General features: G+C 42.3%; 11 protein-coding genes across 11 annotated transcripts in view; 4 read left to right on the top strand and 7 right to left on the bottom strand.

The window, feature by feature from the left end:
* Positions 1-4,109, top strand: part of vbp1 (von Hippel-Lindau binding protein 1) — a 4,735-nt gene extending 626 nt beyond the window's left edge. Inside the window, exons 2-6 of the mRNA XM_061066143.1 lie at positions 566-690; positions 806-872; positions 1,163-1,261; positions 2,863-3,001; positions 3,232-4,109. Coding sequence (XP_060922126.1) covers positions 566-690; positions 806-872; positions 1,163-1,261; positions 2,863-3,001; positions 3,232-3,308 — 507 coding nt within the window. The 3' untranslated portion in view covers positions 3,309-4,109. The remainder of the gene's footprint in view (positions 1-565; positions 691-805; positions 873-1,162; positions 1,262-2,862; positions 3,002-3,231) is intronic.
* Positions 4,110-4,595: 486 nt separating this feature from the next.
* On the bottom strand, positions 4,596-8,000 carry LOC132996136 (E3 ubiquitin-protein ligase TRIM39-like). The gene is made up of 7 exons (XM_061066461.1): positions 7,410-8,000; positions 7,191-7,286; positions 6,801-7,034; positions 6,564-6,711; positions 6,425-6,451; positions 5,680-5,855; positions 4,596-4,967 (listed from the first exon to the last, which is right to left on the bottom strand). The coding sequence occupies exons 1-7, from the start codon at positions 7,998-8,000 to the stop codon at positions 4,596-4,598; spliced, it is 1,644 nt and encodes a 547-aa protein (XP_060922444.1).
* Positions 8,001-15,875: 7,875 nt separating this feature from the next.
* LOC132996264 (E3 ubiquitin-protein ligase TRIM39-like) lies at positions 15,876-19,382 on the top strand. The gene is made up of 9 exons (XM_061066608.1): positions 15,876-16,102; positions 16,196-16,541; positions 16,675-16,770; positions 17,017-17,250; positions 17,532-17,679; positions 17,775-17,801; positions 18,100-18,164; positions 18,266-18,385; positions 19,017-19,382. Exons 1-9 carry the CDS (start codon positions 15,876-15,878, stop codon positions 19,380-19,382), a joined length of 1,629 nt encoding a protein of 542 aa, XP_060922591.1.
* Positions 19,383-25,488: 6,106 nt separating this feature from the next.
* LOC132996263 (E3 ubiquitin-protein ligase TRIM39-like) lies at positions 25,489-28,414 on the top strand. The gene is made up of 10 exons (XM_061066607.1): positions 25,489-25,504; positions 25,816-26,050; positions 26,139-26,511; positions 26,650-26,745; positions 26,848-27,081; positions 27,175-27,322; positions 27,434-27,460; positions 27,567-27,631; positions 27,724-27,843; positions 28,013-28,414. Exons 1-10 carry the CDS (start codon positions 25,489-25,491, stop codon positions 28,412-28,414), a joined length of 1,716 nt encoding a protein of 571 aa, XP_060922590.1.
* A 3,644-nt stretch (positions 28,415-32,058) lies between these two features.
* On the top strand, positions 32,059-33,710 carry LOC132996262 (cerebellin-1-like). Its single transcript, XM_061066605.1, has 3 exons — positions 32,059-32,364; positions 33,273-33,392; positions 33,513-33,710. Exons 1-3 carry the CDS (start codon positions 32,059-32,061, stop codon positions 33,708-33,710), a joined length of 624 nt encoding a protein of 207 aa, XP_060922588.1.
* A 1,797-nt stretch (positions 33,711-35,507) lies between these two features.
* LOC132996129 (receptor-interacting serine/threonine-protein kinase 3-like) lies at positions 35,508-46,131 on the bottom strand. Its single transcript, XM_061066453.1, has 15 exons — positions 46,081-46,131; positions 44,465-44,626; positions 44,204-44,387; positions 43,654-43,809; positions 43,171-43,319; positions 43,021-43,070; positions 42,103-42,264; positions 41,846-41,928; positions 41,678-41,741; positions 41,372-41,436; positions 37,992-38,031; positions 37,700-37,875; positions 36,716-36,868; positions 36,374-36,584; positions 35,508-36,221 (listed from the first exon to the last, which is right to left on the bottom strand). Exons 2-14 carry the CDS (start codon positions 44,617-44,619, stop codon positions 36,381-36,383), a joined length of 1,641 nt encoding a protein of 546 aa, XP_060922436.1. The 5' UTR covers positions 44,620-44,626; positions 46,081-46,131; the 3' UTR covers positions 35,508-36,221; positions 36,374-36,380.
* A 3,962-nt stretch (positions 46,132-50,093) lies between these two features.
* Positions 50,094-57,296, bottom strand: LOC132996261 (receptor-interacting serine/threonine-protein kinase 3-like). The gene is made up of 9 exons (XM_061066604.1): positions 57,115-57,296; positions 56,865-57,033; positions 55,615-55,770; positions 55,355-55,503; positions 55,148-55,197; positions 54,215-54,376; positions 51,275-51,357; positions 51,107-51,170; positions 50,094-50,125 (listed from the first exon to the last, which is right to left on the bottom strand). The coding sequence occupies exons 1-9, from the start codon at positions 57,294-57,296 to the stop codon at positions 50,094-50,096; spliced, it is 1,047 nt and encodes a 348-aa protein (XP_060922587.1).
* A 550-nt stretch (positions 57,297-57,846) lies between these two features.
* On the bottom strand, positions 57,847-68,619 carry LOC132996260 (receptor-interacting serine/threonine-protein kinase 3-like). Its single transcript, XM_061066603.1, has 12 exons — positions 68,471-68,619; positions 68,221-68,389; positions 67,608-67,763; positions 67,112-67,260; positions 66,923-66,972; positions 65,951-66,112; positions 65,694-65,776; positions 65,526-65,589; positions 65,220-65,284; positions 64,223-64,262; positions 63,931-64,106; positions 57,847-58,029 (listed from the first exon to the last, which is right to left on the bottom strand). Exons 1-12 carry the CDS (start codon positions 68,617-68,619, stop codon positions 57,847-57,849), a joined length of 1,446 nt encoding a protein of 481 aa, XP_060922586.1.
* Positions 68,620-75,858: 7,239 nt separating this feature from the next.
* Positions 75,859-83,585, bottom strand: LOC132996128 (receptor-interacting serine/threonine-protein kinase 3-like). The gene is made up of 11 exons (XM_061066452.1): positions 83,481-83,585; positions 82,859-83,037; positions 81,445-81,633; positions 81,197-81,365; positions 79,886-80,041; positions 79,382-79,530; positions 79,231-79,280; positions 77,572-77,733; positions 76,379-76,461; positions 76,211-76,274; positions 75,859-76,003 (listed from the first exon to the last, which is right to left on the bottom strand). Exons 3-11 carry the CDS (start codon positions 81,591-81,593, stop codon positions 75,999-76,001), a joined length of 987 nt encoding a protein of 328 aa, XP_060922435.1. The 5' UTR covers positions 81,594-81,633; positions 82,859-83,037; positions 83,481-83,585; the 3' UTR covers positions 75,859-75,998.
* LOC132996258 (receptor-interacting serine/threonine-protein kinase 3-like) lies at positions 82,855-90,044 on the bottom strand. The gene is made up of 12 exons (XM_061066602.1): positions 89,896-90,044; positions 89,633-89,798; positions 88,990-89,145; positions 88,487-88,635; positions 88,272-88,321; positions 86,143-86,304; positions 85,886-85,968; positions 85,719-85,782; positions 85,268-85,332; positions 83,773-83,812; positions 83,481-83,656; positions 82,855-83,037 (listed from the first exon to the last, which is right to left on the bottom strand). Exons 1-12 carry the CDS (start codon positions 90,042-90,044, stop codon positions 82,855-82,857), a joined length of 1,443 nt encoding a protein of 480 aa, XP_060922585.1.
* Positions 90,045-92,796: 2,752 nt separating this feature from the next.
* LOC132996257 (receptor-interacting serine/threonine-protein kinase 3-like) lies at positions 92,797-113,592 on the bottom strand. Its single transcript, XM_061066601.1, has 12 exons — positions 113,444-113,592; positions 113,181-113,352; positions 112,124-112,279; positions 111,621-111,769; positions 111,406-111,455; positions 109,700-109,849; positions 109,447-109,529; positions 105,336-105,412; positions 96,992-97,106; positions 96,489-96,637; positions 96,337-96,386; positions 92,797-92,828 (listed from the first exon to the last, which is right to left on the bottom strand). Exons 1-12 carry the CDS (start codon positions 113,590-113,592, stop codon positions 92,797-92,799), a joined length of 1,332 nt encoding a protein of 443 aa, XP_060922584.1.
* Between the last annotated feature and the right edge of the window lie 22,498 nt (positions 113,593-136,090).

The following is a 136,090-nucleotide window of genomic DNA, read 5'->3' as shown; positions in this document are numbered from 1 at the left end:
TGTGAGACTGTGTTTGTGTGAGACTGTGAGACTGTGTTTGTGTGTTTGTGTGTGAGAGACTGTGTGTGAGACTGCGTGTGTGTGAGAGACTGTGTGTGAGACTGTGTGTGTGTGTGTGTGTGTTTGTGTGTGTGTGAGAGAGAGAGACTGTGTGAGTGTGTGTGAGACTGTGTGTGTGTGAGACTGTGTGTGTGAGACTGTGTGTGTGTGTGAGAGACTGTGTGTGAGAGACTGTGTGTGTGTTTGTGTGTGAGACTGTGTGTGTGTGTGAGACTGTGTGTGTGTGTGTGTTTGTGAGAGACTGTGTGTGCGTGTGTGTGTGTGTGTGTGTGTCACCTCCATCACGCAGCTTCCTGTTCTCTCCTCCTTACTTCCTGTCGTTATAACCTGAAGATGCTTCTTCCATGTGTTTTGAGCTTCCTTGTGTTTTGCTGCTTCCATGTGTTTTGAGCTCTGATGTGTTTTGCTGCTTCCATGTGTTTTGAGCTCTACGCTGCGATTGAGGGTTCGATTCCCACGACTCGTAGTAACCACGGGATGTTTGTTTGATGTTTGTGTGTCTCAGGAGGACGTGGACACTTTCATGAAGCAGGCCGGCAACGACACGGCGGACGCGGTGCTGAGGCGGCTGGACGAGCAGTACCAGAAGTACAAGTACATGGAGCTCAACCTGTCCCAGAAGAAACAAAGGTAACAGATCATCACTCCACCAAGTCGCCTCATATTCAATCAAGCTTCTCTCTTTGAACAAAATACAAACATCTACTGTTTGATTTATTGTTTTCACATTTCTCTGCACGTCCAGGTTGAAAAACCAGATCCCACAAATCACAGAGACGCTAGAAATCCTCCGACACATGCAGAAGAAGAAGGCGAGTACGCTTTTATTGACCCGTCTCTGAAATGTTGTGGGAAAATCATCTGTAACCTGTTTTTCCAGCTCTGGCTGAATATAGTGATGAACCTGCCTGGTAAACGTGGTTTATTATTTATGAGTATAATCATTAGATGTCTATCATTAATAGAATTTCTGTTTGATCTTTAGGTTTGAGTTATTCGTGGTTTTTTGATTTGTTGCTTATTTAGAAAGTGTTTACTGATCAGGCCGGGTTACAGACATGATTATGACAGATTTCTGTGTTCTGCACTTTTCATATCTTAGGAAACCACAGATCCCATGGAGACTCACTTCCTGTTGGCTGACAATGTTTACTGCAAGGCCTCAGTGCCGCCCACCGACAAAGTCTGTCTATGGTTAGGGGTAAGTGGAGCTCGGATTTACTTATTAGGGCCCGAGCACTGACATCACAGGTCAGGTGAGGCCCTATTGAAATTTTAAGGATTATTATTATTATTATTATTCAGGCAAATGAATTGGCTTTTTGAGGGCGTTAAAATTCTCAAATTCTTACCAAAATTTGCAGAAAGTTAGAAAGTGGTGAAAATTTACGTATTCTGGAGGAATTTTCATTATTATTATTATTCAGGCAAATGAATTGGCTTTTTGAGGGCGTTAACATGCTCAAATTCTTTCCAAAATTTACAGAAAGTTAGAAAGTGGTGAAAATTTACGTATTCTGGAGGAATTTTCATTATTATTATTATTCAGGCAAATGAATTGGCTTTTTGAGGGCGTTAACATGCTCAAATTCTTACCAAAATTTGCAGAAAGTTAGAAAGTGGTGAAAATTTACGTATTCTGGAGGAATTTTCATTATTATTATTATTCAGGCAAATGAATTGGCTTTTTGAGGGCGTTAACATGCTCAAATTCTTACCAAAATTTGCAGAAAGTTAGAAAGTGGTGAAAATTTACGTATTCTGGAGGAATTTTCATTATTATTATTATTCAGGCAAATGAATTGGCTTTTTGAGGGCGTTAAAATTCTCATTCTTACCAAAATTTGCAGAAAGTTAGAAAGTGGTGAAAATTTACGTATTCTGGAGGAATTTTCATTATTATTATTATTCAGGCAAATGAATTGGCTTTTTGAGGGCGTTAACATGCTCAAATTCTTACCAAAATTTGCAGAAAGTTAGAAAGTGGTGAAAATTTACGTATTCTGGAGGAATTTTCATTATTATTATTATTCAGGCAAATGAATTGGCTTTTTGAGGGCGTTAACATGCTCAAATTCTTACCAAAATTTGCAGAAAGTTAGAAAGTGGTGAAAATTTATGTATACTGGAGGAATTTTCATTATTATTATTATTCAGGCAAATTAATTGGCTTTTTGAGGGCGTTAGCATGCTCAAATTCTTACAAAAATTTGCAGAAAGTTAGAAAGTGGTGAAAATTTACGTATTCTGGAGGAATTTTCAATATTATTATTATTCAGGCAAATGAATTGGCTTTTTGAGGGCGTTAACATGCTCAAATTCTTTCCAAAATTTGCAGAAAGTTAGAAAGTGGTGAAAATTTACGTATTCTGGAGGAATTTTCATTATTATTATTATTCAGGCAAATGAATTGGCTTTTTGAGGGCGTTAAAATTCTCAAATTCTTACCAAAATTTGCAGAAAGTTAGAAAGTGGTGAACATTTACGTATTCTGGAGGAATTTTCAATGGGCGTCGCAAAATGGCTCAACGGTGCCCCCCGAGACCCCTGGTTTGTTTCTGAATTTCACAGTTCCACCATTACCACCTTCTTATACTAGACGTGACCTTTTTAATACAAAAATTATTGAATTCAGGCAACTTGTATGTCAAATATTTGACACTGGAAATGGTGATCTATATATGATATTTCACTACAAGCCACTTCATGAACAGTTAAAAGAACGATTAATGAAGTAGCTTTAATAAATACATTTCTGTTGTTCTACCTCCAACCCCTAACCACCATGTTTCCCTGTCCAAGGCGAACGTGATGCTGGAGTACGACATCGATGAGGCGCAGGCGCTCCTGGAGAAGAACCTCTCCACGGCCTCACGCAACCTGGAGCAGCTCGTGGAGGATCTGGATTTCCTGCGAGACCAGTTCACCACCATCGAAGTCAGTATCCTTCCACCGAACCGTCCAAGCAGGTCGGGCTAACATGTCGATGGAGGGTTTGTTGTAAGACGCACTGAAATGTTATTTATCTGTTGTTTTATTTGATCTTTTTCTGAAGTGATGTGATGTTCAAGCTGTAGCGTAGACTCAGATTAATGCTTGAGTATGAAATGAAAATGAAAATGCTCTCGCTCGCCCGCTGCTGTTTCTCCTTTAACTCGCCGCCCTCCTCAGACATGGCACGAGTCTACAACTGGGACGTGAAGAGAAGGAGCAAAGAAAACCTCCTGAAATCTGCTGACAAGTCTTAATGTCGTCCTCCTCCTCTTCTTCAGCTGAATATCTTCTCTTTAGTCCGAAACAACGCCCGCCCGCCCCCCCCCGTCTCCCAAGATCATGTTCACCCAGCACCTAGAGGACGGGTTCAGAATATTAGCAAAAGTTGTGCGTCTAATTTAGCGCAGGTGTCGTACGTTAACCCGGATAAAACCAAGTCACAATTCTCTGTTTGATTTTTAAACGCGTCCTCTATCGTGTGAAACTAAAAAACTTTCACCGCAGCTGTTTCCTCCTGATTTGTTACTTTTTAAAAGTATTTTTTCAAGTAAAAATCTCCAAAAGAAAAAAGGCAACCACGCAAGTTTTTTGTATTCTTTTTAATGATTTATATCACTGTGTTCCTGTCATTGTTTGAGGGGCCCCTGGCTTTGTCTTTCTCTCTCTACACACCCGTCACTCGTGGGTTTGTGTGTTTTTTTTGGGGACATTTACTCGACTTTCTGTAAAAACACAGTTGCCATTATTCTCCATAGATTGAGATTCGTAGGCTGACTCATCTTAACAGAAGAAGTTTTCAGGATTGAACAGTTTCTGCCTTGTAGCTCTGCTTTTCACTTCAGGACTTAGAGGAGCTCACTGTTGTCCTTTGACCACCCCCCACCCCCCCACCCACACCTCTTCTGTTCTGTTCTGTATTTATTTGTCTCCCTCTGTACCATGAAAACGTTGAATGAAGTAAAAAGGAGCGAACACTCGGGCGAAGAGACGAGAACGTGACCTGGTGATGTGTGTTGTTTATCGTCTGATCTCTATAAACACAATCTGCATGTGAACCAGAGCTGTCATGTCGTCCATGTTCATTTACGATCAAGACTGAGTTGATAAAAACACGACAAAGCAATGTTTGTGATTAGTTTATATAAAATAAAAAAGTAAAGATTGTTTTTCAATAGTAACTTTATTCATATATTCATCAGTAGTTCACTTAAATCTCAGGATTTGTGAGTATGGGAAAATCTTTGAGAAGTGCTGATGGGCAGTAAAACAATATTTAACTTTTAAAGCAACACTTCACACAACGGAAATTTCTGGTTTTTAATAACTTCAGAGTGTTTCTAACTGATCTCAGTTCAGCTTCACTCTTCAGCTGCAGCTGCTTGAGACAGGTTGTGACTCTCAGTCAGGAGGAAACTTTCTCTTGTTCACACTCAAAGTTGTCATCAAGCTGCTGGTTTAATAGTTAAAAGTTGATTCATGTTTTTAAATATTGAATCATCTCTGGATCATCTTCAGCCTCAGAACGGCGGGAGACTCGTCCTCTAAGTCTCAGGATTGACGGCGGTGATGACTAACGCCGCCGTGTTCTTCCCCTCATCACAAACCCCGGGGCTGAAGAAGGGGAAGATCCTCTCGGACCACAGGCACCCGGTGAAGCTGTAGATGTGAGACCCGTTGTCCACGTTGAAGAAGGACACCGTCCCGGCCTCGTAGTCCGTGAAGACCCCGACCGTCTGAGGCTTGTCCCGGAGGGACAGGAGGACCGAGGGCGAGTCCAGAGCCCGGTACTCGTCCCCGTTCCTCATCCGCACCGTCCAGTAGCCGTTCTCGGGCTTGGACGTGATCATCCCCTTCCTGTTGACGGACTCTTTGACCACGCCCAGGTCCCAGAAGGTCTTTGTCCCCACCTCCACCTGAAAACCAAGAGATTTAATCAGTGGTGTATAAAGTACTTGAAAGCCATACTTGAGTAGAAGTACAGATATCTGACCTGAAAGTGACTTCGGTAAAAGTAAAAGTCACCCGTCAGAAAATAACTTGAGTAAAAGTCTTAAAGTAGCTCATATTAAAAGTACTTAAGTACCAAAAGTATCTGGTGTTGAAATGTACTTAAGTATCAAAAGTACAAGTACCATAATTAAAAATGCAAAGTGCTTTTTATAGTAGGCCTATACAGACACAAAACAACCCAACATGTTTCTCCTCAAGATTTATCTCAACTGACTGAAAAATTATAACAATATGAATATAATGTATATAATGTATAATTTTACAAATTTTAAACCCGAGATATGAGAGAGAGAGAGAGAGGTGCGCCAACCTCCGCTGCTCAAGTAACGAGCCAGTTTGAGAATGTAAGAAGTAGAAAGTACACATATTTTTGTTCAAATGTAACGAGTAAAAGTAAAAAGTCGTCAGGAAAATAAATACTCAAGTAAAGTACAGATATGTGAAAAATCTACTTAAGTACAGTAACAAAGTATTTCTACTACGTTACTTCCCACCACTGGATTTAATATCCAGAACACTTCAGCTGCTGTCAGTTATGTTAAGGTGTCTTAAAGGGGAAGTGGACCTGGTAGTAGAACCTCAGTTATGTTAAGGCGTCTTAAAGGGGAAGTGGACCTGGTAGTAGAACCTCCCGGACAGGAAGCCGCTCCTGCTCAGGACGCAGATCACCGGGTCGAAGCGTTGCGGGTTGTCGGGGACGACGTGCAGCAGCTCGCCGCGGCCCGCCCGCTTCCCGTCGGCCGACAGCACAATGTTCGGGTGGGCGGTGTCCGGGTCCAACTCCACTTCCACTAGGGGGCGGAAATCCAGTTAAAGGAGCCGCATGAAGCGTTGTCCACCACAAGGGGGCGACGCCATCAAACCATTTTTGAATCAGAATCAGGTTTATTGGCCAAGTAAGTTTTGCACAAGCAGGGAATTTGACTTGGTAAAGTGGCTCACAAAATAAATAAATAAAGTGTGCTTACACAGAATACACAACACAACACAAAACAATACAAACAGTCACAAAAACAATACAAAATACAAACAGTGCGACGGTCTAAGAAAATAAGTGCAGGGATAAATATTAAACGGTATGTGTATTACGGTTATACAGTGAGGGTGAAATAAATAAACATAATTAAATATAATTATAATATATATAATATAATATAATTTCGGGAGTAACTGTACAGTGGTTACTGTAAAGATTGGGAAGAAACTGTTTTTGTGCCTGGAGGTTTCGGTAAACAGAGATCTGTAGCGCCTCCCAGAGGGGAGGAGATGAAATTAATCCAATAATATTAAACACTTTAACTTGTATTTAACTAAAGTATTGTATTTAAATTAAGTTAAATTATGCTCAGGGAGGTCGTACCTGCATATTTCTGCATCCGTTTCATCTCTGTGGGAAGAACAAACAAACATCAATTAAAAGCTTTAATGAGGAATTTAGTTTGATTCCAGTAATATCGTGTTTGAACGACGAGTTGACTTGGCTGCTGGCATCACTTCACCTTGTAGCTTCAGGCCGTCCAGCTCGTTCTTCAGGGTGTGGCCCACCTTGGACAGCGCTCTCCTCGTGGTGCCCACACAGAGCTCCGGGTGGACGCTGGTCTCCGTCCACTGTCTGGAGGGTGGAGGCGACGTGACGGAGGGAAACCTCTGAGAACACAAAGAGAGAAAGGTCTTCATCGTGAGTGGATTTAATTGAACTGAGATCCAAAACTCAAAAACCGATCTGTCCTCCGAACCTGCAGGACGTGCAGATGGTCCTCAGAGGTCCTCAGCTCCTCCAGCTCGGTGTTTCTCCTCCGCAGCTCCGTGACCTCCTGCTGCAGCTCCGTGACCAGCTCCTCCGCCCTCCTCTCGGCCGCCTGCTGCTTCTCCTCCACCTCCGTGGAGACCTCGGCTTGTCTCTCCTGGACGTAGCGAATCAGAGACGAGAAGAGACGGTCGCTCTCCTTCTTCTCCCTCTCGGCACTCACCTGGAGGAGGAGACAGAGATCAGGAAGACGCCTTCTGTTATCAATCTTCTCCCACGTTACTCCACCACAGAAAGAGTTTAAATGTTTATATCTGGAGAACTAAAGGCAGGAAAACTAAGATTAGTGGTGTCTCTAATGGTAGATTCCATGACTCACTGCACTGAGCTTCAGGCAGCTCTTTATCTCCTCTGCTTTCTTCAGACGCTCGTGGATCATCTGCTGGAAGTCTGCCTCCGTCTTCTTCATCTGGACCTAACGACCCGGAAAACAAGAACTGTTTAATGAGACGAACAGGTTTCAAACTGACGATTCCAACACGAAACCTGCAGGAATGTTCTTGTCTCTTGATAATATTATCGGGTGAACTCCGGGTACCTTCCTCTCCCGGCTCTCGTCCTCGATGGCCACGGCCCGGTGACCTTTGTGCTCCGTCTCGGTGCAGAACAGACACACACACTTCTGCTCGTCCCTGCAGAACATCTCCAGCAGCCTCTCGTGCTTCTTGCACATCCGGTCCTGCAGGTCCTTCACCGGCTCGATCAGCTTGTGTATCTTCAGGGTGGAGACCCTCTGGTGAGGCTCCAGGTGGGCGGCGCAGTACGAGGTCAGACACACCAGACAGGACTTCAGGGCCCTGACCTGCAGGGACGCGGCGGCACAGACGTCGCACACCACCTCACCGGGCTGGGCCGCGGCCAGCGGGGGGGCCGAGGAGCAGACCACCATGTTCCTCAGCGTGTCCGCCAGCTCCTTGAAGGCAGAGTTGATGCTGGTCTCGGGCCGGGGGCTGAAGGACCGGTGGCAGGTGGGACACTGGCAGACGTCCGGGCCGTCCCAGGCGCTGTGGAGGCAGGCCTGGCAGAAGTTGTGACCGCAGGGAGTGGTGACCGGGTCGGTGAACACCTGCTGACACATGGGGCACTGGAACTGCTTCTCTGGCAACATGGTGCCTGAGGCGGAGGCCATTATTCCACTGAGCAGGGAGGAGAAACAGAGAAAGGGAAGTTAGGTGATCGGTGGAAGAGGATCTTTAACAGAGGAAGTAAAGGCAAAGATTTGTAACGTTAAACCAACAGTTGAGAGTAGAAAGAGGAAAAGATGTGGTCTGTTTGGTGTGTGAGTCATAGTTTTCTCAACTGATTCGGTTAAACACCAACAACAAACACGCCCATCATCCACAGACACACACAGACACACACAGACACACACAGACACACTCGACCTGTCAGAACGAGTTGTTTGGGTTTAAAGTGTGTAGACAGTAGAGGGCGCTACACGAGGGATTCAGTATATTTACTTGTTTGTGAACGTGTTTCCAGTCAGAACTCTTGACTTTAAAGAAACTCATTTATTGACTTTTCATGCCGAGAATTAGACGAGAAAAATCCATTGACTGTTTATAAATATGAATGAGAGAACCATTCTCAGAAGTGGAGCTGAAAACCAGGATCAAAAACTTGTTTAAACGATTGAAAACTTTCGTTATCTAAATAACACACGAGGAATACTTCATAGCAGAAGTACAGAAATGACCGTTTTAGCAGTGTTAACAAATACATTCAAAACTGTCGAGATTCTTTATGGATTGACAGAAAGTTGTGTGACACAATATTTCTTTTTATAACAATATATGTATATATTTATTTGTCATATTTACACGGACGAGACAGTCTGGTTTCACAAGGAGCATTTTGTTTTAACATATGGAACCGATCCAAGCAGGCAAACAACTTAGTGAAGCATCAACTTTGCCCCAGTTGTATTAAAAAGTCGAGTCATATAAAACCGTCTATTATACTTTATATTTACAAAGTAGAAGAACAATACAATCATAAGGACGGAGAGGATTTAACTTCACACACAAAGAGCAGCAGCATTTAATAACATTTCAGCAAATTTGATCAGTGAACATGAAGAAACATTTGAGACAGAAAAACAGAATGAGTCTCAGTCACTGTACATTTTGTGGATTAAATAAATCTTTTAAATAATCCACATCTCGACGGCAGCTTGTCTTCGATCTGGTTCTTACCTGCAGGAGCTTCCTGGTGGATCTGGTCTCGTGGCAGGCGACTCTCCCGTGGTGTGAACGAGTGAACAGCCGTCAAACAGGAAAATGAAACGTCATCACAGTTATTCCTCCACCCGGCCTGAAGCCTGTTCCACAGTTTAACAACCTGTTCTTCCAACAGCAGCACTCACACCCTCAGCTCACTGGTCACTGGTGCCACACTCCCATTATGTTTGACTTGGCGAGTGTGAGTACACAGTGTGTAATAATCATAATAGCAGCTCTCACACGGGGAATGAGTGTTTGCCTCGTGGGTGTGGTGCAAAGAGTCCAATGGTTAACATTCCCCACACGTTGTTACACACCTGCAGCACAGACGCTGAGCAGCAGCCCGACACGTAGACGGCTGCAGGTTTGCATTTTCATGACCATGAGGTCACGGCTGCGGCCATTCGGTCAACGTGTGAAACATGAGGAGTCAGATTGTGTTAGAAACTGTTTCCTCTTCTACCTGGAAAGTCAGTTTAACCTTTTGCTCTGAATAGGAGCCTCACTTTGGGAATGGGAGGATTTTACAAGCTCATTAAGTACAAACAGCATGTGGTATAACTGAATTATGTAGAAAATAAATACACAGAAAGTTAATTCTACTTTAATTTCAAAGTTCAGGCAGAAACTGGTTAAAATCCATGAAATGTCTCAATAAATTGGAATCAAAAAATGTCCAGAAAATGATTTGCAGTCAGTAAGATCACAGCGAATTGGCTTTGATCACCTGAAGTCTCTATTCACACACATCGGGTTCACAGACCACATGTTAGTTTTCTGCCTAAATACCCGATCCTGCAGTGTAACAGCAGGATTGCTGAACCTTCTTTCGCGGTTGTGGACGCTCACAGCCGCTGGTTTGAAACGTTTCCACACGTATTTATTTCCATAACCTCGACCTCAGAGCGTTTGTTTAAAACCACCGACGGGACCGTTCAACCAACAAATATCAGTTGTTGCATTAAAAACACAACGGGATTGTGATTTATTGTAAAGCTCTCTCCACTGATCCAGACGTGCAGCCGTGCGTGGCCTCATGTTAGCATAGTGTTTGCATCAGGTGAGGCAGAGAGGCTTTACATCTGATTTTCATCGTTCAACGCAGCGCGACGGCACAGAGGACGATTCATAAACCAGCCGTGACCCTGAAGCTGCAGCTTCATCCACCAGGAGACTTCCAGGGTCCGGTTCTGTAAAAGTTCTTTTAAATTTACAACAACACTTCAAAAATTGAGGGATTTCTGTCAGTCTGCTGAGGAAAGTGAAGCAGACTGATAAGTTTTGACTTTAGTTTAAGTTTCACAAATAACAAAACACTTTAATCAGCATCAGCTCCACATGATCGGAAGTATCAGCACTTTGAAAAGAAAGAAACTGAGTTTATTCTGAAGGAAGATCCTCACAGACCTGGAGGGAATTCTCTCAAGACTTTATTTTTTGTAAAATATGACTTTCTTCTCAATTGCGACACTCAATAATAATCATAATATGACATTATTTTCCAAATCCTGAATTTTTCTAACTATTCCTGTTTCATTCGTGAGATATAAATGTCCTGAGTGAAATCTTTGGGTCGTCCACTCATCAGCAGATCAGTGGTTTGCTCCCACATGTTTCAGGGTCATTTGTAGGAAACTGAAATCAGACACACTCGCGTTCAGCTGCTGTGACGGGACGGAGAAGATCACATGACAGGATTTGCATAAGGAGGGATTCGATTTGCAATCAAAATCAGAAGCAAGAGGAAGAAAAAGACTCAAATAGACCAGAGCGAGTGAGATAAGGATTAGAACTGGTGACAGTTTAAGATTGAGTCGGAGTCGAAGGAGAAGAATTGAACATGTCACCATCCGACAGTCCAGTTAATTCAGGTAAGAAACATATGTAGAAGAAACATTTCAAATATATCAGCTACTTTTTATTGATTAGCCGAGAAACTGCTTTGAAGTAATTGTACACAAATCGTCCTGAGTAGGTTTATATATTTGTTGTATATTTGTTTTGGTTCCACAGGTGTAAGAAGGGCCGTGCTGTGTGTTCTCCTTCTATCAGGTCAGTCCACATGTGTTGAGATCTAATGTGAAGGGGTTTCATGTCGGCTCCTAACACTTTATATGGAAATCCTAGGTTTTCTGTCTTTACTCCAGAGTGGGGTCTTCAGTCTGAGAGCAGAACTCCTTGATTTCCCGTTCAGACTCTGAAACGCTCTCACTCAAACAGCCTCTTCGTGTTCTTAGATCTTTTCATCTTCCTGTGTCTGCTGGCAGGAGTGTGTTCGTGCCTCCATCATTACGTCTACGTCGGTGAACCGAAGACGTGGTCGGGGGCGAGGACCTTCTGCAGAGAGAAGCACGCTGACCTGGCCACGGTGGAGAACATGGAGGAGGTGCAGCGTCTGATCGCAGCTGCTCCTGGTTTCCAGGGAGACGCGTGGATCGGAACGTACGACAGACCCCAGAAGTGGTTCTGGTCCATGAGAGATCGTGGTCTCAATACACAGAACAATCAGCACTTTCAGATGTGGGCACAAGGTCAACCCGATGCCAGCAGATCTCTGAAGCATCTGTGTGTCTCCATGTTGGATGGTTGGTGGAGAGATCATCGGTGCAGCACCCCCCGACCTTTCATCTGCTACGACAAGACAAACATACATGGTGAGCATTTGTAATTTACTTGTTTCGGTTATTTAGATTTAGTTTTTTAGGGAAATAACTGTAAAAGGTTATTTGCTCATGAAAATATTGTTTTTTAATCCAAAGCAAACTGTATCTGACCTTTTAAAAAATTCTTTCAGGCTTTCCGCTCATTTCCCCAGAGAGATATTTCTATATCAGTGATATGAAGAACTGGTTCGATGCTCAGGCGCACTGCCGGCTGCACCACACGGACCTGGCCAGTGTCCGCAATGAAACTGAGAACACCATCATCAAGCAGCTGGTTCCCAGTGGCCAGAAGGCTTTGATCGGCCTCCACAGACGCACCTTCTCCCACTGGTCAGATGGGACCGACTCTTCATTTGGAAACTGGATGGATGAACGCCCGTTCTTTGGATCTGGAAACTGCGTGACCAGCAAGATCGGAGCCGTTAGCCCTGGAAAGTGGCTGGAAAGACCCTGTGATGAGAAGCATCCCTTCATGTGCCATAGCAGTGAGTTATTTTCATGTTGATATATTCATAAACACAGATATACTCTAAACTCAAGTCTCCCGAGAAACTGAAGCCAAATCATCTCCATCCCCCTGGTGGCTGGCTGCAGTATAGGTCATAAACCCCGCCTCCTTCAGTCATTTTAGGCAGTTTACGTTCACATTTTAATTAATATGTTTTTTCTCTTTCATTATCAGAAATGAGGCACCTGTTTGTTATTAAAGTGAAAGTTCTGAAATCCACGATCAGCCTGAACGAACCCGAAGTGACGGACGCCATCTTGAATCTGGTAATTTCCTCACACATGTGGGTTTATGGATTTATATATATATCTGTCTGAGCTACTTAATCTCCATCTATTAACCTGAAACATTTCCATATTTGCATAACAAACATCTGACTACACATAAAAAGTGTTAAAATAACAAAGCCAGAATTTGTTTAGTGTGTTTTCTAGAATAATTTCACCACTTTTATTGTTACAAATATTTTTGTTTTTCAGATAACGGCCGAGATGAAAAAGAGAGGGATGACGGAAGGTTTCAAAACTGCATGGATCAAAAAGGCTGATGAAAATATCTTCCACAAAGAAGAAGAGAACTGAGACTTAAAAAAACTGACTGAACATTTACACAATAATCACTTACACCGCACTTATTCTCAAAATCTAAAAGAATGACCCTGCTCATGAAAGAAATATCAGAACTCATTTAAATGGAACGTGGACGAATTGAAACCTTTTTTCCATGATCTCAAAACAGATGTAAAACCGATGCAAAGCTTTGTCGTCTTCTCTGATGCAAAGTGTTGAACTGACACGTGTCTGTTGTCTGTTTCCAGCACGAACGCACAAACCATGAAGTCAAACCTGACAACACACTAACAAATGTTCTGCCTCCGCAAAACAACAACGAGGCGTCGCTGCAAACGTCCATTTAAACATTTAAGCTTCAGACAAACAGAAATAACTTAATTTGACTTCAGCTTCTTTTATAAATCATGCATATTTAGTTTACTAAGTTGATTTTTAATATGATTTTTTATGAACACTTCCTCAACTGAAGTTCTTCATGAAATGAGTGAATTATATACAATTTCCTGTAATGTTCTGACTGCTCCACTAGGTGGCGATAGGCCGCAGGCTACTTGTTAATCCAGAGAAGAAAGAAGCAGCTGTTTTGTTCTCGTGACTCAATCCAGGAGCAGGTTGAACTAATAATTCATAATAAAATCATCAGAACTAAATAAACACATATCATCAGCACAACGTTACACAAATATAAAAGTAATTTGTATAATAGAAAACACAAAGAATCTAATTTACTCTGACCTCTTGCTCAATTTGTTTTTATCACTTTCTCTTCTTGTTTATTCCTCCTGTTTTTATATAATTTCATAATTAATCAATTATGTTGTTCCAGATTGAGTGAGTCATTGAAAGTTCCCTCTGTGTAAACTGATTTATTAACGTGTGTGCGGTGAAGTTTTCTTTGATCGTAGTCGTACGGCACCGAGTCCGTCACTGTCTGTATCTTCTATTACAAATAAAGTTGTGTGAGTGTAATATTTGTGATTTGTGGTGTTGGACTGATCTGAATAATGAATTATTGAATGATAGAATCCAACTGAACCTAAAAGTGGAGCAGCGACTCTGAAAGTTTACAAATTCTGAATTTCTGTAAATGTTGGGACGTCTGGTTTCTGACTCATCACTTCTGAACCAGTTAACACAAAGTTATCAATCAGATCTAAATCATAGCTTCAACGTGAACTTTTCTTATTCATTTCTCACAAGCACCAAACAATACACACAGATTTCTTATGATCAACCTGAGCTGGGACCTACCACACGTGACCAGTAGATGGCGTCTGCAACACAAAGTCTTTCCAGCAGAGCAACAGTAACATCAATGCGTTGAAACAATAATGACACAACATTGTAATTATCAGCATGATTAGTATGATTATGATTGGGAGTGGCTGCAGAAGAGTGGGAGGTGGAACACAATAGTTCAGCTGTTGTGTACTCCACCCAGTTCTATACGTAGATACATGCTTATTATCCCATTAAGACCAATCCATTATTTAATCCTCCCACTGCCATGGGAACGCATTCACTCCGGAGTTCCAGCGAGATCTGATCTCATGTAATGTTTTGAACTAGCAGCCTCCAGCACAGTTCATTTCAATGTGTACACACTTAGTTGTGCTGTTGTTTGATTAGAGTTTAATGACAGGGTGCAGTTTGACCCCAGCTTCACCGTGGAGGAGAGCAGAGCGTTGTTATTTAATCTTCTTACTGCTGCTGCTGTTGCCTCAGAGCGCTTTGGAGGAAGAGATCGATGGAGTCACGAGGGGAAGCTGAGCCAAGGACGTCTCGACCAACACACGTATCTGTTGTCAACGGCCTTTTGGAAATCCGAGGTTCGATCCTCAAAGTGCAATGTGCAGAAATCCAACTCAAGCTGCTCTCCCGTCAGTTTGAGAAGCTTCGTCCTCCGAGTGAATCACCAAGGTGAAAGAACCAAAACGAAAACCGTCTGGTCTACGGAGGATTTCCTTTCTGTGTCACCATCACTTAACTGTTAGAAGGGGATAATACTCGTTTCAACCAGTTTTCAATGAGGTCGAATCCATGACTCCGCTGCGTTCAGGGAAGAAGAGAACGAGACGAAGCTTAAAGCTCAGAAAGCGTCTCCGTTCAACACAAATGCATTAAAAATAAAGCTTAATTTCAAATGTGATCATTGAATTGTTGAGTATTTGAACATGTGACGTCTGAAGAGAACATTGTGGGGAAGTTTCCACTGTGCTTTCATTAAGCTCCTTGGATCAGCTTTCACTTCATTATGTGGCTGCTGCAATTAAAATGTTTTGTGAATTCTGGCAAAGGCAAATAGGGAGAAACCAGAAAAACCAGTTGGACTCCAGCGTCTCTCTGGGAGGAGAGTTGTTCTCATCGGTCTTCACAGGACTCAGTCGCTCTGAGAACAGATTGATTCAACACAGCTGTTGAGGAGCATCTCTCCACCGACCCACACCGGTAAGACACCACTTCTTCTCAGGGACTTATCTGCTTCTATGCTTTTTTAAAGATCGACTTCTTAACCTTTGGACATTCTCCTTTTGAAGCAGCAGAACAAAAGGCTTGAAGTCACGTGTCGTCAAAGCTATTTGACGATTTGTTTCCTGTCAGCAGAAAATACCTAGAACTCCTGCAGCTAACGAAAGAATGAAGGTGTTTTATCAAAAGAACATCGACTTACACACTGAACCAATCAAACCCCTGGAAATCTCAAAGTTTGCAAAACAACATGAGGTTGACTTTGGATTAAAAGGTTATGTGATACAGAGTAAAAATGTCATCTGCACATAGTGAAATATAGTTTTTTGATAACTCTACTTCTTCAAATTCTGTTCCTGCTTTGCTGTTGTGCAGAATTCACTTTATTTCTGGATGATTCAATACTTTCAAATCACGAAATCATGTACTTTTGAATGTTCTCACATTAATTTGACAGCGAATCGGCTAATCTGCAGAATAATGTGAAGAAAACTTGTATAATATTCATGTGACTTCCTTTACATCAACAACATGCCGCGCCTTGATATTTGACGTCATGTTTTCCCAGACATGGCCTCTGCTATGTCCGCGGATCAGTTCCGCTGCTGCATCTGTTTGGGTTCCTTCAAGAACCCGACCTCCATCCCGTGTGGACACAACTTCTGCCTGGCGTGCATCAAACGCTTCTGGGACACGGGACACAAGTCGGTGTGTCCCATCTGCAAAGAGGTCTTCAAGAACCGCCCAGAGCTCAGGATCAACGTCGGCTTGAGAGACATCACGAGTCATTTCGTGAGGTACATTGTTAACGACGTCGTGCAAAATCAAACCAACAGTTTCGGCCACTTTTCTTTTGTATTTGATTGAAAATATCTGTGTCGCGTCAAAAGGTCTCGGAACCACAAATCGAAACCCAAGCCGATCCAGAAACAATTCTCCGGGACCAACGTCCCCTGCGACAGTTGCCACGGAGACAAGCTACCAGCGGTCCAGTCCTGCCTCGACTGCCGGAAGTCGTTCTGTGAAAGTCACCTGGCTCCTCACCGCAGGGAACCCGTGCTGACCAGGCACCGGCTCACGGTCCCGGGCGCCTTCACTCACATCTGTGGAAGTCACCACAAGCTCCTGGAGATGTTCTGCAAGGACGACCAGACGCCCGTGTGTGTGAAGTGCGTCGCGAAGGACCACCGACGCCACAGCACCGTCCCCATCGAGAAGGAGAGCAAGAGGATCAAGGTGAGAGGAGAAGACACTGAGGCACAGAACCTGTAATGTCCAGGGTCCCTGGAAGGTCATGAGTCCATCGATACAACATCTATCTGCTGCTTGGAACTAACCTGCTTCACCTGTCCGTGCACGACCTTCACAGACTCAGATCAGGAAAACTGAGGACGAGTTTCAGCAGATGATCCAGACCAGAATCAAGAAGGTTGAGGAGATCAGGAACTCGGTGGAGATGTGCAAAGTAAGTTTCATCTCAATTTTTAATTCACGTTACCCCTTTGGCCCTCTGTCATATTTTGCAACAGCGTCAATCGGAGCAAAATCATAAGTTACATCCTTGCTTTCTGTACAACCACCAAGACTAGGTACAGACAGTGGCCCCCAAAGGTTAAAGGCCGTCAAATGTAATAATATAAAGTGAAAATGACAATGAAACAAACTCAAATCCAGCATCTAGACTGAGGTGTGTGTGACCATGTGACTGCAGACCCAGACCGACCGGGAGATCCAGACCAGCGTCCAGGTCTTCACCATGGTGATCAGCGCCATCGAGAAGAACCAGGCTCTGCTCATCGAGGAGATCGAGAAGAAGCAGGAGGCGGCCGAGGAGCGAGCGGAGGAGCTTCTGAAGGAGCTGGAGCAGGAGGTGGAGGAGCTGCAGAGGAGGCGCGGCGAGCTGCAGCTCCTGGAGAACACCGAGGATCCTTTCCACCTCCTGCACGTGAGTCCTGCTCACACACTTTATTAGATCTGTAGAATAAAACACCAGTGAATTAATCGATGGTTTTTAAAACACTCGAACAAACATATAAACGATCCTGCAGCCAGCCACCAGGGGGCAATCAAGATCACAGAGTCTAACAGGCTTTAATGGATTTATCAGAAATACCTCATGAACACAAATTGCTCCTTCGTTCCAATAAAGATTTGTTCAATCCTTGGAAAAGCAGAAATACTTTTCCAGGTGTTTGATGAACGTGTTTCCCTGTCGTCCTGTGTCAGTATTTCCCCCCCCTGAGCGCTCCACTGCCCAGCAGAGACTGGTCCGAGGTCAGAGTCCACTCCGACCTCTACATCGGGACGGTGAGGAGGGCCTTCTCCAAGCTGGTGGACACCTGCCACGACCTTGAAAAGAAGCTGTCCTCAGAAGGTCAGTGACCTCTGACCTCTGAGTTCCAGACGTTAATCAATTCATTCTCCACCTGCAGTTGTTGTCATGACCAGTTCTTCTTCTGTCGTTCACAGAAATGTGCAAGATAAGTCAACATGCAGGTACGGGTTTGGATTTCATTGTGTAAATAATGGTGATGGTTATGTTTCCTGAAAAGAGAATAAAATCATCCTTAAACAACAACAACAACAACAAAACGTTTTAAAAGTAATAATAGAAAATAGTTTTTTACTCTTCGGTTTCCCTTTTACATTCAGACCTTTCTGAATGGGCAGTAAGTGGTTTGAGTGATAGATCCATTATTTTAATTATGGTTTGTAACATTCCTATAATTAATTGAACAATTACACAATGATGACATCCCACATGTGTCCCTCGTGTGTGTGTCTCTGTCTCCAGTGGACGTCACTCTGGATCCGGTGACGGCCTCGAGTTGGCTGCTTCTGTCCACCGACGGGAAAAAGGTAAAAAGACAAATCCAACACAACTCTCTCAGTTATACTCACAAATCGTTTGTTTCTGCGATGACATGTGAACGTGATGGATGTGTGTTGTTGGTCCTCAGGTGAGTCTCAGCACCCAGAGGAGACCCTCGCTCGCTGACGCCCCCCGCAGGTTCAGCGCCTGCGTCTCCGTCCTGGGAGAACAAAGCTTCACCTCCGGGAGACGCTACTGGGAAGTTCAGGTCGGAGCTCAAGGCCGTGACTAGCACCAATTAAATGTTATTAACTGAACAAATACCAACATTTGTTCCCCTCCAGAATAAGAGCTCCACCACTAATGGCTCTGACTTTACTAATCCATCAATTCTGAATGAATGTCTTTATATTTTCACTAAAAATAACGAATTAAATAAAAGACCAGGATCAGTAAATACAAATGATTCCTCTTGTGGCTCTAAAGTATGGAGGACCATACATGACTTAAGTATAAATAAATAAATAAATAAGTAAATGTATAAATGAATACAGAAATAAATAAATAAGGAAATAAATAAATGTGGAAATATATTTAAGACCTTTATTTAGACATTTCTGTACGTATTTATTTATTTATTTCTGTATTAATTTCTGTATTTCCTTTTTTATTAATTAATTTATTTCTGTATTTATTTATACATTTATTTCTGTATTTATTTATACTTAAGTCATGTATGGTCCTCCATACTAAAGGTGCTTTGCAATTTCACTATACTGAAACAGACACACAAAATCACTTTGTACGCCCCCTTGTGGCTGCAAGATGCTCAGTTTTCCTTATGGGATCTTTGATAATAGCACTTTTTCCTAACGTGTGTTGTGTGTGTGGTTTTTCAGGTTGGGGATAAAACGGACTGGGACCTCGGCGTGGCCCGGGAGTCCATCAACACCAAGGGCGCCATCACGGTGCGTCCGGACAGCGGCTACTGGGCGATCTGCCGGCGCAAGGGGGGGAGCCTGAGCGCCTGCACCAGCCCCTGCATCACCCTCCAGCTCCAGGAAACCCCGCAGAAGGTGGGCATCTTCCTGGACTACGAGGAAGGGTCGGTGTCCTTCTACGACCCGGACGCAAAGACTCACATCTACACGTACAGCTGGTGCTCGTTCAGCGAGCCGCTCTATCCCTACTTCAACCCCTGTCTCCATGACAACGGGAAGAACACCGCCCCCCTGGTGATCTGCCCGGTGGACTGGATTCCCTGAAGACGCAGAGGTTCGATACCTAAGATCTCCGAGGTCTCAAGGATACGATCGTGAGGCTCTTTGCTTCATGACGCCGAACGCAGGCTCTGCAGGTCACAGGGGTCACGAGTTTAACCTTAGCTGTCAATCATGACTCATCATCAATTAACTAATTAAAAACAGACACGAACAGGTGTGATGAGAACTTCCTCAAATCACAGAAACCGTCGTTGAGGAAAAAGGATTTTGATGTTTGGTCCATGTCTGCTAACACGGAGGTGGCTGGGTTAATGACCTACAAGGTGTATCTATCGCCCCCTGGTGGCTGCCTGGGACTCAAATATGAAGTTACAATCAGCAATTTTTACAGTTTTTATTATATTATTCAATTATTCGTCAATTTGATGTAAGTTTTCACAATTTTCTTTTTATTATATTCTTTATTTTTCCCTTTCAACCCAACAGATAATACTACCAATGATAGAAATAAACAAATATACAGATTATAGATTTATAGATTATTTCTTTCTTTCACTATATTTTATGACAAACAAATCACTTCTTCTATCAGACCACATCCTTTTCCCTGCATGTTTCCACTGTGGGGAAAAGCATCGATGTGTGTCGGCAGAGGAATGAGGATTGCAGTTACAGCTTCTTGCCACTAGATGGTGGTGCTGCCCAGTCAGAACCTCTATTTTTGTTTAACCCCAATGACCTGCAACCTGTTTCCATTTGTTGTGCAATTAAGAAGATCAGAAGTCATTCCACTCGAGTAAAATGTGTTCAGTCCCGACTCCTGCGACACGTAAAGACATATTTTAGTTTCTCTTCACGTTTTGTTTTGAAAGGTTGTGTGTTTGCCGACAAGACGTTTCCAGGCAACACGAGTTTGTCTGATTTCTGCATCAGTAATAATAATAACAGCAGCTTTCTCAAGAAAATGACAAAGTGCTTCTCAACAGAATTAAACAGAACTTTGACTTCAGTTTTAGAGATAAGTGTTTCCTGGGTTATTCTTTACTCGGCTGCTTCCCCTTATCTTAAATAAGTAATTCATTCTAGGACTGTAATATTTCTATTTCATTCATTATGGCTTAAAAAGTCCTAATATTTACTTTACTTATTCCTAATATTTAATATATCTGATTTCCTTTTCTGAGCACTCTGGGTGTTTTTTCTGTGGAGCCTGTCTGATGTAGAACATGATGTAGACAATGATATAAACTATAACTATAAGGATCTCAGATTTCAGTGGCGTAATGTATGTAATTGTTAGATCCTCTGATTCCTTAAAAGCTCCTGAAGCCAAGTTTGTCGTGTGTTGAAGTGAATAATTTGTAAAACCTGTAAATTAAAGACTGTTTCCCATTTCAATTCATTAAAAAAAAATCACAAATGTTGGAAAGCATTTAATAAAACAGTCTTTTTCTGTGCACCCCCACCTCTGATTCCTTCTGTCTCTCCAACGTTAACATCAACACGTTGATTCCAACTCTAAATATCTTTTCTAATTACATAACCTCACACTGACAGGTGCGACATGGGAATTTTCTCACCACTGCTTGATTTGACTTTAATTAAAATGTTGGCAAACTTAAGAGACGTTACACAACAGCCTGATATTCTGTGATGTGTCACAACTAATTAGTGAACAGTGCACAACTCAAATGATAGGCAAACGTAAAACTTCCAGTTCTGCCAGAGACCAGCAGACAAACCAGCAGAGTCTTGGCGATTGTTTGATTTTTACCATTTAATTTAAAAGAAGATTCCTTTGGCTCAACATACGTTTAAAAAAAGAAAGAAGCTTATTTAATTCTGACGGTGCACAAGACGTCCTGTCACAGAACATGCCATCGGCTCGAGGACACAGAGATAATTGACTGGCTACGTGATAATGAAGAATTATTTATTGTCAGTTTGTGGTGTTGTTCTGAAGTGAGTCAAACGTTGTGTTACCGTGTCGGTGTGTTGAACCTTTAGTTTGTCTGTGGTGCTCAGTAACTTAGTGGCAACACAACCTGTCGTTCCTGTGCAGTCATCAGTACATAAGCAACAAAATAAACGAAGAGGAGGATTTAATTCTTACTTTTGCATTTAGATAACAAAGAGGAAATGTTGAGAACAAGGTGAAACTAAGTTCAGAAGTGTTTTTGTTTTTGTTTGTGAGAGTAAAGTTGAAATGTCAAGAGACTGACAGCTGAGCTGCGGGTGTTTGACGTTCCAAGCTTCTCTGGTTTCTCTTTCTGACAGTTTCAGGCTCAACCACATTTATGTCACAGGTGACAAGAGAAATTATCTCCTTGTTCCTTGCATCAATACACACAGGATTTTAGCAGCATGTATATATACTGTAGAAAGACTGCTCCTGTACACTGGCTTGCTTTTATTTGTATTTCAATATATATAAGTAAAGAAATACTGTACATAGAAGCTTCACCTGCACCATCTACTGGCGTATTGATGCTGAAAAAGGACAAACTGCATTGTGGGTCCTCGTTGGGAGAATGAACCGTGCAAACTGTGGCCTCCAAGGAATCTTCCCCACAGAGTTTGAGGTGTGACAGCTTTGTGTTGAATGACTGATTGATCCTGAAACTGGAACTGAAGACGCTTCTGCAGAAGTCGTCCGACCGCCCGAGCTCGAATGCAAGCGTGAATGAAACTGATTTGTTTCCTTTATAAGACATCGGCACAGTGCCCGGAGGAAAACCGGCTTTTATAGTTCAGTGTGTTCAAGCAACATCCTCAGATAATTTTGAAGATCAGATAAGGATAGAACTTGACCACATTCGATTTTAGATCAGCATCACAGATTAGCAACCAAATCCTTCTATGCTTCTATTTGTACTTGTTTTTACTTTCTTTATTTTTGAGAGCAAGGTTTTCAGTTTGACAGCAGCACTTATTGATTTGACAGATTTTGTAATGCTCTCATTTAAAACCCTGCGGCCTCCTTCAACCAGCCCTCGCTTGCACTTCGATTTGCCCTCGCTTGCACTTCGATTTGCCCTCGCTTGCACTTCGATTTGCCCTTGCTTGCACTCGCCCGGTTCCTGTGCACACTACACTTCTTGGACTCTTAACAACACACATGTTGAGTGTGTAGCCGATAAAGGTTTGTAATGATAGGTTAGTAAAACAATGAGACTCTTACTGGAAACATGAACAACAGCAGAGATCATTAACATAATCGACCTGCACGATGAATCAGTGATGATGCGATGACGACATGTTTAGTTTAGACACAGGACTTGTTCATGTTACATTCAGATTACTAATATCTAACTAATCCTAATAACAATTTCTAGAAAAAAACAAAATCGTTTTTTGTAATAATCGTGTGAAGACGTTCTTTTTTAATTTATTGAATTAGTTTTGCTGAATTTATCATTTATTGTGAACTTGCAGACGAAGCTTGATATATATATATATATATATATATATATATATATATATATAAAGACATTGCTCCATTTAAGCCCCAGTAAATATAATAACATTAATTTATCATTGGACATTTTTAATCTTCACATTTGCGATATTCATAGAAATGTGAGCCGAGCGCAGAGAGAACGATTCCTGGGACTTTTTGGACACATTAATAAATAGACTGTATAATTATAGGTTATTATAACAATGATACTCTAATGGGAAACATGAACAACAGCTAAGATCTTAATTATGAAAAAATTCCCTGCATGATGAATCAGTAACACTGTGATGATGACACACTAAGATCCCCATTTCCTGTTTCCTGTTTCCTGTTTCCTGTTTCTTACGATGACCGAACATCTGAGAGAAAGAATCAGATCAATTAACAAGCATTTAATACATATTTCTGTTGCTAGTAATTATATCTTAAAAAGTAATTTGGGTCAAACTTTCCCAAAGACTCGGAAATGATTCAAGGCCTCAGCACAGACGTCTCTTATGTATTTGGTTCAGTTCAGTCAAACAGGAATATGATTCTGTATTTTCTTGAATGTTCAGAAACACAGAAACTAAGGTGGAGTGAGGGGCCACTTTTTTTTATAAGCTTTGTACGAGCAGACTGTGAAAACCACTATTAACATTAATATTTATTTTGTGCATAATTTCTCCATATTGGTTAGAGCACGACTGATTCATCGGCCTTCACAGAAATATCAATTTGGTTGGTTGTTGTATTTGTTTTTTCTTTTTATTTGGAGTTATTTTTTATAACATTTATGGTCAATGACGTTTTAGGAATCATCACAAAATAATAGAAGAAGAAATAAACACCAATCACAGACTAATAGAATCTCAGGCTGCTCTAGTCTTTATTCTTTAATTTACAACATAAATACAAATGTAAAAACATCAAGTGAAGGTTTTTTACATTGAGTTTAATAAACTATATCTTGGCCTGAATAATAACCCTAAAAGAAAACAGCTTAGTTTCAAACTGTCAAGGTAGAGATTAACATATAAAGAGATTTAGATTTTAGATTTATCATACGTTAATAACCCAGAAGGATATTAAAGGTTAGTTAGTTAGTTAGTTAGTTGTAGTAGTTTTCCACTGTGCAAAATATTTTACCATCTTCACAGAATGTTCTTTACTCTGAGTTCTAATTTCATTCCAGGTTGAGGTTTCATACAATTTGTTCCACGAGTCGCTACCTGGTCTGAGTCACTTCTCCAATTATCCTCCAATTATAGGTCTGCTGTCAGTTCCTTTGTGTGTTTGTATGACTCATATTCTTCCATGTTGTTCTTCGGTTAATCAACTTTGTTTTCATCTCTTTCACGACTTCACGAGAAAAATGTTCCCCCTGAATGTTCGTAACCTGAGATGTTTCGGTTTCTGCGTCAGAAAGGAGCAATTCTGCAGATCAAGTTCCTGCAGAACGGACTTTAAGCCCCTGAACAATAAGAGAGAACAAACGTTCTCTTTACTTTGTGTATTCACAGAACAACGTCACATGGAGTCGGTTCAGTTTCGTTTCTCTGATAATGTGAGAACACGACCTGGAACCCGACCAAAGTGTTTCTTCACATCCCAGCTCCTCTGCAGTGATTATCTTGTCAGTAAAATGAATGATTAATATCTCTCTGAAGACGAGTCCATGTATCGAGCTGTTGTATCTGTGACATATTGAGCTGCAGAGAATTTAAATAAAAATTTCTCACTTTATCTTAAAAGCCTGGATGAGCAAACACAAAGGGATATTTAACTGAGTTTAGTTGTGATCAGTATTTACTCTGATTTTATCTGTAATGAATATACTTAATAGAAGATTATATGAATAAAGTATAAGGGCACTCAGAAGAACACGTACCTGATGTATTTATACCAAATGCTTCCAGATCACTACTTGAGTCGGACTTTCTGAAAGTTTATCACGGGGGAATTTGAACGTGGACAGACCGAGAACAGTGACATCATCACAGTGAAGTGCACAACAACATGGATCATAATCATAAGTTTAAAGAACACGTGGAGCAATTCACTCTTTGTCCAATTATGTAATTACGCTGGACATTTAATGGACTTAATTATTAGTTTATTCAGGATGTTGATGTGATACACAACCTGAATGACTTTTTTGTGAGCTTTTAAAAAGTTTAAGAGATGCAGGAGAAAACTTAAATATATAAAAAATATATAAAGGCCCATTCTAGGGTAAAGAAAACCACAATTTATACAAAGTAGATGAAACACACAAGTAAAAACTTCCCCAGGATTCTTTTAAATTTAAATCCTACACACTGGACCGTTTAACTTTTATAATTAATACTAACAAAACCAATATTATCCCAGTTTCTGTTTTGCTCTCCCTCCTCTCGTCTCTCACATAAATCTCTCGTGGCTGAAGTGATACTTTAATTATCCTGTCGCTCAATCAAACAAACATCCAGATCCAAAAGTCGCCCGACCTGTTTCCAGCCCAACTCGCCCATCGCCGGATGATGTCGTGACCTCATGTCGAGTTAAGGTAACAAAGAAGTCGACCGGAAATTCCAGAATGACTGAGGGATGATGGGAAGTGCCGGGGCGGAGCTCAGGCATTCAGACAATGTGACCAATCCCTGACTGATATTTAAGACTCACAACCTCAGTCTGCTGCAGATGATGAGGATAAACCGACCCATCAACATGTCAACGGAAGCAGGTAGGAGACGATGCATTCAATTATAAATAGGTTTTATATATTTATAACGAACTTAGCTGCTGGTGAAGTAGGAATGAAGTTGTACATTTATATCAAGCAGTTTTCTGTGTTTTCAACCTGTTGTCAGATGATTAAAATGTACTAGTTGCAACGTTTGTAAACATTTCTGATGTCGTGCAGCCGCATGCAGTAAAATCAACGCTCATCCTGAGAGTTTGCACTTTTTCTGAGACTTATCGCACAATGTGAAACTTTCTGTTTAGACTTTCAGACGTGCACGTTTGATTTTAAATGTAACTTCCCTCTTCCAGTCAGGACCGTGACTTCTGTCGCCTTCGAGGAGCAGTTCAAGTGCTGCATCTGCCTGAACATCTACACCGACCCGGTCTCCACGCCGTGTGGACACAACTTCTGCCTCCACTGCATCGAAGGCTACTGGGACACCAAGGGCAAGTCCGACTGTCCGCTGTGCAAGCAGACGTACAGGAAACGCCCGGAGCTCAGGATCAACCGAGAGTTTGCAGAAATCATTGAATTCATTAAAAGGTTTGTTTTTTTATTTATATATTTCAATATTCGATTTGATTTGGTTGATTTGGTTGCGATCTAACATCATTTAATGGTAATTCAATAGGTCTTTGTTGCTCAGAGCAGCAGAGGAGGAAGCTGTCGAGTCTCTAGTGGAACCAAACCAACGCCGTGACTCTGATAAAGTTCCTTGTGACATCTGCCACAGGAAGAAGTCCACGTCGGTCAGCTCGTGTCTCGTGTGCCAGGCGTCGTACTGCGAGATCCACCTCACGCCTCACCTGAGCGTGCCGGCGCTGCAGAGACACCGGCTGACGGATCCGGCCACGTTCACCAGCAGCCACCTCTGCAGGAACCACAACCAGCCGCTGACCATGTTCTGCAAGAAAGACCAGATGCCGCTGTGTGGGAAATGCACGGCCGGGAGCCACAAATACCACGAGGTCGTCCCCATGGAGAGGGAGAGCAAGAGGGTCAAGGTGAGGAGACGCTTAGTTCATTTATCAAGTTAGTAAAAATGTGTTAAATAAGTTCCCAAGGAGTCTCAACTTCTGCCGTTTCTGCATTGTCAGCTCTTCATATTCAGAATTTCATGCTGTTGTATTTTTTTGTCCCAGTCTCATCTCCGGGCTTCAAAGGCCAACGTCCAGCAGATGATCCAGACCAGGCTCGGGAAAAGGGAGGAGATCCTAAATTCAGTCGAAATTAGCAAAGTAAGTTCTGCTCCGGTTCACAGCTGCAAGTTCAGAACGAGTCGAATCATAATGCTGATGGTTATTAACCTTTATGTGAAAATGTTTGTTTTCAATTGACAGAAGATCACAGAGAGAGAGATTGAGCGCAGTGCTCAGGTGTGCGCCCTGCTGACCGGCGCCATCCGGACCCAGGAGGCGGCGCTGGTGCAGGAGCTGAAGGGGAGGCAGGAGGAGGCCGAGACGACGGCCAAGCAGACGCTTCACGAGCTGGAGCAGGAAATCACCGAGCTGCAGGCGAGAGGCAGCGAGCTGCAGCAGCTGGAGCTCACTCAGAACCCGCTTCACCTCCTGCAGGTTCGAAATCTACATTTCAAATATCTCTGTGCTGCGTCAATAATCGACCCCTGAAACCGTGAAGTAACCGTTTGTTTGTTTCGTCCGGTTCAGGGTTTCCCGTCCCTCAGCAGCCCCCCGGCCACCAGAGAGTGGTCCCAGGTCCTGGTCCACCCTGACAACTGCCTGGGGACGGTGAGGAGAGCCGTCTCCGCTCTGGTGGAGGTTTGTCAGGAAGTCGCCGACAGACTCTCAGCAGAAGGTCAGTGACTCTGAGACAGAAGACGCTCAGCGAAAGTGACCAAAGATTCAAGTGACTGTTGTGGAAGCGAATGCATGAAAATAACATTCTTCTTCTTCTCCTTGTTTGCAGAGACAGACAAGATGAATCAATACGCAGGTGTGTTCACTATCAGCCGCTCTTTTCTTTCTGCAGTAGCACTGTTCAGTCTTCATCCGCCTCTCCATCCTGTTCCCTGGACTCACACTTCTCTTTGTTTCTGCAGTGGATGTGACTCTGGATCCTGAGACTGCGTCGGCCTGGCTGCTCCTGTCTCCAGACGGAAAGAAGGTAGAGTTATTTCACTGTGAATATGAGACTGACCCCTAGTGGACACTGCTGCTGAACAGGCTGATTATAATGTGATTTCCATCGATCCGCAGGTGAGCCTCAGCAGCCAGAAAAAGACGACGCTACCAAACAACCCTCGGCGGTTTGACACCTGCGTCTGTGTCCTGGGGAAACAGAGCTTCACGTGTGGAAGGAGCTACTGGGAGGTTCAGGTACGAGTGGGCGGGATTTTATTGTTTGGAAGATGTCACATGTACGACCGTATTTAGAGATTAGATGGACAGTCCGCCCACATTTTACTTGAATCTTATCCCAATGATTTGGTTGTTATTATAACAAACGTGATCTTTATACTTATTACGGATTCTGTGCATGTTCCAGGTTGGAGATAAAACCGACTGGGACCTGGGCGTGGCCAGAGACTCCATTAACAGGAAGGGCAGCATCACGGTGCGTCCGGACAGCGGCTACTGGGCGATCTGCCGGCGGAAGGGGAGGAGCCTGAGCGCCTGCACCGCCCCCTCCATCACCCTCCACCCCCAGGACACCCCACAGAAGGTGGGCATCTTCCTGGACTACGAGGGGGGGTCGGTGTCCTTCTACAACGCGGAGACGAAGACTCACATCTACACGTACAGCGGCTGTTCCTTCGACGAGCCGCTACACCCCTACTTCAATCCCTGTGTTCAAGATGACGGGCAAAACACGACTCCGCTGGTGGTCTGTCCTCTGGAGACAAGCACCCGGGCGGCACTGGAACTAATCATCCAGTCAGATGTGTAATTTGTAATGCGAAGGAATAATGCTAACCAATGAGAAAACGTTCTAATGGAGCAACTTTATTATTAACCTATTGTGGTTTCAATTTGTGTGTTGATTTATTGTACTGTAATAGTATCTGCGTGACACTGACCTGCAACAGGCCAAGTTATCTCCGTTCAAACTAGAAATGCACCAGAGATAAGAATTATGTAAATAACGTCAATGTAAAATAGACATGATAGGCCACGCCCACCTCACCACTTCAATATTGCACCACGGAAGTTGTTAAAATATTGAAATCCTCACGGAGTTATAGCTAGCTACTTCATACAGCGAGCTATATGTAGCTAGAATTGCTAAGCCCCGCCCATGTTGCTTTCCCAACAATCCAAACCCCAAAGATTCTACTTGTTCTGTATTCTCTACTTGTGTATATAAATGTAAAGAATATATTTTGTATATTTTTGTCATCCTTTAAAATCCACGTCCCAAATTGGTGACGTATAAAACTGAAGATAAAAGATTGTGTTTTGAAAAATAAATTGAGGCTGGTTTGTCTTTTAGATTTTTCAACCTTTGCGTTCTCTATTTTATTTCATAAGCTGCAACACAACGTTAACAGACTTCCTTTAACTTTCATGTTTCAGAGATCAGTCGTCTGTACACAAGTTTGCATGTGATGTGCATGTTCACGTTAAAGCTGGTATCAGACATGAACTGGACAATTTGAAACTATTGGGTCCGGACTTTCTCCAGAGTTTGACTTTCACACATGAGCTTTATGATATTTGTATTCTCTGCTGCCTGGAGAAACTCTGGAGAAAGTTCCGGTGGCTCTCACTTGGACATTTGCTCTCACAAGTGATTCTCTGGAGTTCGTTGTCTCCGTCACAGCAGCTTAAAAACACAACTCAAGTGCGCTGGTGATTTCATGACGAGTGAAATGAATAGATCACAATCCTCCTTTGTTCATTCCTGGCAGCAGCTCCAGAGAGAGAAGCCGGTCGGAGCTCGAAGTGAAAGATAAATCTTTTGTGTCTCGTTGGCAGAGCTGGGATATCAGTTACTTTCTTTAGACTGGTATCACACCACACCTCGGTGGTTAACTACCGAAAGCAGTAAAAACAAACCACACCTGTGATGCTAACCTGCTTCCCGGAACTCCATCCTGGTGAACGCACCTGATCTGTGGTCATGTGACGAACCAGCGGCACCATCGAGTATCTGTTAATATAAGGAACTTGTATTTTACTTGAGTTTTTCAATCATATAAAACATTTTACGTTGTTATATCTAGTTACTTTAATACTCACCCTTTTTTTTGTCGTACTCAATATTCAACAAACAAATACAATACGTTGTTTTGTGGATTAAACCTTTTAACATTTTATTTCCGTTGAAACGAGCTCATAATGTTTTCACGTGAGCAGGATTTTGCAGAAACTACCGGACAGATTACGATGAAACTTGATGGAAGGATGTGTTAAGGGTCTGTAATGAAAGCATTTATTATTAGAATCGCGATTATTAAACTGTTAATGATTGTTATTATTGTTATAATTATTGCTATATGCAGAAATACACACACACGTAGGTTTTCACGCAGCCGTTCAAGTGTCTGTTGGCTTGTTCTCTGTCATTGACCTTTTTTAAATGTCTCATTAATTAAATGACTGGATGTATCCGACCTCAAACTTACTATAGGCACGTGAATCTAATTATTTACTGCACTTAGCTTCACACATGGTGCCAAAGTTCATCTGTTGGATCAGGGACTGCTGCTGCCACAATGAGAACAACTTAAATACTGCAGATTAGTGCCAAGGAACATCTGTAATGTCTTAGATTAAGAACATTGCATTCTGGGAGAACTGTCGACCTGCAACACGCTGCAGCTCCACTGGACATGTGTGACCCTGAGTCAGTGCTTAGAATGAATGAAAGGAGACAACTTTCATTTGAATAAAATGATCTGTCGCTCTGTGAGACCTGTGCTCACATCATGGAAGACTTCCAACATATCAGTGGTAAAAGAGAGGATAGTGGGGGGGGGGGTGAGAGCAGAAGGGCTGCGATGCTCGTGATGGGATTCAACGTCTGCTCCAGCTCTGGGGTTTCCCGGATATGAGAGAACAGTAGAGAGAGAGAGAGAGAGAGAGAGAGAGAGAGAGAGGAGAGAGAGAGCAACAGGGACCAAGCTGAAGGGAACTGGGAGAACTGGGATCTTGAGATGCTCCAGCGTCACAGAGCGAGCTGGTTTCTGTGCTTCCCTGCAAACTCAGACGTTAACGTGAGAGGTGGGTGTCTTTTTAATAAAAATTTTAATTATTACAAATTTAATTATTGCATGTTGCAGAGGAGGGTTTGGGATTTGAGTTGTTGTTATTATCTTGTTTGAGTTCTGCAGAGATCCACCTGATTCTGGGAAATGATTTTACCTAATCTCTTCTGTTTTCCCTGTAAGGAAACAATGATTTATCTTTTATTTCAGCTAAAGTGCATGAAATATAAACTGCGTTGTTTTTTATTGCAGACATCTGTTGAGATAATATTAGAATATTTCTGTATATCGAGTGTGTGTTCATGTGTTTGTGTAAAGGAATGCAAGTGCAGAGACAGGGTCTGAACTGGGGAGGAGATGGGGCAGCGAGTGGGGGGGTTTACCCACAGATGGCCTCTCAGTGGTGGGATTGTGATAGTCCAGCCCCCCCCCCTCCGCGGTCCAGCTGGCATTGCACACATCTTACCTCCTCCCGGCCAAAGCGTTACCTCACCACTTCTTCTAACGATCCTTTTTAATATTTTAATAAGATATACAGTTTGAATATCGTTATGTAGTGTTCCTCTATTTTTAAAACTAGAACTTTCAACTCATGAAACCACATTTAAATTCACTAGGTCAGATTTTTATTTGGATCTGCACCAAATCAGTCGCCTAAATATGATTTATTTTCATAAGGATCTGTTTAAAAATTTGCTGAGAAATCCAGGAAACTGTTGAAAAACATCATCGAAAGTGGGAAAGGAAAATGATTGATCTGCACCAAAAATGTACTGGGTTCTTTCCAGAACAATACCACGTCCGTCCACCAGGTTTCGCAGTAATCCGTGCATTAGCTTTAGCAGCATCCTGCTAACTAGCAGACAAACGAACAAAATAACGCAGACAAGACATAATCTCCTTGGTAGAAGGAAAAGAAACAGATATATGGGTTTTTGATTCGTCATAGTTTGCAGATTTTAAGCAATTTTTTGTGTTTTTTCTGTTTACTTTCCTCTGAAACTCATTTTTGAAATAATGTGCATTCAGTTTTCTCATGCACATCATGTCTCCCACGCTCTATTGATTGAAACAGGCCTGAGGTGTTGACAGCCTCCAAACCGGTTCGGACTCGGCGTCAGCCTCCAGCTGGCTGATGGCAACTGGAACTGGGTAACCTCCAATTACACTGAGTGTAACAGAACATCCTGCTCTTACAGGAAGTCACATGGAAGTTGGCGCCCACTGATCTTCCTGTCCAGAGAGTCTGCACGTCCACCAGCTGTTACTGAAGGATTATAAGATCGCTTAATGTCTCACTCGCTGAAGAGACTGTCTCTGCTGTGGGAGTGAGGAAACACCGGCCACGCCCAGCAGCACCCGGAGGTCGTTCTCATCTGGAGCGATGCCCCGCCCGGTTCGACCCTCTCCACCACATCCCACCGCCCCCCCGGCCTTCCTCTTGTTACTGCTGCTCCTCGCTCACCGGGGGCCGTCACCCGTCATCTGCCAGAATGACACCGAGCCCATCGTGTTGGAGGGAAAGTGTCTGGTGGTGTGCGACTCCTCCCCCTCCGCCGAGCCATCAGGTAGCGCCCTGGGCATGTCGGTGAGGTCGGGGGCGGGGCGGGTGGCGTTCTCCGCCATTCGCAACACCAACCACGAGCCCTCGGAGATGAGCAACCGCACCATGACCATCTACTTCGACCAGGTGGGTTTCACCCGGCCGTTCACTCTGTCCTCCTGCACCCACAACGTCACAAATCAAGACCATTAAGAAAAATACATTTGATCCCCTTCTGGACTCAGACGTTTCCCACAGAAACAACAATGTCACGATTTTAGAAAATGAATGATTATACATCGATAAGCCTTCCTCTACTTTCTATGAAGAGTTTGCAGAAATCTCTATTTGAGCAGGGGTTAAATGAGCTGAGGTTTCGTTGCAGCTCAGTCGGGCTCCCAGTTCTCTAACGTGTGTGTCCTGGCCTAAACCAGTAAACTCCACAACTACCAAAGATGTGTGTGAAGATATGTGAACAGGTGTGTCCCCACAAAAATATGTGGATGCACCGTTTTCATGCCTTGCCACCACAACGTTCCACATACCATCCACGGTATGCTGCTGCCTGTGAATCATCCGTCGGAACAATGCAGAGCAGAGACTTGATTCCTGAACCACAGGCACCACACACTCATTACATGATCTGATAGGGTTTTAAATGAGACTTTAATTTGGATCTGTTGACACTATAGATAAAGAGTCGGGTATCTGCTGAGGCCAACGTACGATTTATTCACTAATGGATCTTGTGGTCTGTACAGAGTCGTGCACTGATCGCTGTCCTCAACCCGGTCACATTACAAACCAGCACATGCCATGTTTCTGTGTCTTCTTGTATGTGCCTGCAAGTAGTTCACATAGTTCACCTGGTAGAACACTTTGTTCTCATCCAGCCTTTTGTTTTTCTATTTTAAAGAGAGGCTCAGCGGTAAAAAGAATTTAAAAGTAGGCATATTTATCGTATATTGGCCATTTGAAGTGGCTGTTGCTTTACTTTGCTCCGGCCCTGTCGTGCTGCTTTATAAACATGTATCCTCTTTTCATTTTGGTTTCAGATCTTGGTGAATGTCGGGAGCCACTTTGACCCGGCAAGGAGCATCTTTGTTGCCCCGAGAAAAGGAGTCTACAGCTTCAGCTTCCACGTGGTCAAAGTTTACAACCGGCAGACGATTCAGGTGAGAACGGCAGCTTCAAGGAAGAGTTTAGTTAGTTAAAAACCAATCTGAAAAACAAGAAAATAGAAAAACAATACCTAGATGTGATCCATATTCTTATCATGTTTTCTGTCTTCTCAGGTGAGTCTGGTTCTCAATGGCTCGCCGGTGATCTCGGCCTTCGCAGGTGACCAGGATGTGACCAGGGAGGCTGCCACCAACGCCGGGCTGGTGATGATGGAGCGGGGGGACAAGGTCTACCTCAAGCTGGAGAGGGGGAACCTGATGGGCGGGTGGAAGTACTCCACCTTCTCTGGCTTTCTGGTGTTCCCCTTGTAGGCTGGGCGAAGGTCAGACAGCCCAGAATTTGGGATCGGTGGTCAGTTTCGGTTAATAATGTTTGAGTTCCACGTTAAAGCTGGAAATGACATCAAAACTGCTCTGATGCATCTGTACATGCAGCTCATGGGTGAATCCACGTTGCACCTGATTGTAATTTCCATTTGTGTTTGCTCTCACGTGTCTTGTTGTGATGTACGTGATCTAAATACTGTAGCGTGTCATCTACACGATCTGAGGTTCAGTGATTTTCAGTTAGTGCATGAAATCCGATGTTTGTGGCAGTAAAGAAAATGATTGTGTGTGTTCCCTGACTCGTACCAATCTGTCTGTGTGTCAACATCATCCAGTTCATGCTCAGTGGAGCTCGATGAAGTCCTGAATGTGATCTGTGCAGTTTCAATACCTTGAGAGACACAAGGAATGCAAACAGTAATGTTCCCGTGGAGTCGACACCACCCTCGTGTTTCTACTGTAGGAAAACGACTGTAAACAGTTTAGCTTTGCACTAGAAGCGACATCACATCAACCATCAGAGATATTTAAAGATATTTATTGGCAAACATGAGAAAAGTTTATATCCACGTATTGTCGGCCCTTTTTTATGTTTTGTTGGATAATTTGGGTGATAATTAATTTCGGAGATATCTTCTTCTAACGTGTGGAACTACAGTTACCATCATGCATTAGGAAAAGTAATTAAGGCAAAGTGCTGCCATGCTAGTTAGCAACCCGACTTGGTTGCTGGAGGAGGACAATGCTTCACGCAGAATGATAAAGTCCAAAAGGCAAAAATTTAAAAAGCTTCCCATTCCATTTGAATTAATTGAATAGCAATACTTTGTAATCATGTTTAACTACTCCTCTTATGAGCTTTTATTAAAGCCTTTCTCAGTTCTGGTGATTTACAAAGAGTCTGAGCTGTTTTTTGTAAAGTAGACTTTGAGATCACTGCTGATAACATCCTCAAATCGTCCTGCTGCAGCCTGCGTTAACAAATGTGCTCTCACGGTGTAAGTCTGCAGTTCATTAGTCTGACAGCTGTCACATGTACTTATCACGTCCTTGATAAATGCTTAAACTATCGTGGCCTCCAAACCACCTCTGCTGTACTTTTCAATCTATATCTTGAAATCCAGTGATGCAGACAGACGGTTTATCCCCCAGAGATGTGTTGAAGATCACAGTCACAGTCAGACATCTAGAAAGCATCCATACGTGAATCCTGATGCTTTCCTCACATAGAGTCCTGCACCAGTATCAGGTACAAATACTTTTAAACCATTCAAACAGCAGCTTTATTGAAATCCCTAAAAGGAACATGTATATCTATTTGTGAGTTTGTCGTCCTCGGTGACGCACGGCGATGGTGCGTCTCTCTGCGGTGGATCCGGTGGCAGATGGAGGACCGGCGGTGAAGGAAAGGCTTCGGTGCCAGAGGCCTGTTGAGTTCACACCGGAGCGTCTCTGTGGATTAGTCTCCACGCCCCAGTGCACAGCAGAGGCCTGTGTTAGCACTTTGCTGACTCGTGTCAGGAGGGAAAAACCACGAGAAGGCTCCAAAACTACAGAAACACCTCCAGACAAAGATCATTGTAAAAAACAGAGATGAACTCTAATCAATACAGGTTCAGTAGAAGTTTCTTTCATCCAAATGAATTCATCCGTCGTCTAGTTGATTATTTTCATTTGTGACAACTGAATGTATGAGAAATGAGTTTGGAGTATTTATAAGAAGAAACAGTTGTGATACAACAGTGCAGAAACCCAGAAACTCCACTTATTAATTCCAATTCATGATTTTCATAGAATTTTTATTTAAAATGCACATTTGAAAAAATAAGAATACAAAATTTAACTGGGTAAAGATAAATCCACAAAAAGACACACAAGTATAAAAGATAGCAAATTGATACCAATGCAGAAATATGTTGGTAATCCAATTCTGTATTTCAGTGCAAATGAATGTGGCCTGTAGCTAAAACCTCTGCTCCACTAAAGAGCTGGAGATTCCATCTGGGAAAAGACTGAACGTGAGATTTCCATCAACCATCACACGTGTCCTGTACAGTTGATTAATCTGAGTGGAAAATAAAGTGGAAATGCTGATAATGAAGTTGAAGGTTTAAGCGACTGACAGCCATGTTCTCTACCTCAATGTGAATCTCAATTTCAGCGATCATCTACACATTTTGTAGATATCATACTCCAGATGTCATACTCCAGTAGTTTTGATTTATTCTCATAAGTTTGACTTTGATCTTGAAAAAATATTCTATTCTTTACATTTTCGACTTCGATCTTGTTTTCTTCTGTACTTTTTGGAATTTCAGCTAAAACCACGTGAACTGTTTGGGAACAGGTCGGATTATAACTCGGCCTCTTGTGACTCACGGTCCTTCTGGCGTTAAGTCGTGTTTTGGCGCCTGATGGTGCCCGGCGCTGCCACCGGGGATATCTGCTGACTACAGCTCGTTAAAAACCACATGGTCGGACTCGGCTCCTGTTTTTCTGCTGACGGGGCAAAAGAAAGGTGTGATGCGTTTCTGACTGGTGAAACATTTTCAAAACAAAAGAAGCAGAATAAACATTCCCCAGAAATACCAAAACCTAAATTTAAAAGCCTGCATGTCACCGGATCTGAATCGTGTTCAGAAGTGAACCTCCTCACTAGTTCCTCCTGCTTCCTGGATGCGGTGACGGGGGGTTGACACGAGAGGGCGCTGTTGGGTGTCGCCTCCTCTCTGAAGGCTCCTTGTTGATGTACAGGGTGTTGTTGTTGCCGATCTGAACTCCCGTCACGTGGCTGCAGTGGATGTAGACATTATGTGTCGGTTGTATCGTAGAAGAAGGAGTCGGGCTGGAAAACTGACGCTGCAGATGTGAAAACAACAAACAAACCAAATGAGTTCAAAGTAGAGAAGAGATACGACTGAAACTGTGACTAGGTTTTACACAAATATAATGATCTTTATAATTAGACATGTTTCATTTCTTAAATCTACCTCGAACGGTTGAGGGGGATATCTAAAATCCCTCTGGGGATTCTTAGCTGCACTGGCCTGAGGTGACCTCGTGGTGGAAGGAGGCGTCGGCGATTCACCGATGGGATGAACAGAGGAAGCTTTGGGTTTATGGTCGCCCCGAGGGGCCACTTCCTGCAACAGAAGGAAGTCAAAGTTCTGTTTGTGAGTTGTTTACGATGAACCACTCAACCATTAAACACTAAAACGGACAGTTGCATGTTTTAATAGATTGGTTTTCTACTGAGAAATAAACATGCTCATCCCTTAATGAGACGTTTACTTCTGATAATCGAAACTCAGCCGACGGTAACATACAAGAACTTGAAAAACTATTACTGCAAATCAAAACATAGAAAATACATATTTAAAAGAACACAGATTCTCATCAAAGTATCACATAAGCACTATAACAATACTAAGAAGGGCAAAGTAATTAATTTGAAAGTTTACTAGCAAAATACAATCAAAGGATCAGAAGTAAAAATCCTTGTTTTGCAAAAGATGTATTGTAGGTTAATAATATATAGATTATGTTATATGCAGCGTGATATGTATATAATAAATAGTATGAAATAAATTAAATATATGTGCAAATTTATATAAGATAGTTGATATATTATGTATTTAGATACATGTTATATGATATACTGTACATAAATTATCTAAATTAGATATATATACAATATAAAAAATCTGATATAAGTAATAATGTGATTGTTGATGTGTATATACATATATAATTTAAATTACTATATAAATTCCGTCTCTGATTGACCTTGACACAAACTCAATGTGGTGCAGCAGGAAGTGATGCATGTAATATTTCCCTGAAGCAGCAAAAACACACATCGTGAAGAAACACCACAGTATTCTGTGATAGGTTATTCATTCTCTGATGCATGTGATTAATGATAAATGTGTTTTCTTAAGTTTGGAGACATTGTGGTCATTTCTTAAATCTACCTGGAACGGTTGAGGGGGATTCTTAGCTGCGCTGGCCTGAGGCGACCTCGTGGTGGAAGGAGGCGCCGGAGATTCACCGATGGGCTGAACGGAGGAAGCTTTGGGTTCATGGTCGCCTGTGGACGAGCGGGTCGAGTCACCATCACACACGTTTGCTTGTTGGGAGGCCAGCGGGTCTGAGAGGGAACACACGAATGTGAAAACCTGAAGCTGTGGTAGATGATTTGTTTGTCTTGATCGTGACCTTAAACTAAAGTTCCCCCTCCAGCTGCAACTCCAACTTCCTGTTTACCTTTGACCCTTTGATTTGGGCTCCTACCAGGGGCCACTTCCTGCAACAAAAGGAAGTAATTATTTTACTTAGTTAATTATTTATTAGTTGTTTACGATGAACCACTCAACCATTAAACACTAAAACAGCCAGTTGCATGTTTTAATAGATTGGTTTTCTACTGAGAAATATACATGCTCGTCCCTTAATGAGACGTTTTCTTCCGATAATTGAAACTCAGCCGACGCTAACGAACATGAACTTCTGTTTTAAAAGACACACTGAGAAAAAAATACTGCAAATCAAAACATGGGAAATACATATTTTAAAAACCACAGATTGTCCTCTGTTGTATTTACAGTAGAGCTGATTGGAGCCATGTATGTGGGGACTTCATACTTTTTATTATCGAGTTGTCAAATACTTAAATTAAATAAAAAATACCACATAAGTACTATAACAATACTAAGAAATGAAAAGTAATTAATTTGAAAGTTTACGAGCAAAATAAAATGAAAGAATAGGATATATTTACAAGCGAATTGATATATTATGATTTATGTATTGTTGGGGGTGAGGTCCTGAGTGACCATCAAACAATAGGTTGTAAATACTTGAGGCCTACAAGGCCCAGCTGAAACCAGTTCAACCAGTTTCAGTCTTAATTCACACCTTCTCTAGACAGCCTGGAGCCTCGCCTTGGTGGGGGAGGCATCTCCTGAACCCCCACTGTGCCCCCCCTCCAGCAGGCCCTGGTGGGGAGATGTTGCAGGCCGCTCTGCAAAAACCCAAATGAGACTCTGAAACGCCCACTGAGGTCGAATCCCCGCCCACTAAGGTCGGGACCCTGACATTCTCATTGGCTGAGAGCCAACTGAACCCTATGACCACTTCCTGAGGAAGCAGGAAGTCCTCAGGTGGTATAAAGCAAGGGACCTCACTAAAATCATTTCTCTTTCTACTCAGATGCTGAAGTTGCACTAGACCCCCAGGGGTCTTCCTAGTTAACTCAGTAACTTAAGGAGGCAATAACTAAGTCTCTTTGTTCTCTTTTCCACGCTGCTCAAGTTGTCTTCTGACCTCAAGAGGTCTAACCACACGACTCACTAAGGAGGCGATTAGACGTTTGTTTAATATCATTTTATTTGAAGTCGTTTCATTTTCTTCTTTTATCTCAGTCAAAGTTTTATCTTGATAGGACTTTTTGCTGTCTTAACTTGAAAGACCGAAACCGGAAGTGCCCCGCTGGACGGACTCCGACACTTCCATAGACTTTTCTTTTTTCCAACGATCCACAAACGGCTTCCACAAAGCCGTTCCCTGCAGAAGCGCGACGTTCATCCCGCTGAGGAGTAAGAGGCAATCCACTCCGTTCCTGTAAAACAGCACGTTCTCCGCTGTTACAGAAGAAGACGAAGTTTCATTCCGTCAAGGCAGCAGGAATAATTCGCTTCCTTTTCCGGTTCAGCGGCCGAGCCCGGAGCTCCGCTCGTGAGAGAGACCACGTGATTCACTGGCCCCCGACACATTCGCGCAGACGCGCAGGCACACCGCGAGGGTTGTACAGTAAGAGACTTGATTATCTGGGCAGATACGTAGCATATTGTTTAATATTTGAGTGTATTTGTTTGTGGGACCTCCGTGTCTCATTGTTTAGCCACGACGATTCGGCTACTTCCGGTTCATTTCCGGTTACGGCCTTGTGCCACAGTTTTTAAGCGCCGTGACTAAACGTCTCCGGTTGCACTCGTTCCCGTCTGAACAACCTTACAGAGATTTTACCGTCAGACTTCAGCACACAACGCCGTTTGGGTGCTGAGCGGTAAAGTAAATGTAACTTGTTTCTGACTGTGTTTTTAAGAGCTTCTTTGAACTCTCCTTGCATGCCTTCTCTCTCTCTCTCCTTCTAAACCGACCTATACACCCGTTCCGATCTGTATTTAGAATACAGTTCATGACACATAGTTACATCTATACTTAGAGAGGCTGAACACATCTGGAAACCATGCGGCCCAGGGCCAAAGCAGAGACAAAGAATTCTCTTTGTCTGAAAATCCCTTTGTGTAATTCATGTGACGACCACCAGTGTGAGCTCCGGCCACATGGTGTCATTAACATAGACTCCATCTTGAATAACGCAAGTTAACCCACCATTTTGAGTCTATTATTGCCACGCCTCCTCTCTCTCTCTCCTCCCATCCTGGCTCTAAATTCATAACGGCTCCGCCATCTTGTTTTATAGTCAATCTGCCATTTTGAGAGTTTTTAGGCCTTGATTCCACGAATCATGATCGGCCGCCATCTTAGATGTGACTGCGTCATCGCCACGCCCCCCTTCCTTTTCTCTCTCTCTCTCTCGCTCTCTCACACACACACACACACCCACACACACACACACACACACACACACACAGACACTTTGATAGACACAGACAGATACACACACACAGAGACACATAGATGGACCAGAGGTTACATGCATGTTCTAAATTGTGATAAGCTGCTGTTGTTATCTTTGAAATATGGGAGTTTGTTAAAATGATAAATCATTAAATAACACTAACTTTATTTCACATACACACACATAGACACACATACACAGAGAGACACTTTGACACAGACACACACACACAGAGACAGACATACATAGGTAGACCGCAGGTTTTACATCTATTTTCTGAATTGTGATAAGTGCTGCTGCTGTGTTTATCTGTGAAATATCGGAGCTTGTTAAAATTATAAATCATTGAATAACATTATAACTTTATTTCCCCTTTTTAATAAATACTTTTGTAATTAAAGTATCTGTAGTCTGTGATTATTTGTGCATAAGTGTGTGAATACAGCTGGATTATGATTGCCTGTGCTCGAACTTAGAAGCCTTCACTGTTTATTAAGTAATCGTTAATAATAAAATATTGACACTATTAATTTGACATTTATCATTATGAGACTGATAATTATAGCTTGATTTGTTGGTCCCTGGAAACCAGGGTGGTGCCCCTCTACGATAAGTTATGGCCTTATCATTTTTAATTATTTTTAATAAATAATCTTTTATTATTTTAATAATCATATTTCATGATTATTAATAATTAGCCAACGTCAAGTCTACTCCTATTGCACAACAGTATTTTGATCCAATACAATATATAAAATAAGATATAGGTAATCATTAGATTGTTGATGTGTGTATATACATTTATAATCTTAATTACTATATAAATTCCTTCTCTGATTGAACTTGACACAAACTCAATGTGGTGCAGCAGGAAGTGATGCATGTAATATTTCCCTGAGGCAGCAAAAACACACGCTGGAAGAAACATCACAGTATTGACTAATCTGTGGCAAAGGGAAAACTCTGATCATATCTAATATCTCTTCATATTGTTTCTCACCTGAACGGGCGGAGGTCCCGTCAGCACATGATCCCGATTGTTCATCGCTTCAACTCTGAGAGACCCTGGAAGGAAAAGACGGATTCAGAGAGGTTTATAATAACAATATGAACAATGATCATAATTTTGATCAAACTCAAAGGAAGAGATTCATTATCTTCTTCAGTTGGATGAGAAGATCGAGTTTCCTCTGCACATGTGAAGCTAAAGTCAGCAGCTGGGTTCTGCTCAAAGTGTTTCATCCAACTCTCGTTTCAGAAAAGTGGATGAAAAATCATCTTCAGAAAGTGAAAGAATTTGTAAAACCTTTGGCCGGAGTGACGCGAAGCCACTGAAGATCCTCGGTCAGGTTGTCTTGTTCCTTCTGCTCCTGCAAAACAGGAAGTGACGGATCAGTCTCAAGTGGTTTTGATGAGTCATGTTAATGTTGTGCAGCGTCAGCGTGACACGTTTGTGGAGATATTTGATATTTACCAGTTTCTTCAGCACTTCATGGACGGCATCAATAATTCCACGTTTCTGCGTCTGATACAGTTTCTCTGTGATCTTTGTACATTCTGCCAGAAAGATTTCATGTTAGAGCACAAACGAGTAAAGGTTTAGTATTTGTCTGTGTTTGTTAATCCCCAAGTTCCCACCCAAACTAAACCGTCAAAGTTCACGTTCAATATATTGTATTATTTGTATTATGCTCAGTAGCTTTCCCAGGCTAAATGAAGTGCTCTTCTCACCCAAGGATGAGGGTCTTTGGGTGGGACTGGTCTCCCAGCATCTTATCATGAGCTCCATCAGTCCACTCAGCTCTGCCTGGTCTGCAGCCCGGACGGTGAGCTTGTCCAGCGATGGTCGTTGTCCCCTGGGGATCAGGAGCATCACAACGCTGGGGGGTGCATCTAGAGCAGGGGGGAGATTATAAAAACAGGTTGTGGAGACTGTGTCCTGTTGAGATTAGATGAAATGTTTTAAGAGTCGACACTTTAATGTAGAATGTCATTTGATAAAAAATCTAATTTAATTCTTGTATTAAAGCTGCATTGACCAAATATTAACAACAGAATAAACACGCCTGATGGACCAGACGACAAAATCTGCATTTTAGTTCATCCTGATATAGGATCATTATTTTACTCTAAACCCTTGTGGTGGAAAAGAAAAGTTTTTCTACAAATTATGAATTTTAAAAGATGTAAAGATTTAAACCCCCCTATTAAAAAAATTTGGTCTAATTTGTTTAATTTGTTCAAATAGTAGTTAATATCAAGAATACATGTGTATTGAATGTTGAATAAAATAAGACTGAAAATAGCAGCACGTCCTCACAAATTTTTTTTTCCTTTAAATGGAATTCAGCTGATTAATCATCAAAACAGCAGCTGATTATTTTTCTGTTGGTCGAATCTCAAACTTATAATTCCAGCTCTGCTAAGATCACTAACATTAACTGACCTTTTTATTTAGATAATTTCCTCAGATCAGTTTCTGCTAAAATCCAAATTGAACAGGCATGACTTCTGGTTTTCAGAACTACAAGTGGTGGGCGTGGTTCACACACGTGAAAACCTGCCGTCCTGGCAGCATGTGGCTCAATGACACACACAGAGAATACACAGGATGAGAGAGAAGCTATGAAAGAGCAAATCATCACTTACGTGGATACGGTTGTTCCCCTGTGGCGATGGACCACAGCAGGATACCAAAGCTGGAACAAAAAGAAGGTTAAAGACCACGATCACCACACATAACACGTCTTCTTAAAGTTACACAACAAATGAAACAGTTACTCAAGCCTGGTTCCTGACCTGTAGATATCAAAGGCTCGTGAAGGTTTGTAATTTATGTCAAAAGCCTCCGGTGGCATGTAGTTGATCGTCCCTCCCCCATCTACTTTATCCGTCTTGGAAACCTGAGCCCAAGTCTGACTAGGCTTAGAAAGGCCAAAATCTGTGAGCTGGAGAAGAAGGAGCAGTGAGGGACACAATTAGCATTGGGACAATAACAGATGCAAATTCCAGCATATAAATTATTCTGCAGAAAATTAAACATAGTAGATGTTTCTGGAGGTTCAGGAGCTGCCTTTACTACAAACTTTAGGTTTTCATCTTTGTAGAACTTTTATATTCACTAGAAACCTAAACAACACACGAGAAGAACTGAACTAAACACGTCTCCAGTGAGGCCTGAAGTTACCTTTTCAGTAATAAACATTTATTGTCTCGCTCATATCATTAAGTCTCCATAAAAAAACCTGCCATAAAAATAAAAAAAGTGAGCCTCGCACTCACCTTGACATTGAGATCTGAGTCCAGCAGCACGTTGCTGGGCTTCAGGTCCAGGTGGAGGAGAGCTTTGGAGAGGCTGTGGAGGAAGTTTATCCCCAGAGCCACCTGGTGAGCCAGCCTGAAGACCAGCGGTAACGGTAGAACTCTGTCGAAAGTTTTCTGTTCACAAAATGTGAGGAATAAAGACAACTGGGTTCAGCCTCTGATAACAATGAGTCTGCAGGATTAAGCAAAACTTCCATTGAGGCGTATTTGCGTAATCCTGCTGAAAAGAAAAAACTACAAACAGACACAGGTGAAAACATAACGTCACAAATGGAAGTAAACGCTGGGATCGTCCTGCAGAGCAAGATTCATCCTCATGGAACCATCACAAGTCCATGTGGAGAAGATTCACCAGGTAACAGTGAACTCACATGATGATCTGACTTAGTAGGACTCGTCCTCTGAACATTTTTACCAAATATCATGACAATCCAACATGGGGAAGACATTTTCCCAAAAGAACAAATGTCGACACACACACACTGACATGACTGAAGGAGTGTGTTACCTGTAGGGATTCCAGAGTTCCTTTCTCCATGTACTTCATGACCAGACCCAGCTGGGCTGAGGGTCCAGAGTTCGGTGGTCGACCATTGAAGACGCCGAGGACCTGCATAACATACTCGCTGCTTCCCAGAAGCATCATTTGGACCTCCTGCTGCAAAGCTTGGATCCTTTTTTCGTGTGTCTGTCTGTGTGTGTGTGCAACGTCAATAAATCTCACTTATTTTCACTTGCAGACAACAGAAAATCTTCTGTAGCTACTCACCCGCCATCGTTATGAAGCAGCTTAATGGCCACGTCGGAGCACCACCCCTTATGCCTGGCTTTGTAGATTTCTCCAAACCCCCCGGAGCCGATTGAAACCCAGCCTGTGAGGCTGGAGTCCTCGATCACTGGAGGAGGAACTCCTTCAAGGTCCATTCTAATTCTATAGAATATGTTGGAAGGGAGGTAACACCGAGGGAAGCAGGTCATTTAATTCATTCATTAGATAATTTCCACTCTTCACCCTGAACGTCTGGGTTCGATTAAAACCAGAGGTTATCTCCAATAGGGAAACTGTATAAATGTCGCTGCTCACCAGCGTTTGGGGGATTGGACCAGTTTATTCCACATGAGGACGTGAAACTTCTCAATCACGATGTTGGGACAGTGTTTCTGTGAAACTAAAGAACTTCTCTTCGGCCTATACGTGTAGTCAAAAGCCTGAAAACAAGCATGGTCCCTTTGTTCAGGAGAACTACGAGGAAGCCAAGGAACTCAGTCTCCCAGAATGCCGTAGGTCCTTTGTTTCGGACATCTTCACACAGAGGTGTGAAAAGCCACAAGGCTCACCTCCTATTGGTCACTCTGGCCCCATGACCTGTGAGGTCAACGGGCCGATATAAGGCCAAGTCTCCCCCAATTCTTTCTCGTTCCACCAACCTTCCAAGGAGGAGGCGGTCAGCAACAACTATTTACAATCATATTTGCTGCATCACAGTTGACATAGGTAGATGGAATCCTTCAAGTAGCTCTTTTCTTGTCCTATCGACCAATCTTCACATTCACATACAATACAGCACTTGAGGCAGTTAATTGTTCAGGTTCTTGCACATCATGTGACACAAACATATATGTATTTCTTTATTGGATCTTTCTCGATAACTTCATTCTCTCTGTTTATAAAAGGAAAAGAACTTAGTTAACTAGAAGAGGCCCATGGAAACTTCCTCGAGCTGTGAACGACAATCTAAAACCTAAGAACCGCAGAGAACAGGAAATCCTTAGGTTCTCTGTCAGTTCATTTCAGGAAGTAAATAAACCGAGTCACAGTTTATGGTGTCATGGTGAAAAACATAATTTCTCCTGTTTGTTCCAACTCTTGAATCAACATCGGGGGGGAAGAAGGAATGAAATGACCTTTAGGTTCTTCTTCTGGGGCCCGTTTCTAAACGTTGTGTTTCTACAAGCGGCTGCATTCACACGCACACTCACAGACTTCTCAGGAAACCACATGTTGTTCAGGTTACTGAAGGTGGAGTGAATACCAGTAACTCCTGTTCAACCACTCGAAGCGTTCACAAATACTTTCAGTTGCTGTATTGAATGTTAATATTATATAACATCACAGACGAGGCTACCTGGTTTTAGTCCACGCCTCGACAATAAAGCTTTTTACACGTTTGGTTTAAAACGTTAAAGAAACAAGAATATTTATATCTGAACCTTTGGTTAAACTGCAGATTCACATCGCTTGTGATAATGAGTCAAGTAAGAAACACAACATTAGAGATGGAAACTACCTCACAGTTTGATTCCCTGATCAGATCAAAGCCGCAGACACTCATAACACTGATAAGAATATGAATATGATTTGTTAAGAACAAGGAAAGCACTCACCCTCGTTATGAAAACACTCCTGCTCGCCCAGTGACTCTCTCTCTCTCTCTCTCTCTCTCTCAGCAGCAGCTACATGTGAGCAGATTAAAGCAGAACTGAGAGAGAGCGACACAGAGATCCATCCCATAACATTCCCTTTCACTTCTGCTTCCGGGCTGAGGTGTGTGTGTGTGTGTGTGTGCGCGTGTGTGTGTGTGTGTGCGTGTGTGTGTGTGTGTGTGTGTGTGTGTGTGTGTGTGTGGTCGCCGTGGTGACAACAGCATTTTTCTTTCCTGATTTTCAGTTTTGATGGCTGTGTATTTAGATATATCTTATTTTTTATAACGATAATCTCTCTCTCTCTTTCTCTCTCTCTCTCTCTATCTGTCTCTATCTCTGTCTGTCTCTCTATCTGTCTCTACATGTGTCTCTCTCTATCTCTCTCTCTCTCTCTCTCTCTCTCTCTCTCTCTCTCTCAACTCGACTCCTTCTTTACTTTCACAGAAACGTTTCGAGCAGCGCATGCAGTTTAATATTTCGCCAGCAGGGGGCAGAGTTTGTAATGACTGACAGTGGATTTAATAACATGTGATAATTGACAGTAAACGTGTGCAGCACTACTGCAGTGCTCACTTTATTAGGTACAGCTTCACCAGTGCGACCCTATGCAACTGTTGTGTTCCACAGTTCAACTAAATTAATAAACCAGCAGGACGTCATAAAGCTGAGGGTCGTTCTTCTCTTTGATTTCTGGACAATAGAAACAACAGAGCATTGACAGACAGGAAGTGGAGGTAACACGTCTCTTCCTGTTCGAAACACAAACTCGCTCCTCGTCTACCAGGAGACTTTCAAATCATGACATGGCTTTAAATAGATATTATTATGTTATATATGATATTTATTTCTCTTTTTATCTACAAGGAGATTTCAGCATCTCTTCCATGCTGTAAATATGTGTAACTGATGTGTGTGACGTGTTTTAGACATTATGTCTTTAAGTCACTGAGTCAAACACAGAGAGACAGAAACCCCCTTGTGGCGTCAGTCACAATATTGTATGTATTTCACCCTTCGGTCTGGCCCATGTCCAATCTTGGAACATGGAGGAGGCAGGTGTGGTATATTCAGCTCGAATTTATCATTTTGCCATGTGTTTAAATAATGACAGGTTTACCGCTTTGGGGCCCTCGTTCCTGGACTCTCAGAATTCCTAAGTATTATTCCATATGTTACACGTTAAGTTTTCTCCCTCGGAGAAGGCTCTTAGACCGATTCATAGAAACGTCTGCATCCCTGTGACGTCATTTTATCTCAAGTATGTGGCGTAAACATCTTCCCTATAAGAAGCCTTGTCTGGCAACGGCGAGGCAGACCTCTGCAGTGGCTGGGAACGTCTCTGGGTATACTATGGTACCCGTCCTGAGCTGTGACTTCTGTGTAATAGATCTTTTTATGCAAGCAAGAACGGTGTCCGCGGAGATTCCTTAATCATCACCTTCAACGTCACTGCTAAAAATATACAACAAACTTGGCGTCATGAACTCCGGGCGTGCTGTGTTCTGCGACAACTAACACAGAGGACTTCACACACAGTGAGCATTTCTCACGAGGCTGTTGTCTGCTTGATCACACCGTAAAGATCCAGTTTTTTGTGGACGAGTCATGTTGTGTTGATGTTTGAAGTGAAGCGCACAACGCAAAAAGGGGGGAGTATTGTAGAAATAATGAAAAAGTGAAGGAAAGAAATAAGGTAAAGGTGAGCTTAATAACATTGTGCAAGATCAACGGAGATTGGGCCCTCAACTTCTTTACGGTAAGACATGTGTATATTAGTCACTGTGTTACAGTTGGCTTTGGCATAGTCAGGAATTGAGTTAAAAAGAAAAATTGGGATAAACCTGGATCCAGGGAATTTGAATAAATAAATATAAACAGTCGTAAGGGACAGAGTAATGAGAGGAAAATAGGATTAAAAAGATGAACATGGAATGAGCCCCTGAATTTGTATATTAAAGCCCTCAGGGAGGAGCTGTTAGTTGTGCCGTGGTGTTGAATGGACAAAATAATACTTTTCCTTCACAAGCTTCACTATTTCCATGTTTGACAGGAGGAGCAGCAGGAGGTGTCCTACCCCGGGGTCCTTCACTGCGTCTTCTGTGGAGCCAGAGGGCTGTTCATGGACTGCCTGACAAAGAGCACCTCCGCACACATTCTGGTGGGTGGGGTGTGTTCCTACCCTTTTTATTTACTTACTGTGACTAGTGGGAGTGCTGGTAGTGGTTCATGAACTATCCTGCCACCAGCCACCAGGGGTCGATGAAATGATTTGGTCCTCATGTCCTCCTTTTTATTTTGACTCTTTTCTATACTGTTGGGGGGAGAGCCCTGAGTGCTGACCATCAAACAATGGCTTGTAAATACTTGGGGCCTACAAGGCCCAGCTGAAACCAGTTCAACCAGTTTCACTCTTAATTCACACCTTCCTCAGACAGCCTGGAGCCTCGCCTCAGTGGGATGAACGTCGCGCTTCTGCAGGGAACGGCTGGTTTGAAGCCGTTTGTAGATCGTTGGAAAAAAGAAAAAGTAAAGTCTATGGAAGTGTCGGAGTCCGTCCAGCGGGGCACTTCCTGTTTCGATCTTTCAAGTTAAAACAGGAAAGGTCCTATCAAGATAAAACTTTGACTGAGATAAAAGAAAATGAAACGACTTCAAATAAAATGATATTAAACAAACGTCTAATCGCCTCCTTAGTTACTGAGTCGTGTGGTTAGACCTCTTGAGGTCAGAAAACAACTTGAGCAGCGTGGAAAAGAGGCAGATTTCTGGGAGCACAGGGGTTTTGTTCTACCTGGGAGGTACCTGCCCCCCTGGAGGAGGGGTCAAGGGTCAGTGTTGCCCTCAGCCAATTAGATGTCAGGGTCCCGACCTTAGTGGGCGGGGATTCGACCTCAGTGGGCGTTTCAGAGTCTCATTTGGGTTTTTGCAGAGCGGCCTGCAACATCTCCCCACCAGGGCCTGCTGGAGGGGGGGGCACAGTGGGGGTTCAGGAGATGCTTTCCCCACCAAGGCGAGGCTCCAGGCTGTCTAGAGAAGGTGTGACTTAAGACTGAAACTGGTTGAACTGGTTTCAGCTGGGCCTTGTAGGCCTCAAGTATTTACAACCTATTGTTTGATGGTCACTCAGGACCTCACCCCCAACACAGACGTACATAGACCACAGGTATTACATGTATTGTCTGAGTTGTGATAAGTGCTGCTGCTGTGGTTATCTTTGAAATATTGGAGTTTGTTAAAATGATGAATCATTAAATAACATTAACGGTATTTCCCCTTTTTAATAAATGCTTTTGTAATTAAAGCATCTGTAGTCTGTGATTATTTGTGCATATGTGTGTGAATACAGCTGGATTACGATAGCCTGTGCTCGAACTGAAAACCCTTCATTGTTTATTAAATAATCATTAATATTAACTATTGAGATTATTGATTTAACAAGTATCATATGAGACTGATATTTATAGTTTGACTCGTTGGTCCCTGTAACCAGGGTGGTGCCCCTCTACGATAAGTAATGATAGCCTTATAATTTTTAATAAATAATTTTCATTATTTTAATAATCATATTTCATGATTATTAATAATTAGCCAACGTCAAGTCTACTCCTATTGCACAACAATACATTTGACTTTGAATTATCCCCCATCAGCCACTTGCTGCTTCCTGCGCCTCTCATGACAGATGTAATATTGGTATTAATGTGATATTCTGGGATTATATTTCTGTTATCTGAAGAAATGACATAATTAGTCAATGTCCCTGTTACGTCAGCAGTTATCGCCCTTATGAAGAAACAGATGCTTGTGTCAAACAGAAATTGGAATTTTTTATGAACATGTTTGCTCATGGATTTTTTATTTATTTTCAGCAACTTCCCTTTTCACAATTCGCTGCTGCCTGTTACTACGAATATTTCGGAATTACCTGTCAATCATGATGTCATAGCCACTGAAAGACTAATTCTGTTTCCCTCTCATGGAACCAGGTCGATATTCATGTAGAAAACTGAAAAACCCAAACACCAACAGAGATGGACTCAACAATAAAAGTTCAGTAGAATTTATTTGCAGCTTTAGATATTCATCCACATGAATTCATCCGTCGTCTAGTTGATTATTTTTTATTTGTGACAACTGAATGTATGAGAAATGAGTTTGGAGTATTTATAAGAAGAATCAGGTTCATGTGAGTAATAAACTCCACAGAAAAAAAAACAGTTGTGATACAACAGTTGCAGAAACCCAGAAACTCCAGTTATTAATTACAAAGACTGTTTTTACGACTGTTTATAGTCTAGATATCTTTCATTTCAAGTTCATTTAGAGGATTCTGTCAAGTATTCAAATCCGCTATTACATTAATCACAAAATACTGGATGTCTGACACACTTATGATGGATTCAAACTGGTTAATGATTGTCATAGAATTTTGATTTAAAATGAACATTTGAAAAAATACAAATACAAAGTTAAAATTGGTAAAGATAAATCCACAAAAAGACCCAAAAGAATAAAAATAAACCAAATTGATACCAATGCAGAAACATGTTGGTGATACAATTCTGTTTTTCAGTGCAGATGAACGTGGCTTGCAGCAAAACATCTGTTCCGCTAAAGAGGTGGAGATTCCATCTGGGAAAAGACTGAGCGTGAGATTTCCATCAACCATCACACGTGTCCTCTACGGTTGATTCATCTGTTGAGAATAAAGTTGGGAATAAAGTAAAAATGCTGATAATGATACTAGAGCGGAAATGTCGAGAATAATGTGGAAATGTTGAGAATCAAATCAAACTAAAATGGGAATGAAGTTGGAGGTTGCAGCGACTGACAGCCATGTTCTCTACAAAGCCTGAATACAGGTGACCTCACTGTGAATCTCGATTTCAGCGATCATCTACACATTTTGTAGACGCAGTCATACATGCTCACTCCAGTAGTTTAATTTATTAAAATCATCTTTTGAAAGTGAAAGAATTTGTTAAACCTGAGTCCTCAGAGAAGGGAAGCTCCCGAAAATTCTCCATCAGTTTCTCTTGTTCCTTCTGCTCCTGTAAAACAGGAAGTGGCGGATCAGTCTCAAGTGGTTTTGATGAGTCATGTTAATGTTGTGCAGCGTCAGCGTGACACGTTTGTGGAGATATTTGATATTTACCAGTTTCTTCAGCACTTCCTGGACGGCATCAATAATTCCACGTTTCTGCCTCCGATACAGTTTCTTTGTGATCTTTGTACAATCTGCCAGAAAGATTTCATGTTAGAGCACAAACGAGTAAAGGTTTAGTATTTGTCTGTGTTTGTTAATCCCCAAGTTCCCACTGTTGGGGTAGAGTCCTGAGTGATCTGAGTTTTCAACAATGGGTCGTAAAACTTGAGACCAGGCTCGGGAAACCCCTTACATTAGAAATCCAGCATGGAGCGCTTATCTCCATGTGGCAGCAGATCACTTCCTGGGTACTGTGAAGGACCGCACTGTAAGCCGCTCCCTGAGACTTGACTTCTGACCTTTCCATTGGCCGCAAGCCACACTGACCCCTGACCCCTCCTCCAAGGAGGCTGGCCTCCTCCCAGGGATACAAAACCCCTGGAATCAGAGAAATCACTCTCTTCACCCAGATTCCCCAGCAACAACAGAACCCCTAGGGGTTCTACTAGTTAACTCGGTATTTTTAAGAGACTCTCTTTGTCCTCCTCTTTTCCACGCTGCTCAAGTTGTTTTCTGACCTCAAGAGGTCTAACCACACGACTCAGTAACTAAGGAGGCGATTAGACGTTTGTTTAATATCATTTTATTTGAAGTCGTTTCATTTTCTTCTTTTATCTCAGTCAAAGTTTTATCTTGATAGGACCTTTCCTGTTTTAACTTGAAAAACCGAAACAGGAAGTGCCCCGCTGGACGGACTCCGACACTTCCATAGACTTTTCTTTTTTCCAACGATCCACAAACGGCTTCCACAAAGCCGTTCCCTGCAGAAGCGCGACGTTCATCCCGCTGAGGAGTAAGAGACAATTCACTCCGTTCCTGTAAAGCAGCATGATCTCCGCTGTTACAGAAGAAGACGAAGTTTCATTCCGTCACGGAGCACGAGAAAATCCGCTCCTTGTCCGGTCCAGCGGCTGAGCTCCGGAGCTCCGCTCGTGAGAGAGACCACGTGATTCACTGGCCCCCGACACATTCGCGCCGAGGCGCAGACACACCGCGAGGGTGGTACAGTAAGAGACTTGATTATCTGGGCAGATGTTAGTTTTGATACGTAGCATATTGTTTAATATTTGATTGTATCTGTTGCGAGACCGCTGAGTCTCATTGTTTTAGCCGGCTACGACGAGCCGCTACTTCCGGTTCATTTCCGGGTTTGGTGTTAGTGGTTGAGCGCTGCGAGGAAAGCCTCCAGCCACGCTGTTAACGTCTGTGTTAGTCTGCAGTGAGTTTACCGATCAGAACCTCAGCCCACAACGTCCGCTTTGGGCTGAGTGGTTAAATCACTGTTAATCTATCTCTGGCATGTTTTTAAGAGCTTCTTTGAACTCTCCTTACATGTCTTCTCTCTCTCTCTCTCTCTCTCTCTCCTTCTAAACCGACCTATACACACTTCTGACCTGTATTTATAATACAGGTCATGTCACATAGTTAAATCTATGCTTAGAGAGGCTGAACACATCTGGAAACCATTCGGCCCCCAAAGCCAAGCAGAGATAAGAATTCTCTTTGTCTAAAATTTCCTTTGTGTAATTCATGTGACGACCACCAGTGTGAGCTCCGGCCACATGGTGTCATTAACATAGACTCCATCTTGAATAACGCAAGTTAACCCACCATTTTGAGCCTATTATTGCCACGCCTCCGCTCTCTCTCTCCTGCCATCCTGGCTCTAAATTCATAACGGCTCCGCCATCTTGTTTTGTAGTCAATCCGCCATTTTGAGAGTTTTTAGGCCTTGATTCCACGAATCATGATCGGCCTCCATCTTAGATGTGATGTCACTACGCGTCATCGCCACGCCCCTTCTTTTTCTCTCTCTCTCGCACACACACACACACACACACACACACACACACACACACACACACACACACACACACACACACACACACACACACACACACACACACACACATTGATAGACACAGACAGATACACACACACAGAGACACATAGATGGACCAGAGGTTACATGCGTGTTCTAAATTGTGATAAGCTGCTGTTGTTATCTTTGAAATATGGGAGTTTGTTAAAATGATAAATCATTAAATAACACTAACTTTATTTCATATACACACACATAGACACACATACACAGAGAGACACTTTGACACAGACACACACACACACAGACAGACATACATAGGTAGACCGCAGGTTTTACATGTATTTTCTGAATTGTGATAAGTGCTGCTGCTGTGTTTATCTTTGAAATATCGGAGCTTGTTAAAATGATAAATCATTGAATAACATTATAACTTTATTTCCCCTTTTTAATAAATACTTTTGTAATTAAAGTATCTGTAGTCTGTGATTATTTGTGCATAAGTGTGTGATTGCAGCTGGATTATGATTGCCTGTGCTCGAACTTAGAAGCCTTCACTGTTTATTAAGTAATCGTTAATATTAAAATATTGACATTATTAATTTGACATTTATCATTATGAGACTGATAATTATAGCTTGACATCGTTGGTCCCTGGAAACCAGGGTGGTGCCCCCCCTTTCTCAATTATTAATATAGATAGTATTATTCTTAAATTGATAATTTTATTGTTTTTGACTAATTATTTTCATTATTCTTGGTTGATAACCTTATCATTGTTAATTGATAGCGTGTACTTTCTAATTGATAATTCCTATTTTCTCATTAGTGGTTTTATTGTTATTTGATTACTGATCATCTTCAATTAATAATCTAATTATTTTTGATAGATAATTTTTATTATTTTAATAATCATATTTCATGATTATTAATAATTAGCCAACGTCAAGTCTACTCCTATTGCACAACACCACCCAAACTAAAACGTCAAAGTTCACGTTCAATATATTGTATTATTTGTATTGTGCTCAGTAGCTTTCCCAGGCTAAATGAAGTGCTCTTCTCACCCAAGGATGAGGGTCTTTGGGTGGGATTCCCCCCCCAGCATCTTATCATGAGCTCCATCAGTCCCCTCAGCTCCTCCTGGTCTGCAGCCCGGATGCTGAGCTCGTCCAGCGATGGTCGTTGTCCCTTGGGGATCAGGAGCATCACAACGCTGGGGGGTGCATCTAGAGCAGGGGGGAGATTATAAAAACAGGTTGTGATGACTGTGTCCTGTTGAGATTAGATGAAATGTTTTAAGATTCAACACTTAAATGTAGAATGTGATTTAATAAAGTTAAGAATAAAAATAATCGAGTGGAATTAAAGCTGCATTGACCAAATAATAACAGAATAAACACGCCTGATAGACCAGATGAGAAAATCTGAATTGTAGTTCATCCTGATATAGAATCATTTTTTTACTCTAAACACTGGCACCCCCTTGTGGTAGAATAGAAAGTGTGTAATAATTAAGATAATTTTGAAAGATGTAGAGATTTAAACCCCTAAATTAAATAAATTTGGTGTAATTAGTTTGATTTGTTCAAATAGTAGTTAATATCAAGAATATATGTGTATTGAATTTTGAATAAAATAAGACTGAAAAAAGCAGCACGCCTCACAAATGTTTTTTTCTTTTTTATCATTAATCATCATCAAAATAGCTGCTGATTATTCTTCCGTAGGTCGAATCACCAACTAATAATTCCAGCTCTGATAAGATCAGTGTAACATTAACTGGAACCTTTTTCTTTAGATCATTTCCTCCTCCTTTGAGATCAGATTCTGCTAAAATCCAAACTGTTCAGGCACGACTGCTGTTTTTCAGAACTACAAGTGGTGGGCGTGGTTCACACACATGAAATCCTGTCGTCCTGGTAGCATGTGGCTCAATGACACACACAGAGAATGCAAAGGATGAGAGAGAAGCTATGAAAGAGCAAATCATCACTTACATGGATACGGTTGTTCCCCTGTGGCGATGGACCACAGCAGGATACCATAGCTGAAGAGAAGTAGAATTAATACTCAATCGTCAATCAATTGTTTTCTGAACATTAGAGCATGAATACATTTCAAGTAATAACACTAATTAAAACCTGAATATGAGCATAACATGTCTCCCTTAAAGTTACATAAAGCCTGGTTTACTGCTCTCGTACCTGTAGATATCAAAGGCTCGTGAAGGTTTGTAATTTATGTCAAAAGCCTCCGGTGGCATGTAGCTGATCGTCCCTCCCCCGTCTTCCAAATCCGTCTCGGAAACCAGAGTCTGAGTCTGACTAGGCTTAGAAAGGCCAAAACCTGTGAGCTGGAGAAGAAGGGGCAGTGAGGGACACAAGTAGCATTATTGTCTCATTCATATCATTAACTTTCCATAAAAAAACCTGCCATAACAGTATCAAGTGTCCTTCGCACTCACCTTGACATTGAGATCTGAGTCCAGCAGCACCTTGCTGGGCTTCAGGTCACGGTGGAGGAGGGGAGGGGACAGGCTGTGGAGGAAGTTTATCCCCAGAGCCACCTGGTGAGCCAGCCTGAAGACCAGCGGTAACGGTGGAACTCCGTCTAAAGTTTTCTGTTCACAAAATGTGAGGAATAAAGACAACTGTGTTCACACTATGTTTCTCAGCTACTGTATAGATAAAGATGGAGGTTGATCTTGGTTCAGCCTCTGATAACGAGTCCACTTGTTTGTTTGTCAGCAGGATTACGCAAAACCTCTGTTTAGGCGTATTTGCGTAATCCTGCTGAAAAGAAAAAGCAACAAACTGTAACGATCTGGCACTTTAGTCTATGTTTAAGTTTTATTGTAAAAGTGTTTTCTGTTTAGTAAATCTCTGTTGTGTGTGTTCTAGTTGTTTTCATGTTTGCACACTCTGTTTCTGTTTCCTGTTTTATTTTGTAGTCTCTGTTCCTTGTGTGTTGTTTCCATCTTCACTTCCTGTCTTTGATTGTCATCCCTGCCCTCATGTGTTACACCTGTGTTCAATTGCCCCTGCCTTCCCTGTGTGTATTTAAGCCTCTGTCCTTCCCTTTGTCCTCTGTCGGATTGTCTGTTTTTCCTGCTGTGTTTCTTGGTGCTGTCCTGATCTCCCAAGCCTCATGTAAGCTTACTTGTGTTTTGGTCCTCCTGTTCTTGTCTTTCCAGTTTGTCAACTCCTTTAGTGTTTATGTTTTGTGTTTGTCTAGTTAAAGCCTCTTTTTTTTATTAAATGCTCTTTTTTGTTAACTACCTCTGTTCCTGGGTCCATCTAATTCCACCAATCCTGACACAAACAGCCACAGGTGAAAACATAACGTGACAAATGGAAGTAAACTCTGGGATCGTCCTGCTAAGCAAGATTCATCCTCATGGAACCATCACAAGTCCACGTGGAGAAGATTCACCAGCTAACAGTGAACTCACATGATAATCTGACTTAGTAGGACTCGTCCTCTGAACATTTGGACCAAATATCATGACAACCCAACATTTTTCCAAAAAGAACAAATGTCGACAACATGGTGAAAGAAATTATCTTTTTTGTTTGATTTGTTGTCGGCTGGAAAACCAGTGTCAAGGTGCATTAGTGTCAATCCACTCGCTAGCTAAGAGCTTCAGTCAGGTGATGGATCAACTGATGTTTCTACTGAGACACACACACTGACATGACTGAAGGAGTGTGTTACCTGTAGAGAGTACAGAGATCCTTTCTCCATGTACTTCATGACCAGACCCAGCTGGGCTAAGGGTCCAGATTTCGGCGATCGACCCCTGAATATGCCGTGGACCTGCATAACATACTCGCTGCTTCCTTGACGCATCATTTTGACCTCCCGCAGCAAAGATGAACTGCTCCTGTGTGTGTATGTGTGTCACGTCAGTCAATCTCACTTATTTTCACTTGCAAAAAACAGAAAATCTTCTGTAGCTACTCACCCGTCATCGTTAAGAAGCAGCTTAATGGCCACGTCTAGGCACCACCCCTGATGCCTGGCTTTGTAGATTTCTCCAAACCCCCCAGAGCCGATCAAATCCCAGCCTATGAGGTCGGAGTCTTCAATCAACACTGGATCTGGCAGAGCCATGTTCACTGGAGGAGGAACTCCTTCTGGGTCCATTGTAATTCTGTAGAATATGTTAAAAGGGGGGTAACACCGAGGGAAGCAGTTCATTTAAATCATTTCCACTCTTCACCCTGAACGTCTGGGTTCGATTAAAACCAGAGTTTATCTCCAAAAAGGAAACTTTATAAATGTCGCTGCTCACCAGCATTTGGGGGATTGGACCAGTTTATTCCACATGAGGACGTGAAATTTCTCAATCACTATTAACAATCAAATTTGCTGAATGACAGCTATTTTCTTGTCCTATCGACCAATCTTCACATTCACACACAATACAGCACTTGAGGCAGTTTATTATTCAGGTTCATGCAGACTGGACGAGTGCTTGAGATACTTCTTGAACCAGTGAAATGATCAAATCCTGATAGTCATACGTGCTCACTGCAGCAGTTTTGAATTATTCTTATAAGTTTGACTTTGATCTCGAAAAATTATTCTATTCTTTACTTTTTCGAAGCAGAATAATATTCCCCAGAAATACCAAAACTTAATTTTAAAAGCCTGCATGTCACCGGATCTGAATCTTGTTCAGAAGTGAACCTCCTCACATGCTCTTGCTGCTTCCTGGATGCGGTGACGGGGGGTTGACACTCGAGGGCGCTGTTTTGTGTCGCTTCCTCTCAGATGGCTCCAAGTGGATGTACAGGGTGTTTTCGTTGCCGCAGTGGATGCAGACATAAGGTGTCGGAAGTAACCTAGAAGAAGGAGTCAGGCTGGAAAGCTGACGCTGCAGATGTTAAAACAACAAACGAACCAAATGAGTTCAAAGTAGAGAAGAGATGAATGCAGCGTGCGGAGTAGACGCGTGCGCAGCTCGCTCCCACATCTAAACTTTTAATCTACCTTTTTATGCTGGTCTTTTTTCAGAATGTTCTTTTGCAACACGTTTTAGAAATAGTGTTGACCATACAAGTAACCTCACAATGCCCAAACCTAAGGGCAAAGTAGATAAAAGCCGTCCTGCACTTTTTTTTGCGTAGCCTGCTGTGCACCCGTTGTACAGCACCTGTTTTGTTTCCTTCCTGCTTTATGCGGGGTTCGTTGTTTGGGGTTTCTGACAATGTTTGTGCTTGGCTGGCGCGCCATTGCTAAATGTAGGCCTGTTTTTGCCTGTTGCAACTGTTTTTTTTATTTGTTGCATTAGCATAATCAGATACGTGAGGGTTTTTTTTATATATATACCTCCATTACTGTGGGAGCAGCGCGTTGACGTTAGGAAGTGTGGAAAGTGTGCGGATCAGAGCATCAGAGTGCTCCAGGTTGCTGCGTGTCGATTCAGTAGCTGGAGTTATGGGGGGGTGGGTGGGGTGGGGTTTCGGGTTGATGTAATCTCAGTTAGTTTCTATGTGTTTTATTTGTATTCTCTTTTATCCTGCGCGCATGCTGCTCTTAAAACTTTATGTGTCCAACTTAGTCAAGTGTTTTACCTCATCTCTGGTGCTGGGATGGGAGCAGGCGTTGTCTCTGGCAGACAAATCAATGATTGTTATTCGCACACACCCCCATAAATACCCTATCACATGATGGCGAACACAAATACCCTGCGTACACCGGGTGGCGCTTTAAGATTTGTTAGTTGGAATGTTAAGGGTATGAACTCCCCTGTCAAACGCAACAAAGTGTTTAACCATCTTACACATTTAAACACAAAAATAGCCTTTTTACAAGAAACTCACCTTCTGCATTCAGATCACCTTAAACTCCGGAGGGGGTGGGTGGGCCAACTCTTTCACTCCTCTTTTTCAAGTTAAGCCAGGGGGTTGCAATTCTTATTCACAAATCAGTGCCACTCTCCGTGACCAAGTGGTGTCAGACACAAATGGGCGCTATGTCATCATCACAGGCAAAATAGGAGGTCATAACCTGATTTTGGCAAATGTGTATGGCCCAAACTGGGACAACGATAATTTTTTCAGAAACGTTTTTCCGCTCTCTCTGACTTGAACTCCCACCAACTCATTCTTGCTGGTGATTTCAATTGCAGTCTTGACCCTTCACTTGATCGTTCATCCAATAAGCCCTCTGGTCTATCTAAATCATCAAAAGTAATTCAGATGTTTATGGAGCAATATGCAGTCACAGATGCGCTTTCTCAACCCTAGTACTAAACAGTTCTTTCTTTTCTCCTGTCCATGGCACATTCTCCCGTATTGATTACTTTCTCATTGATGGCAAACTCCTACCATCTGTTAGTTCATGCTCCTACAATCCCATTAGGATATCTGACCATGCAACAGTGGTTGTCGACATCTCTCTTCGTGGTAGATCTATGAAACGCTCTCCCTGGAGCTTTAATTCTATATTGCTTTCTGACCCAAACTTTGTTTTGACTATTAAGAACCGCATCGATCTTTATATCTCTACCAATGTTAACCCAGATACATCGGCAGCAGCCATCTGGGAGGCATGCAAAGCCTACCTGAGAGGAGAGATAATATCTAACTCAGCTTATCAAAAAAAGATCACCTCAGAGAAAAGTGCTAGTCTTGCTAGAGATATTTCAGAACTTCAGTCTAAATGTGTGGACTCACCCAATGCAGATCTTTCAAAAGAATTACTCATGAAAAAAGCTGAATTTGATCTCCTGGCCTCCAACGAAGCTGCAGAGTTACTGTTGAAATCATGTCATAAATATTATGAGTTTGGAGATAAACCTAGTAAACTGCTTGCACACCAACTCCGACAAGCATCTTCATCAGAACATATAACTCAGATCAGTTCTAACGATGGGACAACTATTGACCCACAGGTGATTAACAACCATTTCAGAGACTTCTATGCCAAATTATACACCTCTGAATGCGTGGCTGATGAGAAACAATATGATGTTTTTTAACTCTTTTGAGATTCCCTCCATTGACAGCACAACATCATCTAGACTGGATGAACCCTTTTCGATTGCTGAACTCAGTAGTGCTTTAATGCTGATGCAGAGTGGTAAATGCTCAGGCTCAGATGGTCTCCCGGCTGAATTTTATAAAACATTCTCAAATCAATTAGCTCCAATTTTACTAAACATGTTCAATGAATCTATGCAAAATGGCAATCTTCCCCCCACGTTAAGACAGGCCACTATATCTCTCCTTTTAAAAAAGGACAAAGACCCACTTTCTTATGGTAACTTCTGCCCCATCTCTCTGCTATGTGCAGATGTCAAACTCTTGGCCAAAATGTTGGCTAGGCGTTTGGAAACTGAACTACCAACTATTGTATGTAGGTACTGACCAAACAGGGTTTGTTAAAGACCGACATTCTTTGCACGACGTTTATTTGATATTGTTTATGCGCCGACACCCTCCGACACCCCTGAGGTGGTTATCTCCATGGATGCAGAGAAGGCATTTGACCGTGTAGAATGGTCCTACCTGTTCTCTTTGTTAAAACGTTTTGGTTTTGGTAATACCTTCATATCATGGATAAGGCTTTTGTATACGTCCCCCCAAGCTTGTGTTCGCACAAACAATGATTATTCTGACTACTTCCCCCTCAAGCGTGGGAACCTTCAGGGGTGTCCACTCTCTCCACTCTTGTTCCCCATTGCCATTGAACCATTGGCGGTGGCCCTAAGGTCAAGTCAGATACCAGGTATTTCAAGGGGTGGCGTCGAACATAAAGTGTCCCTGTATGCGGGTGACCTCTTACTCTTTGTTTCTGTCTTAAACTTACTGGAGGAGTTTGGTCAAATTTCAGGCTACAAACTAAATTTCCAAAAAAATTAATTAATGCCTATCAATGCTGCAGCCATGGCATATTCATTGTCTGACTTACCTTTCAAAACATCTCTTGAACATTTTAAGTACTTAGGTGTCTGTATAACCAAAAAATACTCAGACTTATATAAATTTAATTTCTCCCCTCTTCTGGCAAGGCTGACTCAGGATCTTCAGCGGTGGTCTCTTTTGCCTCTCTCTCTTGCAGGGCGGATAAACTGTGTTAAAATGAATGTGCTCCCGAAATTTCTATATCTCTTCCAATGTATACCCATTTTCCTTACTAAACGTTTCTTTCACTCACTTGACCACACAATTTCCCAATTTTTATGGAACAAGAAGCCCCCTAGAATTAAAAAAGACACTTTACAAAAAACTAAGGAGCTGGGTGGTCTAGCCCTCCCCAGCTTCTTAAGGCCGGCGCATGCTTCTGCGTTTTCACAGGCCCGGAAGGGCAAGAGCCCTTCGTGGCCCCTCACGGCCCTTCTTACGTCCTTACGTGCGTCGGCCAATTTTTCTAACTAGAAGGCAAAGCCCCGCAAGCATCAACCGCCCGCAAGGGCTGTGATTGGTCTGCTAACTACATCATTTCCGGAGTCGCATTTCCGGTTCATGCCCGGAAACCACGGAAGATTTAGAAGAACGAATATGGACAAAATAGAAGAGCACTTGGCAGAAGAGATCCTAAACTATGACCACTAGTATAACCCGTCACTAACCGGCGGATTTTTCCGCCAGAAAAAGGCTCTGAGGAGCCGCCGTGGCGATGTAAATAAATCGCTCTTCTTCGTGCCACTTCGTGCCGACTTCGACAAAAAACATTACTCCGCCAGTGTTCTGGCGGGGAATTGCATGGCAACACACGCAACGGTTGGAAAACAATGAATGAGAACGTGTTGCACTGCTGTTGCACTAATGACCAACCCCAACCCTTGCTACAGGTTGAGGAGGCCTCATGTGGTTCATCATCTCTGATGTCCCTCCTGTGCTTCCCCAAAACTATTTCAGCATATGTGCATTCAGACAGTGTTGTTGTGAAAAACTGTCTTAAAATCTGGACACAATTTAAACAACATTTTACATTGCAATCTATACCTGGTCTGGCTCCTGTTTACTCTAATCCCCTGTTCACTCCATCCATTATGGATAATGCTTTCTTAATCTGGAGAGACAAAGGAATTTTATCCTTTAACCATCTTTACATTGATGGTAAATTTGCTTCTTTTGGTCAGTTAGCACAGGCTTATAACTTGCCTTCAACTCACTTTTTCAGGTATTTGCAGATAAGGGATTTTGTACGTAACCGCTTTCCCAATTTCCCCACCATACCGTCTCCCACGCTTATAGACACCATCTTCAAAATTAACCCTTACCAGAAAGGTACCATATCAAGGATTTACTACACTCTTCTTGCACACCAATCCTCAACCTCTGATGCCCTCCGTACTGCATGGTCGGCTCATCTTAATATAGAGATAGACCCTGCGGTATGGGAGCATGCTTTGAAATGGGTCCACTCATCCTCTGTCTGTGCCCGGCATGGAGTCTTACAATGTAAAGTAGTGCACAGGGTCCATTGAGTAAACTGGCTCGTATATTCCCAGGTGTAGACTCACGCTGTGACCGGTGCCATTTAGGACCGGCCAATCTTGGCCACATGTTCTGGGCTTGTCCTGTACTTGCGCCGTTCTGGAATGGTGTCTTTGACACTCTTTCAGCCGTCACTTCTACCATTGTCTGTCCCTCACCATTAGTTGCCCTGTTTGGTGTCCTACCTTTTGGGAACTCACTACCATCTTACTTCTGTGAACTTGTGGCCTTTCTCTCACTTTTAGCGAGGCGTGTTATCTTGCTACATTGAAAGAACTCCCACCCCCCCCTCCCACTCTCTGGCTTAGAGATGCCCTTCATTTTATGACACTAGAAAAAATTAAGTACTCTTTGCGAGGCACCTCTACTAAGTTCTGTAAGGTCTGGGAACCCTTCTTAGATCACGTCAGGTCTATCCAACTAGATATCGCCACCATTGATTGATTCGCCCCAACAATGCACCAGTGCCCTGTTTTAACTAGCCTTATTGATAGCACATATTAGCAGCATGCAGCACTACTATTTTTATATTTATTATTATTATTATTATTTTAATTATTATTATTTATTGTTATGTGTGTTTTTTTTGTTTCCTTATTAATAGTCTTTACATTGCTCAATTAGTGCAAGTGCAAGTGGATGTGCTTGTGTGTGTGTGAGTGAGAGAGTTGAAGGTCGGAGGAGGTGGGATAGTAAGAATGAACATAAGCATATGGTTCTACAATATTATCTGCGACTGCAAGCATTTAACAGCCAGTTGTTGTTGTTGTTGTGTTTTGTTTGCTTTCATAATCTTCTTTTCTGTTTGTGTATCAAATTGCTTTAGTTGTATATTTGTTTTGGGAAGGGGAGGAGAGGGGTGGGGGGGCTGTAATGTGTATCCTCACCATTTGGCTGTCTGATATGTTATCTTCTCATTTCTTATCTCTGAGGACTATTGTACATTAAGTCTTATTTTGAAATTTCTACAAATAAATCTTATATATATATATAAAAAAAAAAGTAGAGAAGAGATACGACTAAAACTGTGACCAGGCTTTAAACGGACAGTTGAAAATGTCTAATACTGATATACAAAATATCTTAGTATTTAATCCACATTTCTGTAATTCTTCCTGGATATTCAAGTATTTCTCACAAATAAAATGATCTTTATAATTATACATGTTTTGCGTAATAATGTTCTGAATAAAGTGTGTGAAAGCACGATATAGAGGAGGTAGGGTCAATTCTCTTCTGTGATTGGTTATTCATTCTCTGATGCATGTGATTAATGATAAATGTGTTTTCTTAAGTTTGGAGACATTGTGGTAATTTCTTAAATCTACCTGGAACAGTTGAGGGGGATTCTTAGCTGCGCTGGCCTGAGGTGACCTCGTGGTGGAAGGAGGCGCCGGCGATTCACCGATGGGATGAAGGGAGGAAGCTTTGGGTTTATGGTCGTCTGTGGACGAGCGGGTCGAGTCACCATCACACACGTTTGCTTGTTGGGAGGCCGGCGGGTCTGAGAGGGAACACGAGAATGTGAAAACCTGAAGCTGTGGTAGATGATTTGTTTGTCTTGATCGTGACCTTAAACCAAAGTTCCCCCTCCAGCTGCAACTCCAACTTCCTGTTTACCTTTGACCCTTTGATTTGAGATCCTCTCAGGGGTCACTTCCTGCAACAAAAGGAAGTAAACGTTCTGTTTGTTAATTATTTACGATGAACCACTCAACCATTAAACACTAAAACGACCAGTTGCATGTTTTAATAGATTGGTTTTCTACTGAGAAATATACATGCTCGTCCCTTAATGAGACGTTTGCTTCTGATAATTAAAACTCAGCCGACGGTAACGTACATGAACTTGTGTTTTAAAAGACAAAAAACTATTCCTGCAAATCAAAACATAGAAAATACATATTTTAAAAAACACAGATTGTCCTCCGTTGTATTAGAGCTGATTGGAGCCATGTATGTGGGGACTTCATCCTTTTCATCGTTGAGTTGTTAAATACTTCAATTAAATAAAAAATGCCACATAATCACTTTAACAATACTAAGAAAGGAAAAGTAATTAATTTGTAAGTTTACTAGCAAAATACAATCAAAGAATCAGAAGGAAAAATCCTTGTTTCGCAAAAAATGTATAGGTTATTGAATTTAAAACATGTAATATTCAGCGTGATATGTATGTAATAGTATGACATAAATTAAATATATATGCACATTAATATATGAATGCGAATTGATACATTACGATTTATGTATTTTGATCCAATACGATATACAAAATAAGAAAAAAGTAATCATTAGATTGTTGATGTGTGTATATACATATATCATTTGAATTACTATATATATTCCTTCTCTGATTGACCTGGACACAAACTCAATGTGGTGCAGGAAGTGATGCATGTAATATTTCCCTGAAGCAGCAAAAACACATGTCGTGAAGAAACATCACAGTATTGACTAATCTGTGGCAAAGGGAAACCATTAAAATACCTCAGAGACCAGTGAGTCACTTCATGATTTATAGGAAATAAAGTAATTTCCTCCAGTGAGGAACCGAACGATGCAGCAAGGGTCTGAACTCTGATCATATCTAATATCTCTTCATATTGTTTCTCACCTGAACGGGCGGAGGTCCCGTCTTCACATGATCCTGATTCTTCATCGCTTCATCTCTAGGAGGACCTGGAAGGAAAAGATGGATTCAGAGAGGTTTATAATAACAATGTGAATAATGATCATAATTTTGATCAAACTCAAAGGAAGAGATTCATTATCTTCTGCAGTGGGATGAAAAGATCGAGTTTCCTCTGCACATGTGAAGCTAAAGCCAGCAGCTGGGTTCTGCTCAAAGTGTTTCATCCAACTCTCGCTTCAGAAAAGTGGATGAAAAATCATCTTGTGAAAGTGAAAGAATTTGTGAAACCTTTGGCCGGAGGGACGCGAAGCCACTGAAGATCCTCGGTCAGGTTGTCTTGTTCCTTCTGCTCCTGCAAAACAGGAAGTGACGGATCAGTCTCAAGTGGTTTTGATGAGTCATGTTAATGTTGTGCAGCGTCAGCGTGACACGTTTGTGGAGATATTTGATATTTACCAGTTTCTTCAGCACTTCATGGACGGCATCAATAATTCCATGTTTCTGCGTCTGATACAGTTTCTCTGTGATCTTTGTACAATCTGCCAGAAAGATTTCATGTTAGAGCATAAACGAGTAAAGGTTTAGTGTTTGTCTGTGTTTGTTAATCCCCAAGTTCCCACCCACACTAAAACGTCAAAGTGCATGTTAAATATATTGTTTTATTTGTGTTATGCTCAGTAGCTTTCCCAGGCTAGATAAAGTGCTCTTCTCACCCAAGGATGAGGGTCTTTTGGTGGGCTTCCCCCCCCAGCATTTTTCCATGAGCTCCATCAGTCCCCTCAGCTCCTCCTGGTCTGCAGCCCGGATGCTGAGCTCGTCCAGTGATGGTCGTTGTCCCCTGGGGATCAGGAGCAGCACGTGGCTGGGGGTTGCATCTAGAGCAGGGGGGAGATTATAAAAAGAGGTTGTGATGACTGTGTCCTGTTGAGATTAAATTAAATGTTTTAAGAGTCGACACTTTAATGTAGAATGTGATTTGATAAAGTTTAGAATAAAAAAAAAATCGAATCCTAATTCTTGTATTAAAGCTGCATTGACCAAATTTTAACAACAGAATAAACACGCCTGATAGACCAGGTGAGAACATCTGAATTTTAGTTCATCCTGATATAGGATCATTTTTTTACTCTAAACTTTGGCACCCCCTTGTGGTAGAATAGAGAGTGTCTAATAATGAAGACACTTAATTTTTCTACAAATGATGAATTTTAAAAGATGTAGAGATTTAAACCCCCCAATTAAATAAATTTGATCTAATTAGTTAGATTTTTTCAAAAAGTAGTTAATATCAAGAATATATGTGTATTGAATTTTGAATAAAATAAGACTGAAAATAGCGGCACGTCATCACAAATAATTTTTTTTCCCTTTAAATGTAATTTAGGTGATAAACATCAAAACCGCTGCAGATTATTTTTCTGTAGGTCGAATCACAAACTAATAATTCCAGCTCTGATAAGATCACTAACATTAACTCGACCCTTTTTATTTAGATAATATCCTCGGATCAGTTTCTGCTAAAATCCAAATTGAACAGACACGACTTTTGTTTTTTCAGAACTACAAGTGGTGGGCGTGGTTCACACACATGAAACTCTGCCGTCCTGGCAGCATGTGGCTCAATGACACACACAGAGAATACAAAGGATGAGAGAGAAGCTATGAAAGAGTAAATCATCAATTACATGGATACGGCTGTTCCCCTGTGGCGATGGACCACAGCAGGATACCATAGCTGAAGAGAAGTAGAATTAATGCTCAATCGTCAATCAATTGTTTTCTGAACATTAGAGCATGCAAACATTTCAAGTAATAACACGTCTCCTTAAAGTAACACAACAAATTAAACAGATATTCAAGCCTGGTTCTCGTACCTGTAGATATCAAAGGCTCGTGAAGGTTTGTAATTTAAGTCAAAAGCCTCCGGTGGCATGTAGTTGATCGTGCCTTCCCCGTCTCCAAAATCCTTCTTGGAAACCTGAGCCTGAGTCTGACTTGCCTGAGAAAGGCCAAAATCTGTGAGCTGGAGAAGAAGGAGCAGTGAGGGACACAATTAGCATTGGGACAATAACAGATGCAAATTACAGCATATAAGTTATTTTGCAGAAAATTAAACGTATTAGATGTTTCTGGAGGTTCAGGAGCTGCCTTTACTACTAACTTTGGGTTTTTCTTCTTTTTAGAACTTTTATATTCACTAGAAACCTAAACAACACACTAGAAGAACTGAAACAACTAAACATGTCTCCAGTGAGGACTGAAGTTTGTCAAACTCTTTCGCAACCTTTTCAGTAAAAAACGTTTATTGTCTCGCTCATATCATTAAGTTTCCCACATCCCATTACAATATCAAGTGAACCTCTCATTCACCTTGACATTGAGATCCGAGTCCAGCAGCACGTTGCTGGGCTTCAGGTCCAGGTGGAGGATGGGAGGGGAGAGGGTGTGGAGGAAGTTTATCCCCAGAGCCACCTGGTGAGCCAGCCTGAAGACCAGCGGTAACTGTTGAACTCTGTCGAAAGTTTTCTGTTCACAAAATGTGAGGAATAAAGACAACTGGGTTCAGCCTCTGATAACAATGAGTCAGCAGGATTACGCACAACAGGTGAAAACATAACTTCACGAATGGAAGTAAACTCTGGGATCGTCCTGCAGAGCAAGATTCATCCTCGGGGAACCATCACAAGTCCACGTGGAGAAGATTCACCAGGTAACAGTGAACTCACGTGATGATCTGACTTAGTAGGACTCGTCCTCTGAACATTCTGACCAAATATCATGACAACCCAAGATGGGGAACGATGAAGCTCAGTGAGAAAAAGGATCTTATTTTTTGTTTGATTTGTTGTCGGCTGTAAAACCAGTGTCAAGGTGCATTAGTGTCAATCCACTCGCTAGTTGAGAGCTTCAGTCCGGTGATGGATCAACTGATGTTTCTACTGAGCCACACACACACACTGACATGACTGAAGGAGTGTGTTACCTGTAGGGATTCCAGAGATCCTTTCTCCATGTACTTCAGGACCAGACCCAGCTGTTCTGATGATCCAGATTTCGGCGATTGACCAATGAAGACGCCGAGGACCTGCATAACATACTCGCTTCTTCCTCGACGCATCATTTTGACCTCCCGCATCAAAGATGACCGGGTCCTGTGTGTGTATGTGTGTCACGTCAGTAAATCTCACTTATTGTCACTTGCAGAAAACAGAAAATCTTCTGTAGCTACTCACCCGCCATCGTTATGAAGCAGCTTAATGGCCACGTCGTAGTCCCACAGCGGATGCTTGGCTTTGTAGATTTCTCCAAACCCCCCAGAGGCGATCGAAACCCAGTCCGTGAGGTCGGAGTCTTCAATCATCACTGGAGTTGGCAGAGCCATGTTCACTGGAGGAGGAACTCCTTCAGGGTCCATTGTAGTTCTGTAGAATATGTTGGAAGGGAGGTAACACCGAGGGAAGCAGGTCATTGAAATCCTTTCTACTCGATTAAAGTCAAAGTTTATCTCCAATATGGAAACTTTATAAATGTCGCTGCTCACCAGCATTTGGGGGATTTGTATTTCTTTATTGGATAATTGGATCATTTCTCGATAACTCTCTTTCTGTTTATGAAAGGAAAAGCACTAGTTAACTAAAAGAGGCCCATGGAAACTTCCTCGAGCTGATGCCTAACTAAGCTGTGAACGACAGTCTAAAACCTAAGAAACGCAGAGAACAGGAAATCCTTAAGGTCTAGACCTGGAACCAGAAAATTATAAGAAAACTGTGACGTACGCCTTCGAAAGAATTTAAGCAGCTACACCAGGTTCTGACGGGCAGATAGAAAGGAGTTGTTTTGTTTGGAGGATGCGAATGTTTACACTAACAGAACATACAGCCGATAGAGCAGGAACACAATATTCTTTACTCTAATGAACGACAACACCGATCCAAAAGGCGTCAGGCGAGTCAGAGCTTGTTGGTGGAATGAATACCAGGCCTGTTTCTAAACGCCTTGTTTCTACAAGCGGCTGCATTCACACGCACACTCACAGACTTCTCAGGAAACCACATGTTGTTCAGGTTACTGGAGGTGGAATGAATACCAGTAACTCCTTTTCAACCACTCGAAGCGTTCACAAATACTTTCAGTTGCTGTATTGAATGTTAATATTATATAACATCACAGATGAGGCTACCTGGCTTTTGTCCACGCCCGTCAATAAAACTTTTTACACGTTTGGTTTAACTCTAGAACACTAACTTACAAATACCTACACCATCACTAACGTTGGGTACATTTAACCCAATATAATATACCCGATAAAAAATACTTCTCATCAAAATATATTAATGTAAAACAATACATGGCAATTTGAAGAACTCTTCTTTTATTTTCCCCGATACATCGGGGAAACCCCAAAATAGGTATCATGGGGGGACCCTATAAAAAGGCTCTAAAGAGTCGTTTAAGACAAATTCCTAAAAATTTCGGTCCAGCCGTTCCTAGGAGATGTCCGGTGAAGGCACTGTCTCCCTGCGTCATTTACAACTTAGCCGACCTTCTATGAAGCAGACTGAAGCTACCCAAGGACCCACAACACTCAGACAGCAGCAACACAATGAAAATCCTATGACCACACTCGCTCGGGTAAAATACACCCAACGTTAGTGTTCTAGGGATAAAACGTTAAAGAAACTAAAACCTTTGGTTAAACAGCAGATTCACATCGCTTGTGCTAATGAGTCAAGTAAAAAACACAACATTAAAGATAGAAACTACCTCACAGTTTGATTCCCTGATCAGATCAAAGCTGCAGACACAAAACAGTGATAAGAATATGAATATGATTTGTTAAGAACAGGGAAAGAACTCACCCTCGTTATGAAAACCCTCCTGCTCGCCCAGTGACTCTCTCTCTCTCTCTCAGGAGCAGCTACATGTGAACAGATTAAAGCGAGAGAGAGCGACTCAGATCCATCCCATAACATTCCCTTTCACTTCTGCGTTCCGGCTGAGGTGTGTGTGTGTGTGGTCACCGTGACAACAGCATTTTTCTTTTCTGATTTCTGATATGATGTCTCTCTCTCTCTCTCTCTCTCTGTCTCTCTCTCTATAAATTGTCCCATCTCAGGACAACTCTACAGCATCGCCATCGAGCCTCTTCTGTGCAGGTTGAGGAGCAGGCTGAGGGGTCTCTCTCTCTCTCTCTCTCTCTCTCTCTCTCTCTCTCTCTCTCTCTCTGTCTACCCCTCTCTCTCAGGCTGAGGGGTCTCTCTCTGCGGGGCTGGCACACAACCCTCCTGTGGTCGTCTCAGCGTATGCTGACGACGTTAATGTTTTTGTCCATGACCAGAATGATGTCCACCAACTTCAGGAAAGTCTGCTCTGCTGTGGGAGAGCCTCTTCATCCAGAGTCAACTGGGAGAAGTGTGAGGGGTTTCTAATGGGGCAGTGGAGCCCGGGGACTGAGCCTGGTCGTCCTGGAAAGCTCCGGTGGGGAAGGAATGGATCAAAGGTCCTAGGGGTCCATCTAGGAAGTGAGGGCTTCCAAAAGCAGAACTGGGAGTGGGTGCTGGAAAAGGTGGAAGCAAAGTTGTCTAAATAGAAATGGTTGCTACCTTATCTGTCCTACAGGGGGAGAGTTCTGATAGTGAATAACTTGGTCTCCTCGTCTCTTTGGCACAGACTGATTGTGTTGGTGCCACCTGCAGGTCTGGTTCAGGATTTGCAGCGTCGCCTGGTGACTTTCTTCTGGTCTGGTCAGCCCTGGCTGAGGGCAGCGGCCCTGTATCTCCCTGTGGCAGAGGGAGGTCAAGGTCTCATTGACATTGTGTCCAGAGCTGCGGCCTTCAGACTGCAGACGGTGCAGAAGTTCCTGTATGGATGTGGTCTCTGCTGGTTGGCTCCTGCTCGTCTGCTGCTCAGACAAGATGGCCGACTAGGGCTGGACAAACACTTATTTCTGTTATCAACAACTGAAGCTGACCTGACCGGACTGACGCCGTTTTACAGCTCGGTGGTGAACGCCTGGCAGATGCTGGAGGTCAAGCGGCCTCCTGACCCCAGACCAGGGATATGGTTGTTCGAGGAGCCGCTGTTTTACAACGATTTCCTGAGAACTGACACCTTTTCCTCTGCAACATTAAGGAATAAGTTTATTGAGGCGGGCATCATCAAACTAGGCCACCTCACAAAGGCGTCCAGGGAAACACTCTGTGACGTCACCAACATCAGGTCCTCCACAGTGCTGGAGAGGAGTGTGGAAGTGCAGTCCCTGTCTGTGCCACTATGAGCGTTTGCTGAAGATCGTACTCTAGCTGACCAATGGGATGATGACTGTGAGAACCTGTTTCCCTCTCTGATCGTCAGCACTGCTGCTGACGGGTGGCGAGAGGAGAGTGGACTGCTTCTTTCCTTCAGAACACCGGTGCTGGGTAGTTTCAGCTCCTCTGGGAAGAAGCAGCTTTATGTCAGCTGTGTGAAGGTGCTGAACCTTCGCTCTCTGGCTGGAGTCAAGGAGACGAGGTGGACTGATGAATTTGCTGCAGGCTGCACCCCTGAAGGCAGGTGGAGGGTCCTGTATAAACCTCCTGTTGAAAAACGGGTGGGTGACCTCCAGTGGAGGATTATACACGGAGCTTTAGCTACAAACAGACACAGAGCTCACCTGGACCCGAGCACTGGGGAGGGATGTGATTTCTGTGGTGACAGGGAGACTCTAGAGCCCCTAGTGGTGACTTGTCCCCGACTAGAGGGTTTATTCAGACTCCTGCAGCAGTGGGTGGAGGCTCTGGGGGAGAACTTTTCTCTCCCTTTGTTTGTTTTTGGGCCTAAATACAAAAAAAAGAAACAGAGAAACGCTCGTCCTGGTGAACTTCCTGTTTGGCTAAGCTGGCCACCTGGAAGAGCAGGAAGAACCAGATGTTGGGTGAAGGCTGAACAGATGTGGTGAAGTGTATTAAAGGCTTAGTAACAACTCAGGTGAGAATAGAACACGCCTTCTACAGCCTGACCAGGAACCTGGAAGCTTTCACATCTCAGTGGGGGGGAACAGGTTCTATGTTCACTAGAGGAGGACGGTTCACTGATCCTTCATTTTTAAATTCTGTGTGGGTGTGTGACATGTAGTTTTCTTGTGTAAAAATATGATATGATCGAAGTTTATTTCATGAAATGATTTAAATAAAAGTAACTTAAAAGTCAAAAAAGTCTCTCTCTATCTATCTCTGTCTCTCTCTCTCTCTCTCGCTCTCTCTCTCTCTCTCTCTCTAGCCTATTTGTCTTGTCATCTAATCCTTTTTAAAACTAGATTCCTTTACTTTGACAGAAACATTTCGAGCAGCGCATGAAGTTTAATATTTCGCCAGCAGGGGGCAGAGTTTGTAATGACTGACAGTGGATTTAATAACATTTGATTATCGACAGCAGGGGCGTTTCTATGAGTGAGAAAGCCAGCGCAGCAGCGATGCAGACTCCCCAAGGTCCTAGTGCCCGGTCTTTTATTGTTAAGTATGATGAGAGGCTATTGGACTGTAATTTGAAGGGGGAGAAAACATACAAACCAGAAATGCACTCACATATGTAGCATGTTAGAGTTATAAATAATGTGTCCATGTGTAAAACAATAGTTTCATTTAAAAATTTAAAAAAAAAAAAAGAAACCAATAATTATTTGGGGGGGCTGAAGAATATTTTGACCCCTACAACAGGCAGTAAACGTGTGCAGCACTACTGCAGTGCTCACTTTATTAGGTACACCTGCACCAGTGCGACCCCATGCAACTGTTGTGCTCCACAGTTCAACTAAATTAATAAACCAGCAGGATGTCATAAAGCTCAGGGTCGTTCTTCTCTGTGATTTGTGGACAATATAAACAACAGAGCATTGACAGACAGGAAGTGGAGGTAACACGTCTCTTCCTGTTCGAGAGACAAACTCACTCCTCGTCTACCAGGAGACTTTCAAATCATGACATAGCTTTAAATAGATATTATGATATTATATATAATATTTATTTCTCTTTTTATCTACAAGGTGATTTCAGAATCTCTCCCATGCTGTAAATATGTGTTACTGATGTGTGTGACGTGTTTTAGACATTATGTCTTTAAGTCTGTGTCACTGAGTCAAACACAGAGAGACAGAAACCCCCTTGTGGCGTCAGTCACAATTGTATGTATTTCACCCTTCGGTCTGGCCCATGTCCAATCTGGGAACATGGAGGAGGCAGGTGTGGTATATTCAGCTCGAATTTATCATTTTGCCATGTGTTTCAATAATGACAGGTTTACCGCTTTGGGGCCCTCGTTCCTGGACTCTCAGAATTCCTAAGTATTATTCCATATGTTACACGTTGATGAACATGGAATGAGCCCCTGAATTTGTATATTAAAGCCCTCAGGGAGGAGCTGTTAGTTGTGCCGTGGTGTTCAATGGACAAAATAATACTTTTCCTTCACAAGCTTCACTATTTCCATGTTTAACAGGAGGAGCAGCAGGAGGTGTCCTACCCCGGGGTCCTTCACTGCGTCTTCTGTGGAGCCAGAGGGCTGTTCATGGACTGCCTGATCAAAAGCACCTCCCCACACATTCTGGTGGGTGAGGTGTGTTCCTACCCTTTTTATTTACTTACTGTGACTAGTGGGAGTGCTGGTAGTGGTTCATGAACTATCCTGCTACCAGCCACCAGGGGTCGATGAAATGATTTCTAGAGATGAGCCGGATACTCGGCTGAAACGAGTATCCGGTACGGATAAAGCACTTTTGCCGAGTACGATTATTATACGAGTAATCGGAGTCATTATCTGTGCTCGGACTGAATGAAAATCCTCACACAGCGTCACAGCGCTCCTCCCGTCACACACGGCTCTGCTCTCTCACTCACAGAACAGCTTCTGTCTCTCAGTCACTCAGGTTCACTGCGCATTGGGACTGTTCCATAGGCTCAGTCAAGGAAGCAGAAATGATTTGTTCATTTCCCGACTGGGTCTTCGGGTACGAGTCTTTGGAAAATTTTTCACGAGACCTGCATTGGCTCAGGAGAGGAGCGCTGCAGATGCGAGGGACGTTCGCTGTCTCCCGGAGAAATGAACACTCTGTGTTTTTAGTATGGAAAGACGTGAATTGTATTTGTTCACGGGTCATGGTGACTGGTTTTGTTGTTTTCACTTTACATTTACACTTACTTTACAGTAAAGTAAACCTCTATTAAATACAGTACAACATGACAGTTTGTATGGTTTGAAATTGTCATTTATTATCACACTGGCATTTAATTATCACGGCAAACAATTACACTGCACTAAACTTTAAGTGTTAATGTAAAGTGAAAATAACAAAACCAGTCTGTGTGACTTGTGAACGAATGTGGATCGCGTCTTTCTGGGCTGGGGACACAGAGTGTTCGTTTCTCCGGGAGTCAGTAAACGTCCCTCGCATCTCACTCACACACACACACACACACACACACACACACACACACACACACACACACACACCCACACACACACACACACACACACCTGGTGTGGAAATAAATTAAAAAAAAATAAAAAATAAAAAAATCATAAAAAAATGTCAAAGTTAAAAAAGAAAGTTATGTTGAACCAGCCCACTTCCGGGTTAAATCACACCCACTTCCGGGTTAGGCCCGGCCCACTCCGGGTACGGATACGGATAATTCATATGGTTAACAGATACAGATACAGATAATGCTGTACTCGCTCATCCCTAATGATTTCGTCCTCATGTCCTCCTTTTTATTTCTACTCTTTTCTATACATTTGACTTTGAATTATCCCCCATCAGCCACTTGCTGCTTCCTGTGCCTCTCATGACAGATGTAATATTGGTATTAACGTGATATTCTGGGATTATATTCCTGTTATGTCAAGAAATTACATAATTAGTCAATGTCCCTGTCACGTCAGCAGTTATCGCCCTTATGAAGAAACAGATGCTTGTGTCAAACAGAAATTGGAATTTTTTATGAACATTGCTCATGGATTTTTTATTTAATTTCAGCAACTTCCATTTTCACAATTCGCTGCTGCCTGTTACTAAGAATAATTTGGAATTACCTGTCAATCATGATGTCGTAGCCACTAGGTCGATATCCATGTAGAAAATTGAAAAACCCAAACACCACCAGAGATGGACTCATCAATAAAAGTTCAGTAGAATTTATTTGCAGCTTTAGATATTCATCCAAATGAATTCATCCGTCATCTAGTTGATTATTTTTTATTTGTGACAACTGAATGTATGAGAAATGAGTTTGGAGTATTTATAAGAAGAAACAGTTGTGATACAACAGTGCAGAAACCCAGAAACTCCAGTTATTAATTACAACGACTGTTTTTACGACTGTTCATATTCTAGATATATTTTATTTCCACTTAAGTTCATTTGGAGGACGATTCTGTCAAATATTCAAATTCACTATAACATTAATCACAAAATACTGGATGTCTGACACACTTATGATGGATTCAAGCTGGTTTATGATTTTCATAGAATTTTGATTTAAAATGAACATTGGAACAAATACAAAGTTAAACTGGGTAAAGATAAATCCACAAAAAGACCACAACGAATTAAAAGAAACCAAATTGATACCAATGCAGAAATATGTTGATGATCCCATTCTGTATTTCAGTGCAGATGAATGTGGCCTGTAGCAAAACCTCTGTTCCACTAAAGAGCTGGAGATTCCATCTGGGAATAGATTGAACGTGAGATTTCCATCAACCATCACACGTGTCCTGTATGGTTGATTAATCTGTTGAGAATAAAGTGGAAATGTTGAGATTCAAATCGTCGCAGCGACTGACAGCCATGTTCTCTACAAAGCCTGAATACAGGTGACCTCGCTGTGAAGCTCGATTTCAGCGATCATCCACATATTTTGTAGACGCAGTCATACATGCTCACTCCAGTAGTTGGATTTATTTAAATCATCTTTTGAAAATTAAAGAATTTGTAAAACCTTTGGCCGGAGTGACACGAAGCCACTGAAGCTCCTCCGTCAGTCTGTCTTGTTCCATCTGCTCCTGCAAATCAGGAAGTGACGGATCAGTATCAAGTGGTTTTGATGAGTCATGTTAATGTTGTGCAGCGTTAGCGTGACACGTTTGTGGAGATATTTGATATTTACCAGTTTCTTCAGCACTTCATGGACAGCATCATTAATTCCATGTTCGTGCATCTGATACAGTTTCTCTGTGATCTTTGTACATTCTGCCAGAAAGATTTCATGTTAGAGCACAAATGAGTAAAGGTTTAGTATTTGTCTGTGTTTGTTAATCCCCAAGCTCCCACCCAAACTAATAAGTACACGTTAAATATATTGTGTTATTTGTATTATGCTCAGTTAGCCTGGGTGCCAGACGAACTTAGCCCCGCCCACAACATTTGAGGTCGGGAAGTTCGGTCTGGCATTGCTCCGTTGGGGAGAAATTATGCCCGGACAGAAGCTGTTCAGACCAATCAAATTGTCAGGGCGGGCTTTATACGATGATGGACAGATGATAAACAGTAACGTAATCAACCACGTCACCAAAGAGAGGTTGGGTTGAATTTGTTTTCAACAAACATGCCTGCCGCTGGAGAGCTGAGATGTGTAGATGCTGCCATTGAGTCTGTTTTAGAAGACATCAACAGCGCAGTCATTTTGAAAGAGGAACAGAGGAACGCGATCAAGGCATTTGTAGATCCAAAAGATGTTATTGCATGTTCGCTATGTGGCAGGAGGTCGTTATGTCCGAGTTGCCCTGAACACAGCACGGCGAGGATGTTAGCAGCTGGATGAAGCAGCCTGGAGCTAGCCTCTGCTGCTCGGCTTCATGTCCGCACACGGACCGTCAGTTCACGGGGACGGGAACCCAGACAGACCCGGGTCTGGTTGAGGGGTTCCAGGACTGAGGGCATGACAACAACCGGACTGAGAGGTCTAGAAGTGTCAAATCGAGCTAGCTCTCAGCGGCTACCTGCTCTCTCAGCGGGGCTCAAGAGTAAAGCAGCGCATATTTTCAGGTGTAACCATTGAATGGTTCCCGTTTAAATGCTACAAGAGTTGTTCATCTTGTAATAAAGATCTCACTGAGGAAACACGCTGTGTTTTTGTTTTGTTTTACCGTGGTATCGACACATACTATGTTGCTCTGATTGGTTGTAGGTCTATCCAATTGAGCGAAGAGACATTTTTTTTCCTGGTTCGGTTGAAACACGCCCCATAATCACAGCCCAATGGAGCGGTCTCAGACTCATATTCTGTCTAGAATTATGAGTATGACAACGTCAGGCTAATGCTCAGTAGCTTTCCCAGGCTAAATGAAGTGCTCTTCTCACCCAAGGATGAGGGTCTTTGGGTGGATCTGTTTTTCCAGCATTTTATCATGAGCTCCACCAGTCCCCTCAGCTCTCCCTGGTCTGCAGCCCGGATGTTGAGCTCTTCCAGCGATGGTCGGTGTCCCTTGGGGATCAGGGATGCCACGATGCTGGGGCGTGCGTCTAGAGCAGTGGGGAGATTATAAAAACAGGTTGTGATGAATGTGTCCTGTTGAGATTAGATGAAATGTTTTAAGAGTCGACACTTTAATGTAAAATGTAATTTGATAAAGTTTAGAATTTAAAAAATAAATCTAATTCAATTATTGTATTAAAGCTGAATTAACCAAATATTAACAACAGAATAAACACCCATGATAGACCAGATGACAAAATAAAATGAGACTGAAAATAGCAGCACGTCCCCACAAAGGATTTAAGAGATTAATCATCAAAACAGCTGCTGATTATTTTTCTGTAGGTCGAATCACCAACTAATAATTCCAGCTCTGATAATTTCACTAGCATTAACTGGACCCTTTCTTGTTTAGATCATTTCCTCGAATCAGATTCTGCTAAAATCCAATTGAACAGGCACGACTTTTGGTTTTCAGAACTACAAGTGGTGGGCGTGGTTCACACACGTGAAATTCTGCCGTCCTGGCAGCATGTGGCTCAATGACACACGCAGAGAATACAAGGGATGAGAGAGCAAATCATCACTTATGTTGGGAAACACGTTTTTATGAAACTAAATGGCCACATGTCTTTTAGTTGCCGGACCAAGCCTCCCAAACTCAGTCTCCCAGGGTGCAACATGTTTTCTTTGTCTTGAGAAAGCCAAGAAACTCTGTCTCCCAGTGGGCAACAGGTTTCTTTTGTTTCAACAAATTGATGCATAGGTGTGAAAAACCACCAAAGTCAACTCCAATTGGTCACTCTGGCCCCATGACCTCTGAGGTCACTCTGGCCCCATGATCTCTGAGGTCACTGGGCCTTTATAAGGGGACTTCTGCCCCTCTTCTCGCTCTCTTCTCCTCAACTCTTCAAGGACAGCAGGCTGTCCAGCCTCTCCTCTCCTGCATCGCCTAGCGGGGTCCTGGCTGCTCCTGCCTGGCATCTTCTCTTCGCATCCAAATCTACTATCGCTAAATGTTGTAAAACCACTTTTGAAGAAGGGGGGGGCTGTTAACCTTAGTGGGCCGAACCACCATTTTGAAAGCATGCTTATCAAGATGTGAACTGTGGCCAGCCACCATTGTGAGAAAACCCTGAGGTACACACACACACACACACTCACATCTTTGTTAGTTAGTACGTTTGATAGTAATTTGTGTTTTTATACTTTATTGTGTTCATAATAAATGTTTTCTTTTAAAAATGTTCTTTCATTAATGTTGCATAAGTGAATTTTGCCAACCTCTACACTGTCAAGAACTCCATAACCTTCACTGTTCATTATATAATCTTTAATAGTAAATATTGAGATTTCTAGTTGAACTAGATCTAAATGGGACTGATCTTAATCAATAAATTGGCTATCTTTTCCCTTCTGTGAAGGGTGGTGATTTAATATTAATATTTTAAATATTAATGTTTTATATTTTATTTTGATAACCAAATGCCTAAAGGCACACCATCTTATGGTATCACTCCTAACCATTTTTGCACAACACTTACGTGCATACGGATGTTCCCCTGTGGCGATGGACCACAGCAGGATACCATAGCTGGAACAAAGAGAAGGTTAAAGACCACGATCACCACACATAACATGTCTCCTTAAAGTTACACAACAAATCAAACAGTTACTGAAGCCTGGTTCTCGTACCTGTAGATATCATAGGTTCGTGAAGGTTTGTAGTTTAGGTCAAAAGCCTCCGGTGGCATGTAGTTGATTGTCCCTCCCCCGTCTCCTTTATCCTTCTTGGAAGCCGGAGCCTGAGTCTGACTAGGCTTAGAAAGGCCAAAATCTGTGAGCTGGAGAAGAAGGAGCAGTGAGGGACACAATTAGCATTGGGACAATAACAGATGCAAATCCAAGCATTTAAGTTATTCTGCAGAAAATTAAACATAGTATATGTTTCTGGAGGTTCAAGAGCTGCCTTTACTACAAACTTTGGGTTTTTCATCTTTGTAGAACTTTTATATTCACTAGAAACCTAAACAACACACTAGAAGAACTGAAACAACTAAACATGTCTCCAGTGAGGCCAGAGGTTTGTCAAACTCTTTGGCAACCTTTTTAGTATTAAACATTTATTGTCTTGCTCATATCATTAAGTCTCCATAAAAAAACATCCCATCAAAAATATCAAGTGAACCTTGCACTCACCTTGACATTGAGATACGAGTCCAGCAGCACGCTGCTGGGCTTCAGGTCACGGTGGAGGAGGGGAGTGGGGAGGCTGTGGAGGAAGTTTATCCCCAGAGCCACCTGGTGAGCCAGCCTGAAGACCAGCGGTAACGGTGGAACTTTGTCTAAAGTTTTCTGTTCATAAAATGTGAGAAATAACGACAACTGGGTTCAGCCTCTGATAACAATGAGTCCACTTGTTTGTTCTTCAGCAGGATTACGCAAAATTCCGTTTAGGCTGCGATGGGAATTTATGTATTTAGATATGTTTAATGAAACAAATGACATGTATGTAGAAGAAGTTACTGACAAATGTGTTTATGTAGTTTAAGAACTTAAGTGAACAGAGTGGCTCAAGGAAACTATATGTATATTGCCTCCTGGAAGCTTGCAGATGTGGCTTCCTCTATACTGTGTAAACAAAGGGTTTCACAGCAGGGGCCACTCAAATGTCTGCAGCAGGGGGCTGCAGAGGCTCTTAGGTGTGACCTGCCAGAGACGGGAGATCTCTGAGAAAGATGTTTCACACCAGGGGTCACTCAAAGCGTTGAGCATTTTGACCTAACTTCAAGCAGGACGCCGGAGACCGAATGTCTGAGCTGTCAGGACATCCAGGGAGCTGATTGGCTGACCTTCTCCTCCTGGGATGAGGAGGAGCTTGTTTAGCATAAATGTGTAACTTTGCCTTGGCCGGGTGCCATTGTCTCATTTCTGTCACTGTGATATGAGCTTTGAGCCACGTCTGCAGACGTTTGAATTACACTTCCAGATTGATTATTGTTTTTGCTTGTCCTTGTATGAAATTTCTAATACAAGGCATATTTGCGTAATCCTGCTGAAAAGAAAAAGCAACAATCAGACACAGGTGAAAACATAACGTCACAAATGGAAGTAAACGCTGGGATCGTCCTGCAGAGGAAGATTCATCCTCGTGGAACCATCACAAGTCCACGTGGAGATGATTCACCAGGTAACAGTGAACTCACGTGATGATCTGACTTATTAGGACTCGTCCTCTGAACATTTGGACCAAGTATCATAATGATAGTTCCTACTGAGCCACACACACACTGACATGACTGAAGGAGTAGGACTCATCCTCTGAACATTTGTACCTCAGTAAAAAAATTATCTTCTTCTTTGTTTGATTAGTTGTCGGCTGGAAAACCAGTGTCAAGGTGCATTAGTATCAATCCACTCGCTAGCTAAGAGCTTCAGTCAGGTGATGGATCAACTGATGTTTCTACTGAGCCACACACATACACTGACATGACTGAAGGAGTGTGTTACCTGTAGGGAGGCCAGAGATCCTTTCTCCATGTACTTCATGACCAGACCCAGCTGTTCTGAGGATCCAGAGTTCAGCGGTCGACCCTTGAAGACGCCAAGGACCGGCAAAACATAGTCGCTGCTTCCCTGACGCATCATTTCGACCTCCCGCAGCAAAGATGAACTGCTCCTGTGTGTGTGTGTGTCACGTCAGTAAATCTCACTTATTTTCACTTGCAGAAAACAGAAAATCTTCCGTAGCTACTCACCCGTCATCGTTACAAAGCAGCTTAATGGCCACTTCATAGTTCCACAGCAGATGCTTGGCTTTGTAGATTTCTCCAAACCCCCCGGAGCGGATCAAAACCCAGTCCGTAAGGATGGAGTCTTTGATCAACACTGGAGTTGGCAGAGCCATGTTCACTGGAGGAGGAACTCCTTGCGCGTCAATTGTAATTCTGTAGAAGTTGTTGGAAGGGAGGTAACACCGAGGGAAGCAGGTCATTTAAATCATTTCCACTCGATTAAAACCAGAGTTTATCTCCAAAAAGGAAACTTTATAAATGTCGCTGCTCACCAGCGTTTGGGGGATTTGACCAGTTTATTCCACATGAGGACGTGAAATTTCTCAATCACTATTAACAATCATATTTGCTGTATGACAGTTGACATGTAAATGGTAGATGAATGCATTCAAGTAGCTCTTTTCTTGTCCTATCGATCAATCTTCACATTCACACACAACACAGCACTTGAGACAGTTTATTGTTCAGGTTCTTGCAGACTGGACGAGTGCTTGAGATTCTTCATGAACCAGTGAAATGATCAGATCCTGTTAACTTTAGACTTTGGTAATGCAACGTGAATGTATCTGATCATGTGACACAAACATATATATGTATCTCTTTATTGGATTCTTTCTCAATAACTTAATTCTCTCTGTTTATAAAAGGAAACGTCTTCGTTACCTAAAAGAGGCCCATGGAAACTTCTGCGAGCTGATGCCTAACTAAGCTGTGAACGACAATCTAAAACCTAACAACCGCAGAGAACAGGAAATCCTTAAGTTCAAGACCTGGAATCAGAAAATATTGGGAATGTTTTGGTTGATGATTGACCTAAATAACTATATAAAGTATAATAAAGTAATATATGTCGTTGGGTAAGGGTTAGGGGTGACCTCACTGTGAATGTCGCGTTCAGCGATCATCTACACATTTTGTAGATGTCATACTCCAGTAGTTTTGATTTATTCTTATAAGTTTGACTTTGACCCGAAAAAATATTCTATTCTTTACTTTTTCGACTTTGATCTTGTTTTCTTCTGTACTTTTTGGAATTTCAGCTAAAACTACTTGAACTGTTTGGGAACAGGTTAGATTATAACTCGACCTCTTGTGTCTCACGGTCCTTCTGGCGTTAAGTCGTGTTTTGGCGCCTGATGGTGCCCGGCGCTGCCACCGGGGATATCTGCTGACTACAGCTCGTTAAAAACCACATGATCGGACTCGGCTCCTGTTTTTCTGCTGACGGGGCAAAAGAAAGGTGTGATGCGTTTCTGACTGGTGAAACATTTCCAAAACAAAAGAAGCAGAATAAATATTCCCCAGAAATACCAAAACATAATTTTAAAAGCCTGCATGTCACCAAATCTGAATCGTGATCAGAAGTGATCCTCCTCACATGTTCTTGCTGCTTCCTGGATGCGTTGATGGGGGGTTGACACGAGATGGCGCTGTTGGGTGTTGCTTCCTCTCTAAAGGCTCCTTGTTGATGATAAGGGTGTTTTCTTTGCCGCAGTGGATGCAGACATAATGTGTCGGTTGTATCGTAGAAGAAGGAGTCGGGCTGGAAAACTGACGCTGCAGATGTGAAAACAACAAACGAACCAAATGAGTTCAAAGTAGAGAAGAGATAAGATAGCAAATGTGATCAGGCTTTAAACGGACAGTTGAAAATGTTTAATAACGTTCTAAATCTGTATTTCATCCACATTTCTGTATTTCTTCCTGGATATTCAAATTTTTCTCACAAATATAACGATCTTTATAATTATACATGTTTTGCGTAGTATTGTGCTAAATAAAGTGTGTGAAAGCACGATATACATACATATCACGCTTAAGGTGATATCTTAAGTAAAAAAATGCTATTAATAAATACAACAACCTTCCTATACACAGTTAAAAACTATTAGGTAGGGTCACTTCTCTTCTGTGATTGGTTATTCATTCTCTGATGCATGTGATTAATGATTAATGTGTTTCTTAAGTTTGGAGGCTTTATGGTCATTTCTTAAATCTACCTGGAATAGTTGAGGGGGATTCTTAGCTGCACTGGCCTGAGGTGACCTCGTGGTGGAAGGAGGCGCAGGCGATTCACCGATGGGATGAACGGAGGAAGCTTTGGGTTTATGGTCGTCTGTGGACGAGCGGGTCGAGTCAACTTCACACATGTTTGCTTGTCGGGAGGCCGGCGGGTCTGAGAGGGAACACACAAATGTGAAAACCTGAAGCTGTGGTAGATGATTTGTTTGTCTTGATCGTGACCTTAAAGTAAAGTTCCCCTTCCAGCTCCAACGCCAACTTCCTGTTTACCTTTGACCCTTTGATTTGGGCTCCTCTTGGGGGCCACTTCCTGCAACAGAATGAAGTAAACGTTCTGTTTGTGAGTTGTTTACGATGAACCACTCAACCATTAAATGGCCAGTTGCATGTTTTAATAGATTGGTTTTCTACTGAGAAATAAACATGCTCATCCCTTAATGAGATGTTTGCTTCTTTAATCGAAACTCAGCCGACGGTAACTTACATGAACTTGTGTTTTAAAAGACACACTGAGAAAACTATTACTGCAAATCAAAACATAGAAAATACATATTTTAAAAAACACAGATTCTCCTCTGTTGTATTAACAGTAGAGCCTATTGGAGCCATGAATGTTTGGACTTCATCCTTTTCATTGTTGAGATGTCAAACACTTCAATTAAATAAAAGTACCACATAAGTACTATAACAATAATAAGAAAGGAAAAGTTATTAATGTGAAAGTTTACTAGCAAAACACAATCAAAGAATCAGAAGTAAAAATCCTTGTTTTGCAAAATAGTTATCGTAGGCTATTATATATAAAAAATGTAATATGCAGCGTGATATGTATGTTATAGTATGACATTAATTAAATTTATGTGCAAAGTTATATATGATATACTTACAAGCGAATTGATATATTATTATTTATGTATTTTGATCCAATACAATATATAAAATAAGATATAAGTAATCATTAGATTGTTGATGTGTGTATAGAAATATATAATTTAAATTACAATATAAATCCCGTCTCTGATTGAACTTGATACAAACTCAATGTGGTGCAGCAGGAAGTGATGCATGTCATATTTCTCTGAAGCAGTAAAAACACATGTAGTGAAGAAACACAACAGTATTGACTAATCTGTGGCAAAGGGAAAACATTAAAATACCTCACAGACAGTGAGTCACTTCATGATTTATAGGAAATAAAGTAATTTCATCCAGTGAGGAACCGAACGATGCAGCGAGGGTCTGAACTCTGTTCATATTGTGGTATATTCGCTAGAGTAAATCTTTTTAACATGGGTATGAACCAGAATACATGTTTACATTTATGGCCCCTTATGCTCAGACTTCTTAAATACTATCTCATATGTTTATCTTTAGTTCTCTCCCTTTTTGGAATGATCTTTGACCTGCTAATAAATGGGTAAAGAAGGAATGTTCTTTAACAGGCGTCTTACGGAACATGCCCTTATCTAGTCATAGGCCCTATATGTGACGTCATTTCATCTCTAGTTTAGGGGTAAACATCTCTCCTATAAGAATCCTTGTCGGGCATCAGCAAGGCGGATTTCACTATTGGCTTGTGATTTCTCCGGGTATACCATGGTGACCATCCTGACCTGTGAAAGTTCTGTGTAATAAACCTTTTTATACAAACAAGAACGAGGTCCGCTGAGTTTCCTTCATCAACATCAACTTCAACAACAACATGGACATCTCGGCTGCATAGAATATACCATAATATCTAATATCTATTTATATTGTTTCTCACCTGAACAGGCGGAGGTCCCGTCTTCACATGATCCAGATTCTTCACTGCTTCATCTTTGGGAGCCCCTGGAAGGAAAAGACGGATTCAATGACACAAAATAAAATCTGTGTTGTCTGCTCACAGTTCTCTGGTTTCACAGACTTGATCAAACTTTGTTAAACTACTAACAAATAACCTGAACTTGTTCCAATTACCTCGGGGACAGCATTAGATGCATTTAAAGGCTGCTGTTGAGAGGTTTATAATAACAATATGAATATTGATCACAATTTTGATCAAACTCAAAGGAAGAAATTCATTATCTTCTGCAGTTGGATGAGAAGATTGAGTTTCATCTGCACATGCGAAGCTAAAGCCAGCAGCTGGGTTCTGCTCAAAGTGTTTCATCCAATTCTCGTTTCAGAAAAGTGGAAGAAAAATCATCTTTTGAAAGTGAAAGAATTTGTAAAACCTGAGGCCGGAGTGAAGCGAAGCCACTGAAGATCCTCGGTCAGTTTGTCTTGTTCCTTCTGCTCCTGCAAAACAGGAAGTGACTGATCAGTCTCAAGTGGTTATGATGAGTCATGTTAATGTTGTGCAGCGTCAGCGTGACACTTTGTGGAGATATTTGATATTTACCAGTTTCTTCAGCACTTCATGGACGGCTTCATTAATTCCATGTTCGTGCCTCTCATACAGTTCCTCTGTGATCTTTGTACAATCTGCCAGAAAGATTTCATGTTAGAGCACAAACGAGTAAAGGTTTAGTATTTGTCTGTGTTTGTTAATCCCCAAGTTCCCACCCAAACTAAACCGTCAAAGTGCATGTTAAATATATTGTAATATTTTTGTTATGCTCAGTAGCTTTCCCAGGCTAGATAAAGTGCTCTTCTCACCCAAGGATGAGGGTCTTTCGGTGGGACTGCCCCCCCAGCATTTTACCATGAGCTCCACAAGTCCCCTCAGCTCCTCCTGGTCTGCAGCCCGGATGCTGAGCTCGTCCAGTGATGGTCGTTGTCCCCTGGGGATCTGAAGTATCACGGCGCTGGGGGGTGCATCTAGAGCAGGAGGGAGATTATAAAAACAGGTTGTGATGACTGTGTCCTGTTGAGATTAGATGAAATGTTTTAAGAGTCGACTAAAATGTAATTTGATCTAGTTTAGAATAATAAAAAAAAAATCTAATTTAATTCTTGTATTAAAGCTGTTTTGACTGAATATTAACAACAGAATAAACACGCCTGATAGACCAGATGACAAAATCTGCATTTTAGTTCATCCTGATATAGGACCATTTTTTTTACTATAACCTTTGGCACCCCCTTGTGGTAATAGAAAGTTTGTAATAATTAATTTAAAATTTGGTCTAATTAGTTTGATTTGTTCAAATAGTAGTTAATATCAAGAATATATGTGTATTAAATTTTGATTAAAATAAGACTGAAAATAGCAGCACGAGTCGACCGGCAGGCCGGCCCGCGAGCTAACCGGGCCGGGGAGCCGGGCTCCACCGGCCCGGTTAGCTCCCCTAGCCAGGGGGAAAACGGCTCCTCCGGCTAGCGTTAGCCGTGCAGCAAGACTATGATGTATTTTCGTGACGTAATCCCATTCAATGCCCTCTAGGGTATAATTTCTGACATAGAGGAACCACAACAAATTGCGGGAGTTGTTTTTTTCCAGAGCTTTTGGGACGGTAGACATGCCAGATACCCAAATTAACGTGTAGAAGCACTACAAAAGTGGAATTTTCATAATTTGTCCCCTTTAAATGTAATTTAACAGATTAATCATCATCAAAACAGCTGCTGATTATTTTTCTGTAGGTCGCATCACCAACTAATAATTCGAGCTCTGATCAGATCACTGTAACATCAACTTGACCCTTTTATTGAAAAAAATTCCTCGGATCACATTCTGCTAAAATCCAAATTGAACAGGCACGACTGTTGTTTTTCAGAACTACAAGTGGTGGGCGTGGTTCAAACAAGTGAAATTCTTAATCTGTGTTTGTCTGTGTGTCTGTGGAGATGGCAATGGAACTGAACTCAAAACAAATGCACAGGGTGGGGGCAGGGGCAGTTGAGCTGGATATATGGCCTTCACACAATGACCTTTATTAGCCGTTGCTGGCTGGTGGTAATCTTGAAGTTAGTTAGTGTGTGTGTGTGTGTGTGTGTGTGCGTCACATCGCAGTTCAGTCTCACACCTGTCTGATAAGAGGCTGGGAAGAGCCGCTGCCTGTTGGGGGAACTGTAAATCTGTGGCATACGCTACACTGAACTTAAACTTGTTCTCATACCTATCTTTTTATATAACAGCCTAACTCCATTGGCTTTGTTCAAACATCACACATGAATGCACTGTGATTATAAGAGGCTGTGACCTGCGCCTTAGAAGGAATTCAAGCAGCTGCCCCAGGTTCTGACGGGCAGATAGGCAAGGTGTTGTTTTGTTTGGAAAATGCGCAATGTTACACACATAGAACATACAGCTGATAAAGCAGGAACACGATATTCCTTACTCTAATGAACAACAACACCGATCCACAAGGCGTTAGCCGAGTCAAGGCTTTTTTGTACCTTTACCAAACTGTCATGATGTGAAGATTTGCCCAGCAACTGTGAAAGGAGGGGCGAAACTGGGAGCGGCTCCTCATCATTGGCGGATTCCAGTGCAAATAGGCTGGGACTACGCCTGCGCACCATCTAGGGAGCGCCAAGTTTAAACCACGGCGACTCCCCCTTGTTATTGACCAATCAAGTTCTACCTACTGTTATAACTATTACAACCGTCGTCCGTGCTTTGCGACTCTTGACTGCCCCGGTGCTGCTAGAGGGCCGGGGCAGTGCGTTGGGTGCCCACTGCTGTGCTGTGCCTTTTCATACCTTTTCATTGCTTCTAAATAAATAGTTGACTGGCTCTTCTCATATTTGGGATAAAAGAACACGACACATGTGGCTCAATGACACACGCAGAGAATACAAAGGATGAGAGAGAAGTTATGAAAGAGAAAATCATCACTTACGTGCATACGGTTGTTCCCCTGTGGCGATGGACCACAGCAGGATACCATAGCTGAAGAGAAGTAGAATTAATATTCAATCGTCAGTTGTTTTCTGAACATTAGAGAATGAAAACATTTCAAGTAATAACACAAATTAAAACCTGAATATGAGCATAACACGTCTCCCTTAAAGTTACACAATAAATCAAACAGTTACTCAAGCCTGGTTCTCGTACCTGTAAATATCAAAGGCTCTTGAAGGTTTGTAATTTAATCCAAAAGCCTCCGGTGGCATGTAGCTGATCGTCCCTTCCTTGTCTTCTAAATCCGTCTTGGTAACCTGAGCCTGAGTCTGACTAGCCTTAGAAAGGCCAAAATCTGTCAGCTGGAGAAGAAGGGGCAGTGAGGGACACAAGTAGCATTGGGACAATAACAGATGCAAATTCCAGGATATAAATTATTTTGCGGAAAATTAAACGTAGTAGATGTTTCTGGAGGTTCAGGAGCTGCCTTTACTACTAACTTTGGGTTTTTCATCTTTGTAAAACTTTTACATTCACTAGAAACCTAAACAATACACTAGAAGAACTGAAAGAACTAAACACGTCTCCAGTGAGGCCTGAAGTTTGCCAAACTCTTTCACAACCTTTTCAGTAATAAACGTTTATTGTCTAGCTCATATCATTAAGTCTCCATAAAAAAACCTGCCATAACAACATCAAGTGAACCTCGCACTCACCTTGACATTGAGATCCGAGTCCAGCAGCACGTTGTTGGGCTTCAGGTCATGGTGGAGGAGGGCTTTGGAGAGGCTGTGGAGGAAGTTTATCCCCAGAGCCACCTGGTGAGCCAGCCTGAAGACCAGCGGTAACGGCGCAACTCCGTCTAAAGTTTTCTGTTCACAAAATGTGAGGAATAAGGACAACTGTGTTCAACCTCTGATAACAACGAGTCCATTTGTTTATTTGTCAGCAGGATTACGCAAAACTTCCGTTTAGGCGTATATGCGAAATCCTGCTGAAAAGAAAAAGCAACAAACAGACACAGGTGAAAACATAATGTCACAAATGGAAGTGAACGCTGGAATCGTCCCGTAGAGCAAGATTCCTCCTTTTGGAACCATCGCAAGTCCACGTGGAATGTGGAATACTTTTTCCATAAAGAACAAATGTCAACAACATGGTGGTGACAGATTCTGGGGACTATGAAGCTCTGTGAAAAAGAATCTTCTTCTTTGTTTGATTTGTTGTCGGCTGGAAAACCAGTGTTAAGGTGCATTAGTGTCAATCCACTCACTAGTTGAGAGCTTCAGTCAGGTGATGGATCAACTGATGTTTCTACTGAGCCACACACACACTGACATGACTGAAGGAGTGTGTTACCTGTAGGGACTCCAGAGATCCTTTCTCCATGTACTTCATGACCAGACCCAGCTGTTCTGATGGTCCAGATTTCGGTGATCGACCCATGAAGACGCCGAGGACCTGCATAACATACTCACTGCTTCCTTGAAGCATCATTCTGACCTCCCGCATCAAAGAACTGGTCCTATCTTTGTGTGTCTGTCTGTGTGTGAGTGTGTCACGTCAGTAAATCTCACTAATTTTCACTTGCAGAAAACACTAAATCTTCCGTAGCTACTCACCCGCCATCGTTACGAAGCAGCTTAATGGCCACTTCGTAGTCCCAGTGCGGATGCTTGGCTTTGTAGATTTCTCCAAACCCCCCGGAGCCGATCCATTCCCAGCTTGTGATGCTGGAGTCTTCAATCAACACTGGAGTTGGCAGAGCCATGTTCACTGGAGGAGGAACTCCTTCAATTTCGATTGTAATTCTGTAGAATATGTAAGAAGGGAGGTAACACCGAGGGAAGCAGTCCATTAGATAATTTCCACTCGATTAAAATCAGAGTTTATCTCCAATATGGAAACTTTATAAATGTCGCTGCTCACCAGTGTTTGGGGGATTGGACCAGTTTATTCCACATGAGGACGTGAAATTTCTCAATCACTATTAACAATCATATTTGCTGAATGACAGTTGACATGTAAATGCAGATGGAATGCATTCAAGCTCTTTTCTTGTCCTATCGATCAATCTTCACATTCACACACAATACGGCACTTGAGACAGTTTATTGTTCAGGTTCTTGCAGACTGGACGAGTGCTTGAGATACTCAATAAGCAGATCATGTGACACAAACATATATTTGTATTTCTTTATTGGATTCTTTCTCAATAACTTAATTCTCTCTGTTTATAAAAGGAAAATAACTTGGTTAACTAAAAGAGACCCTTGGAAACTTCCTCAAGCTGATGCCTACAAAGCTGTGAACGACAATCTAAAACCTAAGAACCGCAGAGAACAGGAAATCCTTAAGTTCAAGACCTGGAATCAGAAAATATTGGGAATTTTTTGGTTGATGATTGATCTAAATAACTAAATGTAATATATGTTGAATCTCTTATAAAAATCATTCCTTTAACTGGTCTCCCCCCCAAAATCTGTCATATTCTCTTTCTGTCACTTAATTTCAGGAAGTAAATAAACCGAGTCACAGTTTATGGTGTCATGGTGAAAAACATAATTTCTCCTGTTTGTTCCGACTCTTGAATCAACATGGGGGGAAGAAAGAATGAAATGATCTTCAGGTTCTACTTCTGAGGCCCATTTCTAAACGTTTTGTTTCTACAAGCAGCTGCATTCACACGCACACTCACAGACTTCACAGGAAACCACATGTTGTTCAGGTTACCGGAGGTGGAATGAATACCAGGAACTACTGTTCAACCACTTGAAGCGTTCACAAATACTTTCAGTTGTTGTATTGAATGTTAATATTATATAACATCACAAACGAGGCTACCTGGCTTTAATCCACGCCTCGACAATAAAGCTTTTTACACGTTTGGTTGAAAACGTTAAAGAAACAAGAATATTTCAATCTGAACCTTTGGTTAAACAGCAGATTCACATCGCTTGTGACAATGAGTCAAGTAAAAAACACAACATTAAAGATAGAATTCTACCTCACAGTTTGGTTTCCTGATCAAATCAAAGCCCCAGACACTCATGACACTGATAAGAATATGAATATGATTTGTTAAGAACAGGGAAAGAACTCACCCTCGTTGTGAAAACACTCCTGCTCGCCCAGTGACTCTCTCTCTCTCTCTCAGCAGCAGCTACATGTGAACAAATTAAAGCAGAAGTGAGAGAGAGCGACCAGATCCATCCCATAACATTCCCTTTCACTTCTGCTTCCGGGCTGAGGTGTGTGGCTAAGAGGCTGTGACCTCACCGTATGAAGTTTTATATTTCGCCAGCAGGGGGCTGAGCCGGTTATAAATGACAGTGAGTCTGACAACATAATAAACACGCCTGATAGACAAGATGACAAAATCTGCATTTTAGTTCATCCTGATATAGAAAACAATTTTTACTCTAAACTCTGACACCCCCTTGTGGTAGAATAGAAAGTGTGTAATAATTAAGACAATTTTGAAAAAGGTAGAGATTTAAACCCCCCAATTAAATAAATTTGGTCTAAGTAGTTCAATTTGTTCAAATACTAGTTAATATCAAGAATATACACTACCGTTCAAAAGTTTGGGGTCATCCAGACAATTTCGTGGGTTCCCTGGAAACTCACACTTTTATTTATCAAATGAGTTGCAATATGAATAGCACATATAGTATATAGTAGATTTTTTTATTATTTGAAATATTAATTTTGTTCTTCAAACTTTGCTTTCGTCAAAGAATGCTCCATTTGCAGCAATTACCACAATGCAGAACTTCGGCATTCTAGCTGTTAATTTGTTGAGGTAATCTGTAGAAATGTCACCCCACGCTTCCTGAAGCTCCTCCCACAAGTTGGATTGGCTTGATGGGCACTTCTTGCGTACCATACGGTCAAGCTGCTCCCACAACAGCTCAATGGGTTGAGATCTGGTGACTGCGCTGGCCACTGCATTACAGACAGCATACCAGCTGCCTGCTTCTTCACTAAATAGTTCTTACATAATTTGGAGGTGTGCTTTGGGTCATTGTCCTGTTGTAGGAGGAAATTGGCTCCAATCAACCGCTGTCCACAGGGTATGGCATGGCGTTGCAAAATGGCGTGATAGCCTTCCTTTTTTTAAATCCCTTTTACCAAATCTCCCACTTCGTCAGCACCAAAGCAGCTCCTCACCATCACATGACCTCCACCATGCTGGACAGATGGTGTCAGGACTCTTCCAGCATCTTTTCACCAGTTCTGTGTCTCACAAATGTTCTTCTGTGTGATCCAAACACATCAAACTTTGATTCATCTGTCCATAACACTTTTTTCAAATCTTCCTGTGTCCAATGTCTGTGTTCTTTTGCCCATATCAATCTTTTCTTTTTATTGGCCAGTCTCAGATATGGCTTTTTCTTTGCCACTCTGCCTAGAAGGTGTTGCGGGTGGAAATCAAAGGCAGGAGTCGTCGTTCTCAAGTTAAAATTAAGCAAGTTTATTCAGAGGTCAAAGGTCAGGAAACTGCGGTGTCCAGCAAATGATCATGCATGGGCCTCTAGTTCTATGCAGTAGGCTGCACAGGAAAAAAGGCGCTTACACAAAGTGCGCACATAGTTTATATATCAATATACTGGGCGTAACAGGGGTTCTTCTTGGATTGGTCGAGACTAGACGGAAGCTGCTGCATATACGCGGGGCAGTGCCTCGTTGGTCGGAGCACAAGGCAGTCCTGCCCTCTTGGCTCGTTGGGTCATCCTCCTGGCGTCGCGTGATGATGACGTGTACGCTGAGTGTGTGTTGTGGGGGGGTTTTGGCCGAAGTCTGCTCATTATATTGTAAAGGTCACCGTAGTGCACTTTATGGAACGAAAAAGTTACATATGTCATTGGTCAGACACCTTAAAACTATAGGAATGAGGGAATGGATCTGTGTATGTATTTGTTTATTATTTGTGTGATTGTTTATTATTTGTGTGATTATGTATATATGGGGTTTTGGAACGGGGAATGTGTTAAATAGGGGGAAGTGACGTCCCGTCGAGAAAGTGTGTGTGTTTTTTTTGGAGCTGCGAGCGGGCGGTGCGGCCAGTGGTTCGAGGAACTGGATATCATTTACAACCGAAAGGATTTTTTCTCTGGAACGGGATTATTACCTGGGAGTTTTTTGTAATGGCTTATATCGTGGACTGAACATTTTCTGGGCACTGGAAGGGGGTGAGAAAGCGTGGACTTTGATTTGTTTGCGGCACTCACCTCGCCACACCTGCAGACATTTTTGTTTTGGACGTTTGTTTGGGGATTATGTTTGGACCTGGGGTGGGAAAATATTGTTGTTTGAGTGTGTGTAAATAGCTTGTTTATGTTCACGGGTCCGCCAATGTTTGCGGGCACGAGCGCGGGGGGTTATTGGTGTTTTGTGTAAATACAGTATATAATAAGCAAACTGTTGGAGTGTTTTCCGTTTATATATATATTTAGTTAATTTTTGGTAAGACCGATAACAAGGTTATCGGTCCAAATAGGGATTTTTCGTTTATGTTAACTTGTTCAGGCAGCGTGCAACAAACACAGTGGGTCGGCTCCGCCCGTGTACTTTAAATTTAATGCGTAGTAACTTTGCCCTGGGGTTGAAACAGGGCGATTTGTTACAATATGTGTGAAGTGAAGTGAAACCAGAGGTCATAGTGTTCCGGCCTCAAAGCATTCTAAGACTGATGATCTCACAGGAGAGAGGACATCTCAGAATTAATACAATGAAGTAATTCATGAAATATTGTGAGAAAAAAGGTATGAAAGCCTCCTCTAAGTCTAATCTGTCCGCTGTGGCAGACTCCCTGTTTGATAAGGAGCATGAAACATCTGAAGTTGAGATGACGTACTGTGTGTGTGTGTGCGTTTACAAAGTGTTGACTGTGCTACAGAGAGTAGGTAATGCTCAAAGGACATGATGTGTATCTGACCACACGTTAAAGTGTGTGTATGTCAATAAAGGCCAGCATCCTGGAGTCGCCTCTTCACTGTAGACGTTGACGCTGGCGTTGTGCGGGTACCATTTAAAGAAGCTGCCAATGGAGGACCTGTGAGTTGTCAATCTCTCAAACTCAGACTCTAATATACTTGTCTTCTTGCTGAGTTGTGCAGCGGGGCCTTCCACTTCTCTTTCTACTCTGGTTAGAGCCTGTTTGTGCTGTTCTCTGAAGGGGGTAGTACACACCGTTTACTATTTCTCGCATGGAATAGCCTTCATTCCTAAGAACAAGAATAGACTGGCGAGTTTCACATGAAAGTTCTCTTTTTTTGGCCATTTTGAGAGTATAATCGAACCCACAAATTTGATGCTCCGGATACTCAACTAGCTCAAAGGAAGACCAGTTTAAAAATTCAAAGGAAGCTCAAAGGAAGGCCAGAAACTTAAACGTAGTAGATGTTTCTGGAGGTTCAGGAGCTGCCTTTACAAGATGTGAACTGTGGCCAGCCACCATTGTGAGAAAACCCTGAGGTACACACACACTCACATTCACATCTTTGTTAGTTAGTACGTAGGCATGTTGCGATATGCAATAAATCAATTAATTGCGCGATAAATTAAAATGAGCGATCATTTTTTGCCGGCTGCAATAAATTCCATCCGCACGCTTCAAAGTAACTGGATATCAAAAGTTTTTAATCCGGTGTATCTGCCCTCTCGCGGATTGGTGTTTTTTTGCCCCAACTGAATTCTTCAAGGCAGCGCGCAGGGTTAGGCATTCAGTTGGTGATGGTTATTATTTCCTGCAGCGCAGCCTTAAAGGCCGAGCTGAGGGCACAATAAGTTAACCCCCTCGCCACGTGTCAGTCACTTGTAGCATTGGTCTCTATGTGGGAGGCGGAGCCCTGGCGTTGCACAGTGCAGAGTGCAGCATGAAAGTCCCGAGAGGAGAAGAGCAAGAGAAAAAACATTTGGAAGAATAAAAAGATGGAGTTGGTGTCTAAGCCAAACGCGACAGCTGCCGTGTGGGAGCACTTCGGCTTCAAACCCAACGGCCGGGGCGAACCAAATAACCTATGCGAGCCGACATGTCGCATTTGTGCAACAAGCACCAGCTCAGAGAGAATGTTTAGCACAGCTGGCCACATTGTTACTCCTGAGAGATCCTGCCTTAAGCCACACAAAGTCAACATGTTGGTATTTCTTGCTCGGAATCTGCAAGACGCTACAGATTTGCATATGACCTGTTGAGGCATCCGCTTTCAGTCATGTTTTTTGTTGTTAGTTTGCACTTTTTTTGCAAAAAGGTCCTAATTGGCAGTTTTGCCTGTATGTCTGAGCCTAATGTTTATTATTTGTTGAATTTGCAATGTGGTTTACATCCTTTTTATTTAGTGTTTAAATTGTATTTATTGTTTTTGGTTGTGTTTGGTTTTTATTCAAGAGCATTTTTGGTTAAAATAATTTTATTTATTGTTTTTGGATGTTTTGTTAATTAATTCTGGATATTTTAAATGTCTTCCAGATGTCCAGTTCCAGTGTTCTTTAAAAATAAAAGTTTATTGATCTTCGAAAGGGTGTACTTGCATTATTATGCCATTATCATTATATAAGTTGAAAATGGTGTCAAAACGGCAATATTATCGCTTATCGCAATAATTTCTGGGGCAATTAATCGCACAGAAAAATGTGTTATCGTGACAGGCCTATTAGTACGTTTGATAGTAATTTGTGTTTTTATACTTTATTGTGTTTATAATAAATGTTTTCTTTTAAAAATGTTCTTTCATTAATGTTGCATAAGTGAATTTTGCCAACCTCTACACTGTCAAGAACTCTATAAACCTCCACTGTTCATTATATAATCTTTAATAGTAAATATTGAGATTTCTAGTTGAACTAGATCTAAATGAGACTGATCTTAATCAATAAATTCGCTATCTTTTCCCTTCTGGGAAGGGTGGTGCCCCGCGAGAACTTAAACAAACTAAAGTTATGGTTTAATATTTTAAATATTAATGTTTTATATTTTATTTTGATAACCAAATTTATTGAACGCCTAAAGGCACACCATCTTATGGTATCACTCCTAACCATTTTTGCACAACACTTACGTGCATACGGTTGTTCCCCTGTGGCGATGGACCACAGCAGGATACCAAAGCTGGAACAAAAAGAAGGTTAAAGACCACGATCACCACACATAACACGTCTCCCTTAAAGTTACACAACAAATCCAACAGTTACTCAACCCTTGTTTTCGTACCTGTAGATATCATAGGTTCGTGAAGGTTTGTAGTTTAGGCCAAAAGCCTCCGGTGGCATGAAGATGATCGTCCCTCCCCCGTCTCCTTTATCCTTCTTGGAAAACTGAGCCCAAGTCTGACTAGGCTTAGAAAGGCCAAAATCTGTGAGCTGGAGAAGAAGGAGCAGTGAGGGACACAAGCAGCATTGGGACAATAACAGATGCAAATTACAGCATTTAAGTTATTCTGCAGAAAAATAAACATAGTATATGTTTCTGGAGGTTCAAGAGCTGCCTTTACTACAAACTTTGGGTTTTTTATCTTTGTAGAACTTTTATATTCACTAAAAACCTAAACAACACACTAGAAGAACTGAAACCACTAAACGTGTCTCCAGTGAGGCCTGAGGTTTGCCAAACTCTTTCGCAACCTTTTCAGTAATAAACGTTTATTGTCTAGCTCATATCATTAAATCTCCATAAAAAAACCTGCCATAACAACATCAAGTGAACCTTGCACTCACCTTGACATTGATATCCGAGTCCAGCAGCACGTTGTTGGGCTTCAGGTCATGGTGGAGGAGGGGAGTGGGGAGGCTGTGGAGGAAGTTTATCCCAAGAGCCACCTGGTGAGCCAGCCTGAAGACCAGCGGTAACGGTGGAACTCCATCTAAAGTTTTCTTTACTTTTAGGCGTATTTGCGTAATCCTGCTGAAAAGAAAAAGCAACAAACAGACACAGGTGAAAACATAATGTCACAAATAGAAGTAAACGCTGGGATCGTCCCGCAGAGCAAGATTCATCCTCGTGGAACCATCACAAGTCCACGTGGAGATGATTCACCAAATATCATGACCCAACATGTGGAAGACATTTTTCCAAAAAGAACAAATGTCAACAACATGGTGAAAGAAATGATCTTATTCTTTGTTTGATTTGTTGTCGGCTGGAAAAACCAGTGTCAAGGTGCATTAGTGTCAATCCACTCACTAGTTGAGAGTGTATAGGGAAAATTACCTAAGTATGGTTGAAACCTATTTTGTAGTTGAAGAGTAACCTTATGCGACCCTATCTAATGACTTTATGACCTGAGCTGTTTTATGGTCTGAACTGTTTATGACTTGAAACCTGCCAGAGCCTTTTGCGACTTGTTTACCCACCACAGGTCTAATTCTATTAAAATTTGTGCTACCAAATGAGATATAAATATCCAATGAGAGGCTGCATCAGACACTGTACGTCAACAAATGTCAGAGTGGGAACAGTCAATCGAATTTTTAATTTTACAATCTCCAGTTATTACACAGACCTCTGGTGAGGTTTTCAGGGCCCATACTTTGTTGAGATAACTATGTTTTGTTCTCTATCTTATGAATATATTTTACTTTATTTAACCTACATTATATCCTGTGAATCAATATTAGCTGTGTAGTCTATAGAATTAACAATATTACAACTGTCTCTTTTGTCCTGGAGTGATATATAATTTCTGGACTCAAACACAGACCGCAACCATTTGAGTGTTAATCTGACTGCAAAGTGCAATTTAGGGAAAGCGTGAGAAGGAAAGTTCATCTTGAGATTTGAGATAATGAAAGCACGGATTCTCAGGAAGGAGAGAGGATGTGCCCGGACTAAAACAAAGAACTATTTCATGAATTATAATGGGAAAAACATATGAAATCCTCCTCTAAAGTTGAATCTGCTGTGTCTCCACTGTAAAAAAACTCCCTTCTTGATAAAGGCACAATGGTGGGGGACACCTGGTGAAGTGGACCTTCTCTCACAATGATGTGCTTGCAAAAAACTGCACTTTGAGAGACAGTATACATCTGGCCAATTGCTGAGTGCCCTCAAGAAAAGAACCGCCTCTGTGTTGCACGCTGTGTCTTTTACAAATACTGTGGACTTGGAAAAGTGGGGGCTTCTTCTCGATATGATCCAGTGACCTGGTGACGTGTCCAGCAGAACTCCAGAGACTCTCTGTAAGTATTGTTCTTATACAATAAACGTATTACTGTGAAACTTTTGAACACTGATCTTGTCTAAATTATTAACCTTTCCCACTTGAACCTCGAATCAACGAACATGCGCTGTCTGGTCCAGAAGGGACCGGGCTCGACAACTACCAGCGCCTTCTCTGAGGGCTTTACAATCCAAATTCTGCGGCTTATTCCTCGATCATTTCCTTAACCTTATTTTTCTCTCATTACTCTTTCTCTTATCACTTTACATTTATTCAGTTATTCAAATTCACTGGATCCAGGTTTATCCCAATTTTTCTCTTTAAATCAATTCCTGACTATGCCTTAGCCGACTGTAAAGCCGTGAATAATACACACATGACTTACAGTTAAGAAATTGAGGTAGCATTTCCTTAATCCTGCACAATGTCATTTAATCACCTTATCGTTACAATTAAGCTATTCTAAAGTATGTCCTGTCTCTAACTTATTTCTGTTTTCACTGTTATACCTTTTCTATAATATTCCCCCCTTTAATTGCGATGTGCACTTTGCAAATAAAATCAAATTTAGCACGGAGCTTCACTTCATACACCAACACAGCAAGACATATCCCCAAAAACATTTTTTTTAACGGTGTGACCTTGCAGCAGATACAGAACAGTCTAGTGAGAAATGCTAGACTGTTCTGCTCTGGTTGAAGTCGTCTGAAGATGCCGCAGGCCACAGCTCGTCTCAGTTTGTGACACCAATTTGTCGTGTCTTTCTAGCAGCAGTGTCTTTTCGAAGTCAGTGTTTGAAGAGAGGAGACCGCAGACCCAGAACTTGCAGTATAACAGAATTTATTACACAGAGGTTTCACAGGTCAGGACGGATACCATAGTATACCCGGAGACACCACAAGCCAATAGTGAAAGTCTGCCTTGTGTGAATGGAATGTGTGCTCCCCAAGACCCAAGGACTTGCTGATAACCATCTCTTCTCAGAGATTTCACAGGCGGCTCAAATAACGTTCAGAGTAGGAGGAAATTAACAGAGCACATCTGGAAGTAGTTTGTAAAAGTCTGAACATAAAACTTAGGATATTAACAACGTCATTGTATTTTATAACCATGTTCAAAAGATCTTTTAGCTGAATACACTACACCTTCCTGTGTGCTTCTAAAATGGTGGCTTGCCAACCAAAAGATAACACCCTCCCCCTATTGGAATGTTTACGACAGGTAGCGGGGGCAGAGATAATTAGGTGATGGATTATGCATGTGTCTTGGTTGGTGCTAAGTCAGAGAAACAGTGTTCACTGCAATGCAAAGAAAGCCTGTGAAGAGCCTAACAAACTAACCTTACTTTCGAATAACTTATAACCCAAAATATCGCAACACCTATCAAACTCAGAATAAATAATCGAATTAACAGTCTTGTAAATGCCCTATTAATGCCCCATTGGTTTTTTTCATACATTTATTTTTGAAGTGAACCATCAGTGAATCTGACCATCAATCAGCCGGGGATGCTACAAGTCTTGCTCAGCCTAGTATAATTATTAAGATCAATCAATCAATCAATCAATCAAGTTTTATTTGTATAGCCCACATTCACAAATAACAATTCGTCTCATAGGGCTTTAACATGGTGTGACATCCTCTGTCCTTAACCCTCAACAAGAGTAAGGAAAAACTACTAAAAACCTTTTTAACAGGTAAAAATATGTAGAAACCTCAGAGAGACACATGTGAGGATCCCTCTCCCAGGACGGACACAAGTGCAATAGATGTCAAGTGTAAGAAAACATCATCAGGATTAAAGTTTTTAGCAGCATCGATGAAGGTAAACATTTTTTCAATACTATATGTCAAGCAGTCCCGCTGCAATCACAGTCTCTGGCCAGCAGCCAGCAAGACCACGATCCAGCATCAGGATGGGATCCACTATAGTCCACAGTTATTGTCCACTGCCGCCAGTTAGAATCCATTATCAGCTGCCGCCTCGGTCGTGGTCCACCATCAGCCGATGCCAGCGCAACAAAGGATCCTCCATTACAACGACGATCAATAGCAACGATACAGAATCCACTAAACTGGATCCACCATTGCGACCTCTGACGCGCGATCCACAATCATATCCATGGTGCTGCCACAGCTGTGGCCCTGCATCCGCGGGCGCTAAGGCACAGAAACTCGGGGAAAGGGGTCAAGTTAGTAACATGTACTGATGTGCATGCAGTTGCGGATTTTCCCCGTCCGGTCTCGGTCAGGTCGCTACAGGAGTTTTTGGGCATGGTAAACTTTTACAATCGTTTCTTGCCTTGTGCGGCCCAACTCCTGCAACCATTGTATGGTGCTTTGAAGCTTAAGAAAGCCAAGGACCAGGTTGACTGGACCCCTGTGAGGATCCAGGCTTTTGAGGGGGCTAAGGCTGCCCTGGCTAACGCGGCGCTTCTGGCGCACCCCGCGTCTCGGGCGCCCATCGCCCTCACGACCGATGCTTCGGATGTGGCTGTTGGTGCAGTTGTTGAACAGCGGGTTGCGGGTGCGTGGCAGCCCCTTGCATTTTTTAGCCGCGGTTTGCGAGACAGTGAGCGAAAATACAGTGTGTTTGACCGGGAACTGTTGGCGTTGTACCTGGCTACGCGTCATTTCCGTTTCCTGCTGGAAGGCCGCCCTTTCACAGCCTATGTTGACCACAAACCATTGACGTTTGCTATGGCGAAGGTGACAGAGCCATGGTCTGCTCGCCAGCAGCGCCATCTAGCGGCGATCTCCGAATTCACAACGGACATCCAACATGTGGCGGGTAAAGCGAACCCGGTTGCAGACTGCCTGTCGCGGGTGCTGGTGTGCCCTGTGCATCTTGGGGTTGATTTTTCCTCACTGGCTGCCGATCAACCTGGGGACCCGGGTATCGTTGCACTGAGAGCTGCGAGTACCGGTCTGGAGCTGGAGGAGGCAGTTGTGCAAAATGGTGGGCCTGCCCTCCTTTGCGACGTCTCCACGGGCCGCCCCCGCCCGGTGGTGCCGGTTGCTTGGCGCCGTCGGGTCTTTGATATGGTGCACTCTCTTTCTCATCCGGGTGTCCGGGCGTCGGTGAAGTTGGTGTCTTCGAAGTTTGTGTGGCCTGGCCTTTGCAAAGAGGTCAAAGAGTGGGCGGCCACATGTGTGGCGTGTCAGCGCGCAAAAGTTCACCAGCACACTAGGGCGCACCTCGAGCCATTTTTGATTCCAGCCAGGCGTTTTGATCATGTGCATATCGACCTTGTGGGGCCTCTTCCCCCTTCCCAGGGTTTTACACATCTCCTTACCATGGTAGATCGGACCACTAGGTGGCCAGAGGCGGTTCCTCTGTCTTCCACGACATCTGCGGACGTGGCACGCGCTTTTCTTTCAGCTTGGGTCTCACGTTTTGGTGCACCGTCTGATATCACCTCTGACAGAGGCCCGCAGTTCATTTTGGATCTCTGGTCAGCGCTAGCAAAGTCTTTGGGCACACAGGTTCACCGTACCACTGCCTACCACCCCCAGGCTAACGGTTTGTGTGAACGTTTGCTCGGGTTGCGCTCGGCTCCTAAGGCTGACCTGGATGCCTCGCCTGCAGAGTTGGTGCTCGGTCAGCCGCTCCGCGTCCCAGGGGAGTTTCTGCCTCAGAGTTCGGCCCCCTTTCCTGTTCTTGCGCGTCCTGCGTCACAGGCCGCTTGTGCACCGGTGCCCGTGCATCATTTTTCTCCTCGGACTTTCGTGCCAACGGATCTCGCGACCACTCGGTTTGTTTTCGTGCGTCACGATGCTCACCGGTTTCCCCTCCAGCCCCCGTATGACGGCCCGTTTAGAGTGTTAGAGGCGGTTCTAAAAGTTTCATTCTGGATATGGGCGGGCGCAGGGAGCGTGTTTCGTTAGACAGACTTAAGCCAGCTCATCTGTTGGCCGGCGAAGAGGTGCTACCGGCCCGGGTTCCCCGTCGTGGTCGTCCCCCTTCTAAGACCCCTGTGTTGTTTTCTCCAGTTGTGCCTCCTGATCCTGTGCCTGTTGTAAATGATGTCCCTTCTGCTTGTTCCACCCCTGCGTTTGCGGACGGGGATCGGCGTAGCCGTTATGGTCGCCTCGTTAAACCCCCTGAGAGGTACTGACTTTTGTCCCATTTTATTTTTTTTCCCTCTGGGTGTACGGGGGGGGGCTGTGTGGCGTGCACTTATGGGTGTGTCCTCTCACCCAGTGGGTTGATGGGTAATGTTAAGGCTGTAGCTATATATACTTCCCGTATGGGGAACATGTGTCTGTTCTTCCTCACTAGGAATAAACGACAGTAAACAGTACCTGCGTCTCTGCCTTTCCTTGTCCTGCCACACCATATCATTAAGGGCCTTGAAGGTGAGGAGGAGAATTTTAAATTCTATTCTTGATTTAACAGGAAGCCAGTGTAGCGATGCTAATACTGGGGAAATGTGCTCTCTTTTCTTAGTTCTCGTCAGGACACGTGCTGCGGCATTTTGGACAAGCTGCAGAGTCTTTAACGACTTACTGCTGGAGCCTGATAATAGTGAATTACAGTAGTCCAGTCTCGATGTAACAAAGGCGTGGACTAGTTTTTCTTCACCTTTTTTTTTGCGAAAGGACACGTCCGATTTTTGAGATATTACGCAAGTGGAAAAAGGCGGTCCTAGAAATTTGTTCTAAGTGACTATTAAAGGACAAATCAGGATCGAAGATCACTCCCAAGTTCCTGACTGAGTCATTGGAAGCAAGAGCAATGTCATCTAGCGCTGCTATATCATTAGATAATGTTTCTCTAAGGTGTTTAGGGCCGAGTATTATAACCTCAGTTTTATCTGAGTTTAATAAGAGAAAATTGCGGGTCATCCAGGTTTTTATGTCCTTGAGACATGCTCGAAGTTTAGTTAATTGATTACTTTGATCAGGTTCTATTGACAAATATAACTGGATGTCATCCGCATAACAGTGAAAATTTACCGAGTGTGTCCTGATAATGTTTCCTAGTGGAAGCATATATAATGAGAATAAAATTGGGCCGAGCACAGAGCCCTGTGGAACACCATGGTTAACTTTGGTGCGCACAGATGACTCATAATTAATTTGTACGAATTGGGAGCGATCAGAAAAATATGATTTAAACCAGTTTAGGGCCGTTCCTTTAATGTTAATTAACTGTTTTAGTCTTTGTAATAAAATTTGATGGTCAATTGTGTCGAATGCTGCACTGAGATCTAACAGAACGAGGACAGACACAAGTCCCTGATCTGAAGCTATTAGAAGGTCATTAGTCACTGCGGTTACATGTGTCCGATTGAAACCCGATTTCTGGCGTTGTCGGCTTTCAATCGAAGATCCATTTCATGTATCTCCACAAATCTAGATTTCTTGTGTCCTACTGAAGTCGGATAACCACCCCCAGATAAGTAGATCGGATTTTGCTGTATATCGGACAACGCGCGCATGTAACTCTGGAAGCTAGACAACAACTGGAGATGAAGTCCTTGCGCATGCTTGAGATCCTGCCCCCCCCCCCCCCCTCCCTCCCTGGCCGTGACCCGGACCATTCTAATCAAATGCGCCGTTCGCATTCGCAGTACTCCTAGAGTAAACATGCACAACATCATGTAGAGGGACGTAGCTTCACCTTGCTCTCCGTTCGTCATCTTTCTCGCATGCTGAGTTGAAGGCTGTTGTTGTTTTTTGTTGGTAGTCACCACTAGCTGTAATGAAAACAGCGCCACCTATCGTAGCGGGGTATGAAATGCTTTCGGACAAGAGTCGGATTTCTCAGTGCCATGTACCCTAAGATAGAGCAGTTAACCCCCCATGGATAGAGAAACCGGGCTTCAGCCGAAATCGGGTTTATGCCATCATGTAAACGTAGTGAGTGACTTTTGCCAGGGCTGTCTCTGTGCTGTGATTGGTTCTAAACCCAGACTGAAAGTCTTCATATATATTATTTTCCTGGAGAAACTCACACAGCTGATTGGCTACAACTTTTTCTAAGATTTTAGAGAGGAAGGGGAGATTGGATATTGGCCTGTAATTTGCTAAAACCTCTGGGTCTAGGGTAGGTTTTTTGAGTAGGGGTTTGATTACAGCTATTTTAAAAGACTGTGGTACATAACCTGATGATAATGACAGATTTATTGTGTTAAGTAACGAACTATCTATTAGGGGCAGAATTTCTTTAAGTAATTTAGTTGGAATCGGATCTAAGATACAGGTTGTTGGTTTAGAACCTGAGATTATTTTGGTAAACTGATCACGGGTGATCAGAGAGAAGCTGTCTAAGTAATGGGAAGGATTCTCAGTCGTTTCTGAGATCTCTGTTGTTGGGAGGGTATTAGTGCCAATTGAGGGCAGGAGATGGTTGATTTTATGTCTAATAGTTAGAATTTTATCATTAAAAAAGGTCATAAAGATATTGCTATTTAGGGATCGAGGAATACTGGGTTCGGTGGAGGTGTGACTCTCTGTCAGCCTGGCTACAGTGCTGAAGAGAAACCTTGGGTTGTTTTTATTCTCTTCTATTAGTTTTGAATAATAGGCAGCTCTTGCTTTGTGGAGAGCCTTTTTATATTCTTTAACACTACTCTTCCAGTCCAGGAGATTTTCAACACTGTTGCTGGAGCGCCACTTCCTTTCTAATTTTAAATCAGTTGTGTTACCCGTCTGAGGAAAGGGGAAAAAAGAAGTTGCAGTTCAGTTCGCAGTTCTGTGAAGTCTTCCTGGCTGGTTGTAAGGTTTCTGCCTTCGCGGTTCTGTTGAGCTGTGGGGCTCAGTTGCTGGTTGAAGTTCTCCTGCAGGACATCAAGTTGCTACTAGGAGTTTGGTAGAGCTTGCGTTTCGAGGAGGTTTCCTTGGTGAGATGAGCTGGAAGCTGCACCTTAGGAGTTGACCCTTGTGGCTTTTCACACCTCTGTGTGAAGTGCTCCGGAACAAAGGACATGCGGCATCCTGGGAGACTGAGTTCGGGAGGGTCTCTAGTATTTCTCTGGAACAAGGGAACATGTTGTTTCAGGCTTTGACTACCCATGAAGGCCGAAGAGGAGGCCTTTGGTTTCACAAAAAACATGTCCCAACAGCAGAGAACAGGAAATCCTTAAGTTCTGTTACAGGTGTAACAGGCCAAATTAACCCCCGCCCAAATGAAACCCGGGTATACTTTGGCCCGGGCCAGAGTATACCCCGGGGGATAAACTGGCCTAGGCCAAACTATACCCCGGAGTGTAAAACAGCCTAGACTATACTATACCCCTCCAGGCCAGAGTATACCCCAGGGGATAAACTGTCCAAGGCAAAACTATACGTGATGGATATGTGGTTGATTTAGCTCTAAGGTCAGGTAGGCATAGTAGTTGTATTGTGCTATCAAAGAATTTGAATCTTCAAAATCTAGGCTTGATATTCTCTTATATTTTAATGATAATTTAGACTGCATTAATTGGAATTGGAACCAGGGTCTCATTTATAACCGTTGCGTACGCACAAAACGGGCCTGAAACGTGCCTACGCTACCTCTCACGCCAACGTTGGGATTTATAAAAACATACTTGACGGGAGAATTTGCGTATTTCCACGCAAACTCTGACCCATGCGTACGAACGTTTTGGAGACGGGAAAGAGCGCAGAACCCAGTGCACAGAGCGCACTGGAGATCACTTAAAACAAATTAAGAAACTTTCCAAATAATATCCCAGAGGAGGTGAGGATCCACTGATGTGAGGGAATCAGTGGAGCGGGTATCTGCTCGATGTGTACATGTGAATGTAAGGACGAGGAGGAAACGAGGGTTCAGCGATGTCCGTGCGCACGGTTTTATAAATCAGAATTATCTTTTGCCTATGCCATTTCCGGCTTTTGTACATACGTACACTTTTAGTATGAATCCTACGCACTCTTTTATAAATGAGACCCCAGAAGCGTGCCTTTGATCACCGACACAACAGCAAAAAAGAAATTTAGAGTTTTAAGATTTAAGTTAGTTAGCTTTCTCACTTAATTTACATGTCAAAGCTGAACCCCCACTAAAATGTTGAAAAATTAAGTAATTCTTGTGTACATCATTCAACACTACTGATATCATGGGGGTATAATCTGGCCTGAGGGGTATAAATTGGCCTAGGCCATAATATACCCCGGGGTATAAATTGGCCTAGGCCATAATATACCCGGGATATAATGTAGCCTAGGCCACTTTAACCCCGGTGTAACAGGCCATAGTATACCACCCGGCCGGACTATACCCGGGGTTAAAGTGGCCTAGGCTAGATTATACCCCGGGTATATTATGGCCTAGGCCAATTTATACCCCGGGGTATATTATGGCCTAGGCCAGTTTATACCCCTCAGGCCAGATTATACAGATATATATCTGTAAGTGATCTCCAGTGCGCTCTGTGCACTGGGTTCTCTCTGCGCTCTTTCCCGTCTCCAAAACGTTCGTACGCATGGGTCAGAGTTTGCGTGGAAATACGCAAATTCTCCCGTCAAGTTTGTTTTTATAAATCCCAACGTTGGCGTGAGAGGTAGCGTAGGCACGTTTCAGGCCCGTTTGTGCGTACGCAACGGTTATAAATGAGACCCTGGTTCAAATTCCAATTAATGCAGTGTAAATTATCATTAAAATATCAGAGAATATCAAGCCTAGATTTTGAAGATTCAAATTCTTTGATAGCACAATACAACTACTATGCCTACCTGACCTTAGAGCTAAATCAACCACATATCCACCATGTTTAGTTTTGCCTTGGACAGTGTATCCCCTGGGGTATACTCTGGCCTGGAGGGGTATAGTATGGCCTAGGCTGTTTGACACCCCGGGGTATAGTTTGGCCTAGGCCAGTTTATCCCCCGGGGTATACTCTGGCCCAGGCCAAAGTATACCCGGGTTTAATTTTGGCGGGGGTTAATTTGGCCTGTTACACCGGGTATAGTCCGGCCGGGGGGTATACCCCCCATGGCCTATTACACGTGTACCAGAAAATATTGTGCATTTTTTGGTTGTTGATTGACCTTAAAAACGAAACGTAATATATGTATATATATATATATATATATATATATATATATATATATATATATATATTGTGATGGTTCCACAAGATGAATATATTATATATATATATCATATACTATATACCATTATCCCATTTAAAACAATGTAAAGCCTGACTGATCATAAGAAACCTACTTTACTTTGTTTGTTTTTAATATCAGACATTTTTTTAAATGTCGGGGGGATGTTTCAAAACATGAGTGAATATTATATATATTAGTTTAAATTTTTACTATATTTACACCAAAGTGTGAGGACATTTCCTAACAGATGTTTTCTTGGCAGAATGTTACAGCCTCTGCCTCTGGTCGCAGAACGAGGGATGGACGCTGAGCGAGCGGATGGAGGAAGCCGCCCCCCCGAGGTGGAGGATGAGTATGCGTGTGTGGGATGCTGGGCGGGTCTCTCACCTCGCTGCACCGCACCCAGGAGCGGATCTTCACCGTGGCGTTCGGGATCGTGATGTAATATCGATATTAATGTGGTATTCTGGGATTATATTTCTGTTATTATGTCAAGAAATTACATTATTAGTCAATGTCCCTGTTACGTCAGCAGTTTTCGCCCTTATAAAGAAACAGCTTGTTTTCTCATGTTTGCTCAGGGATTTTTTTATTTATTTTCAGCAACTTCCCTTTTTCACTATTTGCTGCTGCTTGTTACAACGAATACTTTGCAAATACCTCATGACTGTGTTTACTTCTTCATTGTAGGAAATAAGGGATTCAGTCTCAGCTATCGATCATGATGTCACTGAGAGACTAATTCTGTTTCCTTCTCATGGAACCAGGTCGATATCCATTTAGAAAATGGAAAAACCCAAACACCAACAGAGATGAACTCATCAATAAAGGTTCAGTAGAATTTATTTGCAGCTTTAGATATTCATCCAAATAAATTCATCCGTAGTCTACTTGATTATTTTCATTTCTGAACAAATTAATGTATGAGAAATGCGTTTGGAGTATATATGAGAAGAATCGGGTTCATGTGAGTAATAAACTCCACAGACGGACAGAAAAACTGTTGTGATACAACAGTGCAGAAACCCAGAAACTCCAGTTATTAATTACAAAGACTGTTTTTACTACTGTTTACATTCAAGATATCTTTTTATTTCCACTGAAGTACATTTAGAGGACGATTTTGTCAAGTATTCAAATCCACTGTTAAATTAATCACAAAATACTGGATGTCTGACACACTTATGATGGATTCAAGCTAGTTTATGATTTTCATAGAATTTTGATTTAAAATGACCATTTGAAAAAATGTAAATACAAAGTTAAACTGGGTTAAGATTAATCCACAAAAAGACCCAAAAGAATTAAAAGAAACCAAATTGATACCAATGCAGAAATATGTTGATGATCCAATTCTGTTTTTCAGTGCAGATGAACGTGGCTTGTAGCAAAACATCTGTTCCACTAAAGAGCTGGAGATTCCATCTGGGAAACGCCTGAACGTGAGATTTCCATCAACCATCACACGTGTCCTGTACAGTTGATTAATCTGTTGAGAATGAAGTTGAGAATAAAGTCGAAATGCTGATAATGATACTAGAGCGGAAATGTGGAGAATAATGTTGAAATGTTGAGAATCAAATCAAACTAAAACAGGAATGAAGTTGGAGTTTGCAGCGACTGACAGCCATGTTCTCTACAAAGCCTGAATACAGGTGACCTCACTGTGAATCTCGATTTCAGCGATCATCTACACATTTTGTAGAGGCAGTCATACGTGCTCACTCCAGTAGTTTAATTTATTAAAATCATCGTTTGAAGTAAAAGAATTTGTAAAACCTTTGGCCGGAGTGACACGAAGGCTTTGAAGCTCCTCCGTCAGTTTGTCTTGTTCCTTCTGCCCCTGCAAAACAGGAAGTGACGGATCAGTCCCAAGTGGTTTTGATGAGTCATGTTAATGTTGTGCAGCGTCAGCGTGACACGTTTGTGGAGAATTTTGATATTTACCAGTTTCTTCAGCACTTCATGGACAGCCTCATTAATTCCATGTTCGTGCGTCTGATACAGTTTCTCTGTGATCTTTGTACAATCTGCCAGAAAGATTTCATGTTAGAGCACAAACGGAGAAAATGTTTAGTATTTGTCTGTGTTTGTTTATCCCCAAGTTCCCACCCAAACTAAAACGTCAAAGTGCACATATATTGTAATATTTGTGTTATGCTCAGTAGGTTTCCCAGGCTAAATGAAAGGCTCTTCTCACCAGAGGATGAGGGTCTTTGGGTGGGACTGGTCTCCCAACATTTTTCCATGAGCTCCATCAGTCCACTCAGCTCCGCCTGTTTGCTGAGCTCGTCCAACGATGGTCGGTGTCCCTTGGGGATCAGGACCACCACAACGCTGGGGGGTGCATCTAGAGCAGGGGGGAGATTATAAAAACAGGTTGTGATGACTGTTACCTGTTGAGATTAAAAGAAATGATTTAAGAGTCTACACTTTAATGTAGAATGTAATTTGATAAAGTTAAGAATACAAGAAAATCTAGTTTAATTATTGTATTAAAGCTGCATTGACCAAATTTAAACAACAGAATAAACACGCCTGATCATCCTAATATAGAATCATTTTGTTACTCTAAATTCTGGCACTCCCTTGTGGTAGAATAGGAAGTGTAATAATTAATAGAATTTTGAAAGATGTTGAGATTTAATCCCCCCAAATAAATAAATTTGGTCTATTTAGTTTGATTTGTTCAAATAGTAGTTAATATCAAGAATAAATGTCTATTGAATTTTGAATAAAATAAGACTGAAAATGATACAAGTTCGGCCTGTATCATTGTATGATTACAAGGCAAAAACCCCTGATGACGCTAAGACGCAGAGGGAATTTATGACACACGGAGCTTCTCTTTCCAGCTTCTCCTTCCACTTCTCCATCCCTATCCCCCTTCCCCGGAATCCCTTTGCTTTATCACCCGCAGATCCAGGGCCTCTGTGGCCGTACCATGGATTACAATTTGTGGATAGCGCATCAGAGGTCGCAATGCTGGATCCAGTATGGCGGATTCTATATCGTGCGGGCTGATCGTAGAGGGAATTGCAGATCCTTTGTCGCATTGGCATCGGATGGCGGTGGACCAGGACCGAGGCGGCAGCCCATGATGGATCCTAATAAGCGGCAGTAGACAATAACTGCGGACTAAAGTGGCCTCTGATCGGGATGGTGGATCATGATCCTGATGGTTGCTGACCAGAGACTATGATGCAGCAGGGCTGCTTGACATACCGTATTGAAGTGATCCTTCAAAATGTTTACCCTATCAATGCTGCTAAAAAACTTTAATCTTGATGATGTTTTCCTACACTTGACATCTATTGCACTTCTGTCCGTCCTGTGAGAGGAATCCATCACATGTGGCTCTCTCTGAGGTTTCTACATATTTTTACCCTGTTGACAGGGTTTTTTTTTTGTAGTTTTTCCTTACTCTTGCTGAGGTTTAGGACAGAGGATGTCACACCATGTTAAAGCCCTATGAGACGAATTGTGATTTGTGAATATGGGCTATAAAAATAAAATTTGATTGATTGATTGATGACTGAAAATAGCAGCACGTCCTCACAAATGATTTTTTCTATTCTTTAAATGTAATTTTAGAGATAATCATCATCAAAACCGCTGCTGATTATTCTTCTTTAGGTCGAATCACCAAATTATAATTCCAGCTCTGACAAGATCACTCACATTAACTGGAACCTTTTTATTTAGATCATTTCCTCCTCCGCTGAGATCAGATTCTGCTAAAATCCAAACTGTTCAGGCACGACTGTTGTTTTTCAGAACTACAAGTGGTGGGTGTGGTTCTCACACAAGTGGAATCCTGCCGTCCTGGCAGCATGTGGCTCAATGACACACGCAGAGAATACAAAGGATGAGAGAGAAGTTATGAAAGAGCAAATCATCACTTACGTGCATACGGTTGTTTCCCTGTGGCGATGGACCACAGCAGGATACCATAGCTGAAGAGAAGTAGAATTAATATTCAATCCTCAGTTGTTTTCTGAACATTAGAGAATGAAAACATTTCAAGTAATAACACAAATTAAAACCTGAATATGAGCATAACACGTCTCCCTTAAAGTTACACAATAAATCAAACAGTTACTCAAGCCTGGTTCTCGTACCTGTAGATATCAAAGGCTCTTGAAGGTTTGTAATTTAATCCAAAAGCCTCCGGTGGCATGTAGTTGGTCGTCCCTCCCTCGTCTTCTAAATCCTTCTTGGAAACCTGAGCCTGAGTCTGACTAGCCTTAGAAAGGCCAAAATCTGTGAGCTGGAGAAGGAGGGGCAGTGAGGGACACAAGTAGCATTGGGACAATAACAGATGCAAATTCCAGCATATGAATTATTCTGCAGAAAAGCAAAAGTAGCAGATGTTTCTGGAGGTTCAAGAGCTGCCTTTACTACAAACTTTGGGTTTCTCATCTTTGTAGAACTTTTATATTCACTAAAAACCTAAACAACACACTAGACGAACTGAAACAACTAAACGTGTCTCCAGTGAGGACTGAAGTTTGTCAAACTCGTTCGCAACCTTTTCAGTAATAAACGTTTATTGTCTCGCTCATATCATAAAGTCTCCATAAAAAAACCTGCCATAACAATATCAAGTGTCCTTCGCACTCACCTTGACATTGAGATCCGAGTCCAGCAGCACGTTGCTGGGCTTCAGGTCATGGTGGAGGAGGGGAGTGGGGAGGCTGTGGAGGAAGTTTATCCCCAGAGCCACCTGGTGAGCCAGCCTGAAGACCAGCGGTAACTGTTGAACTCCGTCTAAATGTTTCTGTTCACAAAATGGGAGGAATAAGGACACCTGGGTTCAGCCTTTGATAACAAAGAGTTTGCAGGATTACGCAAAACTTCTGTTTAAGCTTATTTGCGTAATCCTGCTGAAAAGAAAAAGCAACAAACAGACACAGGTGAAAATAGAATGTCACAAATAGAAGTAAACGCTGGGATCGTCCCGCAGAGCAAGACTCATCCTCGTGGAACCATCACAAGTCCACGTGGAGAAGATTCACCAAATATCATGACAACCCAACATTTTTCCAAAAAGAACAAATGTCAACAACATGGTGAAAGAAATGATCTTCTTCTTTGTTTGATTTGTTGTCGGCTGGAAAAACCAGTGTCAAGGTGCATTAGTGTCAATAGTTGAGAGTGTATAGGGGAAATTACCTAAGTATGGTTGAAACCTATTTTGTAGTTGAAGAGTAACCTTATGCGACCCTATCTAATGACTTTATGACATGAGCTGTTTTATAGTCTGAACTGTTTATGACTTGAAACCTGCCAGAGCCTTTTGCGACTTGTTTACCCACCACAGGTAGGAGTGTATGTCTGTTTATTACCTTTGAAACACATGGAAAACAACTGTTAATGTTTAGATTCCTCTCCTTCCCTACAGAACCAGTTTGGATTGGTTCAGAGAGACAGCCCTCAGTTCTCCTATATAAGAACCTTGTATTTGACTGTTCTCTATCATCACTCTGAGATCCTTGTGGTTTCTCTGTGTTGATCCTTTCTGCAGAGAGCCCCTTATTAAATACAGGTAGATAACTTTATTGTTTCCAGCCTCTTGTATCTCCAGATTTCCATTACAAGAGCTTCAGTCATGTGATGGATCAACTGATGTTTCTACTGAGCCACACACATACACTGACATGACTGAAGGAGTGTGTTACCTGTAGGGATTCCAGAGATCCTTTCTCCATGTACTTCATGACCAGACCCAGCTGTTCTGATGGTCCAGATTTCGGTGATCGACCAATGAAGACGCCAAGGACCTGCATAACATGCTTGCTGCTTCCTCGAAGCATCATTCTGACCTCCCGCAGCAAACAACTGGTCCTGTCTCTGTGTATCTGTCTGTGTGTGAGTGTGTCACGTCAGTAAATCTCACTTATTTTCACTTGCAGAAAACAGAAAATCTTCCGTAGCTACTCACCCGCCATCATTATGAAGCAGCTTAATGGCCACTTCGTAGTCCCACAGCGGATGCTTGGCTTTGTAGATTTCTCCAAACCCCCCGAAGCCGATCCATTCCCAGCTTGTGAGGTCCGAGTCTTCAATCAACACTGGAGTTGGCAGAGCCATGTTCACTGGAAGAGGAACTCCTTCAATGTGGATTATAATTCTGTAGAATATGTAAGAAGGGAGGAAACACCGAGGGAAGCAGGTAATTTAAATAATTTCCACTCGATGAAAACCAGAGTTTATCTCCAATAAGGAAAGTTTATAAATGTCGTGGCTCATCAGCTTTTGGGAGATTTGACCAGTTTATTCCACATGAGGACTTGAAATTTCTCAATCACTATTAATAATCATATTTGCTGAATGACAGTTGACATGTAAATGGTAGGTGAATGCATTCAAGTAGCTCTTTTCTTGTCCTATCGATCAATCTTTACATTCAAACACAATACGGCACAATTCACATACAAGAACTTAGTTAACTAAAAGCGGCCCATGGCAACTTCCTCGAGCTGTGAACGACAATCTAAGACCTAAGAACCGCAGAGAATTGGAAATCCTTAAGCTCAAGACTCGGAACCAGATAATATAAAAGCGGCTATTAAAGATAGAAACTACCTCACAGTTTGATTCCCTGATCAAATCAAAGCCGCAGACACTCAAAACACTGATAAGAATATGAATATGATTTGTTAAGAACAGGGAAAGAACTCACCCTCGTTGTGAAAACCCTCCTGCTCGCCCAGTGACTCTCTCTCTCTCTCTCTCTCTCTCTCTCTCTCTCTCTCTCTCTCTCTCTCTCTCTCTCTCTCTCTCTCTCTCTCTCTCTCTCTCTCTCTCTCTCTCTCAGCAGCAGCTACATGTGAACAGATTAACACAGAAGAGAGAGAGAGCGACACAGATCTATCCCATAACATTCCCTTTCACTTCTGCTTCCGGGCTGAGGTGTGTGCGTGGTAACATCAGCATTTTTCTTTTCTGATTTCTGATTTGATGGCTGTGTATGTAGATATGTCTTGTTTTTTTATAACGATAATCTGTCTTTATCTATCTGTCTGTCTGTCTGTCTGTCTGTCTGTCTGTCTGTCTGTCTGTCTCTCTCTCTCTCTCTCTCTCTCTCTGTCTCTCTCTGTCTCTCTCTCTGTCTCTCTCTCTATATCTCGCTCTCTGTCTCTCTCTGTCTCGATCTGTCTCTATCTCTGTCTGTTTAACTGTCTGTATCTCTCTCTCTCTCTCTTTTTGTTATCTTGTCATCTAATCCTTTTTAAAACCCGACTCCTTCTTTACTTTGACAGAAACATTTCGAGCAGCGCTTGAAGTTTAATATTTCGCCAGCAGGGGGCTGAGGTTGTAATGACTGACAGTGGATTTAATAACATGTGATAATCGACAGTAAACGTGTGCAGCACTACTGCAGTGCTCACTTTATTAGGTATTAGGTACACCTGCACCAGTGCAACCATGAAAGTGTTGTGCTCCACAGTTCAACTAAATTAATAAACCAGCAGGATGTTATAAAGCTAAGGCTCATTCTTCTCTGTGATTTGTGGACAATATAAACAACAGAGCATTGACAGACAGGAAGTGGAGGTAACACGTCTCTTCCTGTTCGAAACACAAACTCGCTCCTCGTCTACCAGGAGACTTTCAAATCATGACATGGCTTTAAATAGATATTATGATATTATATATGATATTTATTTCTCTTTTTATCTACAAGGTGATTTCAGGATCTCTTCCATGCTGTAAATATGTGTTACTGATGTGTGTGACGTGTTTTAGACATTATGTCTTTAAGTCTGTGTCACTGAGTCAAACACAGAGAGACAGAAACCCCCTTGTGGCGTCAGTCACAATATTGTATGTATTTCACCCTTCGGTCTGGCCCATGTCCAATCTGGGAACATGGAGGAGGCAGGTGTGGTATATTCAGCTCGAATTTATCATTTTGGCATGTGTTTAAATAATGACAGGTTTACCGCTTTCGGGCCCTCGTTCCTGGACTCTCAGAATTCCTAAGTATTATTCCATATGTTACACGTTAAGTTTTCTCCCTCGGAGAATGCTCTTAGACCGATTCATAGAAACGTCTGCATCCCTGTGACGTCATTTTATCTCAAGTATGTGGCGTAAACATCTTCCCTATAAGAAGCCTCGTCTGGCAACGGCGAGGCAGACTTCTGCAGTGGCTGGGAATGTCTCTGGGTATACTATGGTACCCGTCCTGACCTGTAACTTCTGTGTAATAGATTTTATTATACAAGCAAGAACGGTGTCCGCGGAGATTCCTTAATCATCACCTTCAACGTCACTGCTAAAAATATACAACAAACTTGGCGTCATGAACTCCGGACATGCTGTGTTCTGCGACAACTAACACAGACGACTTCACACACAGTGAGCATTTCTCACGAGGCTGTTGTCTGCTTGATCACACCGTAAAGATCCAGTTTTTTGTGGACAAGTCATGTTGCGTTGATGTTTGAAGTGAAGCGCACAACGCAAAAAGGGGGGAGTATTGTAGAAATAATGAAAAAGTGAAGGAAAGAAATAAGGTAAATATAAGGAAATAGTTTAGTATAGCTTCACTGTAACGATAATCAATCAATCAATCAAGTTTTATTTGTATAGCCCACATTCACAAATAACAATTCGTCTCATGGGGCTTTAACATTGTGTGACATCCTCTGTCCTTAACCCTCAACAAGAGTAAGGAAAAACTACTAAAAACCCTTTTCACAGGTAAAAATATGTAGAAACCTCAGAGAGAGCCACATGTGAGGGATCCCTCTCTCAGGACGGACAGAAGTGCAATAGATGTCAGGTGAAAGAAAACATCATCAGGATTTTTAGCAGCATCCATGAGGCTAAACATTTTTCAATACTATGTGTCAGGCAGTCCCGCTGCAATCACAGTCTCTGGCCAGCAGCAAGACCACGATCCAGCATCAGGATGGGATCCACTATAATCCACAGTCATTGTCCACCGCCGCCAGTTAGAATCCATCATCAGCTGCCGCCTCGGTCGTGGTCCCTCATCATCCGATGCCAACGCGACAAAGGATCCTCCATTACAACGACGATCAGCTGGCACGATACAGAATCCACCGAACTGGATCCACCATTGCGACCTCCGACACGCGATCCACAATCATAATCCATGGTGCGGCCACAGCTGTGGCCCTGCATCCGCGGGCGCTAAGGCACAGAAACTCCGGGAAAAGGGGTCAAGTTAGTAACATGTACTGATCAGATAAGAATTATCTTGATGTGATAAATATGGAGAAAAGGAAGGAGAAGCAGGAAAGAGAAGCTCCGTGTGTCTTGTGTCATAAATTCCCTGTGCGTCTTAGCATCATCAGGGGTTTTTGCCTTTTAATCAAATTTGGAACATCGCACTAATTAGCTCTAACTATAAGCTTTATAAAAAAGGAAGGTTTTGAGTCTACTTTTAAACGAACAGAGCGTGTCTGCCTCCCTAACTGAAAGTGAGAGATTATTCCACAGCAGTGGGGCTTGATGGCTAAAAGCTCTGGCTCCTACTCTACTTTTAGAGACTTTAGGGACAACAAGTAAACCTGAGTTCTGGGATCGGAGTGCTCTAGTAGGTTGATATGGTACTAACATCTCTTTAAGGTAAAGAGGTGCCATATCATTAAGGGCCTTGAAGGTGAGGAGGAGAATTTTAAATTCTATTCTAGATTTAACAGGAAGCCAGTGTAGCGATGCTAATACTGGAGAAATGTGCTCTCTTTTCTTAGTTCTCGTCAGGACACGTGCTGCGGCATTTTGGACCAGCTGCAGAGTCTTTAACGACTTGCTGCTGGAGCCTGATAATAATGAATTACAATAGTCCAGTCTCGATGTAACAAAGGCGTGGACTAGTTTTTCTGCATCTTTTTGCGAAAGGACATGTCTGATTTTTGAGATATTACGCAAGTGGAAAAACGCGGTCCTAGAAATTACTTTTAAGTGACTATTAAAGGACAAATCAGGATCGAAGATCACTCCCAAGTTCCTGACTGTGTCATTGGAAGCAAGGGCAATGTCATCTAGCGCAGATAATGTATCTCTAAGGTGTTTAGGGCCGAGTATTATAACCTCTGTTTTATCTGAGTTTAATAAGAGAAAATTGCGGGTCATCCAGGTTTTTATGTCCTTGAGACATGCTCGAAGTTTAGTTAATTGATTACTTTGATCAGGTTTTATTGACAAATATAACTGGGTGTCATCCGCATAACAGTGAAAATTTACCGAGTGTGTCCTGATAATGTTTCCTAGTGGAAGCACATATAATGAGAATAAAATTGGGCCGAGCACAGAGCCCTGTGGGACACCATGGTTAACTTTGGTGCGCACCGATGACTCATCATTGATTTGAACGAATTGGGAGCGATCAGCAAAATAAGATTTAAACCAGTTTAAGGCCGTTCCTTTAATGTTAATTAACTGTTTTAGTCTCTCTAATAAAATTTGATGGTCAATTGTGTGGAATGCTGCACTGAGATCTAACAGAACGAGGACAGACACAAGTCCCTGATCTGAAGCTATTAGAAGGTCATTAGTGACTTTTGCCAGGGCTGTCTCTGTGCTATGATTGGTTCTAAACCCAGACTGAAAGTCTTCATATATATTATTTTCCTGGAGAAACTCACACAGCTGATTGGCTACAACTTTTTCTAAGATTTTAGATAGGAAGGGGAGATTAGATATTGGCCTGTAATTTGCTAAAACCTCTGGGTCTAGGGTGGGTTTTTTGAGTAGGGGTTTGATTACAGCTATTTTAAAAGACTGTGGTACATAACCTGATGATAATGACAGATTGATTGTGTTAAGTAACGAATTATCTATTCGTTATGATAAGGTGAGCTAAATAACATTGTGCAAGATCAACGGAGATTGGGCCCTCAACTTCTTAACGGTAAGACATGTGTATATTAGTCACTGTGTTACAGTTGGCTTTGGCATAGTCAGGAATTGTAATGAGTAATGAGAGGAAAATAGGATTAAAAAGATGAACATGGAATTAGCCCCTGAATTTGTATATTAAAGCCCTCAGGGAGGAGCTGTTAGTTGTGCCGTGGTGTTAAATGGACAAAATAGTACTTTTCCTTCACAAGCTTCACTATTTCCATGTTTGACAGGAGGAGCAGCAGGAGGTGTCCTACCCCGGGGTCCTTCACTGCGTCTTCTGTGGAGCTAGAGGACTGTTCATGGACTGCCTGACAAAGAGCACCTCCGCACACATTCTGGTGGGTGGGGTGTGTTCCTACCCTTTTTATTTACTTACTGTGACTAGTGGGAGTGCTGGTAGTGGTTCATGAACTATCCTGCCACCAGCCACCAGGGGTTGATGAAATGATTTCGCCCTCATGTCCTCCTTTTTATTTTGACTCTTTTCTATACTGTTGGGGGGAGAGCCCTGAGTGCTGACCATCAAACAATGGCTTGTAAATACTTGGGGCCTACAAGGCCCAGCTGAAACCAGTTCAACCAGTTTCACTCTTAATTCACACCTTCCTCAGACAGCCTGGAGCCTCGCCTCAGTGGGGGAGCATCTCGGATGTCCTTCAGGGACCCCCACTGGGATCCTGAAACGCCCACTGAGGTCAGATCCCCGCCCACTAAGGTCGGAACCCTGACATCTTGTTGGCTGAGAGCCAACTGGAACCCCTGACCACTTCCTGAGGAGGCTGGACCTCCCAGGTACTACAAAACAGCTGAGACCCCTCAGATCTTTCTCTTTTAACTTCACTGCTCAAGTTGTATCCAGACCTCCAGAGGCCTAACCACACGACTCAGCAACTAAGGAGGCGATTAGACGTTTGTTTAATTTAATTTAATTTGAATTCGTTTCATTTCTTCTTTTATCTCAGTCGAAGTTTTATTTTGATAGGACTTTTTACTGGTTTAACTTGAAAGACCGAAACAGGAAGTGCACCCGCGGGACGGACTCCGACACTTTCCACAGACTTTTTCTTTTTCCAATGATCTAAAAACGGCTTCCACAAAGCAGTTCCCTGCAGAAGCGCGACGTTCATCCCGCTGAGGAGTATGAGAAAATCCACTCCGTTCCTGTAAAGCAGCACGATCTCTACTGTTACAGAAGAAAGACGAAGTTTCATTCCGTCAAGGAGCACGAGGAAATCCGCCCCCTTTTCCGGTCCAGCGGCCGAGCTCCGGAGCTCTGCTCGAGAGACCACGTGATTCACTGGCCCCCGGCACATTCGCGCCGAGCGCAGGCACACCGCGAGGGTTGTACAGTAAGAGACTTGATTGTCTGGGCATATACTAGTTTTAATACGTAGTGTATTGTCTTTATTTGAGTACATTTGATTTGGGAAACCTCCGTGTTCTCATTGTTTTAGCGGCGACGAGCCGACGACTTCCGGTTCATTTCCGGGTTCCGTGTGTTTACAGTGTTTAAGCACCGCGAGGGAAGCCTCCGGCCGCGCTGTTTACGTCCGGGTAAGTCTGCAGTGATTTCACCGATCAGAACGTCAGCCCACAACGTCGGCTTGGGGGCTGAGTGGTTAAATCACTGTTAACTTATCTCCGGCGTGTTTTAAGAGCTTCTTTGTTATCTTCTTGCATGTTTTCTCTCTCTCTTCGCCCTCTCTCTCTTTTCTCCTAAACCTACGTATACACACGTTCCGATATGTATTTATAATACAGTTCATGTCACATAGTTAAATCTATACTTAGAGAGGTATAACACATCTGGAAGCCATTCGGCCCAAAGCCAAGCAGAGATCAAGAATTCTCTTTGTCTGAAATTTCCTTTGTGTAATTCATGTGGCGACCGCCATTGTGAGCTCAGGCCACATGGTCATTAACATAGTCTCCATTTTGGATAACGTTAAGTTAAACCACCATTTTGAGAGTCTATTATTGCCACGCCTCCTCTCTGTCTCTCCTCCCATTCTGGCTCTAACTTCCAAAGCGGCTCCGCCATCTTGTTTGTAGTCAAACCACCATTTTGAGAGTTTTTAGGCCTAATGATTCCTTGATTCATTGTCGGCCGCCATATTGGATGTGACAAGACCCCGTCACCACGTGACTGAGTCATCGCCCCTCCCCCTTTATCTCTCTCTCTCTCACACACACACACACACACACATACACACACACACACAGAGAGACACTTTGACACAGACACACACACACACACACACACAGAGACAGACGTACATAGACCACAGGTATTACATGTATTGTCTGAGTTGTGATAAGTGCTGCTGCTGTGGTTATCTTTGAAATATTGGAGTTTGTTAAAATGATGAATCATTAAATAGCATTAACTTTATTTCCCCTTTTTAATAAATGCTTTTGTAATTAAAGCATCTGTAGTCTGTGATTATTTGTGCATATGTGTGTGAATACAGCTGGATTACGATAGCCTGTGCTCGAACTGAAAACCCTTCATTGTTTATTAAATAATCATTAATATTAACTATTGAGAATCGTTGGTCCCTGTAACCAGGGTGGTGCCCCTCTACGATAAGTAATTATAGCCTTATCATTTTTAATTATTTTTAATAAATAATTTTCATTATTTTAATAATCATATTTCATGATTATTAATAATTAGCAAACGTCAAGTCTACTCCTATTGCACAACAATACATTTGACTTTGAATTATCCCCCATCAGCCACTTGCTGCTTCCTGTGCCTCTCATGACAGATGTAATATTGGTATTAATGTGATATTCTGGGATTATATTTCTGTTATGTCAAGAAATTACATAATTAGTCAATGTCCCTGTTACGTCAGCAGTTATCGCCCTTATGAAGAAACAGATGCTTGTGTCAAACAGAATTTTGAATTTTGTATGAACATGTTTGCTCATGGATTTTTTATTTATTTTCAGCAACTTCCCTTTTCACAATTCGCTGCTGCCTGTTACTACGAATATTTCGGAATTACCTGTCAATCATGATGTCGTAGCCATTGAAAGACTAATTCTATTTCCCTCTCATGGAACCAGGTCGATATCCATGTAGAAAACTGAAAAACCCAAACACCAACAGAGATGGACTCAACAATAAAAGTTCAGTAGAATATAATTGCAGCTTTAGATATTCATCCACATGAATTCATCTGTCGTTTAGTTGATTATTTTTTATTTGTGACAACTGAATGTATGAGAAATTAGTTTGGAGTATTTATGCGAAGAATCAGGTTCATGTGAGTAATAAACTCCACAGAAAAAAAAACAGTTGTGATACAACAGTTGCAGAAACCCAGAAACTCCAGTTATTAATTACAAAGACTGTTTTTACGACTGTTTATAGTCTAGATATCTTTCATTTCAAGTTCATTTAGAGGATTCTGTCAAGTATTCAAATCCGCTATTACATTAATCACAAAATACTGGATGTCTGACACACTTATGATGGATTCAAACTGGTTAATGATTGTCATAGAATTTTGATTTAAAATGAACATTTGAAAAAATACAAATACAAAGTTAAAATTGTTAAAGATAAATCCACAAAAAGACCCAAAAGAATAAAAAGAAACCAAATTGATACCAATGCAGAAATATGTTGATCCAATTCTGTATTTCAGTGCAGATGAATGTGGCCTGTAGTATAACCTCTGTTCCACTAAAGAGCTGGAGATTCCATCTGGGAAAAGACTGAGCGTGAGATTTCCATCAACCATCACACTTGTCCTGTACAGTTGATTCTTCTGTTGAGAATGAAGTTGGGAATAAAGTCAAAATGCTGATAATGATACAAGAGCGGAATTGTGGAGAATAAAGATGAAATGTTGAGAATCAAATCAAACTAAAACAGGAATGAAGTTGGAGGTTGAAGCGACTGACAGCCATGTTCTCGACAAAGCCCGAATACAGGTGACCTCACTGTGAATCTCAAATTTCAGTGATAATCTACACATTTTGTAGACGCAGTCATACGTGCTCACTCCAGTAGTTTAATTCATTAAAAACATCTTTTGAAAGTGAAAGAATTTGTTAAACCTCAGTTCTCAGTGAAGCGATGCCCATAAAGTCTGTCTCGTTCCTTCTGCTCCCGCTAAACAGGAAGAGAAATAAATGAATCAGGAAGTGACGGATCAGTCTCAAGTGGTTTTGATGAGTCATGTTAATGTTGTGCAGCGTCAGCGTGACACGTTTGTGGACATATTTGATATTTACCAGTTTCTTCAGCACTTCCTGGACGGCATCATTAATTCCACGTTTCTGCGTCTGATACAGTTTCTCTGTGATCTTTGTACATTCTGCCAGAAAGATTTCATGTTAGAGCACAAACGAGTAAAGGTTTAGTATTTGTCTGTGTTTGTTAATCCCTAAGTTCCCACCCAAACTAAAACGTCAAAGTGCACATTACATATATTGTATTATTTGTATTATGCTCAGTAGCTTTCCCAGGCTAAATGAAGTTCTCTTCTCACCCAAGGATGAGGGTCTTTGGGTGGGACTGGCCACCCAGCATTTTTTCATGAGCTCCACCAGTCCTCTCATCTCTCCCCGGACGGTGAGCTCGTCCAGTGATGGTCGTTTTCCCTTGGTGATCAGGAGCTGCATGAGGCTGGGGGGTGAATCTACAGCAGGGGGGAGATTATAAAAACAGGTTGTGATGACTGTGTCCTGTTGAGATTAGATAAAATGTTTTAAGGGTCGACACTTAAATGTAGAATGTAATTTGATAAAGTTAAGAATTTAATTCTTGTATTAAAGCTGCATTGACCAAATTTTAACAACAGAATAAACACGCCTGATAGAGCAGATGACAAAATCTGCATTTTAGTTCATCCTGATAAAGGATCAGAATCTTACTGTAACAACACGTTCCTGTAGATTCATGCTGTACAACATCGGGAGAACACGCCCCCTTCTCACTCAGAAGGCAGTGCAGGTTCTTGTCCAGGACCTGGTCATCTCACGCCTAGACTACTGTAACTCCCTCCTGGCAGGTCAACCTGCTACTGCCATCCGGCCTCTGCAGCTCATCCAGAATGCAGCAGCTCGACTGGTTTTTAACCTAAATTCACTCACACTACTTCGCTCCTCCGCTCCCTTCACTGGTTACCAGTGGCCGCTCGCATCCGTTTCAAAACATTAGTCCTTGGTACTGTGAATGGATCCGGTCCTGTCTACATCCAGGACATGGTCTATACCTTGAATACAATTTTGAAACTAACAATTTAGTAGCACTTAAATGGCACTTACTTATAGCACTTTGTAGTTTTGCTTTTTTTTGAAGAAATTGTACTTTCTTGATTCTTGTTGTTCTGGGTTTGCTCCCTTGGGGTTGATGCACTTATTGTGAGTCACTTTGGATAAAAGCGTCAGCTAAATGAAATGTTAAGGTAAATTGTTTTACTCTAAACTTTGGCTCCCCCTTGTGGTAGAATAGAAAGTGTGTAATAATTAAGAGACTTTGTAATTTTTCTACAAATGACGAATTTTGAAAGATGTAGAGATTTAAACCCCCCTAATTAATTATATTTTGTCTAATTATCTTGACTTGTTCAAATAGTAGTTAATATCAAGAATATATGTGTATTGAATTTTGAATAAAATAAGACTGAAAAAAGCAGCACGCCTCACAAATGTTTTTTTCTTTTCTTTAAATGTAATTTAACAGATTAATCATCATCAAAACAGCTGCTGATTCTTTTTCTGTAGGTCAATTCACCAACTAACAATTCCAGCTCTGATAAGATCAGTGTAACATTTACTGGAACCTTTTTATTTAGATCATTTCCTCCTCCGCTGAGATCAGATTCTGCTAAAATCCAAACTGTTCAGGCACGACTGTTGTTTATCAGAACTACAAGTGGTGGGCGTGGTTCACCCACGTGAAATCCTGCCGTCCTGGCAGCATGTGGCTCAATGACACACACAGAGAATACAAAGGATGAGAGAGAAGCTATGAAAGAGCAAATCATCACTTACGTGGATACGGTTGTTTCCCTGTGGCGATGGACCACAGCAGGATACCATAGCTGAAGAGAAGTAGAATTAATACTCAATCGTCAATCAATTGTTTTCTGAACATTAGAGCATGAAAACATTTCAAGTAATAACACTAATTAAAACCTTAATATGAGCATAACACGTCTCCCTTAAAGTTACACTACAAATCAAACAGTTACTGAAGCCTGGTTATCGTACCTGTAGATATCGAAGGCTCGTGAAGGTTTGTAATTTATGTCAAAAGCCTCCGGTGGCATGTAGTTGATCAACCCTCCCTCGTCTCCTTTATCCGTCTTGGAAAACTGAGCCCAAGTCTGACTAGGCTTAGAAAGGCCCAAACCTGTGAGCTGGAGAAGAAGGAGCAGTGAGGGACACAATTAGCATTGGGACAATAACAGATGCAAATTCCAGCATATAAATTATTTTGCAGAAAATTAAATGTATCAGAATCAGGTTTTATTGGCCAAGTAAATTTGCACAAACAAGGAATTTGACTTGATAAATTGGCCCTCAGTGTGCTTACACATAATACACATCACAATACAAAACAACACAAACAGTGCAACGGTCTAAGAAAAAGAAAGTATTTACAAGGAGGAATGCCTATATACAGGAGCTGTGAATTGTAACACAACAATAGTGCAAAGAAGTAGAGAGTCCAAGAAGTGCAGGGATAAATATTAAATGGTATGAGTATGACGGTTATACAGTAAGGGTGAAATTAACTAGAAAATTCCTCCTGCCGAGAAATTTCGAATGGGTGCCTGGAATTTTGCCGGGTCGAAAAGAGACTTGTTTTTTTTGTTTGGGAAGAGAGGCAGACTAGCTGCTTGAAGAGGGAGAGAAAATGTACCAGTTTGAGAGAGAGAGAGAGAGAGAGAGAGAGAGAGAGAGAGAGAGAGAGAGAGAGAGAGAGAGAGAGAGATATTGATCAGTAGGTGGCGCTATCACTAACACTGCATACACACTCATAGATCTCTTCAGGTCAGGGCTCTGATCATGTGACAGAATTTTGGGGTCGATTGCTCAAACTTCATTTTCACACCGACCATTAGATGGCGATATCACTATTAGTGTGTATGCAGTGATAGCGATAGCCTTGACCTGATCATGTGACAGAATCTTGGAACCGATTGCTCAAACTTAATTTTCACACTTCACTATCACTGCATACACACTAATATATTTGTTCAAAAGTAATTTTTGGCTTCTGTTGGTTTTGAACTAACAACCAGTGGGTCATGAGTCAGCATCTCAACCCACTGATCCAATCAAATTGACTTCACATATCATTGGCAGTTGTAAATTTCAAGAGTTCAACAGTTCTCCTCTGAAAGACAAAGAAAAATTAATGCTAAAGTTCTGACCTCACTGGGACTTCAACTCTCCACCCCTGGGTCACTGACCCTCTGCTTTAACCACTACACTACCTACATATAAAGAATCAACTGTCTCCCTTTCCCGGTATGGCCCCTCCCTCTGCGTGTGTGTCTTCACTTATGACTACAGGTGTGACAGAGAGCGAGTGACAGATTGGATCTCAGGAGAAGGTCCTGAACAAAATGCTCTAATTCAAAATAGATAACACCTAACTTTGAAATGGAAATACTGTGAGAATTACAAGACTTGGATGAACAAGTACATATCTATATTATTGTTTAGAGTCAAAAATTGAGTCCGTGCGAGCAGTTTAGAAACGTTGTTCTCATTCCATAAATGTTCTCCGAAAATTATCATTGGTTTCAATTGAGCAGACATATTTCCACACTCCAGGCCGTCATCAAACAAATACTTGTTACTCAAAAACTATAAGTCCTATCTGGAAAATTAAAACATTTTGAGAATCCCAAGAGTTTACACTTCAACCAGATATATTATATATATTTTATTCGTGAGAACTAAGAAATGGAGCCGTGGGTGCGATTTACTTTTTATTCTTCAGTTTTAATCTTTCCAGAAATATCTTCAAAATTAACATTACAGCCAATGGAGAAGATTTTGAAAAAGATACCTTGATTTCTCCTGGCGGATCTAAGCACAGGTCCGAGAGATTTGAGAGTGACATGTCTGCAAAGGAAACAATCTCACCAACTAAAATATCAAAAAATCATGTCTGAGGACCTCCGTTTGGCAGAGGTGTAAAGTAACTAATTCCATTTACTCACGTTACTGTAATTGAGTAGTTTTTTTGTGTACTTTGTAATTTTTTGAGTAGTTTTTGAAATGGGTAATTTTACTTTTACTTAAGTAGATTTTGACTGAAGTATTGTACTTCGCTAGATTGGAAATTACATCCGTTACTGAGTAAAAAAAAAACATAGTTCAAGGCGCAAGGCAATTCTCACTGCAGTGGCATACAGTGTTGTGCGCGAGGCACTCCTGCCAGTAGCGATCTTTTCCGTATTTTTCAGGAAGTGCCTTTTCAAAATAAAAGAAACCATTTCAAAATAAATGTATCAAAACTTTGATTTGTTGTGCCTTTTGTTTGCAGGGTATGAATAAATAAACACGCACAATTCGCAATAATAAAACAAAATAAAAAAAACATTTATTTTAGTAATTGATACATATGAAGTACAGTTTAAGGCAAGGGGTAGTGATGGATAAAGTTTACTTTAAAAAACAAATTAAGTCTTTCATTCTCACTTTCCACCTTAAAACTATGAAATGAACTGAACTTGACACGTCCTCCCAAAAGTTCTTAAATGTTGTGTTGACATGTTCATTGCACTTATATTTGTAAAGATTCTCCTTTTATTAAAAATAACTGTTTTTGCACTGTATAAGAGCAGCCCCCATCAAGTTGTTGGAAGTAACTAAGTAACTTTTACTTAAAGTACTTTTTAAATGAACTACTTTTTACTTTTACTTGAGTATATTTTTAGATGGGTACTTTTACTTGTACTTAAGTAAAATTTCATCAAAGTAAAGGTACTTTTACTTGAGTACAATATTTCAGTACTTTTTACACCTCTGCCGTTTGGGGATTTGAGAGCAGTTTTAGTGCACCCGGGGTACCTGAAAACGGGTCTTTTTTGCACTCTCGCTCTTTTGGTAGAGCGAGCTTGACTCCCATTCGTCGTTTTCTGTCGCTTTATCGCGATTTTTGTGCGTAATTCCGCAGGTTTATTTGTAGGTCTTGTGAATGTGAATTGGTGGGAGGAGAAGCGTGTCAAACTTTTTGGCAGAAGAACTAAAAATAGAATCTATATGGGGAATAATAATATGCGTTGCGCCATGCAAAGCATTAACCTAGTGGTGCCACCACTAGGTCAATGCTTTGCCTAGGGGTGCCGGCCACTAGGTGGCACCCATAATAAATATGATTGCGGGAGTAATTGTACAGTGGTTATTATAAAGATCGAGGGTTAATGCTCAGTGCCACAGTGGGTTGGCTGTTCAGTAGTGAAACAGCGAGGGGGAAGAAACTGTTTTTGTGTCTGGAGGTTTTGGCAAACAGAGATCTATAGCGCCTGCCAGAGGGGAGGAGTTCGAATAGGTTGTGACCAGGTCGGGATGGGTCTGCAGAGAATTTTCCTGCCCGTTTCCTGACTCTGGAGGTGTACAGGTTTTGGATGGTAGGCAGGTTGGCACCGATGATCTTTCCTGCAGACCTGACTGTCCGTTGGAGTCTATTCTTATCCAGTTTGGTGGCCGATCCAAACCAGACAGTTATTGAAGTGCACAGAACAGACTCGATGACTGCAGGGTAGAACAGGATCAGCAGCTCTTGAGGCTGGTTGTACTTCCTAAGCTCGCGCAGGAAGTATATCATCTGCTGGGCCTTCTTGATGATTGTGTTGATGATGTTTCTGGAGGTTCAGGAGCTGCCTTTACTACAAACTTTGGGCTTTTCATCTTTGTAGAACTTTTATATTCACTAAAAACCTAAACAACACACTGGAAGAACTGAAACAACTAAACGTGTCTCAAGTGAGGCCTGAAGTTTGTCAAACTCTTTGGTAACCTTTTCAGTAATAAACGCTTATTGTCATCTTAATGATATTGGCATATCATTAAGTTTCCATAAAAAAACGTGCCATAACAATATCAAGTGAGCCTTGCACTCACCTTGGCATTGAGATCTGAGTCCAGCAGCACTTGGCTGGGCTTCAGGTCAAGGTGGACTTTAGTGAGGCTGTGGAGGAAGTTCATCCCCAGAGCCACCTGGTGAGCCAGCCTGAAGACCAGCGGTAACGATGGAACTCCGTCTAAAGTTTTCTGTTAACAAATGTGAGGAATAAAGACAGCTGGGTTCAGCCTCTGATAACAATGAGTTCACTTGCTTGTTTGTCAGCAGCATTACGCAAAACTTCTGTTTAGGCGTATTTGCGTAATCCTGCTGAAAAGAAAATGTAACAAACAGACACAGGTGAAAACATAACGTCACAAATGGAAGTAAACGCTGGGATCGTCCTGCAGAGCAAGATTCATCCTCATGGAACCATCACAAGTCCACGTGGAGAAGATTCACCAGGTAACAGTGAACTCACGTGATGATCTGACTTAGTATGACTCGTCCTCTGAACATTTTTACCAAATATCATGACAATCCAACATGGGGAAGACATTTTCCCAAAAGAACAAATGTCGACACACACACACTGACATGACTGAAGGAGTGTGTTACCTGTAGGGATTCCAGAGTTCCATTCTCCATGTACTTCATGACCAGACCGAGCTGGGCTGAGGGTCCAGAGTTCGGTGGTCGACCATTGAATATGCCGTGGACCTGCATAACATACTCGTTGTTTCCTAGAAGCATCTTTTTGACCTCCCGCCTCAAAGATGACCGGGTCCTGTGTGTGTGTGTGTGTCACGTCAGTAAATCTCACTTATTTTCACTTGCAGAAAACAGAAAATCTTCCGTAGCTACTCACCCGCCATAGTTACGAAGCAGCCTAATGGCCACGTCGTAGTCCCACAGCGGATGCTTGACTTTGTAGATTTCTCCAAACCCCCCAGAGCCGATCAAAACCCAGTCCCCGACGCTGACGTCTCCGATCAACCCTGGATCTGGCAGAGCCATGTTTACTGGAGGAGGAACTCCTTCAGAGTCCATTGTAATTCTATAGAATATGTTGGAAGGGAGGTAACACCGAGGGAAGCAGGTCATTTAAATCATTTCCACTCTTCACCCTGAATGTCTGGGTTCGATTCAAACCAGAGTTTATCTCCAAAAAGGAAACTTTATAAATGTCGCTGCTCACCAGCGTTTGGGGGATTGGACCAGTTTATTCCACATGAGGATGTGAAATTTCTCAATCACTATTAACAATCATATTTGCTGAATTACAGTTGACATGTAAATGGTAGATGGAATGCATTCAAGTAGCTCTTTTTTTGTCCTATCGACCAATCTTCACATTCACACACAATACAGCACTTGAGGCAGTTTATTGTTCAGGTTCTTGCAGACTGGACGAGTGCTCGAGATACTTCTTGAACCAGTGAAATTATCAAATCCTGTTAACTTTAGACTTTGGTAATGTAACGTGAATGTATCAGATCATGTGACACAAACATATATAAGTATTTCTTTATTGGATAATTGGATTATTTCTCGATAACTTCGTTCTCTCTGTTTATAAAAGGAAAATAACTTAGTTAACTAAAAGAGGCCCATGGAAACTTCCTCTAGCTGATGCCTAACTAAACTGTGAACGACAATCTAAAAACCGGAAACCCTTAAGTTCAAGACCCGGAACCAGAAAATATTTGGCATTTTTTCGTTGATGATTGACCTAAATAACTAAACGTAATATACGTCGTTGAGAATCACTTTTTAAAATCCTTTCTTTAACTCGTCTCCCCCCAAAAAACTGTCATATTCATATTCTCTTTCTGTTCATGAATGCATGTACCTCTATTTGTTCAGGAGCAGGCGCTGTTGCGCTGTTGTTCAGGAGGAGGCGCTGTTGCGCCAAATATGGCAGGGAGTCACATGTGACTAATGACACCACTACCTTATAAGGGAGACGTTAGCACCCTCTCTGACTCTCACACAGAGAGCAGCATGTTGTGCACGGTTCTGCAATAACCAAAGCCACGAGATTGATGGCTGAAGAAACAAACGTCTGAACATCAGTTCATCCCTTAGAATTATTATTCCGCTGTGTAGGTAGGCAGAAGGAATAAGCCTACCTGCCAACAGGTCAGATTATAACTCGGCCTCTTGTGACTCACGGTCCTTCTGGCGTTAAGTCGTGTTTTGGTGCCTGATGGTGCCCCGCGCTGCCACCGGGGATATCTGCTGACTACAGCTCGTTAAAAACCACATGATCGGACTCGGCTCCTGTTTTTTTGCTGACGGGGCTAAAGAGAGGTGTCAGGCGATTCTGACTGGTGAAACATTTTCAAAAGAAAAGAAGCAGAATAAATATTCCCCTGAAATACCAAAACCTAATTTTAAAAGCCTGCATGTCACCAAATCTGAATCGTGTTCATAAGTGAACCTCCTCACATGTTCTTCCTGCTTCCTGGATGCGGTGATGGGGGGTTGACACAAGATGGCGCTGTTGGTTGTTGCTTCCTCTCTGAAGGCCCCTTGTTGATGTACAGGTTGTTTTTGGTGCCGCAGTGGATGTGAAAACAACAAACGAACCAAATGAGTTCAAAGTAGAGAAGAGATAAGACTAAAACTGTGACCAGGCTTTAAAAGGACAGGGGAAAATGTCTAATACCGATCAAAATATATTAGTATTTCATCCACATTTCCGTAATTCTTCCTGGATATTCAAATATTTCTCACAAATATAATGATCTTTATAATTATACATGTTTTGCATAGTAAAGTACTGAATAAAGTGTGTGAAAGCACGATATAGAAAACGTAGGGTCACTTCTCTTCTGTGATTGGTTATTCATTCTCTGATGCATGTGATTAATGATAAATGTGTTTTCTTAAGTTTGGAGACATTGTGGTCATTTCTTAAATCTACCTGGAAGGGTTGAGGGGGATTCTTAGCTGCGCTGACCTGAGGTGAGCTTGTGGTGGAAGGAGGCGCCGGAGATTCACTGATGGGCTGAACGGAGGAAGCTTTGGGTTTATGGTCGCCTGTGGACGAGCGGGTCGAGTCACCATCACACACGTTGGCTTGTTGGGACCCATGCGGGTCTGAGAGGGAACACGAGAATGTGAAAACCTGAAGCTGTGGTAGGTGATTTGTTTCTCTTGATCGTGACCTTAAACTAAAGTTCCCCCTCCAGCTGCAACGCCAACTTCCTGTTTACCTTTGACCCTTTGATATGGGCTCCTACCAGGGGCCACTTCCTGCAACAAAAGGAAGTAAACATTCTGTTTGTTAGTTGTTTACAATTAAGCACTCAACCATTAAACACTAAAACGTCCAGTTGCATGTTTTAATAGATTGGTTTTCTACTGAGAAATAAACATGCTCGTCCCTTAATGAGATGTTTGCTTTAAATATAAATATAAATATTAAATATATATGCACATTTATATATGATATATTTACAAGCAAATTGATATATTATGATTTATGTATTTTGATCCAATACAATATATCAAATAAGATATAAGTAATCATTAGATTGTTGATGTGTATATCTACATATATAATTTGAATTGCTATATAAATTCCTTCTTTGTTTGAACTTGACACAAACTCAATGTGGTGCAGCAGGAAGTGATGCATGTAATATTTCCCTGAAGCAGCAAAAACACACGCTGTGAAGAAACATCACAGTATTGACTAATCTGTGGCAAAGGGAAAACTCTGATCATATCTAATATCTCTTCATATTGTTTCTCACCTGAACGGGCGGAGGTCCCGTCTTCACATGATCCTGATTCTTCATCGCTTCAACTCTGAGAGACCCTGAAAGAATATGACGGATTCAGAGAGGTTTATAATAACTGTGCAGGTCTCCCTAGCGCGGGGGCTAGTTATCCAGCCAGCTTAAACACACTCAAAGAAGTCCACGGTGGGTATTTTCATGAACTTTAATGAATTCTGTAAAAAGGAAATGCGTTAGCCGCAGGAGGGCGATACAACTTAAGAGATGCCATCTATAAACAACACAGCAACTAATTTGCGTCACTTCCGGGGGAATCACACTCTGACCCCCGGCAACATCACACACCTGAACTGCCCCAAGGGGGCGCTGTTGCTTAGCTCAACATAACATACATTGTGGGACAGAACACTCCCCGTCTGGGGTCTTTAAAGATCCCATATCATTTAGCTAGAGTCCGTTTTTGGAGACAGAAGCAGGACCACTTCTGTAACGGGACGAGAAAAAGTCTTTTTTGTGCCGTCTTTGAAGACTTCGACTTCGACTCTCCGAACTAGTCCATCCGTGCCTGGAAAGGTCTTTGTGATGATCGCCAGGGGCCATTCGTTTCGCCGAGCCTGATTGTCTTTCAAGAGAACAACGTCCCCGTCTTGAAGATTTGACCTTTCCGTCTGCCACTTGTGACAAAACTGCAGGGTCTTCAGGTATTCACGTCTCCACCTACTCCAGAAGGTGTCGGCCAGGTTTTGAACTTGCTTCCACTGCTCTTTGAAGAGGTCTGCTCCTTCAAAGTCGCCTGGAGGGGGTGGTGTAGAGACTGGTTTGAGGGTCAGAAGCATTGCTGGGGTGAGGATGAGAGGTGATTCTGGATCCGATGATACTGGAATGAGTGGTCTTGCGTTCATGATCGCTGCCACCTCGGCCATGAGTGTTACCAGGACTTCACTAGTCAGACGTGACTTTTTGTGTTCCAGCAGCATGCAGTCCAAAATGCGACGGGCGATTCCAATCATCCTTTCCCATACGCCACCCATGTGGGACGCATGTGGCGGGTTGAACACCCAGGTGCAGCTCTGTGTACTCAAGTACTTCTCCACATTCTTGAAGCTCATATTTGTAGTGTTCATCTCTAACTCTCGAGAGGCGCCTACAAAGTTTGTGCCACAGTCTGACCGTATTTGTTTCGCTGGACCCCTGACTGCGAAGAATCTCCTTACGGCATTGATGAAGCTGCTGGCACTCATTGCCTCAATAACTTCGATATGCACTGCCCTTGAACACATGCATGAGAACATTACTGCCCATCTTTTAGAATTGGAATGTCCGCCTCTTGTGCGTAGTGAGACGAACTCCCATGGTCCGAAGACATCGACACCGACGTATGTGAAGGGAGGTGCTACCTGCAATCGTTTTGCTGGCAGGTCTGACATCTGTTAATGCTCTGTCTTTCCCCGTAACTTCCTGCAGGTGACGCATTTGAAGAGTAGACTGCTGATGCGGCGTCTTGCTCCTACTAACCAGAATCCTGCAGCTCTTATAGCACCTTCCGTGAGATGCCTTCCCTGATGTTTCACTTCCTCGTGATGGTGATAGACCAACAGGGTTGCCAGATGGTGCCGGGCAGGGATGATGATGGGATGAGTTTCGTCTATGCCCACATTTGAGAGACTTATGCGACCTCCTACTCTCAGAAGTCCGTCATTACCCATGACAGGGTGCAGCTTCCACAGACTGCTTGAGGCCGGGATGTTGGATCCTAAGGTTCCTCTTCATAACACTCGTTTTGGACGCTTCTCACGATGCACACTTTGGCCTTTGTCAGTTCTTCCTCTGTTGGGGGACAGGTGTGCCACCCATGACACTTGTTGTTGACAGAGTGGGAGAAGGAGCGAGCTATGTGGATCAAGTGTGCCATTGCTGTTACGAGAATGTTATACTTTGAGAAACGTATGAAACGTTGAGGGTGCACCACGTGCTTGGTCACACGTGTGAGGCTTGTTGTCACTTCGGGTCGTATCTCTGAGTCGAAGGCAGGGTCGATGAGGTCGTAGGTCCCTTCAGACTCAGATGGGTTTGAGGACTCTGATCCTGTGAGCCATGACGTACTCTTTAAGAGGGCTGGTGTCACGGATCTTGATCCGACGTCCGCTGGATTTAGTTCCGTATGGATGTACTTCCATTGACCAGGACATGGTGACTCTCGGATGCGTTGGGTCCTATTGTGCACAAACACATAAAACCTTCTTGACTGATTGTGGATGTATCCTAGCACGACCTTGCTATCCGTGTAGTATGTGATGTTGTCGAATGCTACATCCATTTCAGCGACTATCAGCTCGGCGACCTCCACTGCGAGTACAGCTGCACATAGTTCCAGTCTTGGGATTGTAAGTCCAGGCTGGGGAGCCAACTTTGTTTTCCCAAAGACGAAGCCGACTTCAGTTTGTCCTGCATGGCTAGTCACCTTAATGTAGGCCACAGCTGCGATTGCTTTCACTGAAGCATCTGCGAAGACACAAAGTTCTTTTTGATTTTGCACCTGCAGTAGAAAAAGATGCATAAGGGCGTGGTATCTGGAGCTCCTGTAGATCTTGGAGTGACTCTCTCCACTTGATCCAGTCCTTTTCCATATCTCTTGGTAGGGGCGTGTCCCAGTCTTCTGCTTGCATGGTTAGGTCTCTGAGTATCAGCTTTCCACGCACTGAAACTGGCGCGAGGAATCCAAGGGGGTCGTAAAGACTGTTTACCATAGACAATACTCCTCTACGAGTGAATGGCTTCTGATCATCTGCAATCTGAAACGTGAAAGCATCTGTGCGCATGTTCCAAGACAACCCAAGGCTACGTTGAGTGGGCAGCTCATCAGCAAAGAGGTCTAGGCCCTCTACATCTTTGGAACGATCCTCAGGTGGGAATGCATCGATGACCCTGGGGCGATTTGATGCAATCTTGTGCAACCTGAGGTTAGAAGCTGCGAGCATTTTCTGTGCTCGTCCGAGAACACTGATGGCCTTTTCCTCAGTATCGAATGACTTAAGAGCATCATCAACGTAAAACTCACGGTCAACAAGGCGTCTTGCGTCACTGCCATAGTCTGCCTCTGCTTCTTTGGCTGCTCTTCTTAGACCATAGATGGCCACAGCAGGAGAGGGGCTGTTGCCAAAGAGGCGGACACGCATCCTGTAATCCACTATGTCGCAGGTGAGATCATTGTTTCTATACCACAGGAATCGGAGAAAGTCTCTATGATCCTCCTTCACGACAAAGCAGTGAAACATGTGTTCTATGTCAGCAGTAATGGCCACCTGCTCCCTCCTGAATCTCATTAGTACACCTAGCAGGCTATTATTGAGGTCAGGGCCTGTGAGCAGGACCTCGTTGAGTGAGACTCCGTCATATGTTGCACTTGAATCGAAAACCACTCTGATCTTGTCTGGTTTCTTGGTATGATATACGCCGAACAGGGAAAGATACCAGCACTCTTGTCCTTGTTTCAGAGGTGGAGCAACTTCTGTGTGTCCTTTGCTGAGCATGTTTCCCATGAACTCGATGAAATGTGCCTTCATCTGCAGCCGTTTTTCAAGTGTGCGGCGCAGTGACACAAGGCGGTTGTGTGCTTGTGTTTTATTATTAGGCAGTCTCTTTCTTGGTGACCTGAAGGGTAGTGGTCCCACCCAGCTGTTCGTGCTGTCTTGATGAAACTCAGCTTCCATGATCTGGAGAAACATCATGTCTTCCACTGATGGCGCGAGTTTATGGTCATCAGCAGTTCGAGTGAAGATCGTTTGTCCTAAGCTGTCATCACGCTGCGTCGTTGAGCAGTACGGGGGGGTCAGTGCAGCATGATGTGAATGTTTAGGTGCTTGACTGAAGATCTCTTTTACCCTGATTTGGCTGCTGCATGGCTGCAGAT

Source organism: Limanda limanda, chromosome 22, assembly GCF_963576545.1.
Source record: "Limanda limanda chromosome 22, fLimLim1.1, whole genome shotgun sequence".
Lineage (NCBI taxonomy): Eukaryota > Metazoa > Chordata > Actinopteri > Pleuronectiformes > Pleuronectidae > Limanda > Limanda limanda.
Note: the sequence above shows the minus strand (reverse complement) of the source record. Positions and strands in the feature narration are given on the sequence as shown.

Coding starts and splice junctions, on each gene's coding strand:
- LOC132996264 (XM_061066608.1), top strand. CDS start 15,876: ATGGCCTCTGCTATGTCCGCGGATCAGTTCCGCTGCTGCATCTGTTTG. Junction 16,103..16,195: donor ATCACGAGTCATTTCGTGAG/GTACATTGTTAA, acceptor TCGCGTCAAAAG/GTCTCGGAACCACAAATCGA. Junction 18,165..18,265: donor TGTCCACCGACGGGAAAAAG/GTAAAAAGACAA, acceptor GTTGGTCCTCAG/GTGAGTCTCAGCACCCAGAG.
- LOC132996136 (XM_061066461.1), bottom strand. CDS start 8,000: ATGGCCTCCGCCTCAGGCACCATGTTGCCAGAGAAGCAGTTCCAGTGC. Junction 7,287..7,409: donor ACGAGAGCCGGGAGAGGAAG/GTACCCGGAGTT, acceptor CCGGGTCGTTAG/GTCCAGATGAAGAAGACGGA. Junction 7,035..7,190: donor GCTGCCTGAAGCTCAGTGCA/GTGAGTCATGGA, acceptor CTCCTCCTCCAG/GTGAGTGCCGAGAGGGAGAA.
- LOC132996262 (XM_061066605.1), top strand. CDS start 32,059: ATGCCCCGCCCGGTTCGACCCTCTCCACCACATCCCACCGCCCCCCCG. Junction 32,365..33,272: donor TGACCATCTACTTCGACCAG/GTGGGTTTCACC, acceptor TTTTGGTTTCAG/ATCTTGGTGAATGTCGGGAG. Junction 33,393..33,512: donor ACAACCGGCAGACGATTCAG/GTGAGAACGGCA, acceptor CTGTCTTCTCAG/GTGAGTCTGGTTCTCAATGG.
- LOC132996128 (XM_061066452.1), bottom strand. CDS start 81,593: ATGGCTCTGCCAACTCCAGTGTTGATCAAAGACTCCATCCTTACGGAC. Junction 81,366..81,444: donor CTGCTTTGTAACGATGACGG/GTGAGTAGCTAC, acceptor ACACACACACAG/GAGCAGTTCATCTTTGCTGC. Junction 80,042..81,196: donor GATCTCTGGCCTCCCTACAG/GTAACACACTCC, acceptor TTTTATGAACAG/AAAACTTTAGACAAAGTTCC.
- LOC132996260 (XM_061066603.1), bottom strand. CDS start 68,619: ATGGCTCTGCCAACTCCAGTGATGATTGAAGACTCCGACCTCACGGAC. Junction 67,261..67,607: donor ACTCGGATCTCAATGTCAAG/GTGAATGAGAGG, acceptor CTTCTTCTCCAG/CTCACAGATTTTGGCCTTTC. Junction 66,973..67,111: donor CGAGCCTTTGATATCTACAG/GTACGAGAACCA, acceptor ACTTCTCTTCAG/CTATGGTATCCTGCTGTGGT.
- LOC132996258 (XM_061066602.1), bottom strand. CDS start 90,044: ATGGCTCTGCCAACTCCAGTGTTGATTGAAGACTCCAGCATCACAAGC. Junction 85,783..85,885: donor ATGAAGTGCTGAAGAAACTG/GTAAATATCAAA, acceptor CCTGTTTTGCAG/GAGCAGAAGGAACAAGACAA. Junction 83,657..83,772: donor CCCAAATCAAAGGGTCAAAG/GTAAACAGGAAG, acceptor GTTCCCTCTCAG/ACCCGCCGGCCTCCCGACAA.
- LOC132996257 (XM_061066601.1), bottom strand. CDS start 113,592: ATGGCTCTGCCAACTCCAGTGTTGATTGAAGACTCGGACCTCACAAGC. Junction 113,353..113,443: donor CTGCTTCATAATGATGGCGG/GTGAGTAGCTAC, acceptor ACAGATACACAG/AGACAGGACCAGTTGTTTGC. Junction 97,107..105,335: donor CCGGAGCACTTCACACAGAG/GTGTGAAAAGCC, acceptor GCTGGTCTTCAG/GCTGGCTCACCAGGTGGCTC.
- LOC132996261 (XM_061066604.1), bottom strand. CDS start 57,296: ATGGACCCAGAAGGAGTTCCTCCTCCAGTGAACATGGCTCTGCCAGAT. Junction 55,504..55,614: donor ACTCAGATCTCAATGTCAAG/GTGAGTGCGAAG, acceptor CTTCTTCTCCAG/CTCACAGGTTTTGGCCTTTC. Junction 51,358..54,214: donor CCAAAGACCCTCATCCTTGG/GTGAGAAGAGCA, acceptor TCTTTCTGGCAG/ATTGTACAAAGATCACAAAG.
- LOC132996263 (XM_061066607.1), top strand. Junction 27,082..27,174: donor ACCCGCTTCACCTCCTGCAG/GTTCGAAATCTA, acceptor CGTCCGGTTCAG/GGTTTCCCGTCCCTCAGCAG. Junction 27,632..27,723: donor TGTCTCCAGACGGAAAGAAG/GTAGAGTTATTT, acceptor ATCGATCCGCAG/GTGAGCCTCAGCAGCCAGAA.
- LOC132996129 (XM_061066453.1), bottom strand. CDS start 44,619: ATGGACCTTGAAGGAGTTCCTCCTCCAGTGATCGAGGACTCCAGCCTC. Junction 43,810..44,203: donor GAACTCTGGAATCCCTACAG/GTAACACACTCC, acceptor TTTTGTGAACAG/AAAACTTTCGACAGAGTTCT. Junction 36,869..37,699: donor ATCCCCCTCAACCGTTCCAG/GTAGATTTAAGA, acceptor CTTCTGTTGCAG/GAAGTGGCCCCTCGGGGCGA.